The sequence below is a fragment of the Cynocephalus volans genome, chromosome 17 (genome assembly GCF_027409185.1).
Source record: "Cynocephalus volans isolate mCynVol1 chromosome 17, mCynVol1.pri, whole genome shotgun sequence".
NCBI lineage: Eukaryota > Metazoa > Chordata > Mammalia > Dermoptera > Cynocephalidae > Cynocephalus > Cynocephalus volans.
Window position 1 is genome coordinate 16,426,893 of NC_084476.1, and position 102,553 is coordinate 16,529,445.

At 43.4% G+C, this 102,553-nt stretch overlaps 3 protein-coding genes, 1 long non-coding RNA gene and 1 pseudogene across 4 annotated transcripts; 3 read left to right on the forward strand and 2 right to left on the reverse strand.

The window, feature by feature from the left end:
• The first annotated feature begins 25,408 nt into the window (after positions 1–25,408).
• PHF19 (PHD finger protein 19) lies at positions 25,409–44,360 on the forward strand. The gene is made up of 14 exons (XM_063082437.1): positions 25,409–25,603; positions 26,078–26,159; positions 28,978–29,073; positions 29,512–29,612; positions 30,172–30,320; positions 35,102–35,197; positions 35,974–36,042; positions 36,240–36,360; positions 38,242–38,309; positions 39,627–39,788; positions 40,415–40,502; positions 41,283–41,368; positions 42,288–42,383; positions 43,967–44,360. The coding sequence occupies exons 1-14, from the start codon at positions 25,418–25,420 to the stop codon at positions 44,307–44,309; spliced, it is 1,743 nt and encodes a 580-aa protein (XP_062938507.1). The 5' UTR covers positions 25,409–25,417; the 3' UTR covers positions 44,310–44,360.
• LOC134366107 (protein SREK1IP1-like) lies at positions 31,026–32,233 on the forward strand (annotated as a pseudogene).
• A 3,628-nt stretch (positions 44,361–47,988) lies between the features above and the next one.
• Positions 47,989–58,407, reverse strand: LOC134366020 (uncharacterized). The gene is made up of 3 exons (XR_010022233.1): positions 58,126–58,407; positions 53,340–53,389; positions 47,989–50,423 (listed from the first exon to the last, which is right to left on the reverse strand). It is a non-coding gene; the product is annotated as an uncharacterized LOC134366020 (long non-coding RNA).
• A 179-nt stretch (positions 58,408–58,586) lies between these two features.
• PSMD5 (proteasome 26S subunit, non-ATPase 5) lies at positions 58,587–83,614 on the forward strand. The gene is made up of 10 exons (XM_063082198.1): positions 58,587–58,790; positions 66,597–66,741; positions 68,212–68,325; positions 68,777–68,905; positions 70,378–70,487; positions 72,052–72,194; positions 77,975–78,166; positions 79,930–80,039; positions 80,466–80,606; positions 82,978–83,614. The coding sequence occupies exons 1-10, from the start codon at positions 58,618–58,620 to the stop codon at positions 83,233–83,235; spliced, it is 1,515 nt and encodes a 504-aa protein (XP_062938268.1). The 5' UTR covers positions 58,587–58,617; the 3' UTR covers positions 83,236–83,614.
• Positions 83,615–98,083: 14,469 nt separating this feature from the next.
• Positions 98,084–100,445, reverse strand: B3GALT9 (beta-1,3-galactosyltransferase 9). Its single transcript, XM_063081668.1, has 2 exons — positions 100,440–100,445; positions 98,084–99,187 (listed from the first exon to the last, which is right to left on the reverse strand). The coding sequence occupies exons 1-2, from the start codon at positions 100,443–100,445 to the stop codon at positions 98,084–98,086; spliced, it is 1,110 nt and encodes a 369-aa protein (XP_062937738.1).
• Between the last annotated feature and the right edge of the window lie 2,108 nt (positions 100,446–102,553).

Consider the following 102,553-nt stretch of genomic DNA (forward strand, 5'->3'; position numbering starts at 1 on the left):
TCAGATGGAGAAACTGAGGCACAGAAGGAAGTGATGTACCTGAGAGCACATGACCAGTTCCTAAGAGGTGTTGAGCCCAGACTCTGGCCTCCTGGACTCTTCTCTGTCCTGCACCCAGTATAGGGTGGGGCTCACCCCTGGAAGAGAGGTACTCAGGAGAGGATTTGCCTTCTGGGTCTGGAGGAGACCACGGATCCAGAAGCAGGTGGGCAGGATGCTGTGCTCACGGCCCGGACCCAGGGAGAGTGACACACCCTCTGCTTTTAAGCAGCTAAGCCCCGGCGGAATGAGCAGGGTCCACCTTCCTCTACTGAGCTCTGGAGCAGAAACTCGCTCAGCCTCTCTTTCTTCACTTGTGCTGCGTGGGTGAAAATCCCAACCTCACAGTGCTGTTGTGAGTATGCCAAGATCACAGAAGCCACGTGCTTGGTACACTGCAGGAGTCCCAGTCTAAGAGTAACAGAATCTCAAATGGTCAACAGAGCTCTTAGCTAAATGCCAGATACTGAGGGCTCTACCTCCATCATTCAATGAAACTATCATAAAAAACCTATGAGGGCAGTGGGATTATTGTCATTTGTTTTACAGAGGAGGAAACCCAGGCTTCAAGGAGTAAAAGTCACTCACCCAAGTCACACAAAGGCCAGGAGCCACGACTTGAACCAAGATCAGTCTATGCCAGGTTCAGACCCTTAGTCCGATGATTTGATTAGTAACTAGAAGCAGCATAATGTTGTGGGAAAAGTACAAAAACATAGCCATCAGCCATGGGATCCAGTTGTAGTTCTGTACAGACTACAAATTACTTTTTACAGTAGCCCTAACAAAATGATAACTATCATTTATTGAGCACATACTTGCAAGGATCATACTTAATATTGAAACAGACCTGGGAGGAAGGTATTGTTTTCCTCAGTTTATAGATGAAGAAACAAGTACAGAGGTGCCAGGCAGATTTTCCAATATCACACAGGCAATAGGCAGGTCTCTGCCTCCACAGCCAGAGGCTTTACCCACTCTGGTGTGCTCTCCAGTGATTTGGGGGAACAGGAGGGAGTCAAAGGAGGTGTGGCTTGCCTTCTGGACCAGCTGCCAGCCCTCCTCCAGAAACCTTCTCCATGGGAGATGCCCCCTGCCTGCAGTGCTCCACCCAGGGGGGCCACTTGGGTGGGATTGACGCCTGCCAGAGTGGGTAGGATGAAGTCAGGGGAGTTGCTGCAGTGCTGGTGACCCTTTGCCAGGAACTGGATCTCATTTGCTGCCTCGGCATCTGGGATGTGTGATTGTTTAAGCAAAGGACATTCATGTGGCAAACACGGGGTTTTGGGGATCATTCCAGAGGGAACTGATATTACAATGGTCTGGGTCAATGACATTCTTCTTTGTCATGTCCATTCCTCAACCCCCACCTGTCTCCAGGCATTTTTCTCCTTGGACAATACAGGGTGTGCAGTGCTAATGTCATAACTGTCACAGTTGACCAGTGTACAGGCGAGAGAGATCAAGGTCTAGAGAGGGGGTAGACAATGGGCGAGGTCACCCAGCAGGTTGGTGGCTTGGCTGTGGTGCCCTATAGCTCCTCTGATGGGGAGGAGGCCAGCTCAGCCATCATCCCACCCCACCTGTTGTCTTCACCCTCCCACCGCCCTGTGGGGCAGTTGGATCCATTCTTCCAGCAGTAGGGACTCTGTTCCCCTGGCACTGATGAAAAGAAGGAGCTTGGAGGAGAGGAGTGACTCACTCAGGGGCTCCCAGCTGCCAAGAAGCAGAGTCCACCTATGACCTGGATCTTCCGACCACAGTTCACAGCCCTTTCCACTGCACCCGTAACTTGCTGATAGCAATGTAGAAGATTCTCTTTACGAAAAGAACTGATTTCCTTCCTCACTCCCACTCTGAAGCACAGCTCCATCTGTCGGGAAATCGACAGGCCACAAGCACCTGGAACTGCAGGAGAAAAGCTCCTCTCAGCCTCCACTGTCCTCTCTGGGGAGTTGCCTGCCTCCCATGCACATCTTTTGAAGGTGGGGTGGGGGTAGTGAGGGCACCCCCAGATCCCCAAAACATCAGACTATCGGGTTCAGCCTGCCAGAGACTCCATACTCTGGCTGTGGGACCTCGGGCCAGTCACCTGCCATCTCTGAACTCCTATTTCCCATCTGAACAGTGCACAGGTAAGTGGCAGTAGGTACAGGTCTCCAGGCTGGCCATGTCAGATTCTGGGCACTCAGAGCCTAAGGGCCCTCTTCCCATGGGATTCTTGGTGGTACCTTTTCTCAGCCCCAGCCCCTGCTTCTTGGGGAAGTAAGGTGGCCCTGCCTGCCCTCACAGGGCCATGGTCGGCATCCCCTCTGCCCAGAGCTGCGTTCTCTGGGTCATGATGTGCAGGACATTTAAGACCGTGTCCCCCCAGCTTCACACTTGCATTTGGTCAGGAGCACATGTGTTGGAGTCCAATGATCAGTTCAAGTTCAAGTAGCTGAGTGTGCTTGGGCAAGTTATTTAACGTCTCTGTGCCTCAGTTTCCCCATCTGTAAAATAGTGATAATAAATTCCTACCTCGTGGGGTGTTGTAAGGATGAAACAAGCCAACACACAGCAAGAACTTAGCACAGAAACCACACGGTGTGAGCTTTGTAAACAGTGCCTGGTATAACCTTCACTAATTATCGTCTTGACCCTTGGCCTCCAGCCCACTGGGAGAGCCATCAATTAAGGCCTTAACACCCCCCTTTCTGTTAGTCCTGGCTCTCCCTCCAAATCATTGACTGACCTTAGGCCGGTCACTTCCCCTCACTGGGCCTCAGTTACCTGCCTAGAAAATGACACTTGGACTCTCAGAGGGTTGGAACCACAGCCTCTTCCCTCAGTGCCACAAGATGCTGCCCAGAGCCTGACACTCAGAAGACAAGAACGGATGAATGTTCAGCAGGTTGGGCCCTGTGCACCTCTGAGACTGTTTCTACAAAGCCCTATGTCTCCAGCACCCCGAGGGAGAACATGGAAGCTGACACGGAACCTGCCATTAGGTCATTCATATGCACAGTGCTTGTTGTGAACTGGAGTCAGGTGCTTCCAGAAACTCAACATGGGTGCTGGCACCCACTCCTGCTGGCCCAGAGGTCTTCTTGCAGCTCCACAGAACAGTCTGCCTGGCCCGAGGTTCGGGATAGAGCTGGAATGCTGGCAGGGGAGGGAGAACCGGATGCAGATGAAGCCACCCTGGGTCTCCAGCCCCACTCTTGCCCTGTGTCCTGCCAGCCGGCCAGTCCTGCCCACTAGCACAGGTGAGACTTTGACTCAGGAATGGTTTGTCTTTTGGTAGCTGCAGAGACAGTGAAGGGAGCCCCAGAATCTTAGCCCTTGGGGGGCCTGGCTCATAGTCTCTGCTCTAACTCCCACCCACTGTGCAGTGGGGCACAGGGAGGCCAGCATGGCACACAAGTTAGGGGGGACCAGAACAAGACCCCCAGGCTCAGGCTTTTCCACCCAGGCCTCAAAGAGCCCGTGCCTGGTCCCCTGCCCCAGGCAACACACAACTCCCACAGAAGAAGCAGAGCTAGGTGAGGGACCTGCCCTTGGAGGGGTCACTTTCCAGGCAAGAACCATAAGCCTGTGTCAGGGCGGGAAATGCCTCCCTCCTGATGCTTCTGAGGCTCGGTTCTAGAAGGGAACAGGGGGAAAAAGACGAAAAGACAGGAAAGGCTGTGAGGCCCTCATCAGGCTCCCTTCAGGTCCTCTGAGGTGTCCAGAGCACTGCAGGCCAGGTAAGCAGAGGATATGGCCAGCCCTCACCCAGCAGGCCCAGCAGCCTTGGCCCTGGAGCTAAACCATAACACCTATACCCAGGTGTCTTCTTGACTTTCCTTTACACAATCTTCCAGCTGTCAGAGCACATTCACACCTGTGAGATCCTTTGATCTTCACAATGACCCTGAAAATGTGCCATTATTATTTGCATTTTTACACTTGAGGAAACTGAAGCTCAGATGGGGGATGGGCAATGTGGCATGGTGGGGCACAGCAATCCCACTGGGTCCTCTTTCAGGCTCAGTTACCAACTCACCAGGAACAACTGGTGAGCCTCTTCTTGCTCTGGGTCTCAGTTTCCCCATCTGTAACATGAGGCAACTGAACCCAATGGTATCTGAGGACATTCCTAGAACTCAAGTCTCTTACCACAGGGCAGCATCCCCACAACTTGCCAGTAGGACCCCTGTACAGATAAATAAGCACTTACGCACCTGGTAGCTTGTGGCATTTTCCCAAGCATAGGCTATTATCAACCTCATTTTGCAGGCAAGAAAAGTATAGTCAACCAGGGATGTGAAGCGACTTGCCCGAGACTCCACAGTGAGTTTGTGGCTGGGCTGGGGCACGACACCAGGAGTTCTGATTAGATTTCTCACCTTTGTTCCCTAGAGCTGCACCGTCCAACGTGGTGGTCACTAATACAGGTGGGTATTAAGCATGAGTGGCAGGCTGAATAATGGCCCTCCAAAGATGTCCACAGCCTAATCCCGGGAACCTGTGAATGTACTACCTTGTATGGCAAAGGGGACTTTGCAGATGTGATTACATTAAGGATATGGAGATGGGGAGATTATCCCAGATTTTCCCGGTGGGCCCAGTGTAATCACAAGGGTTGCAGGAGGGTGCAAGGCAGAGAAGGTGAAGTGACAACAGAAGCAGAGGTCGGAATGATGCGTTTGAAGGTGGAGGAAGGGGCTGAGCCACGGAATGCTGGCTGGAAAACACAAGGAACAGATTCTCCCCTAGTTTCCAGAAGCATTCAGAAGGAACACAGGCCTGCCAACACCTTGACTTTAGCCCCCTAAGACTCATGTCAGACTTCAAACCTCCAGAACTGCAAGATAATAAATCTGTGCTGTTTTGAGCCACTCCGTTTGTGGTGATGTGTTCCAGCAGCCATGGGATACTAACACAGGACTTGAAATGTAGCTGCTACAAGTTGAAATAAGCTGTAGGTCTAAAATACACACCAGATTTTGGAGACTTAGTACACAAAATAGTTTAATTTATTTCATTAATACTTTTATATTGATGACATGTTGAAATGAAAAACATTTTTGATATACTAAATAAAATATATTAAAATTAATTTCACTGTTTCTTTTTTGTTTTTTTCTTTAATGTGGCTACTAGAAAATTTAGAATTACATACTTTGCTTGTATTATATTTTCACTAGACAGCACTAGAGGGCTTTTTTCATTGCCTTGCTAGAGGGGGCAGGCCCCACCTACTCCTCACCCACAGCCAGCTCCGCTGTAGTTGGGGATGGGGGGCTTGCGCTGGGTAAAGGATCACCACCCCCAGTACAGACACAGACACACACACTCTGCAGGAGGGAATCAGATAGGTGAGTGAGTATTCCCACCCTTCTGGGCCAGCCCATGTCCCTGCAAGACGTGACTTTTATTTTTAGAACTCGCTGCCTCAGCACAGCTGGCTCTGAAGCTTGCTGGGTGTGGGCCAGCCCCAAGACTGCCATCTCCCTGCCAAGGGTGGGGTCTCAGGAGAACCCCATTTTGTGGCTCTGAGGCATTTCAGGGTCTGTGAGCAAGCTCCCAAAACCCCTGGCAAGTGAATATGATCATAAGCCGCGTGTTTTTGGATGATGAGATGAGACCAAGGCAAAGAGGTCCCTGCAAGCTGGGAGGCTGCAGAGCTGGGTCCCAGAAGCAAGTCATCTGGCGTGTAGAGAGCCTAACACTTCACAAAGGCTGGGACTGTGGACGCTGTCCACTTAACTCTGGGTGGTTTTCAGGTCTTGTGCACCCTTTCTCTGGGGTGTTTTATACTTTGGAAAGTAGTCTCAGCCAGAGAAGAGCAAAGAATTGATTTGGAAGGAGGTGGGTCAGGGTGTGCATCCCAACTCCCTGAATAAAGAGGGTCAGAAGAATAAAAAAGATCCATACAAACATAAAAGCAAAACAACCCCAAAACCCAGCTTGCCTCGTGGATCAGAAGCCAAGCTTCAGCATCAGGAAAACCAGGTTCCAATCCCTGCCTCATCTTTTAGAGCTCTCTGCCTTGGCCCTCTCTAAGCCTCGGTTTCCTCCACTACACAATTGGCATGACAGTGGTTAGAGGATTAAATGAGATCATGGACAAAAGTGCTTAGCACAGTGCCAGGGACTAGTGAGCCCTCAGTAAACACTAGCCACTGTTGTTATTTATCAAGGGCTTAAAGTGTAGCCAGTGCTATGCTAAGTGCTTACTTAATTGCTCTCCCTAAAACATCACAACAACCTCATGAGGTAGCTGCTCTTATTATCACCATTTTACAGATAAACTGAGGTTGAGAGAACTGTGGTCACTCTTCAAGGTCACATGGCTAGTGACGGGCATAGGTTGGATTTTTCTGGAAACAACTTTATTAAGTTATGATAAATATTGTTATAATAAATTCACCCACTGAAACTGTATAATTCAGCAGCAGTTAGTATATTCACAGAGTTGTGCGACCATCACCACAATGAATTTTAAAACATTTTCATCACCCCCAAAAGAAACCCTGCACCCTTACCAGAATCCTCTCCCATTCACCCCAACCCCAGCCTTAGGCAACCGCTAATCTACTTCGTCTCTATAGATTGGCCTATTCTGGACACTCTTTCATTTAGCATATGTTTTCAAGGTTCATCCATGTATTGGTACTTCATTCCTTTTAATTGCCAAATAATATTCCACTATATGGATATAACACATTTATTTATCCTTTCATTCTTTCATTATTTATTAATTTTATTTATCCATTCATGGAAATTTGGGTTAGTCCCACCTTTTGGCTGGTATGAATAATGCTACTATGAATATTTGTGTACAGGTTTTTGTGCAGACATATGTTCTCAATTCTCTTGGGTATATACCAAGGAATAGAATTGCTAGTCATATGGTAACTCTATGTTTAACCTTTTGAGGAACTGCCAGATTGTTTTCTAAAGCAGCTGCACCATTTTACATTCCCACCAGCAACCTGGATTTGAAATTCAATGCCACAGACAGAGTTAAAGTGCCCTCCTTTATGAGAAGTAGCTGTAAGATGGAACTCAAAGAAATGTTGAATCATGCCCCTTGCACCCTTAAAAGAAGAAAGGAAATAAATATTTAATTCATGTCTTTTAAGGGTCAAATACTTTCATGAGTGTTCCTTGCCTGTAAAATGGGATCACAGCTATGCCCACTTTTGAGGATTGATGAGAGGATTAAATGAATTAATCCATGCAAGGCACTCATACACATAATAAATACTTAATAAATTACAGTCCTTGTTGTTACCTCATTTGAACCTCTCAAGCACCCAGTGCCTGGCAAACAGTAGACATCCAATAAATGTTCAATGACTGGCAAAATAATAAACAATGCTCTCAGGTTAGCATTTATAGCCCCATTTTAAAAACCTGAAAACTGAGCCTCAGAGTTTAATGGACATGCTCAAGGTTAAGCTATTGTATCAAGCCCAGGTTTTCTCATTTCAAAGTGGGCCTTGCTCTGCCCAGGGTTATGCCCATTCAGCCCCTTCCTAACTCCTCCGGCAAGATGGTACTGCCCACCCTAGGCCACGGCTCACCCTCCTTGGCCCAGGCTGCCTCCCTCAGTCTCTTGCACATCCCAGTGGACTTGGGAGATAGAAACTTCATCGATGTGAGTGTTAATTTTATGTATCAGCTTGGCTAGGCTATAGTCACCAATTATTTGATCCAATAATAATCTAGGTGTTTCTGTGAGGTATTTTGTAGATGTGATTAACACCTATAATCAGTTGACTCTAAGTAAAGATTAGCCTAGTTGGTTGAGGTAGGCCAAAACTGAGGTTTCCCTCTGTAGGAAATTTCCTAGTAGTTACCAGAGAGAAGAAGGGGCCAGGGAAATGTTGGTAGACTGGTACGAAGTTACAGTTAGACAGGAGGACTAAGTTCTGGTGCTCTAGAGTGACAATAGCTAACAATATCGTACATGTCAAGATAGCCAGAAAAGAGGATCTTGAATGTTCTAAACACAAAGAAATAATGTTTCGGTCATAGATATACTAACTATTCTGATCGGATCATTATAGAATATAAGCATGTATTGAAACAACAAACTGTACCCCATGAATATGTACAATGAAAAAAAAAATTTTTTTTTAAAAGAAGTGAATCCTCCTGTGGAAGGGAGCTTCAGTTTCCACCTTGGAGTTTCATCCAACCCTTCCTGCCTGCCCTGTGAATTTCAGACTTGCCCAGCCAGACCCCACAATTGCCTGAGTCAGTTCCTTACAATAAATCAATCTGACACAGTCTAGAAGACTTGTGTTTTGTTTTAAACAATGTTCTGTTTTCTAAATATAAAATTTTTAAATGGACAAAATATACAATAACTTAAAAATAATGTAAAGATAGGATGCATTTTATAAATAAATTATACTACAATATAGCCATTAAAATAATTATACGAAAGTGCCATTAGAGCTATTACATCAACGCAACATGAAACTCTTCTTTAAGGCGAAACATGCTGCCTTAAATTTGAAAGCTCAAAAACCTCTGAGACGGGAGCAGAGTAAAGCTTACTGGAGGCTTCTATGCTTTGTTCTCTTAAGGGAACAGTTCCTTATTTCATGAGTCTCCGTAAGTCTGGGATTCCAGTAAGGAAAAACCCCGGGGAGAGGCCAGGGTAGATTAAAACTTCAGCAGGCTTTCCCTCTCTCTGGAGCTTGGATAGAAAGAGCTCAGGGACCCAGAGTCCTTTAGCCTGGCTTCAGATCCTGACCTTCAGATCCTGACATTCTCATCACTAGCTGTGTGACCTTGGGCAAGTCACATCATAGCTCTGAGCCCAGCTCTCATCTCTGGAAAAGTTGGAGGACGGTCCCTGACCAGTCCAGTGATGAGGGTGAGCTGGAATTACACATATAAAGGAAAAGGTCCTCACGCATTAAAGGCTCCCAGGAATGTTCGCTGAAACTGAGGCTCTGGGGGATGGTGTGCTGGGTTCATTTAGCGGGGAGAAACTCTAAAGCCTTCTGCCAGTAGGTCGTTTACTTAGTATTCATTCATCAGATCCGCCTGATGTCTGCCCCTCTGTGCTGACCTTAGTCATCAGTGGTCACCATCCCAGCGCACAGGCTGGTGGGGGAGACAATCAAATGAACACAAATGTGCCTGCCAGCGGCGAGGGCGGGCCAGGGCCTGGGGGAATCGGTCCCCTCCCCTCGATCCCCTGGGCTCAGTGGGCCCAGAGCCGCCCAGCACGGCAGCCCTGTGGAATGCATGGACTAGCGGCGCTTGCATTCCAAACACGCGCTGCTGCTCTCCCAGGCGCCTTTTCCTGGAACGCGCCGGGCCCCTCTTGGCAGCCGGGGCCTCTGCGCCCGATAAGGGGCCTCCCGCCGCGGCCTTCCTTCGCGGGAGCGCCGCCAAGGCCCGCGAGGGGCGGGCGTGCCGACCGCGCGTGGGGGATCGCTGGCCCTCAGCAGCTCATCCGCAGCCCCGCCTGGGACTGGGAGGTGGCCTGGAGAGAAGGGGCCAGGTGGCCCCAGGGACGGCTGGAATCCCAAGGATCCTGCTGCTCTGTTGTAGAAAAGTACTGGAAACATTTGAGCCTCCCTCGCAGGCAGAGTAAAATAAGAGCCCTAAGGTTGGCATTCAGGGACACAACCTAACTTTCAGATCAGGCAGGTTTCCCTTACGTCTGTCGTCTTACTCCTTCCTGCTGGAGCCTTTATCTCGGGGCCATGACCCACACAGAACAGCATCAGGTCGTAGCTGACCCTCAGCAGTTGGTTTGATGACTGTCGGGGGAGGTTACTCAGCACCAACCCCGTGCCAGGCAGGATTCCTACCTTAGTCTCCTTTCTTTTACAGAAGCCCACTGCCATAAGTATGGTGCCATTTAACAGATGACAGTGACTGAGGCTCAGAACTGGAGTCCACTATTCCAGGGGCCCTCAGACTGGCGACGGGCTTCTCAAAACACAGAGGGCTGGGCCGACCCGGTGGCTCACTCGGGAGAGTGTGGCGCTGGGAGCCCAGCGGCCCTCCGCCGCGGGTTCGGATCCTATATAGGGATGGCCGGTGTGCTCACTGGCTGAGCGCGGTGCGGGCGACACCAAGCCAAGGGTTGCAATCCCCTTACCGGTCACACACACACACACAAAAAAAACACAGAGTGCTAGGCCCCTTCCCTAGATGTGACTCAGTGGTTCTGGGGTGGGGCCAGAGAATTTGCATTTATGATGTACTCCCAGCTGACATTGATGGTCCTGGTCTGGGACCATGCTTTGAGAACCTCTGCCCTCCACAATAGTTCCTCTTCTGAATAAATTTTTGGCACTTAGGCAGATCTTAAATTCACCATAGACCACTGTCCATCTCAAGGACCTATGATGAATTTCCTTACGTGTATGATGTTAGAGGGTGACATTCCTGACTGTTGACCTGGTTGGTGTCCAACCCTCTGAGGAATGACCCCCAGACACTACATTCCATCAGCTCTGAATGCTCCTCCTGGACACCGAGTGACGCATGCTTTCTAAAGTGTGCTGCGTCCATCTAGCAAGAAAGTCAAGGAACCATTCAAGATGAATTCGTACACTTAAGGGATCCCCAGGGAGAGGGGTCAGTCAGGGTTCGGGAAGGGACTAGGAATCTTGCAGAAAACTGTCAGAGGCTTCCAGAAGAGATATACAGGGCTGGGGCTGGGAGTGGAGGGATGGGGGGAGGCAGGACAGGGTCTTCAACACTTGAGCATGCTGGGAAAAGGGCGATAGGGCAGCCACAGTCAGAGGGGGAGCTACCCGCTGCCGTCACTGCTGTATCCAGGGGGGCCCTTGGTGTGGTAAGCAGAGACCTGGGACTAGGATTTAAGGGAACTGAGCGTTCCTGGAGTGCATTTCCGTTTTATTTGCCCAGGGGGTACATGGGGCTTTTTTGTCAGACTCTAGCCAGCTTGAGCAGAGAGTCCTCTCTCACGCTGCACACTTTATTAGGATTAAATAAGGATGACATTCATACATGAGAGTTTTTATTATTAAAATAATCACAGCTGCCTATTACATACCAGGCACTTTATATAATCTCATTCAACCTTCCCAAAAACCCCGATAAAGTGGGTACTGAGATTATCCCTACTGTGCAGATGAGGAAACTGAGGCTAAGAGAGGTTAAACAAATTGGCTAAGGTCCTAACCGCAAAGAAATGACAGGGCCATTGTCTCCTCATCTCTAAACCGCTACTTTCCACTCAATCATCCTGCCCCTCATTTCCTGAACACCTGCTCTGTGCAGGGACCCAGGTGGGACCACAAAATGAATCATTCAAATAGTCATTTATTTAGTCACCCTTTTTTTTTTTTTGAGTACTTACTATTTTTATGGGCTTATTTATTTATAGCATGACTTATTTCAGAAAGCACTTAACGTCTTTACTTGATATTCAAGAGAATAAAGTTGTACAGTGGTCATGTGACAAGTGACAAATGGAAAACAGAAGTCGGAAAGGTCAGAGGAACCCAGGAATGAGACACAAAGTATGGCCCTTGAAGTCCCACATGTTATAGGGACGGGACAAAATTGCTCTCTGAGCTTTCTAGCAGCCGAAACTTGACCCCACACAGTTCACAGGATCCATAAGATGCTGACACACCAGTTGCTGAGGCAAAGCAAAACTCTCAGGCCCTGAGACCAGTGAGCTGGCACGAACAGAACACTGTTGAACGTAAGGAGCAATGTCCCCAAACAGCCTTCTAATTGCACGTATAGCACAAGTCTCAGAGGCTGTTTCCTGTACTCCCCTCCATGCTGGCCAAGTCCCAAAGCAGAAAACAGCTCTGAGAGCCGAGGCGAGGCAAGGCGAGCATACCCCTTGCTGGCTTCATCCACATGTGGGGTTTATAACAAACATGCAGCAAACTAAATGCATTTCACAGGTGAGCTCTGTTGGGCCTGAGTTTTGTATTTAAATGGTTCGAATACGTTCTCAACTTTAAGCAGATTTCACATTTAAAAATCCAGATTTTGGCAGTCTCTTAAAAAAAGAAGGGGGGGGGGGAGATTTGACATCATGGGGCCCACATTCCCAAAGGACAAGAATTGGCCGAAGCCGTGTTGTTCTCTAAACCCTCCATGGTTCCCTGGAAGCCCTTCTTTGCTTTATTTTCCCTACCTGGCTCTACAAGTCATAAGGAGTTTGCAGCCCTGTTTTAGGGTATTTTGAGTTGTGGCCCATTTGTGTGCACTGGAGTCACAGGGTGACTTGTTTAGAGTGCAGGGTCCCAGGCAGACTCCTTGGATTTGGAATGGGGCTCAGACAGGCATCCTTCTAACAGGTGATTGGGATGTAGGTGGTCTCCCCTAACAAGCATGGAGGGCTGGGTGGGGCCTGTGGGTGACATCTACTCAGTGCCACTGTTCCAATAAATGGAGGAATAGTTTTCTTTCAACACAACTTTTGGCAAATGCAGTAGGGTTGTGAGTTCAAGGTTATACTCCCTGACAGATGCCCTGAGTGCAGCTTCTTGAAGTAGCCAGGTATATCCTGAGTCACGTGCTGTAAATTACAGCAGGGCTCCACCTTGTCTACACAGAAAAGCCACCCGGGGAGCTTTTCAACCCACAATTCTCAGCCCCATGCCTAGGCCACATCCCACACCAATTAAACCAGAATCTTTCAAGGCTGAGAACACAGGTGTCATCATTTTAAAGCTGCCAAGGTGATCCCAATGTACTGGCAGATGTGAGAAGCAGGGCTCAAAAATGAGCAGCCTCTGCTGGGCCAGGTCTGGTATTAACTATAGCTGAGCAGAGCTCCCAGGGGAGAGGAGAGGATAAGCCAAGGCAGGTGAGCAAACAGACTGTGACAGTAAGTGTGATGGGTAGAAACATGGGCCACTCTGGGGGCCCCAAGCTGGGACACCTACCCAGCGGGGGGCCCCAAACTCTTCCCCCGGAGGAGAGGCTTGGGCTGCGTTTGGGGAATAAATACCATCCAGTCATATAAAGAAGAGGAAGGAAAATCCCAGCTAAGGCAAGAGTACAGTCCAAGGCTCTGAGGCCCAAGTAGAGGGAGTGGGGAAACTGAAGGTTGTCTGGCACAGCTGGGTCAAAGGGTGGGGGTGGGGAATATGAGAAGAGGCCACAGAGGAAGGAAGGGGCAAATCACAAAGGGCCTTGTTTGCCAAGCTAAGGAGATTAAACTTTAAAGCTAGGAGGAACCTCTGGAGGGTTTTAAAGCAAGAAATGGGGTGAATGAACAAACGCGTGATGGGCTGGGATTACCAAGGAGGGCTTCCTGGAGGAGGTGGGACTGGAGCCAAGGGAGGGATAGGATTTGGAAAGCTGGTGTTCTGGTTAGCTGTTTCAGTTACAGCTCTTGAGAACCCTTCTCTCCCCCACGCCCTTTGAAGCCGTTTGAATCACAGACTGCCTATGTTAAAGATGTGTTTGTCTGTTATTTGAAAGCTACAGTTTCTCTTTAACAGATTCTGGACCCCGTCCTTTGACTAGGAACCAGGAAGAAATGAAGAACGCATCCTCTTGCCCAGAGAGCTAATTACTGAAACCCAGTGGGCCTCACCAGGGCCTATGGCGTCACTGGTCTCCAACAGCTCCTAGTTTCTAACTGGTCAAAGTGTTCAGTACATTTTTATGGGCTGCCCCAAAGCCAGCTGGAAGCATTTTTTCCATAAACTCTCCCTGAGACAAGTAGCCAGGTCTCACATATTAAAATGAAGACGTCAAAAGAGTTGTTATTAAAAAAAAAAAAATGCAGGCTCATTGGTGAGGCCTCAGCTCACCAAACCTGGATCAGGGTCCAATGCATCTGCTCAGTTTTTTTGCAAAGGCTGATGATCAAGTTAGAGTGATAATAATCACTTGTTTATCCATTCACTCAGCAAACATTTACTGGGTGCCAGGCCTTGAGCCAGGCACCAAGGCGAGAAGCTGCCTCAGGCATAATTGTCCCATCCCCACCACCCTCCAGGGCTCAAAATACTTTATAGTTTACAAAGTGTTTTCACATGCAATTTTGTGAGCTATATGTGCCATTGTCATTCCCATTTCTCAGAGGAGGAAACCAAGGCTTGTAGACATTAAATAACTTGCCCAGAGCCGCAATACTAGTAAGTGGTAGAACTTGACTTTGAGTCGTCCAAGTCCAGATCCTAAGTTCTGTCCACTCCATCTTGCTCCTTTTTAAGCAACACCTTCTAACTGTTATTGGCTTAAGCTGGGCAATAGCTTCAAGAGGTTTAGCTGTTACTTATAATCTCTCCAGCATCCACCTCCATCTTAAAATTCAGGATTCCCTTTTGGTGGAATATCTCATTTTAAGGAAAAAGCTAGTATCCACCTCCCATGGCCACCATCACTATAAAAGCCAAATCCATCTGGTGGAGCCAAATCCACCCCCAGCATCTACTCCGGCCTGGATAGTGGACAGGCACATGTGAAACACAACCTCAGCCAATCAGATTGTCATTCTTGGGGATAACTCTTGAGTGAGCAGTGAGGGGACCCCTGGAGATCAGAGTCACCCTCAGTAGAAGACCCTAGATAAGACTGTGCCTGCAGCCTTCCCTTGGCTGGAGTTCCTGCGACCCCCTTGGCTCTGCCTCTTGTCCAAGCCTGTTCTCCAGCCTCCTGTTGCTTCCATGAGCCTCCAGTAAGTCCCCCTTTTGTTTAACATGGACATAGTTGGTCCTGGTTCTCATAACCAAGAATCTCAACTGATACAAGGTCATAGGTCTCCATCCTGTTTACAGAGCTGACAGGAAATAGCACCTCCCATGGTGCTGTGGACACTGACCAAGCAGTTTCTTACTAGGAAAACCATTTTTGGATGCTGTGAAAATGTTGGCACAGACTCTCTTGCTAAGGCCTGAGAGCATAGCAGACCCAGGTGTAACCTGCTGTTCGTGTCTCACTGCTGGGCTCCAGCCCGCTCAGCTCTTCAAACTGCCACTTACAATTCCTCCTTCAGGCTAGTCCTCCTTGCAATTCCATTGCCATTTGTGCCCTTCTGGCCTCTTAAGGCACATGAGTGTAAAGAAGGAGGCTGAAGTATAAGCCCTCAGAATGAGGAATATTTGGGGGTCTGTGGACAGAGGGAGGGGAGGGCAAGGAGCAGAGAACTGCACACATGTCCTTAGGTGCTCAGGAAATGTGCCCTGAGGGGCTTGATTAGTGCTCTGTTCTCAAGGTGTATCAGTCAGTATCTGGAGAAACAGAACCAATAGGGGGTGTGTATATATATGTTTGTTTTTAGGGAGATGTATTTATTTTAAGGAATCAGCTCACATGATTGAGGAAACCTTGGATTTTACTCTTAAGGCCTTTAACTGATTGTCTGTAGCCCACTCACACTAACGAGGGTAATTTCCTTAAAGTCAACTGATGCTAAGTGTTAACCATGCCTATAAAATACCTTCACAGCAACACCTAGATTGGTATTTGATTAAATAACTAAGTACTACAGCCTGGGCATGTTGACATAAAATTAACCATCATGGGTTGGGGGGACAGGGGGAGTAGAGTGGTGACTCCTGTGATTGTCAGAGGGGACTGACTGCAGGCTGGATGGACCAGCTATTGGAGTGGGAAACACTCAAGCTGCCATTGGCTGTGGAAGAGCACATGGCCCCATAGTCACAACACAGATGCCTTCCCAGATGCTGGGGTTGGCTGTGAAGGGTGGGTGAAAAAATTACTCAAGGTTTGAGCCTGTGTGATTCTTTGCTTGCCCTGAGACCCACACAGACTAAGCCCCTTGCTGCAGAGTCCTGTCACTTGCAGTGTTCATCCCCTATCCTTTTTGTCCAGCTGCCTTGGCTTCCCTCCATTCTGGTTTGATGTCCATACAGACCATGCCTACCAACCCCACCAGCCCTACATAACTCAGTGGCACGTTCTTCCTGAATGCTGACAGCTCCAGATTCCCTACAACAGCCTGATCTACCAATATCCTGCCACTTCCAAATGCAACCATACACACATCCTGGACCTGTCAAAGCCTCACAGGTGGGAGCCAGGCCCCAGTGGCCAGAACCCCATCTGGAATAAAAAGCTCACAGACTCCTACCCCAGGGCATCTCCCACGCAAGCTGAGGTCCCTTCATGCAGCTCTGGCCCAGATGTTTCCTCTCCTCTGCAGCAGGAGGCATCTGGGACCTTGAGCTGTAATCTCAGCAGAAGCAGGTGTAAGACACAGAGGTGAGTGGTCTCAGCTAAGCCTCATGTAGCTATAGCCCCAACTTAGGCCCAGAGATTGGGGAGCAGACAACAGAGAGAAATCAGGCCTGAGAGTTTGTTCTGAGAATAGCAAGAAACTGAAGATTATCTTTAAGGAGCCATGGAATTCTGGCAACAGAATCACAGCCTCTCCAAAGCTGAAAGTGGTCGTGAAGGTCACTTAGATGTTCCCTCACCTGACAGGGATTCCCTTTGAAATCACAAGAACGTCACATGCCACAGAACACTCAACCAGAAGGGTTTTAAAGTAAATTTTGACAATAGAAAAACTCAAGAGGACTGGTGGAGATCTGACCAAAGCAACATGACATACAGCTCTGGGCGAGGGGCAGAGACCCTGATCAAATTATGGCTCATCTGTTGATTCACCACTTGACCTTCAGTGAGTCTTTCCTGCATGACCTTGAGCAAGTCTCTCCTGTTCTCTAGATACCAGCTTCCCCATCAGAAAATGAGAAGTCAGGTGACTTAACTGGGAGGGTCCTCTCCAGTTGTGACTACCCGGCCACGAATCTTGTGTCTGAAACATCCTGGTCTCTTAACCTCTGGAATCTCAATGTCATTTATAAAATGAGGGGTCATAACCCCTGCCCTGCTCACCTTGCAGAATTGCTGTGGGGATGGGTTGAAAGATGTGAAGCTCCTTATATAGACTCTGAAGAGCTCTTCATATGTGAGGTATTATTGTAAGATGAAATATCATTGTATGATATCCAGGGTGTCTTAAGCTGCATAGGGACCTGCCAGACCAAATCACAGCATTCACAGGGGCAGGCAGGCATGGTGGTTCAAGGTTCTGAAGCCAGACTGCCTGGGTTCATGGCTCAGCTCTGCCACATTTACTCGTTTCCTCGTGTGTAAGATGGGATAACAGCAGCACAGGAGAAACCCAGTGCGGTGCCAGGCATGTGGTGTGCTCTCTGTCCAAACTGGTGATCGTCATATTCCTCTTCCAATCATGAAGCAAGGAAGACAGAGGGGGCATTGGGGTGGCATTGGCTTTGAAGACACCAGACCCACCTGGGTTCAAACCTCCATTCCACCATTACCAGTTGAATCATACAAATGATCATTTTTGAAGAAGCTAGTTATGTCCACCAGCTTCTTGTTTGCACTCATCTGATTATTTCTTGACTGGTTATATCTTGTCTCCTCCATGAAATGCCCAGCAAGGGACCTGGATCCTGGGGACCAATTCTTATACATTTCCTCCCTCTTCTATGTGCCCAGCTTGGGGCTGGGAACTCAGCCAGCAAGTCGATTGAATCATAGATTACTTGATCTCAGAAAAGATGTCTTATTAAAAATGGCTCCTCTATATTTTAAAGTGGGGAATAACTTTAAAGATATCTTTAATCCTCTGTGGAAGTGTCTGCTATACAATGGCATAGATTATCAAATTACCCAGTGCCCCTGCTTTGGGCTAGAATTTATCTATTCTGTCTTTTAAGAATCACACTATCATATCAATCGAAGGTTTGATTGAATATAATATGTAGATCTAATTTATAAATACAAGAAGACAAAATAACTATCAATCAAATAATCCATGCAGGGTTTGGTGGGTCACATCTTTACATAAGATCTTTTATGAAGAATGACTGGGAACTCCTCATTGGTTCTAAACTTTTTACTGTACTTTGACCAGTGAGTACATCTAAAGCTCCATTAGAGAAGTGACTTATCCAAGTAGACTTATCCACAACCACTGAGGGAAAAACAAAACTTAGACTAAATTCACACAATCAAATAATTTGTTAGGAACTTAGAGGTCATCGGTGTTTGCTCAGAGCTGACCACTCCTTGTCTTGATCCCATCTTTTTTCTTTCTTTCTTTCTTTTTTTTTTTTTTTTTTGGCAGCTGGCCAGTAAGGAGATCTGAACCCTTGCCCTTGGTGGTGTAACACCGTGCTCTAACCAGCTGAGCTAACTGGCCAGCTCCTTGACTTGATCCCATCTCTCTCTTTTTTTTTTTTTTAATGGCAGCTGGCTGGTACAGGGATCCAGATCCCATCTCTCTCTCTCTCTCTCTCTCTTTTTTTAAAGATGACCTGTAAGGGGATCTTAACCCTTGACTTGGTGTTGTCAGCACCACACTCTCCCAAGTGAGCCACAGGCTGGCCCCCAGATCCCATCTCTTAACACACTATCGCAATCAATCACCGGTGGATGTGCCTGTCCCCCTGGCCAACCCTACCTAGCTCTGGATGGGGAGCTTCCTGAGGTCAGAAGCTGTGTCTTATTCAACCTCGTGGCACACAGCCCATTCCTAGCACGTGCTTGCCCACAGAACCTTTCCCTAAACCGCTGCAGAATCCTGAAAGTGTGGACAAAGCACCACTTTATTTCTTACAGATGGGGACACTAATATTCAGAGAAAGGAAGGGACCCACCCATAATTCCATCACACCTGGGGGGAGGGCAATAGAAGCCCCCTTTTCTGCACCTCCTGGGCTCACAGAGAGGAAAGACACTTGACTTCTCTCATTTCCCCACAAAAGCCACAGGTAAAGGTGTTTATGGCTTGGCAGCTGCCCAAGGCCACAGGCACTTCAATAGGTCACAGTCTGACCCTGTCAAATCATTTTTTTAGTGGTGTTAACAACCACGCTTCCTACTATAATTTGAAAACTCTCAGCACCTCCATGCTGAGGACATTATCAACTGACCCCTAAATTCAGGCAATGAAACACAGGCCCATCTAACAGGTTGTCTGCATAATAATTATTGCCAAAAACTGTTACAATAATAATTACTCATATTTGGGGAAAGCATTTTCTGCTTTGTAGGGCACTTTCATAAGTGCTACCTTGTTTTGTACTTGAACAAATATTTCCAAAACAAAATTATGTTCTTAAAATAAGTTAGTGACTGTACATTTAAAATAGGTGTGGTGCTGATAACATCAAGGTCCAGAGTTGGATCCCTGTACCAGCCAGTCACCAATAAAATAAAATAGGTGAATTTATCATATATGAATTACACTTCAATAAAGCTGATTTTAAAAGACAGTGAAAATCACAAGTGATTTTTGCTTTCTTCCCCGGGCTTTTCTATATTTTCCAAACTGTACTTAATTAAAAGAAAAAAGAATAGTACAGCAGAGGAGGAGGAGGCATTACTGCGAGGTGGGCCACCTTCTCTCAGGGTTCTTTGGCCTCATGTGGTCTCCCCTGACAGGCAGCTGCTGAGACCTAGCCGAGGGGAGGGGAGGGGACATGTCCTGTGTGTGACATTGGGGAAATCACTCAGCCTCTCCAAACCTCCATTTTCTCCCCTGTAAAACGGACCTGATGCCTGCCAAGCCCAGCTCACCAAGCTGTGACAAGTCTTAGAAGAGGAAGGGTCATCAGTCCCAGACATGAGAGGACACTGTGAGCTAGAACGACCCCGCACACCTGACAGGGAGTGCTGTAACCAAAACCTCCTCTGCAGCAATCTTGTCATAGTCTCCCTGCCCCTCCCACATTTAAAAATTGCCAAATATGTCACACACACAGAAAATAGATGAAAAGTTTTAGACTTGGAGAGAAGGATCAGAGAGAACGATGAACTGGCTACCCAGCTTTGTCAAATCTTGACACTTTTCTATATTTGCTTCAGGTCTTCTTTATTTTTTCTAAGAAATATAACATTCCAGAGGTAATTAAATCCCCCAAGGGCTTCTTTCTGATCTCATTCCCATCCCTCCTTTCCCAGAGGTAACCACTATTCTAAATTTGGTGTCTTCTATTTCCCATGCATGTTTTAATACTTTTACTACCTGACTGTATCTCTAAAAATACATAGTATAGTTTTGAATGTTTTTAAAAACTTTCTGTATCACACTGGACCTATGCTGCGACTTGATGTTGGTTTTTTCCTATTTTGAGGCTTATAGCTTTAGTTTATCTCTACAAAAAAGTTATCTATCTGGACTGCTGTTGATGGACAATTAATCTATTTCTGATTTGTCACAGTTCTGATTTTTCACAGTTATGTGCTGAATGACTAAAGTAGGGTCACTGACTTTAGATATGAGCATCTTCAATGTTATTAGACAATGCCAAACTAGAGCTGGTGTACCGATTTACGTCCCCGTCAGTGGTGTAAGTGTTCCAAGATGCCACCTCCTCAGCATCCTTACCTCCACCCTACATTGACAGACTTTACTCTTTGTCATCCTGGTGGATGTGAAATGGTGTGTGACGGTTCTTTTCATTTGCATCTCTCACATGATCAATGAGGTTGAACATCTTTTCATATTTTTGGCCATTCGGGCCATTTAGGTTTCCTCTCTTGTGAATTGCCTGTTGATGTCCTTTACCGATTTTTCTAAAAAACTAAATTGTTTGTCAGCCCATTAAATTCCCTCCACCTGGAATACTCACCTCCCTATTTCTACCTACTAAAAGTCTGCTTTTCCATGAAATGGCCTCTTATCAACCACTAATGATTTACAATTTCCTGTTTTGTAGTGTTTTAACAACTCATTTTGAATACCACTTTTTAGTTTACAAAATCACCTGTTCCTTCATCGTTCTACTTTAACCTTTATTTTGGCAATGGCCCTATGAGATGGAGCAGTATTATTACCACCCTTTGACCAGAGGAGGAAACATGGCCTAAAGAGGGACAAGTTCACCCAAGATCTCACACTGGTTCAGGGGTGGAGCTGGACCTGAAGCCAAGATTTCCCAGTTCCACGTCTAGTTTACCGCACAAGCCCCTCTTATTTATCTGTGTGTCTCTGCTTGTGCCAACACCTGCTCCCCCATAAGACTTTAGGCCCCTTGTTTCTTATTCACTTTTATGTCCCACAGCCCCCAGTCCTTGTCCCACACAGTGGGGAACTCAATGAATGTAGAATTTCTTAACAAAGTACAATAATCACTTACTACATACCCACTAGGTGCCACGGGCTTTTTGGAACCTTCCCAACAACTCTATTTAGATAAGGAAACAGGCTTAAGAGTTAAAGTGACACACGCAGGGTCCCACGGCCAATAATGGATCATCCTAAAAGCACCCCCAGTCAGTTTAAAAGCCAATGAGAGTGTCCTGATCACAGTGCACACACGTTCTCTTGGCAGAACGTGGATAAATAGCACATGCCTAGGGCCCCTTTGGGACATGGGGGTTTGCTCTCTGGGACTAGGAGATCTTGTCTTATGAGGCTGCTCTCCAGCTTTCTTTCCAGGCTCAGGAAGAAGAGAGGCAGGTGCTCAGAACTGCTAGGTTCTGCCTTGACTCAAGGACCCAGAATGGGAAAATAAGACAGAAGGGGACAGCAAGACCAAGGGGTGGAAGGAAGCAAGGAAGGAGGTGTGAAGACTCCCAGATCTCAGGCTGCTGAAGTGAGGTATGAAGTTGGCAGGGGCTGCAGGCTGGACAGACAACACTCCAAGGCCAGGAGGCAGAAGGCCAAGTGTGGGCAACTTGTCAGTGAACTGGAAAGGCTCTGTGAGGAAGGTGCTGTCTGCTGGCCGCACCCATGAATGCACACACTCCCCCAGCCTCATGGGATGAGGGGGTTGTCTGCAGAGTGTGATGGTGGCAGGTGAGGTGGGTACTGGGGAGTAAGGGAAGGGAGTTGGGGCAAGGGGTTATTGGTTAAGTGTTCTCCACCCCTGCCCCCCAAGAGTGGGCCTGGGTAGGGACATGTCTGCCTCTTCTCCTAGGACAGGAACCATATGTGATTGGAGCATGCCCATTGCCTCAATCTGCTATTCCTAGGACTCTGCGTATATTGTCTTTCATTGCGGACCATTTATTTATATGATGTGTTTGTGTACGTGGTATGTATTGTCGACTGTATGTTGTGTTGCACTTCTGTGTGCAGCATAGGTGCAATTCATCGTTGGTGTATTCTTTCTCTCATGTGTCTGTGTTGTCACTGTGTTGTGGCTCTGTGCCTGTTACGTTTGTCTATCTTATATATATATATGTTCCCTTGTGTGTCTACGCTGCGTACACTCTCTCTCCTTTCTTCGCCTCTGTCTATGCCCTGTGTGTGCAGTAACTCTGCTGTGTGTTTGTGTCGTGTATGTGGTGTGTTGTGACTTTTGTCTGTGCTCTGTGCCCTGTGTTGTGTATCTGTTTCCACGTTCTGCTTGTGCTGCGTCTCCCTATGCGGGATGTCCACGCTGCAAGTGCAGGGCGTTGTGTGTCCCGCTCCCGCTGGCCTGGGTCCGTGTCTATGCCGTGTGCCTGTGCGTGTCTGCGCCAAGTGTCTGCACCGCCCTGCTGCGTGTCTGTGCCAGCTGTGTGCCGGTGCCTTGTGCGCAGACTTGTGCTTGCTCAACAAGTGTGTGACCGGCCGTGTGCACCATGCGCGCGGGGTGGCGTTGCCGTGTGTGTCGCGCTGTGGCCCGTGCCTCCGCGGGGTGACCGAGCCGGGGCGCGGGGGCGGGCGCGGGCGGGTGGCGCTGCGGGGCCCGGCGGCCGCGGGCTCCAATGGCGAGGCCGGCGCGGCCCCGGCTAATTACATAAGCGGGACGTCAATAATTCGCGGGAAAACGCGAAAAAGATGGCGCCCCGCGCCCGGGGGCCCCCTTCCTGAGCGCCCCGGCCCCTCCCTCCCCCGCCTCCCCCTCCTCCCCGCGGCGCCCCCGCCCCGCCCCGCCCCCGCCGAGACCCCGACCCCGGCCCCACGGGCGGACACTCGGCCGGGCAGCCGCGGGCCGAGCGCAGCCGCCTCCGCCGCGGATGCGCCTGGTGGCCAGACTCCAAGTGGGACCGGCGGACACGCAGCCTCGCGGTAAGTTCCGCGCCGCGGGCGGCCGGCGCGGGCCGGGGGACTCCCCGCCAGGCTCTGCTCTCGCTGCGCGCGTCCCTCTCTTTCCCAGATCTCTCTGAACTGCGGCGGGTCGAAGCCTCCGAGGGGTCGGAGTCCTGCTGTCCTGGGGATGGGCATGGGGGGTGCACGGGCCCCGCAGGGCAGCGGGAGCCCCGCCCGTGTCCCCGAGCCTTCGGGGGGCGTGGGTGACAGCTCGCTGTTCCTCGCTCCAACCCTTTGCGTTTCCTTTTGGGGTGGGGGAAAGGACAGACAGGGGCGCTTGGGAGTTTGCTCACGTCCGAAGTCAGGCTGCGGCACGACTGGGATGGGGGAGGCTTGGCATCGGGGCGACCGAGGAGAGGAGCGTTTGCACCCGAAGGGGGCACTTCTGCGAGCTTTTTCCCCCCTCCTGAACACCCTGTTTAAAAAGCCAACGGCCGCCCTGGGAGAGGCCCCGGCGCATGAATCATCCTCGCTTCCTGCCCCCGCCCGGCCCCGCGCTCCGGGCGCCGCGGATTTGAACTGGACGCCGACGGGAACCCGCAAACAGGCATTTCTTTGCAGATGGGTTTGAATCAGCCAATCACAGCCCGCGGGGGCCCGCTCCGGGAGGAGGGAGGCGGGGGAGGGGGCCGCCACCCGGGGGCCCCAGCCCGGCCGGGGGTGGGGGCGCGGCGACCGGGCCTGCTCCCAAAGGCGCCGCGGGGGAGGAAGTGTCAGTTTGTGAACCTGCCGCAGCCCGGCCCCAGCTCGGGCGGGCGGGGACCTCGCAGCGCCGGGGGAACCAGGTGGCAGAGAGAGGACAGGGGTTCAGAATGCATCCCCTGAGCAGTGCCTGTGTGCTCTGCCCTCGAGAAAAGAGAGGAATGGGAGGGGGGTGGAGGAGGACGAGGCCACGCCACCGTCTGGGGAGCCAAGACCCTAGCAGTGCCTTGCCCGCTCCGGGGCCCCTCACATGCACATACATGTATGCAGTTTCGCGTGCTCCCTGGAACACGGCTGTAGACATGATCCTACACGATCTCACAGGAGCACACACGCGCGCGCACACGGAAACACGCACAGGACTCTCCCTGTCGACAGATAGTCATAACACCAGGTGTCCAGAGCCATGGCAAGAGAGGGAGGTGACCAGAGCAGCGGGTGCAGGGAACAGAGCAAGGCTGTGTCTGGCTGTAGTGGAGACTGTGTGGAGGGGCATGGAGCCAGGTGAGCCCAGAGAAGGGAGGAGGGGTCCTTGGGGAGGGATTGGAACACCAGTGAAGGCACTGGGGAGCCACAGAAAGTTTCTGGAAAGGAGCTTGAAGAAGATGCAAATGGGTGGCCCTTAGGAAAAGTCTGGTGGAGAGGCAGGAAGGCAGGAGTAGTCTGGTCAGCACTGGGTGCTGGTGGTGCCTTTCCCCATCCCAGGTCCCTAGTACAGGTGAGCACAAGGCTCAGGAAACGGTTATTGAATGAATGAACCAATGGCTGAAGCAGAAGATGAGGCCTGAACTCGGACCAGGACAGAAGGGTGGAAGAGAAGGCACCCATGCCGGAGGTCATTGTGCTTGAAATTGGCTGTCTATGGCAACTCATCGGTTAGAGAAGTCAGAGATGCCTGGGGGTTCTGGAGATCATGGTAGTACCATTAACAGGGAGAGAGAAAGCAATGGGGGAGAGACACATTTAATAGGATATGAGAGACAGGCGTAGAGAGGCTGGCATGGGGATGACTTAACTGCTTGGAGCAAATTTGCATCTGGGTAAAAGCGTAATTGGGTTTAAATGTCCCAGAATTGGTTTCCATTAAATCATCACATAATTAAGAACAGAAAGGGGGATAACAAAAGACACAGATGGCCCCGTCTCCACAAATTCACAAGCCACCCAGGAGTTTTCCGTTCTAGGTGAGTTTTCTCTGGTCAGATCTCAAGGTAGGGGTGGGGGTGTATGAAAACTTCCCAGCTGCTCCCCTGGAGAAGACCTCCACCCAAAAAATGCAGAGTGTTTGCTTAAGGGATAAAGCCTCAACCTCCAGAGTTAGGGAGTGTGTTTCAGGCCCCCTGGGCAGCGGCCTTTGCTCTGTGTTTGTTGAGATTCATTCTCTTTAGAAGGCAGCGTGGTGTGTAGAAAGAGAGTTGACAGACTTCGAATCAGCTCACCTTATCATGAACCATGGCTCTGCCTCTGGCCCATCAGCCACTTCTCCTTGCCATACCTCAGTTTCTCTATCTGCAAAATGGGAATAATAATGTCTCCTTCATAGGGTTGTCATGAGGATTCAGTGAGATAATAAGCATGTCTGGCACATAGCACAGGTTGCAGAAATGGTAGTGTCCTTCCTTCCCCTGATGGGCTTTCTGGAGCAGGGGAGAAAGAAGGAAAAACCCTGTTCTTGCTCTCTGTCAGTGTCAGTGGAAGCTGATGGAAAATCGAGCTCTGGACCCAGGGACTCGGGACTCCTATGGTGCCACCAGCCACCTCCCAAACAAGGGGGCCCTGGCGAAGGCCAAGAACAACTTCAAAGACCTGATGTCCAAGCTGACGGAGGGCCAGTATGTGCTGTGCCGATGGACAGATGGACTGTATTACCTAGGGAAGATCAAGAGGGTAAACCTTTCCTCTCTGACCCCTGTTTCCAGGCTCACCATCTCTCTGCTCATCCTTGGGTCTATCCCTCATTCCAGAGATGGGAGTAGGGGGATTTTGGGGGAATTCCTTTCTTGTCCCTCATGCCCAAAAGCTGAAAGTGGAAGGAGCCAGAGCCTGGTTTTGCAGGCACCATCCTTAAGGCCAACATCATCTAAACAGTTCTTTAGAAAAGTGCACTGAGGGTCACAGATGACCATCTGGCCTGTTCTCTGTCCTCAATGTTCCCACCGAGTTGTCATCCCCCAGTCCCTGACTGTACAAGCTCCAGGGACTAGGAGCCCTCTACCTCCAGGAATGCCATCCTCCTTCCCCTTCTACCCTAGCACTGCTTTCTGGAACACAAGACGACAAAAATGGGAGAGGAAGACCATGTTCCAGCTTGGCTCTTCCCTAGCCACTTTCTCACATCGCTCCTCCCTCTCCGTGTCCCAGGTCAGCAGTTCTAAGCAAAGCTGCCTTGTGACTTTTGAAGATAATTCCAAATACTGGGTCCTGTGGAAGGACATACAGCATGGTGAGTTTTCCAAAGATTTCAGGTACCTGCACCCTTCCTAGGTCCTGTCTCCTTCACTACCTTCATTTTTTCCTTCTTTCCTTTCATCTCTTACTCCTGGCACCTGCCCTTGTCTGTGGACCCCAAGCCTACCTGAGATGATCCAATTACCAGCCGTGTGTTTAATTGGAAAGGCACTTGCAACATCTGCCATCCCCTTGAGTACTCGTACCTCCTAAGGGAGGCAGGGCAAGTGGGCAAAGTGGCTCAGGGAGGAGCTGAGAGGGTGGGGACTGGTCTCAGGCTGGTGTTTGCTTCTTTGCTGCACTGCATCTCCTGCTGCTCAAAGCTCTGGGGCTAGGAAAAGGAGGGACCCAGGTAATCAGAACTGTCACCTCTAGATGCAAGCACAGTGTCCCCTACTAATATGTGACTAAAACTAGTGGAGGCAGCTCTATCCATGGGGCAAGGAGTTGGGGGTGGGGGAAAGACCAAGAAAGCAGAGCTGGACCAGCGGAGTGAAGATGGATAGGCCTGGATGGAGCTGGACCAGCTTTCAGCGTTGAAAGGGAGCTGGGTTATGTTACAGAGATGGCAAATCAGGGGCACTCTTCCCACCATTCTGCCTTCCCATGCGCTTGGCAGACATCAGTAGTCAGTCCCAACATTCATATATTTTCAATATGGAGCTCCAAGCAGCCACTACCACTCTGTCAGAGCTAGCATGAGAGAAGAAACCTGTTTGTCATTTATACTCTAACAGGAGAAGAGACAGCCCTATGTGGGGAAGAGGCAGGTTTTAGGGTCAGATAGACCTTGGACCAAGTTCTAGCTCTGCCACTTACTAGCTGCATATCCTTCGGCAAATGATGTAAACTCTCTGAGGCTCAGTTTCTTCATATGAAAGAAGGAGATCATGAAAGTACTGGTTTCATAAGGTGGTTGTGAGGATTCAATGAGATAATCCATGCAAAATGCTTGGCCCAGTGCTACTGAGTTATAGGGAAGCAGTTTCTAAAGAATTTGTTTCTGTAAGAGATGATTCCAAGAAGCCTGCCAAGGAGAGGCCACAGAACCCAGCAAGTTAGCAGAGCTTTCAAATAGCTCCTTTCTCCAAGAAGGTGTGGCCAATGCAGACAGATCCTTCTCCAAGCCCCTCTTACCCAAAATGTATCATATAAACATCTAAAGCAATGAGGATATCCTCTCCTGGTTCCCCTCTTAGTGAAAGCACAAGGAGCCAGCTAGTGAAGAAAGACAGTTCACCTCAGCAGACCTGTGTACGAGGCCCACTGTGTGCCAGGCACCATGGAGGTGCTATAGTGCTTGGCTGTGGAACAGCTTGTCTCCCCAGCCAGATGACTGCTCCTCCCAGTCAGAACAGCAGCCCCTGGCATCTCCCATGATGGGAGCATAAGGCTGGTTATGCTGTAGTTATTGATCCACCACTTTATTAAGCCATCGAGGACTTACTGAGACCCACTGTGGGCACCACCTTTCTGGGGTTATATTCAGAAGCAAGAGGCAAGGTCCCTGCCTGGCCATTTATCCAACAAACATGTCTTGAACATCTGTTATATGCCACACTCTTCATGAGGTCCTGAGGATACAGAGATTAAGAGATACCACTTCTGCCCTTACAAAAGTTTCAGCCTGTTGGGGAAATAAGACAGAAATACACATCCAAATGTATTTATACAAAGCTTTCACATATAAAAACATATGTATGGGCCGACCCCGTGGCACACTCGGGAGAGTGCAGCACTGGGAGTGCAGCGGCACTCCCGCCGCGGGTTTGGATCCTATATAGGGATGGCCGGTGTGCTCACTGGCTGAGCGCGGTGCGGCCGGTCACAAAAAAGACAAAAAAAAAAAAAAAACATATGTATTCTGCAACCAAAAAAAAAAAAAAAAAAAAAGCAAAGGATAAAAAAAAGAAATGGAGAGGGACACTGAAGATTAAAAGCAATTTTAAAAACGTATATCAACGAGTCACCATGTGTGGACTTTATTTGGATCTTGATTTAAAAGAACAAACTTAAAATTGTTATGACATTTTTTTTTAAAACACAGTTGGAAATGTGAACGCTACCTGAATTTGTCAATGATATTAAGAAATTATGTTAATTTTTAGGTGCAATAATGGTACTATAGTTATGGGGTTTTTTAAAAAGAGAGTCCTAGGGACTGGCTGGCTAGTTTAGTTGGTTAGAGCGTGTGCTGATAACACCAAGGTCCAGTGTTTGATCCCTGTATCTGGCCAGCCACCAAAAAAAAAAAAAAAAAAAAAAGTGAGTCCTGATCTTTCAGAGATACAGACTGAAATATTCATGGAAAAATGATTGGGTATCTAAGACTTGATTCAAAATAATTATAGAAGGGAAAAATGGTTGGGAATGTAGTTGAAGCAAGATTGGCCATGAGTTCAAAATTGTCAATGAGAACGTGGAGTTTCATTATAACATTCTATTATTATCCCATAATAAAAATTTAAAGATTATTCAATCTAACTTTAACAAAACAAGTTAAATCAGGCAGGAGAGGCCACATGATGTGGTCAGAAAAACAAGGGATTTGATATCAAACAGCCAGAGTTTGAATCCCACTTCTACTTAGCAGCTGAGCAAGGGACTTAACCTCTCAGAGCTTCAATTTCCCCATCTTTAGAATGGGGTAAAGATAGTAGGCACCTCAGAGTGTTTGGGGAGATTCACTGGGGTGGCATTTGGGGCCCAGTGCTAGGCCCAGCATGCAGTAGAGACTCAAAACCTGGACTGTGATTTTAAAACGCCTCTAATTCCCGTGAGCCGAACCTGACCCTCAAGTGCTCCTCTTTCAGCTGGTGTTCCCGGAGAGGAGCCCAAGTGCAACATCTGCCTGGGGAAGACATCAGGGCCACTGAATGAGATCCTCATCTGTGGCAAGTGTGGCCTGGGTGAGTGGGACAAGCAGGACACTGGGATGGCCCTAAGCTGTAGGTGCCCCCACCCTGGTCCCTGATAGCCACTGCTCCAGGCTGTTGGGGCCTCAGCTGGCTGCCTGTTTCTCTGGGAGTTCCAGGGTGGAAGGAAGCCAGACTCTGAGTGCGGGGCCAGGGGAGTAACTGATAGAGTATGCAGTCTGGGGCCCTCCTAGGTGGAGAGGAGAGGTGGGAAAGATGGGGTGTGGGTGCTGAAGCCAAACCTTGGTGCCTCCCACTGGCCAATGCTGTCTTTTAGTCCTCAGCCTGGAAACCAACTTGGCAGTCTTGGTGGGCATCATCAGCCCATCCCCCAGCAGCTGGCAGGCAGAGGTCCTAGGACTTGCCTTTGGGTCGGCTGGCCTTGGGCCATTGCTTCCTTGTCAGCACTCACCACCCCCTCCTCTGCTGTAGGTTACCACCAGCAGTGCCACATCCCCATAGCAGGTGGTGCCGACCAGCCCCTGCTCACACCTTGGTTCTGCCGACGTTGCATTTTCGCTCTGGCTGTGCGGGTGAGCCTTCCCTCCTTCCCAGTCACTGCGTCTCCTGCCTCCTCCAGTCAGGCAGCCCAGAGACTCCCTGGGCTCAGACCTGACTCCCCATCATGGAACCTGAGCTCCAAGCAGAAGGGTCATGCCTGGGCTTTGAGGACATATGGTGCCTCTGACCCTTACCAGCTGTATGTCCTTGGCCGGGTTCCATAGCCTCCCTGAGCCTCAGTTTCCTCAACTGTAAAAAGGACATGGGTTTGGTGTCAATAGTAGGAGGCCCCCATAAATGGTGCTTTACTATTGAGAGAGAAAATCGATGTAAATGCCATACTGCGTACATATTGGTAATTGTTACTTTTATTGTGTTTGTTACTATTAATACTATTATTAATGGATATCCTCCTGGGATAGAGAAAATGGGTTTGGGATTGGTGAGAAAAAGCTCCTTGTGTTTCTGACAACCTTGGAATATCTGCGGGTTCCCACAGACCCTGGGCATCATTTCCCTTGGGAACCCTATGCTGACACATGTGGCCAAGCCCTGACCCCGCAGGTGACTCGGGCCCTTGTCTCCCCCCAGAAAGGCGGCGCGCTAAAGAAGGGCGCCATCGCCAGGACACTGCAGGCCGTGAAGATGGTGCTGTCCTATCAGCCCGAAGAGCTCGAGTGGGACTCGCCCCACCGCACCAACCAGCAGCAGTGCTACTGCTACTGCGGCGGGCCCGGAGAGTAAGACTGCGGGGACAGGGCCCCCAGGGAGGCGGGGCAGGGCCCCCGGGGAGGCGGGGCCGGAGTGTCAGCCTCGGGGGCGGGGCCTCGAGCGGCGGGCCCGGAGAGTAAGACTGCAGGGGCAGGGCCCCCGGGGAGGCGGGGCAGGGAGCCTCCGCGGCAGGGCCGGTCTGGACAGGGCGGGCCTGGAGTGTCAGCCTCGGGGGCGGGGTCTCGGGGGGCGGGCGCGGCGGGTTGGAACGCGGGAGCGGGGCCCCCAGAGAGGCGGGGCAGGTTGGGGAGCTGTCGGCGGTGGGGGTGGGCCGGGAGAGTCAGGCAGCCGAGACAGGACCCGGGGAGGCGGGGACTCGGGGGACGGGTCCCGAAGGTAAGGCTTCAGGGTGGGGCCCGAGGGAGCGGGATCTTAAGGGGAAAACCCGAAGGTTAAGGCCGTAGGGGCTCGGCTCCAAGTGCGGGGGTAGAGGGCAGAGGTGTCTTCTCGGAGCACCGAAGCAAAGGAAGAAGTATTGAAGAGTGGTTAGGAGCCACTTGGTCCACACCCTCCCGGGACGTCTACATCCTGGTCCCGCCCCTTGACAGCTGTGTAATCTCTGAGCCTCAGTTCTCTTAATAGTTTCCCCATCAAGTGTTTAGATAAATCACGTAAAGGTTCACACAGTGCCTGGCACATGGTAACCACTTAAAAAACGTGAGCTGTTTCTGGTGATGGCGGTGGTAATGATATTAATGCATGGAAGAGAAAATAACCTTTTCACTGTCAGAGCGAATGAAACAGGCTAATGGCGAGATTTGAAGATCCTTTTCCCTGGAGACGTGCGCAGGGGATGGGAGTCATATGTTAGGGATGCTGTGGAGGGGCTTCTCGTGGAGGGGGATATGGGGCTAGAGTCTTTGGTTGATTCTTCCTTGCTGACCTGGGCCTCTGTGTATCTATGAGCAACTAAACCTGCTGCCTTGGGCTTATTGCACCAGGCGTTGTGGAAGGAACCACAGACATAAGAGGTAGGTCTCTGCCCTCAGGAAACTCAGCCTTCAGGACCCCCTGAAGTACTGAATTTCAGCCTCAAGTTCTGTGGACCAGAACTAAGGGTCTGGAGGCCGGGTAACTTGGGTAAATCACTTGAGCTACTCTCTCAGATGGGCTTAATCACCTCAGCCCCATCAACTTCCTGGGATATTGGGAGGCCTAAGGGATAACAAATGGAAAAATGCTTACAGAAACTTTAGAGCATTAAGGCTTCTCAACACTTAATGGGCAGAGTTGCACACGGTGATTGTTAAAAATACATTTCTCAAAGGCTTCCCCAAAGACTGAACAGGTCTGGATAGAGCCTTCCCTGACTGTTGCAAAGGTGCTGCAGCCCAGGTGGAAGGAAGAGGCTGCTTTGGCCATGCGTTGTCCCTGCAGCCCAGCGGGAAGCGAACACATTCTCAAAAGCTGAAGGCTTCAGCGACCCCTCTTACCAGCATCACAGCAGTCCCAGGTTGCAACAAGGACGGTGTCAGAGAGGGCTGTAAAAAATGTGGCTACCCTGGTCGCCTGATTGGAATGCCACAATATTCTCCAAGTAGACCTCAAAAGGGACATAGTTTTGGATGTCAGCAGTACAAGCAGTGAAGATAGTGATGAAGAGAACAAAAAATGGAAAATATTGCAGGCATTACAGGAAAAAAGAATAAATGAAAAAGAGGGAAGAAAAAAGAAAAAATCAAAGAGAATATCAAATTGAAAAAAAAAAGGAAAAGGTCTTATTCATCCAGTTCCACTGAAGAGGACACTTTAGAACAAAAGTATCAGAAGAAAGAAAAGAAAAATAAATAAAATAAATAAAAAAGTGAAACATCACAAAAAAGAAGAAAAAAAGAAAAATCATTCTTCCACTCCTAATATTTCTGAATTCTCCAAAAAGTAACTGAGACTTTGGCCTAATATGTTAAGTTAAAAAATTTGTGGATTTTTGGGGGCTGTCTGGTACAGGGATCCAAACCCTTGACCTTGGTGTTACAATAAAAATTTGTTTTTAAAAATTATCTGCCCTTCCTTGGAATTTGCTATATAATTATGCTTTGCAATAAATCACAGCCTTTTTCATACAGACATTTTTCATATGTGGGACCATTATCTCTCTGGCAATGTATTTTTAATGTGCTATGACTATAAAGTATTAAATCAGTCTTGTTACTTGATAGTCATGCCCTAAGTATAGCTACTTATATATACAAAACACATCTTTTTTTGGTATTTGTGTCTCTGTGTGTTTGGCTAGTGTTATTACTTCATAAGTTGATGATAAAATGGCTTTACTACCGTTAACACAGTAATCACAGTTAACAAAATAACACAGTAATCTACCTACCAATTAATGAATATTGCTGTATCAAGTGCCCACCTCCCAGGGATGAAGCTAGATAGAGCTAATAATTTACTCGTGACACTGAAAAATTAAATAGCTTTATATACTATGATTTAATGTATAAAGATAGTGAAATTCTTCACTGTTGTTTTTAAATCTCTAGGCTTTTTAAAATATCTTAGATGAAGCTGCTTTATTGGTCTTGCCTAGGACTTTTTAAATGAATGGTTGTCCAAAGGAAAAATAAACAAATGGGATTATATCAAACTAAAAAGCTTCTGCACAGCAAAAGAAACAATTAAAAGAGTTAAAAGACAACCAACAGAGTGGGAGAAAATATTTGCAAAATATACATCTGACAAAGGATTAATATCCAGAATATATAAGGAACTCAAACAACTTTACAAGAAGAAAACAAGCAACCCAATTAAAAAATGGGCAAAAGAGCTAAGTAGGCATTTCTCTAAGGAAGATATCCAAATGGCCAGCAGACATATGAAAAAATGCTCAACATCACTCAGCATCCGGGAAATGCAAATCAAAACCACATTGAGATACCATCTAACCCCAGTTAGGATGGCTAAAATCCAAAAGACTATGAACGATAAATGCTGGCGAGGCTGCGGAGAAAAAGGAACTCTCATACATTGTTGGTGGGACTGCAAAATGGTGCAGCCTCTATGGAAAATGGTATGGAGGTTCCTTAAACAATTGCGGATAGATCTACCATACGACCCAGCCATCCCACTGTTGGGAATATACCCAGAGGAATGGAAATCATCAAGTCGAAGGTATACCTGTTCCCCAATGTTTATCGCAGCACTCTTTACAATAGCCAAGAGTTGGAACCAGCCCAAATGCCCATCATCAGATGAGTGGATACGGAAAATGTGGTACATCTACACAATGGAATACTACTCAGCTATAAAAACGAATGAAATACTGCCATTTGCAACAACATGGATGGACCTCGAGAGAATTATATTAAGTGAAACAAGTCAGGCACAGAAAGAGAAATACCACATGTTCTCACTTATTGGTGGGAGCTAAAAATTAATATATAAATTCACACACACACCTACACACATACACACACAAACCGGGGGGGGGGGAAGAAGATATAACAACCACAATTATTTGAAGTTGATACAACAAACAAACAGAAAGGACATGGTTGGGGGGGAGGGGGGGAGGGAGAAGGGAGGGAGGTTTTGGTGATGGGGAGCATTAATCAGCTACAATGTATATCGACAAAATAAAATTAAAAAATAAAAATAAAAATTTAAAAATAAATAAATAAATAAATAAATAAATAAATGAATGGTTGTCTGCAGGAAGATGATCATGAAAATATAACAAAGTTTCACTGTTTTATGAAATACAGAGTTCCTAGTACCTGTCTCCCTTGTTTTTGTAACAGTTAAAATATTTCTTCCTTGTTTCAAGAGATTAGTCTTGTTCATCCTGTTAGTAAGTCTCCCAGAGATGATGCTGTGTTGATTGGGATTTTTAGGATGGACTCCTGGGTCGTTTTACAAATGTGCTATATTGGCATGTCTTAAAGTGATACCTCAAACAGAAATGTTTAGGAAGACAGCTAAATCTTCATTAGAACTGCTGACAGATTAGCACAGTTGGTTAGAACACAGCATTATAACACCAGGGTCAAGGGTTCAGATCCCCATACTGGCCAGCTGCCAAAAAAACCCCCAAACATTCATTAGAACTGTTTTTTATTGTATTCAGAATGTAAATTTTATGAGGCTTGTTTCTATGAATTACGTGGAAAATTGGTATAAATGTAAGCATATATGTTTAAAAAAGATTGAATAAATCTGGAGCGGACCAAGGAATGTGCATTTTAACCTAAACTGCACTTGACAAGGTGCAAACAAGGCATTGATTGTTTAACGGAATACCTCTTTGCTCTTTATTCATATTCAATGACTAGTTGTTGAATGGCCCTGATAGGGTAGATACAGTACCAGGTGAGAAAAACCAGATGTATCCTGCCCCATGTAGTTTATAGGAGCCATTATTTTCCCATGAAGTTTTCCAGGCAAACCTTTCCCTATCATTGGTGTTTGGGGCACAGTCTAGAGATGGGAGCTCCAGTGTAGCATGACAGGAAGAGCATGGGCTTTGAAGTTAGGGAGACCAGAATTTGAATCACCATCTACCACTTGCTTTCTGAGCAAGCCATTTAACCTCTGACTCATCTGTAATATGGGACAGTGGCCCATCTTTTATCAGATGGTGAGACCAAATGAGATAGCATATGCCTGGTTCCCAGGACCTACCTTGGCACACCCTAAGTGCTTGGCAACTATGAATTCTTTTCCCTTTCCGCCGATGGAGAGTGACTTTAAGTTGGGAAAGGTCACTGAGGCTCATGCCTGGCTGACACTGGTTCCTCTGTCTCTTCAGGTGGTACCTGCGGATGCTGCAGTGCTACCGGTGCAGGCAGTGGTTCCATGAGGCCTGCACCCAGTGCCTCAATGAGCCCATGATGTTCGGAGACCGGTAGGTGCTAATTTAGCCCAGCTGGGCCTTGGGAATGGGTTGAGGGGCCAGGAGTGGTGGCAGCAACTACTCCTTTAGATTGCCTACCAGGGCCCAGACAAGGGGGATCTGTGATAGTGTGTACCTGTGTACAGGACGCAACTCGGGAGGGGAGGCCCCAACTAAGCTGGGCCAGTAGGCAATAAAGGAATATACTGGGCCATATTCCTAGTTGCCATTGATTTGTGGGTGACCTTAGACAAATCCCTGCCTGCCCTAAACCCCAGTCTCTTCAAATGTCTGGGGAAGGAGGGGTGACAGTCACTGCCCCAGTTGTAGGAGCCACTAGGGAAATGGACAACTTAATCCAGCTTCTAACCAATGGGGCTAAGCTAATGGAAGGCATTATGTATGTCAAACCAGATATTATGTCTTTTGGTTGATGTCTCATGTCATTTGTGGTTGTTTGTGTGTCTATCTGTCTGTCTCAGAGTGGAAGAGGGTGACCGCTGCAGCCCAGCCTCGTTCAGCTCTCTCTCTATAAACTTAATGAACTCAGCCACACTCCAGGGCAACATTTGGGAAGGGGGTGGAAAGAGGGGTTAGGAGGGGTAGGGGAGCCTTTCTTGGTTCCTGTCCTGCCCTGTCCTTACCCAGTGAGAGGCCACCAGCCCCAGGAGTGAGAACACAGGATGGGAAGGCAGGTGGGGAGTGAGGGGTGAGGAGGTGAGGGCGCTGGACTAGGATGGGGTGTCAGAGCCCCTCCCACCACAGGGCCCCTCTCCACCTACCCACAGGTTCTACCTGTTCTTCTGCTCCGTGTGTAACCAGGGCCCAGAGTACATCGAGAGGCTGCCCCTGCGATGGTGAGAGGGTGGGCCTTGGCCCAAATCCACCCCTGCCTCTTCCAGCTCCTCCCCTTCCTCCTCCCTCTGGGAACAATTCCATTTTCAGCTACCCAGTCCCAGCCTTGCCCCTGCTCCTCAGCCTGGACCCAGAGGCTCCAGCCCTGGCTGGGTAGGCTGCGTCTCACCTGGCCCCACCTCCATGCCCCCTTGCCCAGGGTGGATGTGGTTCACCTGGCCCTCTACAACCTGGGAGTGCAGAGCAAGAAGAAGTACTTTGACTTTGAGGAGATTCTGGCCTTTGTCAACCACCACTGGGAGCTCCTGCAGCTTGGCAAGGTATGCAGGGCCATGGATATCAGAGTGGCAGGAGTCAGAGACGTTTGCCCAGGGTTACACAGTGCAGGACTAGGATGTAGGTCTCTGAGCTGTCACCCTTGAGCTGCTGCATCCCTGAGTCCAGGCCCCTGACATAAGGGGTGTCCTGTCCACAGAGTTTGGCAGTGGGCAGGTTGGGGCCTCACCAACTCGGTTGCACGGAGCTGGGACCTTGGATCAAGTCTGGCTGGTGCAAGGCTCTCTGCTGAGGTACTTTACCCCACTCCAGATTTCCCGGCTAGGGTGGAAAGTGGAGTGGTCCTGCCCCCTGCTGATCCTGTTCTGGATACTGGGTCACCAGGGGCCTGGGAACCTCAGGTCCCTGGAGTGAAATAACAACCCAGAATGTCAGAGCTGGAGAGTGACTTGCCAGTGGTCAGCACAGCTTTGGGGCTGAGCCAGAGCTGGAGCCAGGGCCTCCTTAACCACTTCCACAGGAGGGCTCTGCCCCCTTTCCCTTAATGACACCCTTAGGATTCTCTCCACCACTTACAGAGTGAGGAATCTTCTCTGCTGACTGCCTCAGATCCTCCTTTGGTGAGACAAGGCTTTAAAAAAAAAAAAAAAAAAAAAAAGATAACCTTTGCAAAAAGATGCTTTGAGGCTTTGTGAAGGGTTTTATATAATAACATCTTCATATACAGTGATTGATAATTTATAAAAGACATATAAGCATACTCCAAAAAGTTCATGCAAAGATTTGTATTATCTTAAAAAAAAAAAAAAAAAAAAAGATTTGTATTATCTTTTAACTCTATTTTTTCACAAACTTTTTGAAGTACTCTTGTACAGTCATGCACCACATAACATTTTGGTCGACGACAGATCATATATACAACAGTGGCTAAATCATATACCCGTGGTGTGTAGTAGGCTATGCCATCTAGGTCTGTGTAAGTGCACTCTAGGATGTTCACAGTGATGAAGTCACCTAACGATGCATTTCTCAGAATGTATCACCGTTGTTAAGCAATGCATGAGTGTACATATTATAAAGCCTTAAAAGATAAGTAGAGTTGGTATTTTTTAAGAAAACTGTTTTCTGATTTATTAAAAAAAAAAATCATACATGTTTCTGGTAGAAAAATTTTAAGTACCAAAAAGCATAAGGAAGTATATAGTTTTAAAAAAGCTCCAGGGCTGGCCAGTTAGCTCAGTGGGTTAGAGCACAGAGTTGTAACACCACAAAAAAATAAAAACAACTTAATCATTAAAAATTTTAAAACTCCATATTCCCACATCATACCACCCAGAAATAACTAGAAACAATGCATAGGAGCATTTCCTTCCAGTCTTTCTTCTATGCAATTATTTTTTCTTTTTACAAAATTTAAATGATAGTATATATACAATTTAAAATCATCTTTTTGCAGTTTCCATTATATCATAAATACTCTTCTATATTATTAAGGAGTCTTCATAACATTTTTAATAGCTCCATTGGTTTCTACCATAATTTGTTTCCTTCCTGTCGAGCATAGTTTTTCTCCCATTTGTCCATTAGAAACAATGTCACAGCAAACATTTTTGAACGTAAAGTTTTGTTCATGTTTCATAGTATACCTGTATGATAGCTTCAATGGAGCAGCATTACTGGGTTAAGGGTATAGACATTTTTAAAGCTTTTGATACATTTTGGCCAGTAGTTGTTCACTTACAGATGGGGAAATGAGATCAGAGAGGTGAAAAGGCTTGTCTGAGATCATGGATTTACATCTACGGTCCTCACCTGGAGGACTCAGATGCATCAGGAGTTGGAGGGGAGGGCAGGGACAGGGGCTGGGGCCTCCCCAGATGCCATGTGCCAGAGTCTGACTGTCCTGCTGGCCTGCTCCCCCTTAGCTCACCAGTACCCCTGTGACGGATCGAGGACCACATCTCCTCAACGCCCTGAACAGTTACAAAAGCCGGTGCGTGCACAGAGGGGAGGGAATGCTGTGGGGGCCCCCAACAGATAGGATTTCAATCTGAGGATTCTTCCTACCTCACAGCCTTTGCTTAAGCCATGTTCCCTGCCTGGGTCCCCTTCCCCTTTTCTTTGACTATATAAGTTCTTGCCATCCTTCAAGATCCAGGGAACAGCCCATCTCCTTCACAAGGCCTCCCCAATCACCCCAGCAACCTGACACATTTTGGTACTGGGCTCAGCTCCACAGGGGGCTGCATGCTGCTCTCTGAGGGCCCCTCCCCCAGGTTCGTGGCCAGGCACTGAGGGATCGATCCATCATCTCTTGGGTGGGCTGTAGTCTCCTAACTCATCCCCCAGCCCATGTCTTCCCATCCAGTTTTCAGCACACACAGCCAGCCCAGTCCTTCACCACCACCACAGGGTAAAGCCCAGGTTCCTTAACCCTGCATTCCAGGCCTTTTAGGATCAGGCCCTGCCCACTCTTTGCTTCCATCCCTTTGCTTTATTTACTCTGGGTACTAGCCATGCTGAGCCCTTGGCCTTCCAATTCGGTGCTTTTGCGCATGTGCTTTCCTCTGCCCAGGATACTCTTCAATCCCTTCTATACATTTGTTCCGTCAACAAGTGTTTATTAAGGTGCTGCACTGAGTCAGGCCCTGTTGGGTGCTGAGGCCATCGTGGGGAATAAGACAAGGCCCCTGCTTCTGTGAAACCCTTCCAGACCCTTCTAGGCAGAATTCCCACTCTGTCATTCACATTCTCATGTTTCAGGACTAGACACAGCCCTACTCTTCAGTACATGAGGCCACCTGCCCTCCCAATGGACAGTCCCCAATGGCCATCTGTCCTCCTAGTGGGGGTAGGGCTGTGTCTTAGTCACCTCTGCGGCCTCATAACAGCTCAGCCGGTGTTGAAAGGAAGAGGAGAAAAGTGCCTAGAGGTGCTTTCAGTCTCCTGGGGGAGACCAGAGAACAGAATGAGGTAGAATCCAGTGTCTTGAGCATAGGAGTTCCACGTGAGGTGGAGGAGGCCTTCCTATGGGAGGTGGCCTTGGGACTGGTTGAGGCAGAAAAGGGAGAGGAGCTGAAGAACCACACATGTGGGAGGAAGGACAGGGAGGAGCCACCAGTAACTTTATCAGCTACACCTGGGACCCCTCTTTTCATAGGCTTTGAGGGCTCAGTGTTTCCAGGCCACTTGGGATTTTAGCTCTGGGTCCAAGGAGGCAGAGAAGCTTGTTTAATGCTTGACCCCACTCCCCAGGAGGATGGACTGACAGACTCCAGAGCTTTCGCCTCCCCCTGCCCTCCACCTCCAGGTTCCTCTGCGGCAAGGAGATCAAGAAGAAGAAGTGCATCTTCCGCCTGCGCATCCGTGTCCCGCCCAACCCGCCAGGGAAGCTGCTGCCTGACAAGGGCCTGGTGCTGAGTGAGAATGGCACCTCCTCTGAGCTGCGTAAGAGAGGAAAGAGCAAGCCTGGGTCAGTGCTCGGGGACCCAGGGGCTAGGGCTGCAGCCACACTCGGTTTCTCTGCTCCCAGACCAAGCCAGCGGGCTGTGCAGTAGGCCCAGAGAGTATGGTGGCACCCAAGGAAGCAGGGAGGACCTAGTCCCAGCTTGTCCCAGCTGTAGGCACCTGCAGAGGGCTAGTTAGTGGCTTAGTGGGACTTGATTCCAGATACCCGACTCCTTCCACCACAGGAGGGAAACCAGATCCTGGGACCCAGCCTTGCTGGATTAGGCTTGGGCAAGGGAGTGAAAGAAAAGTCAGAGTAGTCAGGGTGTGTAAGGGGTCCTTAGCTCTCCTGGCTAAGCCAAGCACCCTCATCCTGGGTGTTGGGGGGCAGGGCATCTGGATGCACATGCCAGGGCAGGTGCCTTTTCTTTTTCTGCCCACTATACCCCTCCACACCCTCCCACACTTGCTGCTCCAGAAAACTCGCCCTCCTGCCCAGTTCTCCTTGGGAAGGTGCTGCTATTGTTCAGAGCCCATCCCCACCCCCACTACTGTGACCCCTGCCCCTGCTCCTGAGGCTCATCCCTCTGGGCCACCCTCTGGGCCCTCAGGCTCTGACTGGGCCACCCTCTCCCTTTTCTGTCTCCACAGTTTGTTGCCTCACGAATTCCAGCAGCAGAAAAGGCGAGTTTATAGAAGAAAAAGATCAAAGTTTTTGCTGGAAGATGCTATTCCCAGTGTTAGTTCCTTATTTTCTTGCTCTCCACTTTCACACGCAGGGTCAGCACATATTAGGGATTCATGCGCAAAACTCCCCCAGGCCCAGGGGACTCTTCCATGTCCCTTAAAGGAGAAGCCAGTTCCCATTACATCTAAACAAGGAAAAGCCAGGCACTCCAAGACCACTCCTTTATCTCCCCAAGTTCTCCCAAGAACCCAAGGTTAGAGGACAAGGGCAGGTAATATTCTTGTCCTCACGTCCAGGAGGGGAAACTGAGAGCAGAGTGGGGCAGTAACTTTCCTGAGGTCACACATCAGGACGGTGGCAGAGCCCAGCCTAGAACCAGGGCTGCAGAGCACTTCCTTTCCTTCTTCAGTAACCCTGCATTCTTACTGAAGCCCTTCCTGCAGGCAGGAATATTAACAATACCTCAGTTCCCCAGCACTTTACAGTTTACAAGGCACTTTTACAACCTTTATTTAATTTCACTGTGCTTCCTAACACCTCTAAGGGCGTCCCGTTTTGTAGTTGAGGTAACTGAAGCCCAGAGAGGTGAAGGTTGTACAGTTGACTAGAAACAAAGCCGGGACTAGAAGCAGGGTGATGTGGCTCCCTGGTCAGGCCTTGGAATAAAGAGAGGGACAGGTCTTACCTAAGGAAGGTCCAGCCCTCAGCAGCCCTGGCTGGATGGCAGCCAGCCTGTGTGGCCCTCAGCTGGGGAGAAGGGTACTTCTGGGAGGCAGATCTGATACTCACTGACTGACCCTTCTTCTCTCTTTCCTCTGTGTCTGTCCACAGAGTGACTTCACCTCGGCCTGGAGCACCAACCACCACCTTGCCAGCATATTTGACTTCACTTTGGATGAAATTCAAAGTTTAAAAAGGTATTGATGAGAGACCCAGCAGAGGGGTCTGCTCTGGAGACTGGGATGGAACTAAGTGCGGAAGCCACTTCCATTCCCCCAGCAGTGCAGGGAGGCTCCGGAAGGGGCAAAGCAGAAATCCTTTTGAGGGAGTGGGAAGTGCTTGGGGGTCATTTTGAAACCCCCACTTGAAAGGGTGCATGTTGCCTGGGGCTGCCTGAAGCGTCTTTTTCCACTAGAGCTTCCAGCATAACATCCCTCTGCTCCCAGAGCAGAATACAAAGCCTGCTTTGCCACAGCCTTCCCTACCTCTTCAGCCCCCCTCTCCTGCTTCTCCCTGCTCAAGAACCTGCTTCCTCCAGGAAGCCTTCACTAACCCAACCCAGGCTGTACTGGCTGCCTTCCTGTGTGTTCCCACAGCACCCCATGCTTTGGGTACACCCAAGGGAAGGAGCTGCATCTTCCATCATTTTATTTCCAAAATTATTAAAGGTCATTCGTGCTTTACTGATTACACGGAGGAAAGAGCAAGGGCTTTAGACTCAGACCCCAGCTCCAGAATCTGCTTACCAGTAGTAGCTTTGTGGCTTTAGCTAAATTCCTTAACTTCTCTGAACCTCATCTGTTTTCCTCAAACTAGATACTGCAAGTGAAAGCACTTTTGACCTGTAAAGTGTTGCCCAAGTGCCTCAGATCATGCTCATAAATTATTGTCACCAGCAAGGAAGGGTGGTCAGAGAAGGCTTTCTTGACTCCTTGGATTTTGAAGGCTGGATAGGTAGAAAATGGACAGGCTCAGTAATAGGAAGATGGGCCTCCACTGGGATGAAGATGCATGCCAGAGGGGTGGAGAGATGGCTGGAGAGGTCCCAAGGGTCCCAGGTTGGCAGGACCTTGCTGGGCTGGGCCAACAGGAGGCTCACCCTCTCCCCTCTCTCAGCGCCAGCTCCGGCCAGACATTCTTCTCAGATGTGGACTCCACTGACGCCGCCAGCACCTCTGGCTCTGCCTCCACCAGCCTCTCCTATGACTCCAGGTGAGCTTCCGGGGGTCTGGCCTTCACGTTCTGCAAGTAACGTTATTCCCCCAGCCTCTCCACCTCCTGGTTCTGTGACGTGGGGCTCATTCTGTGCACACAGTCTCAGGCTGGGGGACCTGGCCTTCTGTAATTGTGTGAGTCTGGCTCTAGGACCATAGTTCCAAGTCACTGGGGTTTAGAGGGGGGCTAAGCATAGGCATTCAAGTTGCTGTGGTTCTGTCCCTTTCGCCTGCTGCAGAAGGATGTATGACACCTCTCGCTGGATGATTCCAATTCTGGGATGGTTTGACCAGAACTTGTTTATTTTGGTGTTCTTGGCCTCTGCAAGCCATGATTTTGCTTGTCTGTGCCTCTCTGTGCAGGGTCGCCTGACCTTGGTTCATGGCTGTTTGAATCTGGTGTCTGTCTTCCGGGGTCTCTAAGGGAAAGAGCCATTTATTTGGAAACCTGATGGAGGGGAAGATGGCATCCTGCAGAGTACAGGGTCTGTGAGAGGAGCCAGAAACCCCCAGGGCCTAACTGAGGATATAGCTTGTTTGTCAATAGCTGGTCCTCAGCAGCACGGAAAGGGTGGTGCTGCAAAGCACAAGGATTTCTTCTGAACTGAGGCTCCTATAACTGTATTTTAGATACTTGAGGCCCTTGCAAAAGTTGAATTAAAAGTATAATGCCTATAGAGTTATGACTTGGAGTCTTTCTCTGTCTCCAGACATCTCTTTCTAGATGTCTTTCTCTGCTGTTGCCTGTATATTTTCATTTACAGTTGACCCTTGCATAATGCAGGGGTTAGAGGCACCGACCCCCACACAGTCGAAAATCCACATGTAGCTTTTGACTCCCCCAAATCTTACTTAACTACTAATGACCTGCTAAAAGCCTACTGTAAGGTAAGCTACTTCACTGTTTGGTTAGGTATGTCATGCATAACCAAAATTTTTCCAATATATTTATTGAAATAAATCTACATATAAGTGGAGCTGCACAGTTCAAGCCTGTGTTGCTCACTGAATTTCTTCCTGTTTCTTTGCTTCTCACTAGCACTCTGGGTCTTAGTTTCTAAGCACCTGCGAATGTGTACCTCATCTTGTGTGTCCGTCTCTCTGACACCTCTGCCTGTGTGTGTGTATGTGTGATGACTGTTGGTGTCTCCATCCAGGCTCTGGGGTACAAGGTCCTTTAGTCCATATCCACCACCTTATCCCTGTGTGACTCACCTAGCTCCAGGTGAGTCCAGGTGAGGGACAAGGAAGTATTGGCTGGGCCTCCCACTGCACAACTTCAAGAGGCACAGAGAATGGTGCTCCCACACTTGTGCAGTGCTGGGATCCTAGATATAGAGCATGAGCTTTAGAGTTGGACATACACAGGTGTAACCCTGCTCTGCCACTCCCCAGCTGGTTATTTCTCCTCTGGGGCCTCAGTTTCCCTCTTCACAGGGCTAGTGAGAGGATCCAGTGAGATAACCCATGCCCTGGGCCTGGCACAGTGCCTGGTGCCTAGGAGAGTGCTTGGGCAAGGAATTCATTAAAAGATTGCTCCATCTCATTCTCATCATCTTCCTTCTCCCCCTCCCAACACAGACGGACAGTGGGCAGCCGCAAGAGGAAGCTGGCAGCCAAAGCCTACATGCCACTGCGGGCAAAGCGGCGGGCAGCCGAGCCGGGCGGACGCTGCCCCTCAGACAGCAGTGCAGAGGGGGCTTCAGGACCTGAGCGGCCAGACGAAGGCATTGACAGCCACACATTTGAGAGCATCAGTGAAGACGACTCGTCTTTGTCCCACCTCAAGTCATCTATCACTAACTACTTTGGTGCGGCTGGGCGGTTGGCCTGTGGGGAAAAGTACCAGGTGCTGGCTCGGAGGATCACACCCGAGGGCAAGGTTCAGTACCTGGTGGAGTGGGAAGGGACCACCCCTTACTGACTAGCCCTCAGGGGATGCCAGGAGCCCTGGAAACCAAAGGAGGGACAGCGGAAGCCATAGGTTCCCCAGTTTTCTCCAGACTGGGGTGGGGGAGGGAAGCAGGGCAGAGCTGAGTGCCTGGCTAAAAGCCCTGCCTGCCATCCAGGCCAAGGACGAGGCCAAGGCCTGTGCCTCTCTGCTGTGCCACTTTTGCTCTGGGGCCTCCTTGGGCTCTTCACCCCTTTGCCTGTGTCTCTAAGGTCCCTCTGGCTATTTTTCAGTTTGTACACACTCCACAGCCCCTCAAACTCTGTTTAGCTGTTCTTCTGAATTTGTGTCCCCTCTGGTCCTGACCGTTTCTCCTGAGCCCCAAATCTTTGTGTCTTTGTCCCCAATTCTGTGTCCCTTTACCTCTCTCACCCCTTTTGGGTGTGTCTGTGTTTACACATCCTACGTGTGCACATCTGTCCCTCCACTGGATACCCTTCGTGCCTGACCATGGCACAGCCAGTCCCCCCAGGGACTACATTATGAGAACGGGAACCTTCAAGAGAGAATGGGTGAAGGTGGAAAGAGGACACCTTTCAGAGCTTTTCTCTCCCACTTTCCTGTCACTTTCCTCTGCTACGGTGGAGGTGGGAGAAGGCCTCTGTGAAAGCCTGTGTGGCAGAGACCCTGGGACTCTCGGGATCTGAAGAGTGAAGAGTGGGGTCTCTGCCTCAGAAGGCACCAGCACCAGGGCCCAGTTACAAAGGCTGAGTGAAGGCTGTGGGTGTGGGTGTGAGCTTTGGAGGTTCCAGTTTTCCTTTCCTTGGCCACACCCCCTCTTGGTTGCCATGGAGCTGAGTCTGGCCTTACTGGAATGGAAGCATCCTTGAAAACCTGGGGGACTGGGATGGAGGGAGTGGTGAGAAGGGAAGCTGTTTCATGCTAACCCCGACTGTTTCCTGTGCCTCTCACCCCCAGACCCACCACACACAGCCAAACAGTACACAGCCACTGACACATAAGCTCCCACCCATGTGTGTGCTTTCATCTTCCAGGCACACACACACATCTCCACACAACCACACCACCATCCATCCACACACACACAGTCACACATCCCTCTGAGGCCAGCCTGGCTCCTGCCTTTGGCTTTCCCTTGGCCCTCTTCCAGGGGCCATGTGCTGCAACTAAATGTGAAAGCCCAGCTCCTGGCTCCTTCTTTCAGCCCATGAACGAGCTGTGGCCCCATAGTGAGGCACAAGGAACTCATACCCTCTTCGGTGTCCTCTGCCCTGTCCTGCCCTGAAGTGACAAACCACTTTTTGGGATAGGTTGAGGTTTTTCCCTTTCCTCACAGGGAAGCCTTTGTCAGTGAGGGTATAAACAATTCTTAGAACCAACATTCAAACTCAGCCCCCCTTCTGGAGGGAAACCAAAATTGGGAGGAGGGAGGGAGCCCCTCATTTTTGCTGCTTCCAGAGATATTAGAAACTGACTCACTTGATTGGAAAATGGAAAGAAGTGCCTTGACTGGGAGGCAGGGGCACCAGATGGGTACCAGCCTTGCCAACTGCTGCTGTTGCCTCCAGCTTGGCTGGGTTTTGCAGGCCGCCAGCTGGAAGGCGAAGGTGGGCAGAACAATGACAGGCAGCAGCAGGGGCAGCAGGCCTGAGGAGCTGGTTTTTCCATTACAGTGCCTGACTCCCTTCCCTACCTGTGAGCATTCAGGGGGTCCCTGAGAGTTTAGATGCCCCCCGCCTTAAAGCTCACCTCCTACAGTGCCTTTCAAAGGGAACTTACCTCCTGCGCATGGCTCACCCACGTCCCTATGCTTTCCTGGCATGGCCCAGGCAGGGATGAGCTGGCATTGGGCCCAATTCTCCCCGTTCTCAGCCCCATAGCTGCTGCCACTAAGGCCCAGACTGGGGCCAGGTAGAAGGGGAGCTGAGAGGCCAGCCCCCAGCCCAGCAGGGTGTGAGAACTGGGATCCAATCTGTGGCTTCCTGCCTGGCTTTAGAGAGCACAGGAACCTCCCAGGAGTGCTTTCCAGGCCTGAGAAAGCCCCAGAGCAATACCCATTACAGTACATCACACATTCCCTACTTGGGGTTCCAGAGAGGCTCTGAGTGTAAGGAGGGGGAAGGGGGTGTCTTCCCCACTTGGGAAGTCGGCACAAGGCCTAACAAGGTCACCCTGACTCCCCATCCCAGCATTTCATTCATACCAGATAATAGCTGCATTACTGCCAACTGACCTTGTAACCCTGTGCACCTTCTAAAAGATTCATGGTTTTGAATTGCTGCTTTTAATAACATTTGTTATATTAAAGTTATAATTAATGTGTCGGATTTATAATTTAAACGTTCCCTTTGAAAAATCACCTATCTTCCTTGCAGTGAATTATCAGCTGTTGAACAGCAGAGGAAACTGGCTTCTACTCTTGGTTTCCTGGAGGTTAGGTTGAGAAATGGTAGGACCCTATCCTCCCCCACCTTGCCACTCCTGTCACTGCCTACAACATTCTGTTAGCAATATTCTCAACCTTACTGCCAGAGAGAATGTGGACCATCTTTCTACTGGGAGTACCTGACCCATGGGGGCAAAAAACCTTAGCTGAAGGCCACAGTGAGATAAAAGATGGGAAATGAACTCAGAAATTGACCGATTAAAATACTTAAGGACAGGAACTATAAAACTTTACTCAGTACACATAGGCACCCAATTCTAGCAATCTGCAATGAGTTCTAGGCCTGCCTCCGTATGACCTGTACCACACTTTGGTTAGGTTCCTTTGCTTCAATTTTATCACCTCTCAAATGCCAGTGATAATCCCTGCTGCTCCTGGCTCCCCAGGTACTTGAAGGGAACCTCCACATATGTTACTGATGAGCTATAGGGACAAGTGAAGGCCATGGGTTCAATTGAATTCTATAGTTTCAGGGGTAAAGTGTAGCTTTTTAAACCCTTGAGTGAAGGGCTTAGTTGTGTTAATAATGTCTTCCCTTAAACGTCTTCATTAACTTTAGTTCCCACTTCTTTCTATCACTCTCTGCTTCAACTTTTTAGCTGACCTCAGAACAAAACCATAATAGGAGCTTGGGGCAAGGGGTGGGGGGGGGGGGTTCTCTGAGCTGAAATCAACAGAATGGAATGAAAAGTGAATGACACTAGGCGTTGAGACCTGGATTCTAGACCAAGCTCTACAGTGAGCAGCTATATAACCCTCCTGAGATCAGTGAGCCTTCCAGGCTGGAGAGTACCTGGTTCTTTGTGGTCTAGGTTAGTGTTTCCAAATTCACAATAAACACTTACCTTTGGAATTTAGGAACAAGAAATTAGAATTCTCAGAAATTCACCCAAATCATAAGCTATTCTTAAAATACTTCATTCTTCACAGTCTTTTCCTTGTTACTGTAGGTATTAGAAAAAATTTTTGTTTAATAAATAGGCATATTAAGCTTAGTAGTATTTAAAAAGAATAGCTTGTAGGGAATATTTAAAGACTGGAAAATGCCAGGGAACAGGTATTGGATAGTATTTAAATAATGTAACATTCAAAGATCCTAGTCAAGTTAACAGTACATACAATCAATCACGTGTCCAAATAACCAACTTAAGACTTTGCTTCCAAAGTTTATTTCTTGGAACACTACTCACAGGATTTGTTATAGCATATGCTATTGTAAACAATGCAATATATTTTTAACTACCATACCAAATTACCATATAGATGTTTTAAGAACTGGGCTGGCCAATTAGCTCAGTTACTTAGAGTGCAGGCTTATAACACCAAGGTCACGGGTTTGGGTCCTTCTACCAGACAGCTGGCAAAAAAAAAAAGAACTAGTAACTCTTCCTTTAGAGTTGGCTACAGCAGGTTCTCTGGGTCTGTGGCCTACAAAGGGACATATTAAACCTCTATTAATGAAAAGCAATAAGAGCATCAGGTTTAGAATCAGAGACTTGAGTTATAAGGATAAAATAATGTTAAGAACCTAGGATAGTACCCAGCAGAGACAGCTGGTACTCAGTAAATGTCCCTCTCCCCTCCCATTTTCTATAATAAGTCAATGTTGACACCGAGGCAAAGGAAGGCCACCAAGAAAGTTTTCTGATAATTTGCATTGAGGCGACAGAAAATGACTCAATGAAAGTCGCAGACAGAAAAACCTCCTTTGGAATTAGTCCAATTTTAAGAAAGTTCAAGTAAAAGAAGTTGGATTTTGCTAATTCCATAACTTAAAAGTAACTGTGTACTATAGAGAAAGGTTTATTTAAATCTTTGAAACATCAATTTGGGAAATATTTGCCAAATCCTGTGCAAGAGATCAAATAGATTCAACATGTCCCTGACCTTGAGAAGCTCACAATCTACAAATACGAGGCTGTTATAATGTACAAAAATAACAGTAACACCAAGGAGGAAGAGATTCCCTCCAACCAGAGGAGCCAGGCCTTACGAAGCAGCAGCCAAATTTCACAAGCATTCATGCCAAAGAGCACTACAGGCATTAACACAGGAATAACACATCACGCAGCATAGTGGAGCCATCAATTTGTCAGGGTAGGGGAGGAAAGATAGGTGATGATGAAAATGTCAGTCATGGTTATGAAGGGCCTTGAAAGGCAGACCTAGAAATTGAACTTTATCCTGAAAGCAATACAGGCAGTCCATTTGGGGTTCCCAGTCCATTCTCAGTAAGGTTACTTTACACAAGATTTCCATGTGGATCAGAAACTGATCTGTTGTAAAAAGTAAGGGATATCACCACTATCATTCTTTGTTCTCCTGAAACAGCCACCCAAAACCCTACTGGCATCCTCTGGACATTCAAAAGGGCCTCAGCCTGAAGTCCCTACATGGTCTCCACAGAAGGGGACTTGGAGATTACATTTGATATTTGGGGGCACTAAGGTCTGAGAAGTATGGCAGGTATCAGAACTTGAGCCTGGCACTACCTCTCCCACACCCTTTCCTCTAGGAGAGACCCAGGATACCACAGCTATCTGTGCACACGTACCCAAACTGCCCATGGTCTCCACAGAACGGAGTTCCCTTGTGATAGATTCACAGAGGGGACCTAGGACAAGTCTCTCTTCTTTTTACTCCATGAGGCTCAGCAGGCCACTGCCTTCCCTACATGCTTCCACCATATACCCAAGATGTAGGAGGGCAGCAGAAACAGTGTGAGCAGCCCTGGCTGTATCGTGCCCAGGCAGCCCCCAAGGTACCCTCTGTCAACTCCTGGGGCTCGGTCGAGAAATCTGAAAAACACTGGTCTAACAGATTCCCATAGTTCAGTATCTATGCTCAAGCGAAAAGGTTAGTATGCTAGACGGAGAATCTATGTCTCCACTGAGCAAGACACCAGAACCTTCTGATGTCTGTCACATTCAGGATAGGAAAGAGCCAAGACTCACTCCCAACCCGTGAGGCTGGGTCTAAGCCCTAATATTCCTGCAGTTGTACACATACTCATGAAGCCCAGACCCAAACCCCCTCCTCAGGACTCAGGAGCAACAAAAGCATCTTTAGCCAGAAGAAATACTCCTGCTGATCCCTTATAGTCCACCATCAGCAATTCATCCTTTTCAATAAAGCACATGAAAGTCCCACTAGAAGGAGGCGTTCATTCTACACACTTTCAGGTGAACAAGGTCACTGGGCCCATTCTTCCCCATGAGAAGCAGGAGAGCAATCAAGATGGGCCCGGTGACTAAAGAAGATAAAAAACTTCACCCTCACTGCCACCTCCCCGTCGACCCTACAAACAACCATCTTCACCCCCAGCTTCCCCCAAGCATGAAGCCCTCAGAGACTTGTACTGGCGGTTCCCACTTGACCTGACTGGCCCAGCCTTCTCTTCAGGCTTAGGAGCCTCAGACCTTCAGCCTTCACAGGTTATTTAGCACCTTTGTGCTGACAGGAACATGGAATCCAGAGATGCCAGGAGACACAAAGAGGCCTCTCCTTTCCCAGAGTGCAGCTGATGAAGGCTACAGGCCACCAGCAGCATGCACATATGCACAAAAACTGCCCCCGGCCTCTTCTCCTCCATGCCCTCTTCAAGCCTCTTTAAACATTGCACATCTCCTTGGTCCATGGGAAGACTGAAGACCTCTGGGATTTCAACAGGATGCACCAACCTTTGGAAAGAAAGTAGAGCCCCGTGTAAGTGACTGTGTAAGTGACTGTGTTTAGAATCAACAAATGATAAAAACCCAACTGGCCAGCCTCACTGGGGGCCCCCTGCAATCTGCTGGAACCCATCTATCCAGCCCCCCCTGCCCCCAACTCCTGAGCCAATGGTTTCCAACCTTCAGCAAATGGTGAGTTGGGCCAGAAGGCTTCAGAATCTCACATCATGAGCTCAGCTTCTAAGTCTGCCCTTAGTAGGGTGAGACTATGGACAAGTCACTTCTCTAAAGGCCCCTACAAAAGAAGGCACAAAAACAGTACCTCCATGACTAGACTGCTGAGAATTACATACGACAAGGTGCATAAAGGACTTATGTACTTCACCAGCTGCACTGAATGCATTCATTACATGTTAGCTACTCTTTTTATTATCCCATATACATCCTAGCGCATTCCCCAAACAACCCCTCTCCAATACCTCTGTAGTCTTTTCTCCACCTAGAAAATTTTCCCTCCTCCTCTTTATCTATCAAAAGCCTCTCTATCCCCAAAGCCCAACTCAACCACTGACCTTATTCCAAGGGATCTTCCCTGACTGCCAGAGCCCACATGAATCTCTCCCTTCTTTCCCATTTCTTCCATGGGCCCTCATCACACAACGCAAGTTCTCTTCACTTTCTAGACTGAAGAACATAGGACTTGGATCTCAGTTTCCCATTTGTCAAATGGGATGATAATCCTGTGCTTCCTTCCTGCTGAAGGAGGCAAGTTAAAGTTTTCATGACATAACATGTTTAATAACTTACATGTCTGTAAATGTCTCACCATTTGGGGTAAGTTGGGAATTTTATTGAGTGCCTGAGGACAATGAATTTTGCTAACTTATTTCATGGACACCTAGACCTGTGTATGTGTTTTTATAAGTAGACACAGAATTCAAAGAATAGACATTTTTTAACACTTCAGTAGCAAGAGCTAACACCAATACAGCACTCCGCGTGTGCCCTTCACACATGAATTCTAACAATCATAACAACCCATTAGTATGATCCCCATTTTATAGATAGAGCAAGTCAGATACACAAAGTATTAGTATTTTTCAGACACTTATGGTACAAATAGCTAGTGGGGAGCCACATTTTGACATAGGAGGTCAAGCACTAGAGTTCTCTCCCTTAACCCTGAAGCTCTCCCTCACCAGTTAAATTTGTTTCTCGACAGTGCTGGTTCTACCAGTGGTGCCTTATTCCCTCAGCTCTAGTGAGGTGGTAACACAAGGGCCTTCTCTACAGCTAGATTTGAGACCTATATAACCATATATTCACAGAATCCTAGTTCCATAAGAAGCGAAGGAAGAGGATTTTATTAGCCATATGGGTGGTTTGGGTCCCAGTCTGCACATTACACTCAAACTGGGGTGCTTTTTAAGAACACCATACTTTGTCCCCACTCCAGACAAAATAAGTCAGAATCTGTAAGGTGGGGTCTACATTGCTAGTTTGAAAAACCTTTCCAAGTGACTATAATATGTAGCCGGTGTAGAGAACCCCTGGTTTAGACCAGTGCTTCTCCAGCTTTAGTGTGCATAAGAATCACCTGGGAATCTTGTTAAACTGTACTTTGATTCAGTACGTCTGGGGTGAGCATGAGACTGCAGTACTAGCAAGCTCCCAGGTGATGCTAATTCTACCCCACACTTTGAATATATGGGTTAAGGGACTAGTGGTTCTCAAAGTGAGATCCACTGACCCCTGGGAACCTCAGAGACTCTTTCAGAGGATCCACAAGGTCAAAAGTATTTCCATAATACTAACTGTTTCCATAATACTACTAATTGTTTCTTTTATCTCTTTCTATGTTGACATTTTTACTGATGGTGCAAAAGCAATGATGGGTAAAACTGCTGCACCTTTGCATGAGTCAAGACAGTGGCACCAAACTGTATTCACTGTCACTGTATTCTTCACTGCCACACATGCATTTTAAAAAGCCAGTTGCACTTAACAACTCTGAGGAAGTGGTAAAAATTACTGTTTTTATTGAATTTTGACCCTTGAGTACGTGTTTTTATTATTCTGCGAGACAAAATGAAAGAATACGCACTTCTGCTATATACTTAAGTTCAATGGTTGTCTTAAACTTGTCTGATTGAGTCACAAGCTAAACTAGACACTTTTTTTGGTGGAACACCATTTTTACTTTCAAGGCTCAGTAACCACAATTTGTTATTAGGAAGACATTTCTCAGATACAGACAAAATGAGCCTGTTGCCCAAATGAAGACAATTTGCATTACCTATTGCCAATAATAAAATTCATGTTTTCAAGCAAAAATTAGAATTTTGAAAACCTTTCATTTATCATCAGGAGCTTAAAAGCATCCCAATATTTAAAGATGCTTCTGAGGACATCCAGCTTTCTTATTAAGCCAGATTTTGCAAAAGTGTAAAAGGATGCCATTCTTCTCATTAAATTTTTTTTGTTTTAGCAAAATATGGTTACTTTCCATAAAAATATATTATTTATGTTACTATGTTATGGTTTTATTATTGCTACTTTAAATAATCTAAAAATATTTTTTAAAGTTCTCTGTTTTAATTTCTAAAATGGTAAACTTTGACATAACCCACCAACAAAGCTCTTCTGGGCCTCAATAACTTTTGAAAGTGTAAAGGGGTCCTGAGACCAAAATTTTGAGAGCCATTTGTTCAAACTATCTCATTCTAGCTCTGCATTTTACAGATGGAGAATGTGAGGCTCAAAGAGGGGACAGAAACTTTCCATGAGACATAGGGAAGGGTGGTGACTAGGCTCCTCCTCTTCTGCTTTTCAAGCTTAATTCCTTAGTCTCCACGTCGTGTTTCCATTTCACCACGTCTCTGGGTGGTCCTGTGGTAAATGAGTGAGAAAAGATGCTAGCCTTACCTGATGTAGCTGGACAGCATGAAGACATTGGAAGACTTTTTCTTTATTTACTGTAAAAGAAAAAAAATATTACTCTGTAGTCACTTCCAACCTTAATATTTTAAGATATTTTAGAGATGTGAAAACAAAGCCCCCAGAAAATTACAGAAAAACAAGATGGTAACTGCAATAGAAAGATGAAAAGAGTACATCACGTGAGGCTGAGATAAGAATTCACATCAGAGGACACTACTTCCCTTTCCCGCCTTTAGCCATGAAACACAGCCCAATCACCTGTCCCCACAAGGCAGGAAATGAAGCGGTGCTAATAACCTTGAGAATCAGGACCCTCAGTGGTGCCTCCAAGGATCTACCCATTCACGCCCTACCTGGCCAGCCCCCAGCTCAAAACGCCAGCAGCAATGAAGAGAAATATGCCTCCATCCTCTCCTTCTCTCTTAGTCTTCAGTTTGGGGGTTTAGGGGTGAAGGGTTTGTAGCATCCAGCCAACCTCCTCTGCTCTACTCATTGAAACACTTATTCTGTTTTACAGAAAGTAGTGTCGCCCAACTCTAGAAATGCAATAAAGCCAATTAAGATCTTTAAATTTGTTGTAATTTTGTCTTTTGACAGTGGGTTCTTACCATCTTAGCATGGGGCACTCACCAGGAGGCATACTCTTATAAGGAAAGAAGGCCGTGGGTAGCCTGGTTGAGGGACTATGAGCCCAGCCTGTCTGTGGCATCGCTGTTAATTTAGCAACACTTAATTTAGCTGCTTGGCAGCAGGGAACTACAGCCTCCAGCACACTACAGGCTGGTGGGCAGGTACCAAAACCTAAACTGTCCCCCCACAGCTTGTTGCCTGCCCCACTGCTGCATCCTGCCCCAGCCAGGCTGGGCAAAAGGAGACATTGGAAGGAGACCTTGGAGAGAGCTGGGAAAAGCAGAAAGGAATTTTCAGTGGGCGATAGATACTCTTCCTTGAAACATACAACCCAAGTACGACATGCAGACCTATGACCCTTACAAAAATATACTATTTGCTTTTTTCATTCAAGCAAACAAAAAATCATAAAATCCCCAGAGATGGACAGATAAAAAGACATAAACCTTTCTTAGAATACAAAACCTCTAGAAACCACAGCACACAAACACTAACACACATACACAAAACTCTCCTACTTTAAAGAGGCCCAACCCACCAACAAAAGCAAACAAGTGAAGCACATATATGGCTGCCTCTCTGGCCCAGCCATCACCCCTTCCTCCCAGGATCTCCCTTCTAATTCTCCTGGGCTTAGAACACTCTTGCTCCCTAATTCTCACCCTACTTCATTCCTCTTTTCAGTGCAGCCATTCTCAGAGTTGATTCCACAGACCTCTTCCCATAAGACACATTGCATATACTTTGGTGGTAGCATTTAACATAACCTGTGGGGAGCTGCAAACAAGAAAAGCAGCAGGTAATGGCTAATTGTTATCTTTCAGGAATTCAGATCCACTGTTGCCAGGGTCTCTAAATTTTTAATCCAGTTTCTTAATGTGAAATATTGTAATTTTAAAATGAGGACAATTCTGGGGGTGAGGGAAGGAATTGAGTGCACAGGGGTATAACTAAACTGTTTAAGTTAGGGGAACTGCTCTACATCTTGATTATGGTGGCATTTACAAATGTGTTAAAAAGTTCAACATGGGCCAGCCTGTGGCTCACTCGGGAGAGTGTGGTGCTGATAACACCAAGGCCATGGGTTCAGATCCCTATATATAAGGATGGCCAGTTAGCTCACTTCGGAGAGCGTGGTGCTGACAACACCAAGTCAAGGATTAGGATCCCCTTACCGGTCATCTTTAAAAAAAAAAAAAAAAGTTCAACAGTTTGTACACTCAAACTGATAAATTTTATTGTATGTAAATAGTACCTTAAATGAAAAAGAGGAGAAAATGCTGGAAACCAACTCAAATTGCTTTAAACTGGTCAAACTAAACAAAACACATGTTAACCAAGTCTGGCCTGCAGAATACCACTTCATAGCCTCTGTATTTATCGTAATGACCTGTTCACCTGTCTGTCTCACTCTTTGGGACTATAAATTCTTGAAGGCCTGATACACTTCCTACCAAAGTTTCTGACAAAGTAGTTAATTAATCAGTTGTACCCTTGTCCTGTCATTTACATTGTTAGCTTTGCAGACTCAGGCAAGTTACTAACCTCTCTGAGCTTTTGGGCTTTTGTTGGTAAAAAAAAGGGCTAATACCTCCTCCACAGGTCTGAAGTGAAGATTAACACGGAAGATTAATGTTAACCATGCTTCATAAAATGTACCATCACCACCATTTCAAGAGCAAGTAGTCTCATGTCAACTGCCAAGGTAAACTCAGAAAACCTCCATTTATGCTTAAGGAACTTAATATCTGTAGAAAAAATATGGTTAGAAAAATGAAAGTCAGTGGTCCAAAGAAAACCTTTACATTTAAAGTCCACTAAAATAAATCAATACCATAACCTTTTATACTGATTACATTACTAAGAATACACTGTTAATGACAATTTACCTCAGATCCTGAGAAGATTTCCTGGGATGATATCCCCATGTTTAACACAGGACCCTGCACAGAGTTTAAGCTCAAAGTCTGTTCAATGAATAAGTGTTGGGATGTGTGGCTGGTGATTAAAGGATGCCATTATCAGTGAAGGTGATGTTGGGGTAACAAGCGTGGGACAGCAAGATATGAACTGTTACTTGGGAGACATAGCCTCTGGATCCTCTTTGTCCTTCAATTCATGCACCTTTACTCTTTCCAGATTCAATGCCTAGGTTAGATTCCAAAAGTCAAATTTTGGACTGGCTGGTTATCTCAGTTGGTTAGAGTGTGGTGTTACAACATCAAGGTCAAAGGTTTGGATCCTTGTACTGGCCAGCTACCAAAAAAACCCAAACAGACAAAAATCCAATTCTACAACAACAGCTTTAAGCAGATTCTACAGATATATCAAGGGTCTTAGTGCCACTGTTTGAGGGTCCAGGGTCTTCTTCTGGAGGCTTCTTATCCTCTATCTTCTTCTCTGTATTGAATTCAGACTCAGACTGAGACTCTGACAATGACTCAGTCTTCCCCTCAGATTCCTCTTCATCCTTTGTGTCTTCTTTCTCTTCCTTCAACTCCTTTGCTTTATTTCGAAGGTTCTTTTGCACCTCTTCATAAGTATACAGCAATTTATTGACACCTTTTTAATTTTTAAAATTTTTTAATTTTTTTAAAAAGATGACCAGTAAGGGGATCTTAACCCTTGACTTTGTGTTGTCAGCACCACGCTCACCCAGTGAGCTAACAAGCCATCCCTATACGGGATCCGAACCCGTGGCTTTGGTGTTATCAGCACCACACTCTCCCGAGTGAGCCACAGGCTGGCCCATATTGACATCTTTTTTAAAAGCCAAACTTCCACACAGGAAAGTATCTATATGAATTGCAGCATCTATGAGGTCTTGAGGCATGGGTAAGACAGCATTCAAATTCCTCACCTCTGGTTGAGAGGAGTCATCTTCTTCCTCATGTATAGATATAGATTTTCAGTATTGCCAGATTGAAACTTTAGTAGCTCATTAATTTCACTTTTCTTGATACCAGTGAATTTAAAACCCATCCATTTTGAGACTCTAAGATTTTCTCAACTTCTTCATCAGCTTTAGGGAAAGATGCATAATCATTCACAATATCCTCCCAAAATTTCCACCAAGCTGTATTGAGAGGCTGGCTGTATATCATCCATCGCCTCTTTTATCGTTAACAGTGATATAATGTTGCCATGTTTCCTTCAAAATAAGGCGACGGTTTCTCACAATGCAGTCAGCAAAGTTGTCAAACACATGCTTGGTGTACCTCCTGAATGCTTGAACTACACCCTGATCCAAGGGCTGAAACAAGCTAGTGCCTTCCCCAGGGAGAAACCCAATATCAACATTAGAAAGAGCAAAGAATAATTAGTCTGGGTGGTTGGTGCTAATTAATCCACAATTAGCAGTACTCTGAATTGAATATTTTTTTTCTTTTAAATAACTTCAGGCTCCATGGATAAAACAATTATGAAACCAATCCAAAAAAGTAGTGGCGGTTACTGATACCTTGGGGTGTGATCGCCAGAAAACGGGAATGTGCCTTTTATCCTTTTGAAAAGACAAATGGGATTACTGTCTTTGTTAACCAGTAGTGGTTTTATCATTTTGTCACCTGAGGCATTACCACAAAATAATGAGGGAAATCTTGTTCCTACCTTTCTCTAAACTTCCCAGATTTCTGTTTTTCACTAAAAGTATGCTCAGGTATGCACTTTCATAACAGGCTTATCTCCTTGGTGTTCAAGACCTGTGGAGGCACATAGCCTCTAGCTCTCATCAGTCTCTGGGACTGCTTGGAATACTTGGGTGCAGATTCTACATTTAACGGTCCTTCCTCTCCCATCAACCACGCAGACAGTAGCGATTTTTAAACTTCTCAAACCATCCCCTGCCCGCTTGAAACATATCTAGGTCGCCCTTCCCCGAGGTTTCCACCAGTTGCTTGTAGATGTGTTGGCTTGGTTGCAAACGGCCTTCTGCGTCATCTCCCGCCCCCCACGGTCTGCTCCTCCACCTAAAAGTACTGAGTCTCCATCTTCTCGATGTTGACATCACGTGGGACTTACAGCATCTTGGAAGACAGGAGCGACACACGCTCCATGCTGGCCCGAATGGCCTTCTCGTTTTTCTTAAGGGAGAGCACGGTCAACTAAACACCAAAAAGGCGCCCTACGGAGCAATACTCACGCCTTCGTCCTGCTTCTGGCGAACTTTCATCTTGTCTTCCAGAAAGATGACACTCCGTCTTCTCTTGGTCCCTCCAGGACCTCCGCTCCTCCAGGGGCACTTGCCGGGAGCCTGGCTTTGGCGCGGGGAGGCCGCCGGCAAGGCCGTGAAGCTGCCGCTCGGTGGTCATCCCCGCCGTTCCGTTTGCCGGGCGTTTGGTGAGGTTCAGCCTCCGCGGTAGATACGCAAAGCTACTGGAAAACCGGACTGTGTGGCCAACTGAGCCTTGCTGCAGATGACGCCAGAACGAGCCCCGCAACCAGTGACACCCGTGACGCGGCTCTGACGTACGCTGTCTCGCGAGGATGGGCAGCCGCCTCGCGTTTCTATTGGTGGGGCCCCGCGATGGCTGCCGGAAGCCGGGTCAGGGAGGCTGCACCCCGCAGATCTCGCGAGACTCGGAGAAGCGCCCTCGGAGCCGGGCGGCGGCGAGTCCCGGCGGGCGGGAGCAAGATGGCGGCGCAGGCGCTGGCGCTGCTGAGGGAGGTAGCACGGCTGGAAGCGCCGCTCGAGGAGCTGCGCGCGCTGCAGTCGGTGCTGCAGGCCGTGCCGCTCAGCGAGCTGCGCGAGCGAGCGGCGGAGCTGCATCTCGGCCCGCTTTTCTCGCTGCTCAACGAGAACCATCGGTGAGAGGACCCCGGGACTTGAGCCGGGAGAGGGGCACCCTCAAGTATGAAGATGGGGTTGTGTTGGGGCTGGGGGTGTGATGTTCCCAGTCACAGGGGTGGTAGAAAATAGCCGAAAAGGCAGAGGGAAGGACCCTGGCCTGAGAGAGAAGAGATGGGGGTCAAGTCCAGCTTCTGAAGGGGGCTCCTGGGTAAGTTTTCTCCAGTCGCCCAGCCTCACTGCCTTCTCCTGGGAATAGGAATTGGAAGAGGAAGCAAGGTTGCCTACCTGCTTCTCAACCATGAGTACACATTCTTTTACCTCCTCTTCAAAAGGGATCCTATTCTGGCAATGTGGCAAAATCCATCAACATCTTAAATTCACATCCTAAATGTTTTCTCTAATTCTGTAGGTTTTCTCTTCACTCTTCTTTGCTTCCTATGCTCTGCAGAAGCCTTGATGTACTCTCATTTGATATACTCCCATTTGTCTGTTTTTGCTTTTGTTGCCTGTGCTTTGAGGTCTTATCCAAGAAAATGGTTGCCAAGACCAATATTATGAAATGTTTAACCAAATGTTTTATTCTAGTAGTTTCATGTCCTACATTCAAGTCTTTAATGCATTTTGAGTTGATTTTTGTATGTGGGGCAAGACAGGGGCCTAGTTTTATTCTTCTGCATGTAGATATCCACTTTTCCCACCACTATTTATTGTGAAGACTGTCCTTTCCCCAGTGTGTGTGCTTGGTGCCTTTGGGGGTGGGGGGTGGGCTGGATTCTCTATTCTGTTCTATTGGTCTGTGTGTCTGTTTTTATGCCAGTACCATGCTGTTTTGGTTACTATTGCTTTGTAGTGTGTTTTGAAGTCAGATAGTGTGATGCCTCCAACTTTGTTCTTTTTGCTTAAGATTGCTTTGGCTATCTTTTCTTAATCTTATAGGGTTCCATGTGCATTTTAGGATTGTTTTATTCTATTTCTGTAAGGAATGTCATTGGTATTTTGATGGGGATTGCATTGAATCTGTAGATGGCTTTGGGTAGTATGGACATTTTAATGGCATTAATTCTTCCAATCTATGAATATAGGATCATCATTTTATTTATTTGGGTCCTCTTTAATTTCTTTCATCAGTATTTTGAAGTTTTCATTGTAGAGATCTTTCACCTCCTTGGTTAAATTTATTCCTAAATATTTTACTTTTTTGGTAGCTATTTTGAATTGGACTACTTTCTTGATTTCTTTTTTAGATAGTTCACTATTGGTGTATAGACATGCTAATGATTTTTGTCTGTTGATTTTGTATCCTGCAACTTTACTGAATTTATTAATTCTAACAATTTTTGGTGAAGTCTTTAGGGTTTTCTACATGTAAGATCATGTCATCTGCAAATAAAGACAGTATGACTTCCTTTTTTTCTACTTGGATGCCCTTTATTTCTTTCTCTTGCCTAATTACTTTGGCTAGGACTTCTAGTACCATGTTGAAGAAAAGTGGTGAATGTTAGTATCCCTGCCTTGTTCCAAATTTTAGCTGAAAAGCTTTCAACTGTTCTTTGTTCAGTATGATTTAGTTGTGGGTTTGTCATATATGGACTTTATTGTGTTGAGGTATGTTCCTTCTATACCTAATTGGTTGAGTTTTTATCATGATGGGATGTTGAATTTTATCAAATGTTTCTTCTGCATCTATTGAGATGATCATATGTTTTTTTGTCCTTTATTTTGTTAATGTGATGTGTCATGTTCATTGATTTCTGTATATTGAACCATTCTTGTATCCCTGGGATGAATCCCACTTGATCATGGTGAAAAATCTTTTTGATATGCTGTTGGATTTGGTTTGCTAGAATTTTGTTGAGGATTTTTGCATCTGTGTTCATCAGGGATACCGGCCTGTATTTTTGTTGTTGTTGTATCTTTGTTCTGTTTTGGTATCAGAGTAATGCTGACTTTGTAGAATGAGTTAGAAGAATTCCCCCCACTTCAATTTTTTTTTGGGGGGGTGGCTAGCCGGTATGGGGAACTGAACCCTTGATCTTAGCGTTACAAGACAACACTCTAATCAGCTGAGCTAACTGGTCAGCCAACACTTCAATTTTCAAGAAAATAATTAAAAGAGTGAAGAGACAGAATGGGAGAAAATATTTGCAAACTGTGCACCCGATGAGCGGTTAATAGCCAGAATATATAAGGAAGTCAAAGAACTGAATAGCAAAGAAACAAAAAATCTGATTAAAACATGGGCAAAAGATTTGAATAGACAGTTCTCAAAAGAAGACACACAAATGGCCAACAGGTATATGAAAAAATGCTCAACATCACTAATTATCAGAGAAATGCAAATCAAAACCACAATGAGATATTATCTCACCCCAGGTAAAATGGCTCTTATCAAAAAAACAAAAAATATCAAATGCTGGTGAAGCTGTGGAGAAAGGGGAACACTTTAACACTGTTGATGGGAATGTAAAATAGTACAGCCACAATGGGAAACATTATAGGGTTTCCTCAAAAAATTAAAAATAGAAATACCATATGATTTAGCAGTCCCGCTACTGGGTATATATACAAAGGAAATGGAATCGGTATATCAAAGAGATATGTGCATACCCATGTTTATTGCAACACTATTCACAATAGCCAAGATATGAAATCGACCTGTGTCCATTAACTGATGAATGGATGAAGAAAATGTGGTATATTTAACAGTGGAATATTATTTGGTCTTAAAAAAGAATGAAATCCTGTCATTTGCAGCAACATGGATGAACCTAGAGGATATTATGTTAAGTGAAATAAGCAAGGCACAGAGAGACCGATACTACATAATCTCATATGTGGAATCTTAAAAAATGGATCTCAGAAGTAGAGTGGTTACAAGAGGCTGAGAAGTTGGGAGAGATGGTGATGGGAAGAGATTGGTCAGTGGGTGCAGAGTTATAGTTAGGAGGAATAAGTTCTAATGTTTCATTTCACAGTAGGGTGACTGTGGTCAACAATAATGTTTATTTCAAAATAGCTAGAAGAGAGGACTTTGTATATTCTCACCACAAAAAAATGATAAATGTCTGAGGTGATGGATATGCTAATTATCATAATTTGATCATTATACATTGTGTGCACATACCAAAACATCACACTGTACCCCATAAATATGTACAGTTATTATGTGTCAACTAAATATAAATAAATAAGTTCACCTTCCTTTTGACCCAGTTATTCTTGTTACAGGAATTTAACAATGCAGGTATACGTGCACAAAATATACTGTACATACAGGAACATTTATAAAGATGGTATTTGACAGCAAAAGACTAGACACCGCCTAAATATTCATTAAGTGGGATTTTAAATAAGTTATGAGTTATTACTGCTGTAACACTATTCAGCTATCTAAGATTTTGAGGTAGATGTCTATATATGGGCATGGAAAGATCTCTGGTATATGTTCTTGAATGAAAAAAACAAAATTGCAAAAGTTTATGATCCCATTAAGTGTGGATTTTTTAAAAAATTATGATCCCCCACCCCACAACATACCGAAGCAGGCTCATATAACACTGGGAATATCTGCAGAGATACAGCAGAAACTGTTAATATGGAACTTAAAATAGTAGGACAACAATTTGTACTTTTGATTTTGTATGCATCTGTAGTGTTTGATTTAAAACACTTTGTATTTGATAATTTGATCATTTATAAGAGTTTAAAATGTGATCCATAAATTTCAGTGTCCTTTCTACTTGAAAAGATAATGAACTGTTTGGATCAACGTGGGATGATTTCACAGGGCTTTCTTGGCTCTGATAGTCTAAGCTTCATCCCTTTCTTATAAATGTTCTCTCTTTGTTCCATTCACTAGTTAACATTATTCAGATCTGCCTATGATCTTATTTGTCCTCTCTTTAATTCAGGCCTTCCTTCTCTCCCTGTTGCTAGGTCTGTTGTATTAGTCTGACTTCTCATTACGTGTAAACTTTCTTTTCTAACGAGTCCTTCCCATTCTGCAACCACAGTGAACTTCTCGGGTCAGTTGGCTGTAGTTACTTTCATGGTTTCCCATTGCCAACGGTGTAAAATCATGACGACTTATTCTGAAATTCAAGCTTCTTTTTTTTTTTTTTTTTTTTTGTCTTTTTTGTGACCGGCACTCAGCCAGTGAGTGCACCAGCCAGTCCTATATAGGATCCGAACCCGCTGCGGGAGCGTCGCCGCGCTCACAGCGCTGCATTCTCCCGAGTGCGCCACGGGCTCGGCCCCGAAATTCAAGCTTCTTTTTTTTTTTTTTTTTTTTTTTTTTTAAAAGATGACCGGTAAGGGGATCTTAACCCTTGACTTGGTGTTGTGAGCACCACGCTCAGCCAGTGAGCGAACCGGCCATCCGTATATGGGATCCGAACCCGGGGCCTTGGTGTTCTCAGCACCACACTCTCCCGAGTGAGCCACGGGCCGGCCCTCAAGCTTCTTATAGTATGTTTCCATCCTACTTTTCCAGCCTCATCTTTTTTCCCCATTTCCTTTATATTCTATCTGCTCCAGCTACCTTGTGGCCCCACTTACTTTCCCTTGAGTGTGACTTTATTTATACCAGTTCTTCTAACCGAAACGGCCTCCTCTCTCTCCATAATGTATCTATCCTCTAATGCCCAGCTGAAGAACTGTCACCTCCAAAAAGTCTTTCTCAATTAATTCAGTTGCAAGTGAGTGCTCCTCAGATCTCCTAAGAGACATTATTATTTCTGTTAATGGCACTTGATACTATTGTCTTATAGTTCTGTGTGTGTTTACTTTTAGTTTGTAAATTTTTTGAAGGCAAGGGCCATATTTTGTTCACATCTGCATCCCTCCTAGGGCCCAGCACGTGATATCATATATGCCTAATAAAAGATGAGACACAGAGTTTAGAGAGGCCAACTAGTGCAACTCTTTGTTTTATAGATGAAGAGACTTTCAAAGGTCCTACCGCAAGTTTACAGCACAGATGCAAAAGGAAATGAAGTGAAAGGTAGTTTGAGTCCATGGAGAAGATTGTTTGCTGAATGAAGGAGCAGTGCTGTAGGAAACAATTTTAAGCAAAATTTAAAGAGGATAATTCAGAACTGGATACATAATAGATACCAATTGCAATTTGTGGGACTGGTTCTTCTCTGGAATACTATACTGGCAGTCTTCAGATATATTGCTGTTATCCTGGCTAAACCACACAGGTTTTTTATATATTGGTTCAGGCTCTGATCTTGTAGATGTAAATCTAGAATCTTGACAGGCGCTTGTGTGAGGGAGAGTAAGGCCTAAGTTTTTTTTGTTTTTTTTTTAAGTGTGAAACAAGATCGTGCTTTAATTTTGTGAGGCAGCAAAATCTTACAGGAAAACAGAATTCTGATCTTATTCAAGGCAGCTAAGAGATAAATGGGTTTTTATTTAAATCCTACAGATACAAGTTACTGTTAAAATATGTATTTTCTGTTAATGAATTGGGGTCTTAGGACACCTTCAAATGATCATTTTATTTACATCTCAAAAGAACTCAGGTGTTATATAGAGCAGTAATTAAGCTTAATAACTCCCTAAAACTATTAAAATCACACTCCTAAAGTAAATTTTTTTTTTTTTTTTTTTTTTTTTTGTCGTTTTTTCGTGACCGGCACTCAGCCAGTGAGTGCACGGGTCAGTCCTATATAGGATCCGAACCCGCGGCGGGAGCGTCGCCGCGCTCCCAGCGCAGCACTCTACCAAGTGCGCCACGGGCTCGGCCCCTAAAGTAAATATTTTTGATGTCTCCCAATATGCTCCTCGATGTAAATAAAAGCTGGTAAATCCATGGTTGTGCCACAGACTTGTGCCTCCTGTGAGTCACTTCACCTATCTGGTTTCAGAGTAAGTCATAAGATTACTGCTTTGCAACATGGGAATCAAATGAGATTGACTATAAGTGAACTTTTTGGCTTGTTGGTATCAGAAGGCCATTATGATCTGAAATTTGTGCACTACGCAGTTTTACCTACCACTGTTTTAAAAATAAAATAAAATAAAAAAAACAGTTTTATTGAGGTATAATTTAAATAAAATAAACTACACATAATAAAATGTACAATTTGGGTTGGCCAGTTTGCTCACTTGGTTAGGTCATGGTGTTGATAACACCATGATCAAGGGTTCGCATCCCCATACCAGCCAGCCTCCAAAAAAATAAAAATAAAATGTACAATTTGACAAGTTTTGACATTTGCCAGTCCCTGGCAACCAGGAATTTACTTTCTGTTTCAATGGATTTGTCTGTTCTGTACATTTCATATACAGTTGACCCTTGAACAACATGGGTTTGAACTGCACAGGTCTACTTATATGCAGATTCTTTTTAAATATTGAAAAATTTTTGGGTAGGTATGTCATTACTGCGTGACATAACTAATCCAAAAATTAGATAGCCTACCTAATAGTAGGCTATTAGTAGTTAAGTAAAGTACTGGAATTATCATCAAAAGGATGCCTTTTACATCTGGCTTCTTTCATTTAGCATAATATTTTCAAGGTTCATTCGTGTTGTAGCATGTATCAGTACCTCATTTCTTTTAATGGCTGAATAATATTTCATTGTATGGATATACCACATTGTATTTATACCTTCATCAGTTGGTGGTCATTTGGATTGTTTCCACTGCTTTGAACATTCATGTACAAGTTTTTGAGTGAACATATGTTTTCAATTATCTTGTGTAAAAACATTCGTAATTACTCCCTTAGGCTCAGTTATGCAAAGTGGAATCCCTAAGTTAAAGGGGTATGTTCATTTTTAAGGCTTTTGATTTGTATTGCTTAATCACTTTCTAGAAAGGTTGTGTCAGTTTAATTGTATACCCCCGTTAGCAGTATATTAGCCCATTTATTTGTACTATCTATTAAAAATAAGGAAATTGTTCTCAAAACACCTTTTGTATTTATAATTGGTAGTCATCAAGTTCTGATTAATTTACCTCTTTAATAGCTTTTGAATTTTTTCCCTCTTCTCCATCCCCACTGCTTCTCCTGATTCACTTCATCATCTCTCACCATTAACTGCCTTCTAATTGAAAATTTCCTCTCTAGCACAGATGCAGAGTGATTGCTATAAGGCAGATCTCATCATGTTACTTCTCTGTTTAAAATTACTTCATGGCTTGCTGTTCTTTTCTGGAAAAATCTAAATTCCAAGCATGACATAAAAGACCTATCAGAATCTGGTTTCTGTGCATCTTTTGAGTTTCATTGCTTGCCATTCCTTTCACCTTTTTACCTTCTCCCCACCTCTCCCCCACTCTGACCCCAGTGATAACAAGCTACTCATTGTTCCTTGAAAGTATAGCACTATGTCTCATTCCTCTGTGCCCTTTTATGTGCTGCTGCTCTCTCTGCCTGGAACACCTTTCTTCTGGATAGCTCCTACTTTTTCTTAAAATTTAGTTCAAGTGTTACCCCTTTGGGATGCCTTCTCTGTACCTTGTGTTCCTTTTTTAAGCTCCCATGGCTTCTAGCCCTAACCTATAACATTTATCTACTTGGATTACAGTTGCTTTTTTAATTTTTCTGTATCTTCCATTAGACTGAGTTCCTTGAGGCTAGAGAATATATCTTATCCTTCTTTGTAGTCCCAGCACAGGCATGGCACATGATAGGTACTTAGCAAAATAAGTGAGTAGAAGCTTATTAATAAATGAGTAGAAGCTTCTGTTTCAAAGAGTAGTCTATGTGGAGGAGATCCTCACTGAACCAAGCTTTAGCTATTATAAGGTTGTTACTTCTTGTCTGATAGGATGTGAACTAATGAGATCTATGGTTTTCTCTTTTAGGGAACAGACTACTCTGTGTGTATCCATTCTGGAGAGATTGCTCCAAGCTGTGGAGCCAGTTCACATGGCCCGGAACCTCAAGGTTGACCTGCAGAGGGGACTGACTCACCCTGATGATTCTGTAAAAATCCTTACTCTGTCTCAGGTATGAAATATTATTAGCATATATAAGAAGGAACCAACATTGATCACCTACTCTGTGCCAGGTTCTTTGCTGGGTACCAAAGACAGAGAGACGAAAAACACAATCTCTCTCTGTCTTTAGGGAGTGTCTATTCTAGTATGCATAGCTAACTATAACCTGGGAGATACAAGTTGAAGTAAGAATTTCCATACTATCTGAATCATTCATGAATTACTAAGTTCCTTTTACATGGCAGGGGTATTAGTCCATTTCTGTGGCTTGTAACAAAATGAATGGAACTGGGTGATTTATAAAGAAAAATGAAATCTATTGCTTACAGTTTCTGAGGCTGGGAAGTCCAAAGTCCAGGGAACAGAGCTGGTGAAGGTCTTGGTGGCAACAGTGATGGCAGGATATCACATTGTGAAAATGGCGGAGCAGAGAGAGCAGAGAGTAACCTCCTCAATCACTCTCTTTTTAAAACCCTCAGAACCACACCCCTGACCACCATTATTAATGCATTCACTACTGCACGGTCCTATAATCCAATCATCTCTTCAAGGCTCTACCTTTCAATTACCATATAGGATTTCCTCCCCTCTTAACAGTCACAGTGGGAGCTAAGTTTCTAATACATAAAACTTGGGGGACACAACTCAAGCTTCAATGAGTTTTGGGGAGATATAATTCAATCCATTACAGCAGGCACTGTGACATATGCAGCTGTAGTTACCAGCTAAATAAAACCAATTTTTTCCCTTCAAGGAACTCCTAGTCTGGAGAGAAAGATCCCCATGTGTTCAAACAGCTACTCTGCCATGTTAGGTCCTATTATAGTGGCATGAACCAAGGGCTATTGCATAGGTCACTAAACCAACAAATTAAGGCAGTAACATCATTCTGATAACCAAAATGTCCTACTATTTGAGTGAAGAGTTGCTGCTAAGGATCATCTTGTTGAAATGTTAGGAGCTAAGCAGTTAGTTATCCAGTAGATACTCAACCACTGCTTTTCCTTTTCTCCTCTGAAGTGTTTATTCAATAAACAGGGAAGGTATCGATTTTTTCATTGACCATTTATGTGCCAGACACTGTGCTTTTCCTGTTCGTTCTCATTTAATCTTCATAACTGTCCCAGAATTAAGTATTATATTCCCATTTTACAGATAAGAAATTAGGCTCAAAGAAATTATTTAATTTGCCCAAGGTCAGTGTGGCTAAAAATGGACAGAAATGGGATTTACTCCCTAAGCTATCTCAGCTCTTTACCCATTGTTGTTGTTGTTTTTGTTTTTTTTTCTTTTCTTTCCAAGATGTGACTACACTGTATGTATGTTTGGCTTTAATGAATTTGGGTCATTTTGGATTTTTAATAACTTGTAGCTGTAATCACTAACTTCTAAAATAACTGCACACTGTGGATATTTGACTACCATGTGTTCTTATTTGTCCTGTGTTGGGAGAGTGTTTCTGATTGTTTTTTTCTCTCAGGTAGGAAGAATTGTTGAAAATTCTGATGCTGTTACTGAGATTCTAAATAATGCTGAATTACTAAAACAAATCATTTATTGCATTGGTGGAGAGAATCTATCCGTAGCTAAAGCGGTGAGTCTACTAGAACCATCAACTTAAACATGCAGAGCTATTAGTGTCCTACATGACACTAATGAATTGAGAGGTGAAGATTTAGAATGGATGATTTGTGTAATTGAATTTGCAATCTCACGTGGATGGTGTCAAATAAATAAATGGTTGTCAGATAAATACAAGTAAACCCCTTCTATTTTCTATTATGCACATATATCTACAGTATACCTCATAGGCCTTACACTGGGTTGCTTGATAAGAAGCAAAACTTACATAATCTATATTCTATAGGGAATATCGTGTATCTTTTCCAATTATAAATAACAATTAAAACGTAGTGAATGCTGACTGGGCAAGGTACATTTCATGCACTAATTTCCACATCATTCTTATGAAGTATATATTAATATTCTATATTTTTGTGGCTATTATATTTTTGTGACTTAAGGGATATTTCCTTTCTTATAAGGCCATCAAATCCCTGTCAAGAATATCACTAACCCAAGCTGGACTGGAGGCTTTATTTGAAAGTAATCTGCTGGATGATTTGAAAAGTGTTATGAAAACAAATGACATTGTTCGATACAGAGTGTATGAGGTAAGACTAAAAACACACTTTCTGATGTTTACAAAGCAGAATACAGTAAGGCTTACACTGGAAGACAAGATGGCTTATATAATGTGTATTTATTGAGTGTGTAGTATGTGTTAGGCCCGTACTAATATAGGGATGTGTTCCCACCTACTGTGTGAGACAGTCATATAAAAAATATTTACAGTGCAGTATAAGTACTATATTGAGGAGATACCATTGAAACCAGACTTTAAAGAGATTAGTAGTAGTAGTAAAAAGAAGAAATGGCTCTTATTTACACCGGTTTTGTACTGAGCACTATGCTAAAATCTTCACATGTATTATCTTTAATTCTCACAGTAAACCTTGTATGTTATCATCATTAACCTCATTATTGATGAAGTAACTGACCCAAGACCACACACTTTAATAGGTTGCATATTCAAAATGGAACCCTCTGCAGTCCAATTTCCTCTTCAGAACACTTACTTTGCATGTCTTGATACCACACTACCCTTCTGCCTCTCTGTCTCTTCTCAGTCTCTTGGCTCATTATCCTCTTTTGGACCTTTAATTGTTGGAGTTCATGAAGGTGAAGTCCCAAGCCCTGCTCTCACTCTACTCTGTACTCATTCCTAGGCAATTCATCTTAGGATTTCAGTTCCCCCCATGTGATGATGACTCTCAAACATAAACTTCGAACCCAGAACTTCTCTTTTGAGCTCAATCTTCATATTCAACTGCTTACTCGCTTACTCACTCTCAGCCTCTTGGACATATTCTAGGCCCCTCACACTCATGCTCAAACCAAATTCCTGATCTTCGTCATCTACCCCGTGCCCCTGACTTAAAAAAAAAACAAACCAGCAATAAAGCAGCCCTGCCTCAGAGTCTACATAGTTGTTTCTTTATGAGGTCTTGTTATCCCTGCCACATATCCATTCAGTCATTACATCTTATAAGTTTTAACATACTGGTGTCACTCTCCTGGACTGCTGTATTTGTATCCAAATTGGTCTGCCCTTATCTGTTTTTGTCATCCCTGATCTATCTTCACATGTAGTCAGAATGATCTTTTGAAAATCCAAATCTGATTCTGTCACTTTTCTGCTTATAATCCTTCACTGTCTTCCTGTATCTCTCAGTCAGCCCTCAGGACATACTTGGTGAATGAGTAAGTGAATGACTGACTGACAGAATGCATGAGTGAATTAATCAATGGTTTTTATAATCTGTTATTACTGATTCAAGCTTTTGTAGCCTGATTGATGATTATCTGGGGGGGGGGAAGTGCAGATACACCTATATGTAATGGAACATTTCTGTGCCAAAGTAATTTCTTATGTGTTCAATGAAGTTTTCCTACTTGTAGAGATAAATAATGGATTTCTAAAAATTCAGTTATATAAAATATCTAGTCCTGCATTTAACTTAAAATGAGATCTAACAAGTTTGGGACTATTTTGACTTTTCCCTTTCCTGTTCTTTTCTTTCAGCTAATTGTGGAGATTTCTTCTGTGTCACCAGAATCTTTGAACTACTGTACCACAAGTGGATTGGTAACCCAGCTCCTGAGAGAGTTGACTGGTGAGGATGTGTTGGTCAGGTGTGTTGACTGAGAGTTTTTAAAGCAAAATGTCCTCCTTTGAAGGGCCAGGAAACAACCTTGGGACTTAGCATGATTTTCCCTATTAGAGCCTGTGCCTGGCTTATGGTGTCATGACTGATGTGTGTACTGAAGAAGGAGTGTTAGAAAATTGCTCAAATTACATTGTGACAACATATTGGAACGTAGCAAAGAAGCCCCACATGACAATTCAACTACTTTTGAGTGACTGTGTTCCCCTCCCTAGGCATGTGTGTGCTCTTAAAAAGTTGCAATCACATGTTAACTGCCATATGCATTTTGGGGGGCTTTAAATAACAGCACTCTGGTATGTTAGAAAAAACTTGGGCTTTTGAAAATGAGGAAGACTTGGGGTTGCATGCCTCTCTATTACTTATTAGCTGTTTGACCTTGGACAAATTATTGTCACCTTTCTGCATCTCTGTTTCCTTATCTCTCAGATGGAACAATAACAATTCTATAAAGAAGGTATTATGAGGATTAAGGGAGTTTGACCATGGAAACCAATACAATGGCTGAAATAAGTCATCAAAGAAATGTTTGTTCTAATCTATTCCTGGCCCCTATTGCTCCTACTCCCTAATCCCATTTAATATCTGCCAAATGTTTCTTTGTTAATATTGCACAGTTTACTAACACAACCTTACTGTTAAATTTTTGGCTTGCTTCAAGTATTTTGCTGTTAAAATAGCATTGTAGTTATCATCTTTGTGTATATAGGCTTTTATTTTCCTATCTTAAGTGATCTGATTGTCCTATGTTCTTTAAATATGACTGAATTTGTTAAACCTGTATGTCGCTAGATACATTGTTTCAAAGCATTTGAGTATCTCAGCCTAATGAGGAAATTAATTTGAATTATTTTTCAGCTTTGTATCAAATTTTGTGACAGAAAAAACCTATAAATGGTCAGTTAAAATACTGTAGGATCAACTGCAAAAACACATTTTTTAGTTATTTGGGGAAATTTGATCATGGTTGGGTATTAGATGATACAAAAGAATTACTTTTAATTTTTAAATATATGGTAATGGATTATAATTGTGTGAGGAAATATTTGTGTTTTTAGAGATGGATACTGAAGTGTGAAGGGATAAATGACAAGATGACTAGGATTCACTTTAAAATTGTTTAGCAAAAAATGTAGAAAAAAATGAAATAAGTAGAGCAAAATCTTGATAACTGTAAAATCAGGGTTATGGGTACATGAGGACTTATTGTACTATTCTTTACTTTTGTGTGTGTTTGATATTTCAAAATAAAACAGAAGTTTTAAAAAAAAATCTTAGGAAGCAGCTAGGTTTTATTGGAAACAATACTGGGCCTCAAGTCAAAAGGTCAAGATTTAATTCTAAACTCTGCCTTGTAATAACAATATGATTCTGGTTAAGTCACTGCAACTTTCCTGGCCTGGAAAAGTAGAGCCAAGGTTTTTGACTTTTCAGATTTGGTGAGAAGAATTAAATAAGATAACCTATATGAAAGCAACTTATAAACTATGCTAGTCAGATGCAAAACTCATTTTTTTCCTTCTACGTTTTAGAGCCACCTGTATAGAAATGGTGACATCACTGGCATATACCCAGCATGGACGACAGTACCTTGCTCAAGAAGGAGTAATTGACCAGATTTCTAATATAATTGTTGGGGCAGATTCAGACCCTTTCTCCAGCTTTTATTTGCCAGGTAAGAAACATTGATGCCTGTGGAAATGATGGTGCATGTTTTGTTTCCGAGTTGTCTCTGATAGGATAGGTCAGGCATTGTTTTCTGTAGAGTCAGTTCCTTTTAGAAGATACCCATAGCCACCAATGTCAACATCACATTAAAAGGATTATTCACTACAGTCAAGTGGGTTTTTCCTAAGGATGCAGGGGTGGTTCAGCATATGCAAATCCATAAATGTGGTGCACCACATGAACAGAATGAAGGACAAAAACTATATAGTTATCTCAGTAGGTGCAGGAGAAGTATTTGACAAAATTCAGCATCCTTTCATAATTAAAAGCTCTTGACAAATTAGGTCAAGAGTAGGAATTAGGTATAGAAGGAATATATCTCAATACAATAAAGGCTGTATATGACAAACCCACAGCTAACATACTCAACAGGAAAAAGTTGAAATTTTTTTCTCTAAGACCACGAATGAGACAAGTATACCCACTCTTACTACTTCTATTCAATGTAGAAAGGAAGTCCTAGCCAGAGCAATTAGGCTAGGACTAAAAAGAAATAAAACACATCTAAAATGGAAAGGAAGAAGTGAAATTGTCCCTGTTTGCAGACATGATCTTATACAGGCCTATTTCAGAGATTACTGCTGAGTACAGTGTCAGACTACTGCATTAAAGCGAATATCACAATAAAGTGAGTCACACAAATTTTTTGGTTTCCCAGTGCATGTAAAAGTTATGTTTATACTATACTGTAGCCTATTAAGTGTGCAAGAGCATTATGTCTTAAAAAATAATGTATATACCTCAATTAAAAAATGGTTTATTGCCGGGCCGAGCCCGTGGCGACTTGGGAGAGTGCACCACTGGGAGCGCGGCGACGCTCCCGCTGTGGGTTCGGATCCTATATAGGAATGGCCGGTGCACTCACTGGCTGAGTGCCAGTCACAAAAAAGGCAAAAAAAAAAAAAAATAGTTTATTGCCAAAAAATGCTAACAATCATCTGTGCCTTCAGCGAGTTGTCATCTTTTTGCTGATGGAGGGTCTTGTCTCAATATTGATAGCAGCTGATAAGGGTGTTGGTTGCTGAAGGTTTGGGGTGGCTGTGGCAATTTCTTAAGACAACAATGAAGTTTGCCACATCAATTGACTTCATTTCACAAAAGATTTCTCTGTAGCATGCAATGCTATTTAATAGCATTTTACCCAAAGTAGAACTACTTTCAAAATTGGAGCCAATCCTCTCAAACCCTGCCACTGCTTTACCAACTAAGTTTATGTAATATTCTAAATCCTTTGTTGTCATTTGAACAATGTTCACAGCTTCTTCACCAGCAGAAGATTCCATCTCAAGAAACCACTTTCTTTGGTCATCTATATGAAGCAACTCTTCGTTCATTAAAGTTTTGTCATAAGATTGCAGCAATTCAGTTACATCTTTAGGCTCCATTCTAATTCTACTTGTCTTGCTATTTCCACCACATCCGCAGTTAACTTCCTCCACTGAAGTCTTGAACCCCTCACAGTCGTCCATGAGGGTTGGAATCAACTTCTTCCAAACTCCTGTTAATGTTTCTCTTTTGACCTCCTCCCATGAATCAGGAATGTTCTTAATGGCATCTAGAATGGTGAATTGTTTCCAGGAGTTTTCAATTTACTTTATGTAGATCCATCAGAGGAATCACTATTAATGGCAGCTATAGCCTTAGAAAATGTATTTCTTACATAATAAGACTTTACAGTCAAAATTTACTTCTTGATCCATGAGCTACAGAATAGATATAATGTTAACTGGCATGAAAACAGCATTAGTCTCCTTGTACATCACCAGAACTCTTGGGTGACCAGGTACATTATCGATGAGTGTAATATTTTGAAAGGAATCTTTTTTTCTAAGCTGTAGTTCTCAGGAGCAGGCTTAAAATATTCAGTAAACCATCCTGTAAACAGATCTGCTGTCATACAGGCTTTGTTTTTCCACTTATAGAGCATAGGCATAGATTTAGCATCATTTTTAAGGGCTCTAGGATTTTCAGAATGGTAAATGAGCGATGGCTTCAACTTAAAATCACCAGCTGCATCAGCCCCTACCAAGACAGTTGGCCTGTCCTTTGAAGCTTTGAAGCCAGGCATTGACTTCTCCTCTCTAGTTATAAAAGTCCTAGAAGGCATCTTCTTCCAATACATATAAGGCTGTTTCATCTACGTTGAAAATCTGTTGTTTAATACCTTTTCAATTATTTTAGCTAGATCTTCTGGATAACTTCCTGCAGTTTCTATATCAGCACTTGCTGCTTCACCTTGCACTTTTATGTTATGAAGACAGCTTCTTTCCTTAAACCTCATGAACCAACCTCTGCTAGCTTCAAACTTTTCTTCTGTAGCTTACTTACCTCTCTCAGCCTTCATAGAATTGAAGGGAGTTGAGGCACTGCTCTGGATTAGGCTTTGGCTTTTAAGGAAATGTTGTGGCTGGCTTGATCTCCTATTCAGACCACTGAAACTTCCTTCATATCAGCAATAAGGCTGTTTCACTTATCATTTGTGTGTTCAATGGAGTAGGACTTTTAATTTCCTTCAAGAACTTTTCCTTTGTATTCACAACTTGACTAACTGTCTGGTGCAAGAGGCCTAGCTTTTGGCCTATCTTGGCTTTTGACATGCCTTTCTCACTAAATGTAATCATTTCTAATTTTGATTTAAAGTGAGAGAAGTGCAACTCTTCCATTCACCTGAACACTTAGAGGCCGTTGTAGGGTTATTAATTGGCCTAATTTCAAAATTTTGTGTCTCAGGGAATAGGGAGTCCCAAGGAGAGGGGGAGAGATGAGGGAACAGCCAGTCGCAGTCCGGGGGGCAGTCAGTACACACACAGCAGTTATTAAATTTGCTCTCTTATATGGGCATGGTTCGTGGCACCCTAAAGCAGTTACAACAGTAACGTCAAAGATCACTGATCACAGATCACCATACAGATATAATAACAATGAAAAAGTTTGAAATATTGTGAGAATTACCAAAATGTGTCCACAGAGACACAGAGTGAGCACATGCTGTTGGAAAAATGACACCAATAGACTTATTCAATGCAGGATTACCATAAACCTTCAATTTGTAAAAAATGCAGTATCTGTGAAGCATAATAAAGTAAAGCACAATAAAAGGAGGTATGTTTGTATATAAAAAACCCTAAAGACTCCACCAAAGATCTGTTAAACTAATAAATTCAGTAAGTTTACAGGATACAGAATCAACATACAGAAATCAGTAGCGTTTTCATATGCCAATAGTGAACTATATGACAAAGAAATTGGGAAAGCAATCCCATTTACAATAGGAATGAATTTAACCAAGTGAAAGATATCTACTATGAAAACTGCAAAACATGGATGAAAGAAAAATTGAAGAGGATACAAATGAATGGAAAGATAGTTTATGTTCATGGATTGGAAAAATTAATAGTGTTAAATTATCCATACTTCTCAAAGTGATCTACAGATTTAATGCAATCCCTACCAAAATACCAATGACATTCTTCACAGAAATAGGAAAAAAAGTCCTAAAATTCGTATTCATATGGAAGTACAAAAGCCCCCAAATAGCCAAAGCAATCTTGAGCAAAATGAACAAAGCTAAAGGCATCACACTGCCTGACTTCAAAATATACTACAAAGCTATAGTAGTCAAAACAGCATGGCACTGGTAAAAATAGACTCACAGATCAATGGAACAGAATAAAGAGTCCTCAAATAAATCTCCGCATTTATGCTCAATTGATTTTCCACAAACATGCCAACAACACAAAGTTGATAGTCTCCTCAATAAATGGTGTTTAGACAACTGGATGTCCACATGCAGAAGAATAAAATTAGACCCTTATCTCATACCATATACAAAAATTAACTCACAATTGATTAAAGACTTAAATTAAATGGAAGACCTGAAACCGTAAAACTACTAGAAGAAAATGTAAAGGAAAAGCTCCATTACATTGGTCTTAGCAAATATTTTTTGGTATATACTCCAAAAGCACAGGCAAAAAAAGCAAAATAGAAGGGATTACATCAAACTTAAGAAGTTTTTGAATGATCAAAGAAACAGTAAAGAGGCAACCTATGTCATGGGAGAAAATATTTGCAAGCCATACATCTGATAAGGGCTTAATATCCAAAATATATGAGACTCAATAGCAAGAAAAACAACCTTATTTAAATATGTACAAAGGCTATGAATAGATATTTCTCAAAAGAAGGTATACAAACAGCCAACAGGTATATGAAATGTGTTCAACATCATTAAGCATCAGGGAAATGCAAATCAAAACCATAGTGGGGTATCACCTTACAACTATTTGAAAGGCTAATATCAAAAAGACTGAAGATAAGTGTTGGTGAGGACGCGAAGTACAGGGAACCCTGGCATGCTGTTGATGGAAATGTAAATAAGTACGGCCATTATAGAAAACAGTATGGAGGTTCCTCAAAAAATCAAAAATAGGACTGCCATATGATCCAGCAGTTCCACTTTTGTGCGTGTATCCAAAGTGTATGAAATCAGTGTGTTGAAGAGATATCTGCACTTCCACATTAATTGCAGCATTATTCGCAGTAGCCAAGATATGAAAACAACTTAAGTGTCCATCAGTGGATGAATGGAATAAAAAAATATGGTATACATCCCCAATGGAATACTGTTTAGCCTTAAAAAAAGAAAGAAGTCCTGTCATTTGCAACAATATATATGAACCTGGAGGACATTATGTTAAGTGAATAAGCCAGGCACAAAAAGACAAATACCACATGATCTCACTTATATGTGGAATCTAAAGAAATTGACACAGAAGTAGAGATTACAGGGGCTGGGTAGGGCAGGGTTGGGTAGATATTGGCCAAAAGATACACAATTTCAGTTAAGAGGAATAAGTTGAAGATATAGCAATTTATTGTATTGGTGAAAATTGCTTAGTAGACTTTAAGTGGTTTCACCACAAAAAAATATGTGAAGTAAGGCATATGTTAATTAGCTCGATTTAGCCATTCCACAATATATCTTTATTTCAAAACATGTTGCACATGATAAATATATACAATTTTTGTTGGCCAATTTTAAAAAATTATTTAAAAAAAGACAAGATACTGATAGCCCCTTAACAAAGTAGCATCTACTGCCGTGGAAGCCAGGCATTGTCGACTCATTTTCTGGAATCATCAGTGCTGTTTAGACTGTTAGGATAGCTTTCTTTTGAAGCCCAATTAAAAGAAACAAAAATAGTAGTAATTACATTTACTGTATATTTCACAGATTCATCAAATCTCTCAGTTGGAATCTTTATCTAATGTAGATCTATTCTAGATATTCTGTTGTAGGTCATGGTCGATTGGTCTTTATTGAACATTTCCAGAAATTGGAGACATTCCTTCCTTAGGTAGCCTGCCTTATTTTATTGATGAACATATGTGTTTAAAAATTTCTTCCTTGTAATGACTCCGAACTTGCCTTCCTATAATTTGTGTCTACTGGTCTTTTTTCTTTGTTCTACCTCTTGCATATGACAGTACTTCAGTATTTGAACCCAGCTCCATTGACACCCTGGAGTTTCTGTTCTCTCAGGACCACACATTACAGGCCCTTTGTAACTCTTTATGTCCTCTCTGATTTCCAGGCAACACACTACTCTAACCTTTATCCTCTTTCTAGCCTGCAGTTTATTACTCTTCCTGAGAAGACATAGGGGCCCACAATTTGTGCTGTCTTGGTCCTCTATTAAACCGTATTTTTGTAAATATCTTTAGGATTTGTGAAGTTTTTTGGAAACCTGGCTATCATGGATAGTCCTCAACAGATCTGTGAGCGTTATCCTGTCTTTGTGGAAAAAGTCTTTGAAATGGCAGAAAGTCAGGACCCCACCATGATTGGCGTAGCAGTAGACACAATTGGAGTTCTAGGATCCAATGTTGAAGGAAAACAGGTGTTACAGAAAACAGGTTGGTATGACTTGTCTTGGCTTTCTTTAGGGATATCTTAATTTTTGAGAAGGGTTCAATACATAAGTTCATTTGTTGGTGTGTTAACTGCATTGCAGAAACTATTTTGGGGGGTGGCAATATGTGTACCTATATTTTTAAATAGGTTTCTGCTTCCACAAGTGGTAATCTTCTTAACCATAACCGTGGACTGATCTCTGAAAGTATTTGTGAAATTTTTATTTACAAAAATACTACTGAAAATCTTTTCTTTTTTACTTCTCATTGTTTAGGGCTCTACCAACCAATTTGGACCAAACACCATTTCCCCTGTACATCTTCCCTGAATAGTATTCATGGTACAAAAACCATTGGCTGGAGTCAGAAAGACCTAGATTTATGTTCCAGTTCTAACACTGACTTAGCTTTTTGAATTTGATATACTCACTTCACTTCCCTAGGCTTCATTTTCCGCACTTATAAAAAGGATATAACAGCTACTACTAAGGGTTGTTGTGAGTATTTAATGAAATTTTGTTTTTTATTTGTAATGTCAAGGAAGGAAAGGAAACAAAGTTGGTTACAGGATTTTATGTTAAGAAAGATACTTTTATGGCACATCCATGAATGTCTTAAAAGCACAACAAATTCTATACAAAAAAATAATGTATAGCACTATTATTAAAACCCTTGTGAAGTATATGTGGAAAATTAATATGCTACTGTGTGTCACAACTGATATCTTTTATATACTTTTTAAAGCGCTTTTACCTATGACATAATCCTTTTACAATCATGCAAAGAACATACATTTATCTCATTTTACAGATAAAGTAGCTAAAATTCAGAGCATTAATAACATTTTCTGAGCTTTTGCAGACTGGGGCAGCTGCTACTCACATCATTTGATTCCAGTCCTGTATACTTTATCTATGCACATTGCATATATTGTGTTTTAGGCCTGTCACTTGGTCTCTGACTACATGCTTATTCAGATTGGTAGGGGTCATAGTATATGAAAGCATACTTAAAAAATCTCCTTTTTAACTTCACACCCATTTGGATGGCTATTACTTTTAAAAAAAAAAAAAAAAAAAAAAAACCCAAGAACCAGAAAGTAACAGATTTTAGGATGTGGAGAAATTGTAACCTTTGTGCTTTCTGGTGGGAATGTAAAAAGGTGCAACCACTATAGAAAACAGTTCCTCAAAAATTAAACATAGAATTACCATATGATCCACTTCTAGGTGTATACCCAAAGGAATTGAAGGCAGGGACTGAAACAGATGTTCGTACACCGTGTTCATAACTGCATTATATATAATAGCCCAAAAAGATGGAAGCAACTAAGTGTTCATTGACAGATGAATGAATAAACAATATGTGGTGTATGCATGGAATGGAATATTAGCCTTAAGAATGAGATTCTGACACATGCTACAGCGTGAAGGAACCTTGAAGACATTACAGTAAGAAAAACAAGCCAGACACAAAAGAACAGATATTGTATGATTCCACTTAGATGAGGTACCTAGAAAAGTCAAATTCATAGAGAAAGTAGATTAGTGGTTTCTAGGGTATCAGGGTAGGGAGGAGTGGGAGTTAATGTTTAATGGGTACAGTTTCAGATTGGATTGATGAAAAAGTGGAGATGGGAGTGGTGATGGTTGCACAACAATGTAAATGTGTGTAATGGCACTGAATTCTATGGTTAAAATGGGAAATTTTATGTTACATATGTTTTACTACAATAAAAAAAAAAAATTCATTGTCATCCTTGAAAGGAACTCGCTTTGAACGCTTGCTCATGAGAATAGGACATCAAGCAAAGAATGCCTCCACAGAGCTAAAAATTAGATGTTTGGACGCAATTTCATCTCTTCTGTATTTACCAGTAAGTAGATTGGGAAATTAGTGGACCACAGGATATGTTTGGGAGAATAAATCTGTATGAATCAACATAATACTAGTTAACTTGATATAAATGTTGACCAAATAAATGCTGTCTTTCTTAACTTTTAGTAAAAGAAGATAATCCTCATTATATGACTAGTGACATTTTTAAGTTAAAGTGAAATCACAGAGTATTAGAACTAAAGAGACTCTAGAGATTGCTTAATCAAGCCCATCCAAAAAGAAAAAAAAAGAAAAACTGGGAAAGGTCTGGGCTGGGTTTGAGGAAGAGTGCTCCAGACTTAGCCAAGATCACAGCAAATTAATGACAGAATGCCATCAGAACCCAGGTTTCCTGACTTCCAAATGAGTACTTTTCTTCAAATAAGTTAACCTTGTCATGAGATTTTTCTTTTCTGTTCTGTAGCCTGAGCAGCAAACTGATGACCTCTTGAGGATGACAGAGTCCTGGTTTTCCTTGTTGTCTCGAGACTCGCTGGAGCTCTTCCGTGGCATCAGTAATCAGCCCTTTCCTGAACTACACTGTGCTGCCTTAAAAGTGTTTACAGTACGTATTCTCTTCTCTTCCTTCCATAGGTCCTTCTTGGACTCTGCCAGTTCAGCACATGAGTACTGACATGAGTCCCTATGCCATGCTCTGCAGATGCACAAGTGCATAGTACAGTTTCTGCCCTCTGCTACCTTAGAGACTAATGAGGGAGACAGATGTGTAAACATATTGTTTCAGTAATAGGTATTAGGTGCTGTTTGAGGTTTGAACAGGGTGCTCTGTGGTATTACAGAATTAATTCCACACTCCTTGTCTGCCACCCTCTACTGATCCAGCCCTGGTCTTTTTCCTGAGCCTTATTTCTTGCCATCCCCCTTCTGGCACATAATGCTCTAATAATACCAAACTGCTTATTTCATATCTCTGGACCTTTGCTGTTTTCTCTGCATTCAACGCTGTTCCTTAACTTTGCTTGTTAACCTCTTATTCATTCTTCAAGGATTAGCTCAGTTATCTCTTCAACCCACTTTGCCCAAACCAACAAGGTGGAGTTAAAACCATGTTGGCTCTCATACATTGCATCTGTTCATTCATTCAGCAGATATTTGTTGAGTTTCCTTTTTTTGCTAGGTGCAGGGGTACAGCAGTGAATAAATTATACTTCCTTTTGTGTAGCTTCTTGTCTATTGAGGGAACAAGGCAATAAATATAATTGTACAGTTACTTGTATAATTACAGCTATGGTAAGGATTACCTCTGTGTTCTATTTATTATATTGTATTGAAAATGTTTATTTATTGATCTGTCTCACCTATTAGGCAGAGTTTGTTGAGAGTAGGAACCATATCTGATTTATCCTTGTAGCCCCAGCACTTACCATGGTGCCCAGGCTCATAGAAATGTAGTGATCGCTTTAGTAATATTATCGATAATGGGATCTCAGGCAGAATACTTGGCCTAGAGGGGAGGGAACAAGGCAAATGGAGAGGAAAGTTTTCCTGAGGATGTGATACATGATCTGGGTCTTGAAGGACGCAAGAACATTTGTTTTTAGACTGCTTCACCCTTTTAAATAGTCACTGTATCGGACGGCTGTTTTGGCTACTGCATTGGTGTCTTCATTACTTATTTTGTTTTTGCTCTTCTACGTTATCCTCTGCTTAGTTGGCCACAGATATGGAGATAATTTCTGATTTACTGGTTGGTACAGCCATTTTTATTTCAGCCCATCCTTCATCCTTGGCTATTATTGTTAACTAGACCAGTGTTTCTCAAACATTAATCTTAGGGATCTTGTTAAAATTTAGATTCTGATTCAGTAGTTCTGGGATAGAGCCTGAAACCCTAAATTTCTAACAAGTTCCCAGGTGATGCTGATGCTCCTGGTCTGTAGAACACATTTTGAGAGGAAGAAACTAGGCTACAAATTTGATTGTTACTTGTTCTTCATTAAAATGTAATAGTGAGGTTTTAAAAAACATTATAAACATTGCTTATGATTTTAAAATTTGGAAAAGACAGAAGTAGAACTTTTTAAAATTCCATAAAGTTGTACCTGTTTGGTGTATTTCCTTTTAGTCTTAGTTTTAGTATTTCTTTTTTATTTTTGGTGAGATATTTCAAACACAGTCGTATTTTGCTACCTCTCCCCAAACCGATTTTTATTCTAACCTCCCCAGATGTAATCATGGTTATGAATTCAGGGTTTACAGGCCCATACGTGATTTCATATTTCTACTACATATTGTATGTATCCTTAAACCAAATACAGTATTTGACATATTCTTAAACTTTGTAAATGGCATCGTGCTGTTCATATCATTTTGCAATTTGCTTTTTCTCTTCAACATTATGTTTTTAAAATTTATGTGTTTAAAGAGGCAATTAGAAAGTCAGTATTTCTTTGGATAGCAACAATGTATCATTCTCCTATAAATGAAGATTTAGATAGTATCTATTACAAATGATACTACAACATTCTTGAAAATATCTTGTGCACGTGTATGAGAATGTCTTTAAGGTTGTCTTTTCCTCTCCAGTTTTATGTTTCCACTGTTGTAATAATACCTGGTGTATAACTTGGATCTGCTTTTTTCATATAACAGATCTACCCACGTTATTACCTATTCTTTGTAAACATTCTTAATGTTTGTTAATTTTTATTACTATATACCATAATTTATTTAACCATTTCCCCCATTATTAGACATTTATATGTAACTTTCACATGGTGATTAACATCTTTGTGTACAAAGCTTTTTAATATTTAGGATTATTTTCTTTAATTAGATTCTCAGGAGGGATTTGCTTAGGCAAAAGGCAACATTTTTAAGGTTCATGTTGCCACATTTCTAAGTATTGTGCCATTCCACTAACAACCGTAGCTTCTTAAGGCTCAGAATTGTCTTCTTTCTGCCTTCCATTTCAGGCCATTGCAAACCAACCCTGGGCTCAGAAACTTATGTTTAACAGTCCAGGTTTTGTAGAATATGTGGTGGACCGGTCGGTGGAGCATGACAAAACTTCAAAGGATGCCAAATATGAACTGGTGAAAGCACTCGCCAACTCTAAAACAATTGCAGAAATCTTTGGGAACCCAAATTATTTGAGGCTTAGAACTTACCTGAGTGAAGGTCCATACTATGTGAAGCCTGTGTCCACGACAGCAGTAGAAGGAGCTGAATGATTTCTTCTAGGGTCTAATATAGAGGACCATGTTTTGACCAGAACTTCCTAAAGCATTTGACTCAATCTGTGTTTTACAAAACAGAGATTTCCCTTTCCCCAGAATTATCATGGAGTGTTTAATATAACTTGATTACCAACATTGTTAAATTTCTACATTGAAATACAAAGTGGAACCAGGAGCTTGGAATACATTAAGGCAGGCAGACTTGATAATAGAACCAGTGTTTTTCAGATTCCTTTGTTGTAATAGAACAGTGTTTTTCAGATTCCTTTGACTGCCTTAATCTTTGCAACAAGATGGATGTTTTGTTCCTTTCAGAAAATTTTCATGGACATACTCAGTCTTATTTAAAAATCTGCTATAAATAAAATTGAATTCACTACCTTTTTTCTTTTTGGTTCTTCCTCTTCTGATTCCACTTTCAAAGTCTTGGAAGACTTTGAAAAATGAATAGTATAGAATCTTAAAATTATGTTCTCTATACTGAGAATAAATACTTTTAATGAGGTCTCTTTTGATATTTTTGTTACTGTTATTCCGTTGAAAACATAAAATCACTAAAAAATTTTTGTAGTCTTTTGATGTTTTTGCTTTTTTATCAATGAATTTTACCCTGTTGTGATTTGGGAGAGTGATAACATGCTAACCAGAAAGGTCATCTAAACTGTCATTTTATTTATCTGTAGGTCATATTGTTGAGGGTTTTGCCTTTAATTTTTTACATCCATAAAGTTAATTGTGAGCTGATCAGAGAGAGGAGAACTGACTCCTAATAACCAGACTGAGAACAGAAGGGACAATATGTATAAACCAGCATGCCATCTCATTAATTTACAAAGGTTAATTTTTCTTTTCACAAAAGTTAATCTTTCTTTTCATTGACAAAAACTATACCCACCTGTTTCCCAGTGCCCTTCCCTCTAAACAGCAAAGCATTCTGCACCCCAAATCACCTGTCTAGAGGTCTCTGCATGAGCATGTTGTCAGAGTGACAGGTTCAGAATTGAGAGATATACTTCTTTTAGGAAATGGTGATGCGGATAAATCATCCCTGCTCTGTAACAAAACGGTTCTCAAGTGACTGGATTTCTGTGGTCCCTAGATTGGTCATCTCTCCTCTGGTGTCTCTTGTATCTCTGAGTCTCCTTTTTCCGGATTTCCATACTGACCGTTTTCCTACCGTTTTTGTTTTGTTTTGTGTTTGGCAACTGGCCAGTACAGGGATCAAACCCTGGGCCTTGGTGTTATCAGCACAGCACTCTAACCAACTGAGCTAAGTGGCTAGCCCTACTATTAATATTACTAATTAGGCTATAGCCAGGGCTTTCCTGGCCTGAGAGATATTCTATCTTTTTAAAGTGCCTTAGGCTGGCCAGTGAGCTCAGTTGGTTAGGGCATGGTGATGATAATACCAAGGTCAAGGGTTTGGGCCCCTCTATGAGCCAGCTGCCAAAAAAATAAGATAACTTTTGCTTCAGTCTCATTCATGATGTGATTTTTTTTTTCCAATTTTTTTATTGTGGTAAAATACACATAATATAAAATTTTACTATCTTAACCATTTTTAATTGTACAGTTCAGTGGTATTAAATCCCTTCATAATGTTGTACCATTCTCCTCCAGAATTCTTTTCATCTTGTAAAACTGAAACTCTATACTCATTAAACAATATCTCCCCGTTCTCCTTTCCCCCCAGCCCCTGGCAACCACCATTCTACTTCATGATGTTAATATTATTTATTTACCATCAGAGTTTAGAGGGGTGCCCTTTCTCCTTTGTATGGCCCACACATTAATTCTGATTTTGTACCTGTGACTTTTTTTTTAGATTTAATAAAATTTGCAAGTTACTTTTTTTGATTTAATAAGGAGACATTTATTGACTGACTGTTATGTTCTTGGCATTGGGAAAAAGAGTTAGACATTGTCCTAAGTGCTAAGTATATCTCATTTAATTTTTACATTTCTCTTTCACAGATGAGGAAACTGAGAATGCAAGTAGCTTATCCCAAAATCCCACAAGGAGCAAGTGGTTAATAGTGAAAGAAAACAGAAATTTAGTGGAGTCAGTAGAAAATTACAGTGTATACTAAGTGGAATAATAGAGGAAAACATATAAACACTTACTGTGGACTTGAGGGTAGGTTTTCCAGAGACAGAAGCGCCTGAATCTTGATGAACCAATCGCAGATAGTCAATGGAATAATAGAGTCAAGTAGCAAAGTAAGCAGAGGGAACAGCAGTGACAGATACGAAAACAAGAAAATGTTGGAGGTACTACATGTAATTCAATATGACCAAAGCCTAGGATTTAAAGGAGAAAGTTGCAAAATTCTTTATCTTTTTTCTACTCATAGCTACCATTTCTTAGCATCTACTTTATGCTAGGCAGCTAGTGTGCATTTTCTCATTTTATCCTTATAACAGCTGTACAAGTTAAGTATCATTTTATAGACAAAGACACTAAGATTGGGAAATTAAGTACCTTGTACAGGTCGCACAGCCCAAAGCCAGAATATTAACCTGGCTTTCTGAGGGTCAATTGTGTTCCCCTTTGATTACTTAGTTAGATTTCAAAGATAGTAATAGCTAATAGTTATTGAGTGTTTAATGTGTGCCAGGCATTATTCTAAGAATTAATTCATGCTGCTATTCTCACACTATCAGGAGTTAGGTACTGTTATTACAAAAGAGACCAAGGCATAACAAAGTTCAGGAACTTGCACAAGGGCACACAGCAAATAAGTGGAGCCAGCATTTCAACCTTGGCTGTATAACTCAGAGCATATGTTCTTAAATGCTGCTTCTTCCTCTTACTGAACACTAACTATGGGCCAAATCCAATACTAAACTCTTGACATATCTCATGTAGGATATTAACTGTATTAGTACATTTTCATGTTGCTGTAACAGAATACTTGAGACTGGGTAATTTATAAAGAAAAGAGGTTTATTTGGCTCATGATTCTGGGACAGCTGCATCTGGTGCAGGCCTCAGGCTGCTTCTACTCATGGTGGAAAAATGGCAGGCAGCTGGCAGGTGCAAGCAGCTCACATGGTGAGAAGAAGCAATAGAGAGAGGGGAGGTGCCAGGATTATTTAAACAACCACCTTTCATGGGAACTAATAGAGCAAGAACTCACTCACTATCCCCCTCCCCCAGGGAGGGCATTAATCTATTCATGAGGGATCTGCCCCCTATTACCCAGCTCCCAACACTGTTGCATTGGGCATCAGATTTGAGACTGAACTTTGGGGGAGACAACATATCCAAACTATCATCAACTCTACAAAGGTTGATTTTGTATATAAATTGAGACTCAGCATGTTTAGTAACATCCAAAAATAAGACCTAATAAATATCATGGCAGGTGTTTTCAATGTGTATTACTTATGGGTACTTTGTACCTAAAATCTCAAGAATCCCAAGATAGAACCACTGATCTAATTTGTAGTCATTGTGCAGGAGGAATCAGAATGTGTTTTGGGTTGAATTGTGTCCCCCCAAAACATGTGTTCAGCTCCTAACCCCTGGTACCTGTGAAAGTGACCTTATTTCAAAATAGGGAGTTGCTGATGTAATCAAGTTATGATAACATTAGTGTGGGCCCCAATCCACTGACTGGTGTCTTTACAAGAAGGAAATTTGGACACAGAAACATAGAGGGAAGATTGTGTGAAGTCACAGACACAGGAGAAGGCCATGTGAAGACGGAGGCAGAGTGAAGTGACACATCTGCAAGAAATGCCAAGGATTGCTGTGTAACCACCAGAAGCTAGAAGAGACAGGGAAAGATTCTTCTCCACAGGCTTCCGAGAGAGCAGGGCCCTGCAGACATCTTGATTTTAGCCTTCTAGCCTCAAGAATGCAAGAGAATAAATTGTTGTTCTAAGTCACCCAGTTTGTGGTACTTTGTTACGGTATCCCTAGGAAACTAATAGAGTGTATTTCGTGACATGAAATGTGAATTTGTTGTATCCCATCTGTGAAGTACGGCCTAAATGGGACTTGATGAAAGTTGTTTTACAAAAAGTTGCATATCTAGGCTGGCTAGTTAGCTCAGTTGGTTAGAGCATGGTGCCAATAGCATCAAGGTCTAGGGTTTGATCCCTATAATGTCTATCCACCAAAAAAAAAAAAAAAAAAAAAAAAAATTGCATATCTAAGTCTACACTAGTGAGGTTTTAGGTTACTATAAACTAGGTGGCTAATACCTTTAAGTTAAATGCAGTGCCACCACCCGGATTACTAAAATGTTTCCTGCTTGCAGGCAAGAATAACATTTTGTTATTAGAATTCCATTGCTTTGACTGTGCTTTGTTTTCAAGATCATGCTGATAAAGCCATGTTTCATCTCCTGTTACAGTTCTTTGAAGAAATGCTTCAGGATCTTGATCCCACTTATTTAAAATTTTATTGAGGCTGACTGGCTAGCTCAGTTGGTGAGAATGCAGCATTGTGTAAGCTGAACCAATTGAGATGTCTATGATGTTGGCTATTGTTTCTGCTGTTAATCATCAGTCCTCTTCGATTAGGGCATGAAAAAGATTAATTTTTTCCTAACAAATTGATGTGGATAGTCTGCCACTGTGGGCTTCATCTTCGACTTGTCCCATCTTAGAACGAGTTATCTGTTTGTAAACTGCTGATTTCTTTGAGGGCATTTGTCCCCATAAGCTTTTTGTAAAGCATCAATAATTTCACCATCATTCCACCCAAGCTTCACCATAAATTTGATGTTTATTCTTGCTTCAATTTTAGCAGAATTCATGTTGCTCTGATAGGGGCTGTTTTCAGACTGATGTCTTATCCTTCTTAGTGCCTCTCAAACTAGATCCTGTTCAGACGTGTTATAACAAGTTAGTGTGAGTTTATTTTGGTGCAAAATAATTTTGAAATCCATGCTTAGCTTTTTCATAATATGCATTTTCCATGAATATTTGAAGACCCCTCGTGTGTGTATATGTATCCATATCTCTATATATATTCCACAGTGGATTCCATGTGTAATGGCCCTTTCTTCTCTTCGACAGTCCCTGTCATGCAAATCTGGTGGAAAGAGGTTTACTCTGCCACAGGTTAGGCACAGAAGGTAGTTTGAACATTTTGGAGGCACTTGTGAATTTGGGGGACCTATGATGACTGGTAGAGTCAGAAGATGTTGGGAGCCTTTTCAACCTGGATAGGGGAATCAAGGGGTGGGATCCTGTTGCCTGTTCATTCAAGGGTAGTGTGGGTGCTGCAGTTGCCAGGGCTGAGATGCCACTGCCTACCTGTATCATACCAGGTATGGAGGGTATCTAAGGGTGACAGAGACTGCAGTGCATGGGGTAGGGGTGAAGGGGGTGGGGAGGTAGGAGGTGTTTGGAAGGAGCCATGTTCCAGTTCTTGGTAAGAGGAGACAGAGGTGTCTGGCTGCTTCAGGGTGGAGGTAGGCAGCAAAAGCAAATGGGAGCCGATAGTATCAGGGGGTCTCCCATTCAAGTCCTATCAATTCTCAACCTCCCTGAGCTTCAGAGAACAGAGGAGATGGCCCTCTTAGCCCACAGAGAGGACAGTGGTGCTGTCCCCACTGCAGGCCCCATGAGGGGACACCTGTCTCCTGAAGAGGAAGTTGGCAGACAGCATGCACATCCCAGTTCATGAAAAAGCATAGGCATGATAGGCAGGGTGGAGCTGGGGATGTGGATGGCTTCCAGGCAGACATAGAGGAGAAGGAAGAAGGGGACAACTGCGATATGGACATCCTGGATGTTGGGGAGATCCAGGTCCCATGTGGAACCACTTCCAGAGCTAGAGGTTCAGTGGGAATGGACGCCATTGAGAGCCCCCTGCCCATGAGCCTGCTCAGCCCCTCTTAGGAGCATCAGACAGACCAACCAACCCTGGTGTGTGTTTATGTGGAAAGGCTGAGTCATCCTCAAATGTGTATCAGATACTTGATTGTACTACTGATTATTGGGTAAAGAGCACTATGTCATGCTCTGCATACCTCTGTGGAGGTTTGGAAAGTTTTATATAAGATGCTTGATTAGTTCTTTTTGATAGTTGTAAAAATTTTCCCCCAAAGACTGCATATTAATCTATTCTTTAAAAAAGCAATTTTGAAATATGACTTATAAGAGGAAAGCCTCTTCATGCCCTACAGGTTTGTGAACAGGTGATGGGATCAAATCCTTGATCGCCAGACGCCCCTTCAGCTGTATGTAACATGGGCATCTGGACCTAACTTGGAAGCGTATAAACTAATTCTCTAACCCTGAAAAAGAGAGATACTGTGAAGAGGATGTCTTGAAATAGAGTAGGAGGGGGTGCCACCAAGATGATGGGGTAGGAGATACCAACTTTCACCCACAAAACACACACACACACACACACACACACACGGCAATTCACAAACTGAAATGAGAGAGAGGCTTATTTTTAAATTCAAGAGGGGGCTCAAGAGCTCTTTAAATAATCAGCAGTAACACACAAACCAGAGAATATCCACATAGAAAGGATTGTTAGTTAGATCTGCAGACCTAAGACATCAGGAGAGGACTAGGAGCGAAGAAGACAGGCATAGAACGTATCAGCCTCGTGGTGGGAGCCACCATGGTCCCCAGCAGCCTGCTCTACAGAGGACACTGGCATCTCTTGCTGCTGAGGTAACCAACAGCCAATTCTGCTGGGGAACCCAGAGAGGGAGACAGGACAGCACTCTCCCACCATCATTAGAAGCTGCTGCTGTTGAGCTGCTTTGAGAAAGGAGCCACCACCTCTCTAAACCCCTCGTGGGCCCTGACCTCAGAGCCAGAGCTACGGCCCCTCTGAGAGTACTCACACTCCAGACCTGAGCTCTATGGCTGCATTCAGCCTGCCCACACCTCAGAATCATAGCCACTAACAGAGTGAGCTTGTTTGCACTCTGGGCTGCTGGGACAAGCTCTTGTTGTGCATGCCTACACTCCAAGCACCAGCTTCACCACCACAGAGAGCTAGGCCCTGCCCTGACCTCAGAGCTACTGCAGCTAGTGCATGCTCTCCTTCCGGATTCTGACTCCAAGGCCCCAAGCTTCCTGCACAGTACCATCTTGAAACCAGAGCCACTGCTACAGTGCATTCTGATTCAGGGGCCAGTAGCTACTGCATGTCTCTATCCCTGGAGCTCTGCCATCATCGTCCCAGGCTCACATACTGAAGTGCACCATTCCCCAGCCGAGTTGCTGCAGCTCCCTACTCTCTGGGAACAAGCTGCCTAGGAGGCACTCCACCTCCGCCATCCCAGTTGCTGCTATGCCCTACCCCAGCCCATCTATTTGGAACCTAAGCCCAGCAAAACATCAATGACTCTGGTGCCTAAGGCCACACAGCACGCTGTCCCCCAAGGAACAGGTACTCAGGCCTAGCAGAAAAACGGCACTCAACTTCACTAGTCATTAGGGAAATGTAAATTAAAGCCACTATCAGATATCATCACATACTCACAGGATGGCTATTATCAAAAAGACAAGACAGAACAAATGTTGGCAAGGGTATGGAGAAAAGGGAATCCTAGTACCCTGTTGTGGGAATGTAGATTGGTACAGCCATTATGGAAAACAGTATGGAGGTTCCTGTAGAAATTTAAAATAGATCTAACTTATGACACAGCAATCCATCTTCTGGATATATACCCAAAGGGAATGAAATCACCATCTCATAAAGATATCTGCACTCCAATGTTCACTGCATTATTCATAATAGCCAAGATATGGAAACAATCTCAATGTCCATTGATGGATGAATGGATCAAGAAAATGTGATATATATATATATATTAATGATACATAATATAACATATATATTATATGTATAATCATATATATGTGAATATTATTCAGCCTTAAAAAGAAAGGAGGGCTGGCCAGTTAGCTCAGTGGGTTAGAACAAGGCCTTGTAACATCAAGGTAAAGGGTTCAGATCCCCATACTGGCCAGCTGCCAAAATAATAATAATAATGATAAATTTATTTAAAAAAAGAAAGGAGATCCTACCATTTGCCACAACATGCATGGACCTGGAGGACATTATGTGAAATAAGCTAGACACAGAAATGAAAATACTGCAACATCTCATTTACATGTGTAATATTTTTAAAAAGAGCACAAATACACAGATATAGAGAATGAAACAATGGTTATCATGGGCAGGAAGTGGGGATAATGGGGAGATATAGGTCAAAGGATACATAATGGCAAATACATAAACGAGTTTAGAGATATAATGTACAACATGAGGAGTAAAGTTAATAAAATTATATTGTATTAGAGATTTTTGTCAAATAAGTTAAATAAGTAGATTTTAGTTGCTCTTATAACAAAAAATATAACCGTGTGAGATGATGTTAGTCTACCTCACAATAGTAAACATTCTACTATCTATATGTATCCCATAACATTGTGTTGTAAACCTCAAATATACACAATTTTATTTTTAAAAAAAAAAGAATCCATGAAGTTGGAGATAGGTTATTTGAAAATATACAGTCAGAGGGTGGGGGGGGGGTAGGGGAAAATAATGAAAAGGAATGATGAAAACTTATGGGATTTATGTTACAGCTTCAAAGAATCAAATTTTTGAATTATGGGAGAAAAGAGAAACAAAGGGCCAGATTGCTTTTTAAAATAAATAATAGCAGAAACTTTTCAAATCTGGAGAAATGTAGAAATATCCAGGTACAAGAAGGCTAAAGAGCTCCAATCAGATTCAACCCAATTAAGAGTACATTAGGACATATTATAATTAAACTGTCAAAAAGCAAAGACAAAAACAAAATACTGAAAGCAGCAAGAAAAAGAAATAAATCACATATAAGGAAGTTCCAATGAGTGTAGAAGTGGACTTCTCAGCAGAAACCTTACAGGCCAGGAGAGAGTGAAATGATGTCTTAGTCCATTTGTGCTTCTATAACAAAACACTGGAGATTAGGTAATTTATAAACAACAGAAATTTATTTCTCACAGTTCTGGAGGCTGGGAAGTCCAAGATCAAGATTCTGGCAGGTTTGATGTCTGGTGAGGGCAGCTATCTGAATTGAAGATAGCACCTTATTGCAGAGTCCTCACATGGCAGAAGGCAGAAAGGTAGAAAGGGCCTTACTCTCATTCATGACGGAGGAGCCCTTATGACCTAGTCACCTCCTAAAGATCCCACTCTTAATACTATTGCATTGGGGATTAAGTTTCAACATGAATTTTAGAGGGGACACAAACATTTAAGTCATAGCAGGTGATATATTCAAAGTGCTAGGGGAAAAAATTGCCAGCCAAGAACACAGTACCTGCCCTTCAGAAATGAAGGAGAGATCAAGACTTTCCCAAGTAAACAAAAACTGAGTGAGTTCATCAGCATCTGACCTGTCTTGCAAGAAATGCTAAAGGGACTTCAAGCTGAAACAAAAAAGCTAATTAGTAACACAAAAACATTAAGTATAAAACTCACTAGTAAAAGTATGTACATGGTCAAATTCAGAATTCTCTAATTCTGTAATGGTGGCATGTAAATCACTAACATTCTTAGTATGAAGTTTAAAAGACAAAACTATTAATAGTCGATACAATAATTTGTTGAGAGATATTCAAAGATGTAAAGAGATGTAAATTAAAAACATAATGCATGTGTGTATGGGGGGTGTAAAAATGTAGTGTTATTTACACAATCAAAGTTAAGTTGTTATCAGCTTTAAAAAGCCTGTTATAACTGTAAGATGTTTTGTGTAAGCCTCATGGTAACCATAAAGCAAAAACCTACATACAGTATGTACACAAAAGACAAAAAGTAAGAAATCAAAGCATGCCACTAGAGAAAATCATCTAATTACAAAGGAAGACAGTAAGAGAGAAAGGAACAAAAGATGTACAAAACAACCAGAAAACAACAAAACAGAAGTAGTAAGTCCTTACTTATCAATAAACATCATGAATGTAAATGGACTATACCTCCAATTAAGAGACAAAGAGTGGCTGAATGGATAAAAAAAATAAGACCCCTAATCAGCTACAATGTATATCGACAAAATAAAATTTAAAAAAAAAAAAAAAAAAAAAAAGACCCAACTATATGCTGCCTTCAAGAGACTCCCTTCACTGTTAAGGGCACACAAAGATTGAAAGTTAACAGATGGAAAAAGATATGGCATGCAAAAGTAAATGAAAGAGAGTAGGAGTAGCTATACTTATGTCAGATAAAATAGACTTTAAGTCAAAAATTGTAAAGCATGACAAAGAATATCATTATGTGATGATAAAGGGATCACTTTATCAAGAAGATAAAACATTTGCAAATATATATGCACCCAATATTGAAGGACCTAAATATATAAAGCAATTATTAATAGATCTGAAGAAAGAGACTTCAATACAACAATAGCAGGGCACTTCATACCCCACTTTTAACAATGGACAGATTATTCGGACAGAAAATCAATAAGAAAATATTAGACATAAATTATGCTTTAGACTGATGGGCCTAACAGACATATACAGAACCTTCCATCCAACACCAGCAAAATACACATTCTTCTCAAGCACAAATGAAACATTCTCCAGGATAGATCACTATTAGGCCACAAAACAAACCTGAACAAATTTAAGAAGATTGAAATCACGTCAAGTATCTTTTCCAACTACAATAGTATGAAACTAGAATTCAACAATAGGAGTATTTTTTTTTTAATTCACAAGTATGTGGAAATTAAACAATTTGCTCCTAAACAACCAAGGGGTCAAAGAAGAAATCAAAATGGAAATTAAATAATATTTTGAGACAAATGACAATGGAAACAACACATACCAAAACTATGGCAGGTAGCAAAAACAGTTTTAAGAAGGAAGTTTAAGGCTGGCTTGTTAGCTCAGTTGGTTAGAGCATGGAGTTGTAACACCAGTGTCAAGGGTTCAGATCTCCTTATCAGCCAGCTACCAAAAAAAAAAAAAAAAAAGGAAGTTTATAGCAATAAATGTGTCTACATCAAAAAAGGAGAAAGATCCCAAACAAACAACCTAATGATATACCTGAAGGAACTAGAAAAAGGACAAATTAAGACCAAAGTTAGTAGAAGAAAGGAAATAATAAAGATCAGACCAGAAATAAATGAAATAGAGATAAGAAAAACAATAGAAAAGATCAACAAAACTAAGAGTAGGTGTTTTGAAAATACAAACAAAATTAACAAACCTTTAGCTAGACTAAGAAAAAAGAGAGAAAAGTCAAATAAATAAAATCAGAGATGAAAGAAGAGACATTACAACTGATACCACAGAAATACAAAGGATCATAAAAGACTACTATGAACAATTACATGCCAACAAATTGGATAACGTAGAGGAAATGTATACATTCCTAGACACATATAGCCTACCAAGACTATATCATAAAGACATGGAAAATCTGAACAGACCAATACCAAGTAACAAGATTGAATCTGTAATAAAAAGTCTCCCATCAAGGAAAAGCCCAAGACCTGATTCTTTCACTGCTGAATTCTACCAGACATTTAAAGAAGAATTAATACCAATCCTTCTCAAACTCTTCCAAAAAGTGGAAGGAGAGGGAATACTTTGAAATTAATTTTACGAGATCAGCATTATCCTCATATCAAAACCAGGCAAGGATACTACAAGAAAAAAAAAATCATAGGACAGTATTCCAGATGAACATAGGATCAGAAGTCCTCATCAGAATACTAGCAAACTGAATTCAATAGAAAATTAAAAGGATTATTCACCATAATCAAGTGGGATTTATTCCAGGGATGCAAGGATGGTTCAACATATGCAAATCTATAAATATGATATACCAGATTAACACAATGAAGGACAAAAACCACATGATCATCTCAATAGATGCGAAAAAGGCATCTGATGATACTCAAATCGTTTCATGATAAAAACTCTCAACAAATTAGGTATAGAAAGAATGTACTTCAACACAATAAAGGCTATATGTTACAAGCACTTAGCTAAATATTATACTCAACAGGGAAAAATTAAAGTTTTTGGTCTAAGATCAGGAACAAGACAAGGATGCCTATTCTTACCACTTCTACTCAACATAGTACTGGAAGTTATAGCCAGAGCAATCAGGAAAGAGAAAGAAAGAAAGAAAAGGCATCAAAATGAGAAAGAAAGAAGTAAAATTGTCCCTGTTTGCAGACAATATAATCTTATGTATAGAAAACCCTAGGCTGGCCAGTGAGCTCTGTTGGTTAGAATGTTGATAACCCCAAGGTCAAGGGTTCAAATTCCCATACTAGGCAGCTGCCAAAACAGAAAACAAAGCAACAGGTCCTAAAGACTTCACACACACACACACACACACACACACACACACACACACACACACACACACACACACACACACACACACACACACACACACACACACACACACACACACACACACACACACACACACACACACACACACCCCAAAACAACAACAACAAAAAACTGTTAGGACTAATAAACAAATTCAGTAAAGTTGCAGGATATTAAATCATCAGATGAAAATCAGTAGCATTTTTATACACTAACAATGAATTATCCAAAAAAAGGAAATCAAGAACACAATTCCATTTACAATAGCTACAAAATAATTATTAGGAATAAACTTAACTAAGGAAGTAAAAGATCTATACACTGAAAACTTTAAAACACTGATGAAAGAAATTGAAGAAGAAAAACATAAGAAAATATATCCTGTGTTCATGGATTGGAAGAATTAATATTGTTAACATGTCCATACCACCCAAAGCAATATACAGATTCAATGCAATCCCTATCAAAATGCTGACATTTTTCAGAGAAATAGAAAAAAAAATTCTAAAATTTATATAGAAGCACAAAAGACTCCAAATAACACTGAGCAAAAAGAGCAAATATGGAGGTGTCACAACTCTTGATTTGAAAATCTACTACAAAGCTATAGTAATCAGAAAAACATGGTGCTGCCATAAAAACAAACAGACAGGCCAATGGAACAGAATAGAGAGTCTAGAAATAAATTCACACACTTATGGTCAATTGATTTTCAACAAAGATGCCAAGAATACACAATGGGAAGAGGACAATCTCTTCAATAAATGGTGTAGAGACAACTGGATATCCACATGTAGAGGAATGAAATTAAATCCTTATCTCACACCATATACAAAAATCTATCCACAATGGATTAAAGACTTACACATAATACCTGAAACTGTAAAGCTAATAGAAAAAACTCTAAGGGAAAAGCTCCATGATATTGGTCTGGGCAAATATTTTTTGGATCTGTTCCCCAAAAGTACAGACAACAAAAGCAAAAATAAATGGGATTATATCAAACTAAATACTTCTGCATAGCTAATGAAACAATTAACAGAGTGAAGAGACAACATAGGGGTATGAGAAAATATCTGCAAACCATACATCTGATAAGGGGTTAATATCCAAAATATATGAGGAACTCAAATAAGTCAATAGCAAGAAAACAAATAACCCGATTTAAAAATGAGCAAAGGACCTGAAAAGACATTTTTCAAAGAAGACATGCAAATGGACAACAGGTATATGAAAAAATGCTCAACATTACCAATCATCAGGGAAATGCAAATTAAAACCACAATAAGATATGACCTCACACCTATTAGAATGGTTAATATCAAAAAGATGACAGATAACAAGTGTTGGCAAGAATGTGGAGAAAAGGGAAACTTGCTCGAAGGGAACCTTGGAGAAAAGGGAACCTTGCTGGTGGAAATGTAAATTAATATAGCCATTATGGAAAACAGTATGGATGTTCCTCAAAAAATTAAAAATAGAACTACCATATGATCCAGCAATTCCACTAGTGAGTATATATCCAAAGGATATGAAATCAGTATGTCAAAGTGTTATGTGTACTCCCATGTTTATTGCAGCACTATTCGCAATGGCAAAGATATGGAATCAACTTAAGTGTCCATCAATGAATAAACTTTTAAAATGTGGTATATATCCACAAGAGAACATGATTTACAGCCTTATAAAAAGAAGTAAATCCTGTCATTTGCTACAACATGGATGAACGTGGAGGACATGTTAAGTGAAATAAACCATGTTCAGAAGGACAAATACCACATGATCTCACATGTGGAGTATAAAAAAGTGGAATTCTTAGAGTAAAGTGGTGGGGTGTGGGAGGCTGGGGAGATGTTGATCAAGTGACATAAAATCTCAGACAAGAGGAATAAGTTCAGGAGATCTATGGTACATCTTGGTTATGATAGTTAATAGAAATATATTGTATATTTGAAATCTGCTGGGATAGTAGATTTTAAGTGTCCTTACCACACACAAAAAAAGATGAGTATGTGAGCTGATGCATATGTTAAATAGCTTGATTTAGCCATTCCAGAATATATACATATTCAAAACATCATGTTGTACACGATAAAAATATACAATTTTTACTTGTCATTTTTTTTTTAAAGACTTGGTTATAGGGTTGGTTTAGCTTCGTTGGTTAGAGCACGGTCCTGATACCACCAAGTTCTAGGGTTTGATCCCTGAACTGGCCAGCTGCCAAAAAATAAATAAAATAAAAAAATAAAAGACTCAGTTATACTTAAAGGTAACGTTGTCTCTTTTCTGAAAGAAAGGCTCTATTTTGAAAACAATCATGCTACACCAACATAAATTTCTCAATAAGATTGAGTACATCAGGGCACTAAGAATATATTGTAACTTTGCTAAGTACAATTAAAGACTGAGAGAATACATAAAACATGGGGACAGATGGATGCTTTCTATAAAAAATACAAGGTAATTTAAAAATAATAGACATAAGAAAAACAAAGAAATCCTAATCACCCAAATACATGGCATTGATTTTTATGGTCCCCATGTGAAAAGGTTTAAAGCTATCAAGGTATGTCAGAAGTTTGCAGGAAATGAGCCCATAGTAAGTCTCAAACAGTGTACATTCTTTCCCATCATTAATTTCCTTCCATGCCAGGGATATTTCAGCATCCGTAGTTTCTGAGGATGTAAAAATGAATTTATAGCAACATCTGTCATATCTGATGTGTCTTTTTCCAGAAAATCTTGAACTGTGGATGGGTATGAGGCCAATGGACTTAGCACAAATTCCTACAAACACATCAGAAGGCACCATAATGGGTACTTCTTTGAAAACCACATACATCATCCGAGCCACATCTTGGGACATTATAAAGGCCTCACCACTGCAGTAATCTGGGTAGTATTCTTCTGGGTACTCACTAAGAGGGACAAATTCTTGGCTATGAGGGTCTCTGTTGGGTGTATCTTGACGTATAACTCTTCCTAGATAGATATCTTTGAGGTGTTCTTTCAGATTGAGAAGGAAGTCTACCAAACTCGGTAGGTTGACAAACATCTCTTCATCAACCTTGAGAATGAACAGGGCATTAGGGCAGAAAGTCACAGCCCACTGTGTCATTGCAGTGATCTTCAGGGTCTGGTTCTCAGAACTGTCCAAGAAGATTCCCTCAATTATATCATTATTCTTATTGGACTCTTCATCTATCTCTTTCTGGGTAGTTACCAAAAGAGGCATTCCCAAAGCAAACAGTGTGAGAACGGGGTGCCCTTGGACACTGGTCACATTACCCCAGGTTTTCCTGATGAGGTCCCGTCTTGTTCCATTTCCTGGGCTACTGAAGATAAGAGAAAGCAAAAAAATCTTCTTCCCTTTACATACCTCTGACTGGCTCAGGACATAATACTTGGAGAGATTACTTTTTAGGGGCTCCATGTTCAATTTTCTTGCTTTATCCTTAATTTCAAGAACTTTCATATCTATATAAGGCAAAGAATGCAGAAAGTATTGTTCCACAAAGTCAGCCCCAAAAAGCAAGGCATGAAATAGGATGACATTGAACAGAATGAAACACCACTGGTGAGTCCGAAGTCTGCAGAATGTCACCTAAATAAGAAAAGGATACATATTCATTCAATCTTCATCTCCATTCCTGTTTTTGCCCCCACTGCCCACTATATAGACCTCTTACAGCCCTTAGCACTACACTCTATTTTAAGTGTTGATTATTATTTATTGTTATTATCTGTCTCTTCCACTAGATCATGGTTTCTTAGACAGCAGGCATCCTGTCCCTCTCCTATCCAGTGCTGCTGAATCCAGTGCTTGGCACAAAGTGCAAACTGAATAAAATGTCAACTGGTTGTTTTCTTGCTTGTTTGGATGAAAGCCTACTTACCATATATAAGGCACTGTGTTATAGACACTGGGGATACAAAGAAGAATCAGACATAGACCCATGGGTATAATGTAACATCATTATGATTAAAACCTATAGGAAAGTATCTGATGTTCTTTCTTGAATTGAAGGACTTGGATCAGTTTCTTCTCTAATTACAAAGGTCAAGGGCTATTTTTCCATGAAGACATTACTATTGTTGGCCACCACACACTGGCTACTATCAAACATTTACATTCTTCTAGTATGACTTTCCAATTTAACCTAATACTGCATCAGTCTGTTTTGACACTGTCTCCTAATCCATCTGACATGTCTGTCAATATGGACAGATCGATGCTGTCTGCATAGCACCACTTTAGAGATCAAGGATGGACCTGTGCCAAGCTCACTCCACTTCATCAAAGGAGATGGAAACTTCCCGTTCAGAAGGGCGTATGCAGAATTGTAATACAACAGAGCTAGGAAACTTTAAGTGAATTAAATCCCTGTTCATTAGAGATTTGATCAACAAAGCCTCCCATAATAGTTACCTCTTATTGAGCACTTGCCGTGTGCCAGGCACTGAGCTAAACACTTTACATGCCTTAACTCATTTAGCTCTGATAATATCTCTTTTAGATAGGTTATCTTCAAAATTAAGCTGAGCATTCGAGCAGTTTGGTAATTTGCCTAGGATCACACAGTGGGTAAAGGGTTGGGGTAGGGCCATGATGTGAACTCAAATCTCTTGGCTTCCAATGCTCACTCTTAACCACTGAAGAATCCTGACTCTTATCTTTACTTTTACATGTCTATTAAACAGGATAAAAACAACAAAACAAAACAAACTCCTGCAATTATAATCTGAACTCCTTTCCATCTTCTTAGGGCTCATGATTTACACATGGAAGAAACTTCAGCTTCCTTAAAGCCTACTTTAATAGATACAAAATGCTTCAAAGATTATAAGAAACTTACCTGCATGTTGTCTGTGAGCAATTACACAGCTTTGGGACTTATTGAGTACAGAGGCCAAGTATGCCCAAATGTATCTCAGGATCACTCCAGTCTAACAGCAATTGCAGTAAAATACTTTGTGCTTCATACTTTAAGGATAAGGTTTCTTGCCAATCAGCCTGAGCTTTTGTCCCAGAATACCTGCTGACTACATAGAAGAGTGAGTGCTGATCATGTTACAGCTAGAGTGAATCCAGAACAAAGAATAGAAAAAGCAAACCTCTTCAAATGCTTCCAACCTGTGTACCTCATGAAACTGACTCCTTGTTTTTATGCTGAGTTCTTGGTAAAAAATGTGTGGGAGTTCAAAGAACAGTTCACCCACATCACCTCTCCATGGCATTATTACACAAAGAGAAATACACAAGTACAGTGTTTTTTTGGAGTGCATCTTAAGATACTAAACAGTTGGAGTAATGCCTGCTCCATGGTACATGCACATTCAAAAATGTGCTAAATGTCAAGGAATACTTGTCATCCCTAGTGGGTGAATTTTTTTTTTCTCCCCAAAGAAACACCACATGATGAGGTCTCATTGGGACAAAATCTGGACTATGCAAGAACTTTACTAAATCAATTGTAAGTCATCCTAACTACCTCCCCCAGGCAAGTATATCTCAAAATGGAAAACACCATATAGCTCATTCTAGCCTGAACTGAAGAAACTAAGCATTTGGTGTTTGCCTTTTTCCTGAAGCATGTATCTGTAGGAATTAATCCTAAACACCATTTCTACCAGCAAGTTTATTTCAAGAAAAGAAACAACATTCAACATATTTTCATGTTCCTGTCACATAAGCAGTTACACTGAGCATTCTTTTCTCATGCCAGGCTATGTTTCATCTTTTTCTTTCACGTGTTTATTTTCCTACCTGCTATTCACAGCGTTTTTTGTAATTATTTGGCTAGGAATACCTCCTTATGTTTAAGTTGGCTTTGTTTTCTCAACAATCATCATGCGATTTTGGAATTTTTTACAAAATGGAAAAATCTAACCTAAAATTTTTTTAAATGAGAAAGGGAATTTTTGCATATACTAAGTAAACAATTGAATAGATCTTGTACTTAATTAAACAAATTATTTTTATAGTCATAAATTTTGCTCCTGGATTTCTTTTGGGTGTAAATGTACCCAATTTGATTTCTTTGTCTATGACAAGTTCAAACAATATTATTTTGGGGGCAGCTCCACCTGGCATTTTCAGTTTGATTCATTAAACTCCTACCTTGATGGGGCTGAGACTCTTACTACAAAGAGATATGGGTGCTTGGTTTTCTTGATTACCCTGGTATTACCTTCCTTGCATAGAGGTTATCCAATCTGTGTATTCATGTCTTCCTAAATGTCTTATAATGTTGTCATCATTCTCTGGCTTAGAAGTCCACAGTGACTTTCTGTTGCCTACCAAATCAAATTTGCCCTCTCGAGACATGTCTTTTAGGACACAATACTTGGCTTCCACCCCACATAATTTTTATTTCCCACTTTTAAGTTACCCTAGATGAAGTCAGCATGCCTTCATACAGGAGCCTTGGCTGTGCTCTACCACTAACTGGATGTATGATGCTCTTATTGTATATTTTATGTGTTTCGTCTATATCATTTTGAGATAGGAGGTGCTCAGTTTCCTTGGGTTTGGGTTTTAGGATGCCCTCTGGGTTCCAAGCCACTCCCCAAGGTCTCAGGGCTCTTCTCTAGGCCATATCCTAGAGGATGGTTACTGTTGCTTATTACACCTATGTTTGGTACAAACACGGGGAGATTGAGACCACAAGGGGTGGACTTATGGAAATCCAGGGGCTGAGTATGTTCAGTAGAAAGGAATTATCTAACTCTAGTAACTGAGCATGCTCAGTAAAAGGAATTTATGTAGGCTTATACGACCCCAGTGACGAAGCATGCTCAGTGGAAGGGAGTTTATCCTTTGAGTGACCTTTCACTGGAAGCACCGAAGAGCACAGAATATTCTTGAACATGTTTGGTGCATATGATAGACTTTGACCAATGAACATACCCTAAAAGGAGACCAACTGAGCATGGGCAAGACTATGTTACATAACTGGGAACCATCCCC

Excerpts from the sequence above, each read along its gene's own strand:
- PHF19 (XM_063082437.1), top strand. The coding sequence starts at position 25,418 with ATGGAAAATCGAGCTCTGGACCCAGGGACTCGGGACTCCTATGGTGCC. Across the intron at positions 30,321-35,101 it reads TACTGCGGCGGGCCCGGAGA|GTGGTACCTGCGGATGCTGC; the intron begins GTAAGACTGCGG and ends CTGTCTCTTCAG. Across the intron at positions 35,198-35,973 it reads CCCATGATGTTCGGAGACCG|GTTCTACCTGTTCTTCTGCT; the intron begins GTAGGTGCTAAT and ends ACCTACCCACAG.
- PSMD5 (XM_063082198.1), top strand. The coding sequence starts at position 58,618 with ATGGCGGCGCAGGCGCTGGCGCTGCTGAGGGAGGTAGCACGGCTGGAA. Across the intron at positions 72,195-77,974 it reads CTCCAGCTTTTATTTGCCAG|GATTTGTGAAGTTTTTTGGA; the intron begins GTAAGAAACATT and ends AAATATCTTTAG. Across the intron at positions 78,167-79,929 it reads ACAGGTGTTACAGAAAACAG|GAACTCGCTTTGAACGCTTG; the intron begins GTTGGTATGACT and ends CATCCTTGAAAG.